Source organism: Brachycentrus maculatus, unplaced genomic scaffold, assembly GCF_059751285.1.
Source record: "Brachycentrus maculatus isolate JH-2025_06_01 unplaced genomic scaffold, ASM5975128v1 h1tg000527l, whole genome shotgun sequence".
NCBI classification, from domain to species: Eukaryota; Metazoa; Arthropoda; class Insecta; order Trichoptera; family Brachycentridae; genus Brachycentrus; species Brachycentrus maculatus.
In genome coordinates this window covers 969,984-1,098,638 of record NW_028281273.1, presented here as the reverse complement: position 1 = coordinate 1,098,638, position 128,655 = coordinate 969,984, and the positions used below count along the sequence as shown (strand labels likewise).

The window sequence follows — 128,655 nt, the reverse complement described above, 5'->3', positions numbered from 1 at the left end:
ACTAAACACAACTGTGATATCAACCCCATTATGTATAATGAAGAAACTATCTCAAGCACAACACATATGTTTAATAATTGTTCAATATGCATACAGATGTGTGTTTAATAAATAGTTCAAGTAGGTACTCATAAAGATTTGAGTACTTGTTCTTAAGTACATATTGTAAAGAATGCTTGCAATAAACACAGCTTTGATAGCAACCCTATTATGTATAATGAAGCAACTACATCGAACACGTCACATACGTTCAATTGCATACAGATGTGTGTTTGGTGCATAATTCGAGTACTCATAAAGATTTAAGTACCGGGCGTATTATTTCAATTACAAGTTCCGTTAGTCTTGGAAATATTTCAGTAACACCAGAAACTGAACGTTGCGCTTCTATAGATGAAATGTGATAACATTGATTAAACAATCAAACGCAATTCTAGTTCTTACCCGCCCAGATCCTGAGGCATTTGAGGCCTAAACTTAGCGCTGAATGCAAGCCTTGTATAAGAATCTTATAAAAACCCACTTTGTACAGTGTTGTAATCCCCAAATTATATACCGAAAACGTATTCACTTGTTACTAATACACGGAGCAAATAATCTTCTCTTTTGAGCGTCTTCTGCCGACAAGAAATAAAGCGTTGAATAATGGATTATTTATTCAATAATTTGATTCATAAGAATAAACAGAGAACCGATAACTCTACGCCTAAAGCATTATAAGCATAATAAATGGAGTAATTTTCATTCTTCTTCGTCATGAATCGTCTGTAAATGTGGCCTCCTATTACAGAACACATTGAGGTCTTCAAAATAAAACTATATAAATATTTTGATATTTTTTTTACATCTCCACATAGATGAAGAAGAATAAGGAAATCTGGGAATTTACGGGGCTTACGACCGACATAAGCTAGTTTAAGTTATCACTTTACACACGTGGTTTAACTAAACACTTTATACTCTTAAAAAAAATAAGTAACATTTAAGCAGAAACTCTTTTAAAAAAATAATTTAAAAAATTGTTATTAATTGGAGATAATCCAGATTTGTGAACAAGTATTTGAACACACTCAAAATGCTATAAATAAATTAACTGGTGAAATTATAAGCTAAAAGTAAAAATAAAAAGGGCTTTTTCTAGCGTTTCTCGAGTATATGTATGAACAAAATACAGGATTCGGACAGCACATACAAATGAAAGAGTTTCAGCTTAATACAAAGCTTCTCTGATCTCATCATTGATGTCTCAACAAACTTAATTGATTTCAAAACAGTTTGTGTCGAAATTAATATAATTAGATCAATATAATTAGAAGCTACAAGAATTTGAGTAATGTGATTGTCAATCATGGGTAGAATTAGTGAAACAGTCATTATACTCCATTGTTTACTTTATGTAATACCACTTTTTTATTATACAAAGTAAACAATGGATGATTAAGAGACTGTTATATTACCATACCACAAAGTTATCGATGCTTTTAAAATACAGAATTAGTGAATGTTACACGTGTATAAAGTGATTACTTAAACCAGCCTATGACGGTCGCAAGCCCCGTAAATGCCCAGACTACCATATTCTTCTTCATCTTCATGTTTGTTGAAATGTCAAAAAAGAATATAAAATATAACTCCTATAATTGGAGATAATACACTAAAAATATTTTATCTATATATAATATAATATATTCTTCAAATTTGAAACATATTGCTTGAATTGACTAGAATATTTCTAGAGACATCTATGGTGACATGAGAGAATCTTTTTATTGAGCAGAAACTATTTCATTTGTATAATTTATAAATAATCATAATTTTGGTTTTTCTAATTGGAGTTAATCCAAATAATCCAGACACACTAAAAATGTTGTATTCCCATGATTTATTATACCAGACACTAGATTATTTACCCTAAAGATGAGATGCCAAGTTTTTAGGTGTCTTAACTTGATATGTAACATCTATCGTTCCTCTTTATATAAAAGAAGATGGAAGTCTGATCATCCCATTTGGCAGGCTTAGGCGATCACTTTATACACTTCATTAAACATCCATTTCGCATTAATTTTTTAAACCTGTTCAATGTGCGATGATCTCATAACCTTCTGTCATTGCGGTACGAGTTTTGATACATATAATATAAATAATTATTAACAACATTTTTAAGTGTGTCCTTGCTCACAAATCTGTGTTTCTCCATTTAGGATTAGTTTCTTCTTCATGTGTATTGAGATGTCAAAATGTTAAAATAACTGTAAGTGGAGAAACATAGACCACAATGAATCTCACAAACGAATATGTAAAAAAATTCATGATAGTCTGAATATGTATTCATGACAAAATAAATTAAGCCTTTCCATCTACCAAAAGTAATATGAAATCGCTTCCAAATTACTAAAAACGATTATTAAATTAAAATTAAAACTTCACATCTTCTTCTTCATGGTGTAGGCCTTGTGGTCCGTTTTTAAGGGGGATTAGTCTTCTGCGATGTCATTTTCCAGCTGTCAATCCATCTCTTTTGTTTTCCTACCGGGAGTCTTCTACCTTGGGATTGACAATGCAGTGCAATGTAGCGGAGTCTGGATGATGCAATTCTCCTAACATGCGCATACTATTGTCTTCTCTTCCGCCTTATTCTTCACTGAGGGTTGTGACCTCTGTGGAAGCAATGACTCTTTTACAGTTATCCCTTGACTGCGATGTACGTAGCGCTCCAACCACCGAGGTGCCTGCTGCTGTCTTAACTTTATCGGTCCATCGTAGAAGGATCTTCCTCACCCGTTCTTCTCCTCCAGGCTTTTGATCACAATTAAGTTGTTCCAGGTTTTTCTTATTACAGTACAGATATTGGTCAGAGTCAAACCATCCAAGTGAGTCTATCTATCCATGGGGCTACTTAATATTTTGTTTTACAAAATAATTCAATAATTTTATAGATAGATTATCAAAGTGTCCGTTGCTAGGAGCCGTCCAGACGTAGGAGACGTCCCCTATATTATCCGTTGTTATAATGTGCCTTTGGACACCTAGAAATTGAATCACATCTCTGAATTGGTCCCTCGGGCATCCATAATGGCTACGGCCGATAAATTTTTAAATAAACTTAGGTTTGGTGCAAGATATGAGGTGAAATCAATGATAATGTTTAAGGTTCCTTCTTGGATATTTTCTGGTTCATGATTTAATCTTACAAATTTACTGTAATTACATCAGGTAACATTGAAATTGGTTCTGACCGTTACATTCTAAAACGTAAAACTGTAGGATTTAAGAAAGCTTTCATGAGTGAAGAGACCGGTTATTGGGGTATTTCGAGTATTACGGGGTATAAATGGTATAGTTTTTTAATACTTTTTGGTTTCATATACATGTATCATTTTATGAATATTTGTGTGTTTATGACATAAAGGCCTTCTCGCAATAATAGAATTTACTAAGTATCCGGCTGCACTGTGAGCTCGACATCATTTCACACCCGATTTTTTTTAGATGTACATTGGATTTTGTTTTGTTTTTTAGAGTAGATGTGTATATATTGAAAAAATATTTTCAATATTTTTTTGGCGCCTAACGTTTCAGTAACTCTTTTTTTTCAAAGCAAAATATATTTATTTCGAAGAAAAAAAATAATATTTTATACAGCTACGCTGTTTTGAGAAAAGAAAAAACAATAACGTCAAATGTTACCTGGGTTTAAAGAAAACTATATAGCGATTTTTCGTATGTTGGACCTTAATAAATTGTTTCCGGTAAATTTATGACGTGAACTATTCATTACTAATTAATCAAAATGAGGATGACATAGGAAATAGGACCTTGTAATGAGTTGAGAGGGGGTATAGGAGAAATAAAAGATCCGAGAAAGGGATGTGATAAAATGGACATTTAGGATTCCAAGTCTACAAAGTTATGTTATACAGATATTTATCAGTGATGGTGATTTTTCACGTTTTATCAAATGTACAAGATTTATTTCTTGTGATATATACATATTTCAGATCTTAGAATTGATCACTGCAACCTACGCAAATATTTCCATCAAATACCATAACTCAGAAGATTCCAAACCGTGGTCCGCGGGCCAACGTCGTCCCCCGAACACCACCAATTAGGCCTGTGGTATTGGGCCCTTATTCACTCTACCATAATTTATTTTATATCCTATTGTCTATGTTTTTACTGATAATAAATAAATAAGAATAGGAAACAGCTCCTACCCTTCAACATTCAACGTCCTAAGGACACAAGTCTAAAATTTGGACTTAGATGCACATACGGTGTTTGATAATGATACGGAATGCATCGAAACACGATTCACAATAGATGGTATGAATAATGATTAAAGAAAACACTTGTTTTTTACACTTGAGTTTTATTATAGACTACATGTTTCAGAAGTTAAACTTCCATCATTCAGGTCTGTATAATAATAGTTATTATACAGACCTGAATGATGGAAGTTTAACTTCTGAAACATGTAGTCTATAATAAAACTCAAGTGTAAAAAACAAGTGTTTTCTTTAATCATTGTAACATGTCTTACCACAAAGTTAATGCCGAAACAATAAAGAAAAGATCGTATGAAATAGTGAAAACCTAAATTTTACACAATTTTTTTTTATTAAATTATAAAATATACCACGTAGGTAAAACACGTATTTTTTAATGATTAATTAACGCGTGTTTACGGCGTGCACATATTTGAGCGTTACATAAACCTTATATTGCGGCGGTGTGCACATTTTTGTGTACCTATTAGGATGTTTTGTATATTTAACTCCATATACAAAGAAACACGTCATAAACGTTTAATTCTTCTTCTCATGTATGCATTGCTGTAGTGGGGATAGATAATAATAATAATAGTTCGGATAGTTTATATCGCGCCATTTTCATAAAATACTACTTAAAGATGTCACAATAATATAAAAATACCATTGATTCTTTTCTGTCATCATTCTTTTGATGCGATCTACATTTTTACATTTTACAAAATTTACATTTCTTTAAGAAACTTAGAGAATTGTAAATCACCGTAACCAATGTGTTAAGAAATAAAATAACGGAATACAACAGTCTCCTTACCATCCATTGTTAACTTTGTGTAATACCACTTTTTGAACACTTATTTGTGTTTAACGGTTTCGGAAAATCATTCCATCATCAGGTCATTTAAATTAAAATCAAATTATTTCAAAAAATTATTAAAACTAAAATGCAATTATTATGATTTGATATTTGTATAAAAATACTGACAAAGAATAAGTAAAAAAGGTTAATATCGTGACCATTAGTAGAGAAGTCAATGTCAAAGTTTACAGACTCCTGACACGAGTAAATTGATCAACTAATTGTAGTCAATAATTGTAGTCAATTAATCAAATATTATGTTATCTGACAAGTGTTTTATTAATATTATCTAAATACATATCTGATCGAATGAAAAGTTTCACACATTCGTTCACGCGTCGTGACTTTGAAAAATTAGGGCAATTTATTTCTTCAAGTATTTTGAATGATATAGTTGCTTACCCATTAGATATAGGAATAGTAATAACAAACCCACGCGCTACCGCCATACGTCTTAATAATACCCTCCCAAATACATATACTGCTACCAGAACTATTAAGTACCTCTCGTGATAGATGATTCAGGTATCAAATTTATGAGGATCAATGATTTTTTCAATCTCCCATAATATACATATAATTTTAAATAGAACTAGTTCAAATTCACGACAAAAAGAAGTTATAATTTATATTTGACTAATAAGAACTAAATAAATTATACACATGCAACAGAGGACTTCAATTAGATTACTTATAAATATTACAAATTAAAGAAAAAACTAATAATAATTTACAACTAATAAATACGCGAGTAAACGATGGATGATATTTTCAATCTCACATAATATGCATACTTTTTAAATAGAACTGGTCAAAATTCAAGCTAAAAAATAGTTATAATTTATATTTGACTATAACAATGAAATATATTTCACACATGCAACAGAGGATGTAAATTAGATTACATAGAAATATTAGAAATCAAAAAAGCAATTAATAATAATTTACAACTGATAAATACACAAGTAAACGATTTTTCTATTAAATCTGTTATTAAATTTGTTTCCAATCACTCAACATCCCTGATCCCTTTTGACTGTGACTGCTAATCAACACAAATAATAAAGCCACTTGAGATCTACCTAAGCTCTTTTGCCTGGAGGCCAAAATATTTTGAATGTTGTTAAGTAGATAGTGTTTTAGTATTAATCAGTCTTGAAAGAGAAGCGTTTGGTTTCGAAACCGGTAGACATTATAATTAAGTTAAAAACAATTTATAGTGATTTTAAAACAAAGTTATATTTTAATTACAAAAAATAGTGGTTTTGCGAGAAAACTAAAGCTGATATTTTTATATGACATCTCAACATAGATGAAGAAGAATATGGAAGTCTGGGTATTAACAGAGCTTACGACCATAGGTTGGTTTGAGTGATCACTTTACACACGTATAACATTCACCAATTCTACCCGTGATTAACAACCACACTACTCAAATTCTTGTTCGATATATATGATCCAATTTCGAAACAATGTTCTTGAATCACTTAGAATTCTACTAAAGACATATATTGATGACATGAAGAAGCGTTTTTATTGAGTAGAAACTCTTTCATTTGTATGTGAGGTCAGAATCCTGGATTATCACATAAATGAAAAATAATTGGAGATAATCCATATTTGTGAACAAGTATTTGGATACACTTAAAATGTTGCAAAAAGATGATTCAAGTAACAAATTTACTCAGATCAATGATTGTTTTCAATCTTTCATAAAATGCATAATTTTCATTTGGAACTAGTTTAAATTCTAGACACAATATAGCTGTTTTTACAACAAGCTTAGCAGAGAATTGAATATATAATTATAATTTACCTTTTTTCAATGTGCAGAGTAAATACGGGCTAAATTGTGCAAGTATTCACAATTACCATTTAATTTGACTTTAAAAAAAATACTATAAATAAATCTAAACTAACTAACTATATGACTCACTTCCCTGCAGAGGTAGGCAGAAAGAATAGAATGCCACATCAATCTGCCCATACAAATAAAAACTTTACGTCTTCCACATACATGCATCTTGTCATTAAAACCCGCCAATTATTCAGACTTCTGACCTGACCACTTTAGTATTTGAATTATTTGAAATACTTGGTCATTCCAAGTTTTCCTTGGTCTTCTTCTGTTTCTATTATTATTATTCACATGTTCAAACCATGATTTTCAATTTTTATTAAATTTATAATTTTACTTGTTATGTACTTTATTCATAATATTTTGTGGGTGTCACAAACCTGGGTTTTTTCACATATGAGTTATTTTTATTGACATCTCAACATTGACGACGAAGGATTTGTTTAGGAACAATATATGAGAGGTCGTAAGCCCTGTAAGTACCCAGACGTCCATATTCTTCTTCATCTGTTTTGAAATTATCAATACCATATACTGATATTGCATTATTGTGTCGGCATTCACTTTGTGGCAAACACTTTACTTTACTTTACTTTTGGATTTTTACTAGTTGAGTTATATATTTATTTTATTTTAACTACTATTTTTGGAAGCTACAAATGCATCCATCTAACTTACCCCCTCCTCACTTACAGTACAGATAATTATTTATTCTTTAGTTTATATTTAGACCTGAAGATGCAAGCATCTTTAGCTTTCGAAACTAGTCGTTAAAATAAAATAAATATAGCTAAATTGGCAAAAACAAGTGTTTTTTTCACAAGTTCATGCTGACATTACATTAATGCGTTTTATATAATTTTGCTACGTTAAAATTGGTCATTAAATGTGATTTAAAAATACGAGCATTGTAACGCTATTCGAGTTTCAGCATCCGCTTGGATCAACTTTCAAAATCAAGCTTTGGACTAGATTTTCAACTGTGGGGCTAACTTTTTGTTACATTTTGGTACAAGCATTTGACGGTCTACATTGAACCCAAAATAATTAAATAAATAAAAAAAGTCCCGTTTTTTGGTCCCCTTGTAAAATTTGGTCTATCAAGATAACTAACTCGTTTGCCAGATCAGTTACGATAAGAGGGTACGATAAAAACAAACTTAGAATTCTCCATTAAAATAAGTTTCTGTGTGTTTCTGACACACAAAAATTATCAAACATTTTGTAAAACACATACTGGTTAATTGGTAAGAGTATCTGTTAATAGCCAATTTTTGAGCATAGATATCACTTTGATTTTTTTTATATTAAAAAAACATGTTATCACATTTGCACAACATTTTCGTATTTGAGAAAAGTATATATGTTTAAGTTATCTTTGTAGTGAAGAAAGGCTGGTTTAAGTGATTCGGATCTCACACACAAATGAAAGAGTTTCTGCTTAATAAAATGCTTCTCTCATCTCACCATAGATGTCTCAAGTAAAATTCTAGTGAATTTAACCCCTATGTTTCGAATTTGAATAGTATATATAGAAGTTCCAAGAATTTGAGTAGTGTGGTTGTCAATCATGGGTAGAACTGCTGAATGTTACACGTGTGTTAAGTGATTACTTAAACCTGCATATGACGGTCGTACGCCCCGTAAATGCCCATAATTTCATATTCTTCTTCATCTTTATTGTGATGTCAAAAATAATGTAAAAAATAACTCCTAATTGGAGATAATCCAGATATGTAAACAAGTATTTGGACATACTCAAAATGTTGTTAATTAATTATCATTTCGGTATCATTAACTTCCTGACAGTACGGATCAAAAACCAGTTTGATAATGATAAAATCGTTTTTAATACAAACAAAAATCGAGATGTTTGTTAAAATTTATCTACACTTAGTAGTTAATTTCCGCATGTAATCGACCTACTGAACCTCTTAGCTTGTTGACTATAGAGTAAATAAAAATAGAGGCTTGATGGATCACGCCTGACTTCCGAATTGATCGTGTTATACTTGTGGGGTCAGCGGGAGTCATTTTTCTTCTGGTAGTGATCTTAATGCGCGCGGTAGTCATCTGAGGTCAAATGTCGACACGAATAACATCTCGCCGCAGGCACTGGCGGTGGTTGGTGTCGAGCAGCGTTTATTTTGTATCGACCATTCGACTAAATCGTGCTATAGTGCTCATAGGAATAATGGCAGAAGTCTGTGTAAGAAAAAAATATTTTAAAGTAATTAATTTAATTGTTTAAAAGGGTTTTAAGGAAAAGTATTTATATAAAAAGTATTTAATCCGCCTCCATAGTGTAATAGTCAGCACGCTCGGCTACGATTCTGGAGATCTCGGGTTCGATTTCTAGGTGGGGGGGGGTCAAATAAATTTACTCGATTTTTTCATCCTAATATTTATTCAATATTACCCTGATCTGGTACCCGAGGCGAAGGGCTGATCACCTTTCCTTCATGTGTTAACGATCAAGATAACACTGCGTTTATGTGATGCAGTCCCTATGCACTATTGGGGTGCGGATAAGGGTTCGAAGATTAATATGAAAGTGCAGCGATAATAAGAATAATAATTTAAATAATTTGTATTCAGCCATTTTCGTAAAATACTATTAAGGACGTTTAGAAAGACGCGGATAACAATATTTATAATAAGATAATGATGATAATGATGTACAAAAAATAAATATAATAAAACGTCGTCAATCGGTCTCGGGACGTCGAGTGGGCTGAGTCTGGAGCGGGGAAAAGATGAGCCGACAAATTGTAACGCCTTCCTCTCGATCCTCATGGGCTAGAGAATAGCCAAAAAGCCAGGACGCCTCCAGTGACGCCTCGCATAACTGATTTCAGTGCACCATTCATTCAATTTCTAGTATTTACTCTCCTTTCTATACCCTTATCAATATTTCTCTCACTAGAAAATATACTTCCCAAAATACGAAATCATCTACTTATTGTTGATACTACTGATCCATAATTTATTATTTCATGGTTTACCTACATACAAAAAAAACATTCTTCGTAGAAATAAGAAAGGGGTAAGATTTTTTTCTCCCTGTTTACTACTACTTAACATTAATTAAATAATATTAAAAATCCATAATTGAAACAGATTCAAAAGTCATTATGTAGAAGTTGTAGAAATGATGCTACGTGTAAGTTGCTAATACAACAAAAAACTACCCAGTAATATAACACTCTCTATATCATTCATCGTTTACTTTGTGTAATACCACTTTTATTACGAAGTGAACGATGAATGATGAGAAGAGTGTTATATTACCATACCACAACGTTAACAATGTTTTTAATATACAAAATATAAATAGTATTAAATTCTTAAACACATTAATAAACGAAATGTATCGGGTTTTTATATTAAAGTCCACCACGAAACTGGAAGTCTGCTATTCATGTAAAAGGGATATATTACCATCTATATTTGTTTACAAATAATAAGAAGAAAAAAAAACTTTTACATACAAAGATGTTAGGTACAGTCTGTTCACAATTATTTAACCTCTAGTTTTATTTTAATTATTTATTTGGCAGTATAAATAATAAAAAAATTAAAAAAATTATGGTAAAATAACTGTAAACATTTTTTAAAACTGTTTATTTGGCAGTATAAATAATTTTAAAAAATTAGAATATTTAGTTGTCTCCTGTGCTTTTGTCGAGTTTCGAGTATTAAGAGTATGAGCCTTCGAGATGTAAACGTTTTGAGATTTTGAACATAAAAATATTTTGTTTTGAATATTGAAAGCATTAACTTTGTGGATCATATTGATTTATTATTTTGAGAAATAAAAAGACTTTGTTTTTTGATCCACTCACATTTTTATTAACAACCAACTAGTTTCGGCAACAACCTGTTGCGCTCTTCAGGGTTTAATTTATGACTAAACATATATGTAAAAATCCCTTTTCTTCCCTTTTTTTATAGATGTTATGTCATAAATTAAACCCTGAATGCAACAGGTTGTTACCGAAACTAGTTGGTTGTTAATAAAAAAGTGAGTGGATCAAAAAGCAAAGTCTTATTATTTTTAAAAATAATATAAAAATATTTATTTTTATTTTTACTACATATAATACTTTTAGCACTCTAACTCTGCACCAGAGAGATAATATCTGTAATTATAACAAGATAAATCTCGGAAGTGTTGTACTTCTCGCATGATTATACAATGTTATTATTACGAGAGTTCAGGGGTCAGACTTTATTCAATTTCAACTGCAGCGTACAAAGGGAGGACGGTCCTTTTGCGGAAGTAGAAAATGGCATTGTTAGTTACTTCGTTTTGTTTGATGCTGCATATCCAGTTTTGTGGTTTAACTCGGGGTCATTTTGAAGGGGAAATGTAGCAAAACTCATTCACAATTTAACTTACGAGTATATAATAGAAATATACTTATTATCTCCTATTTAAGCTTAGAAGTTTTGTGTAATTTGCCTATACTTGCATATTTATAAAAATACTTTTTGCTGAAGAATCTGCATGTTCTGATTTGAATAAAAAAAACCTATCAAATTTCACGTATTTATCAACCTATTAACCTAATCTATTAACCTTAACGATTTGAAAATTTCAGCTTGAGTGTTATGTGTGATATTTTCAGTGAGAAAAACCATGTATATATTATTTTTTAATCTTTTATTGGTCAGGCATCAAAAAAGTTTGATTAACAAGAATTGTTTTTTATTTTAAAGTTTTACTTGGTAAATACCACTATTTCTTAAAATCTATTGTGACACTCGTTTCAATGCATTCCTCGTCATTTTCAAACACCATTTATTATTTGGAGTTTGAAGTAAAACTTTTATTAAAAATGGATAAATTTTACCACAAAGTGACTGCCGAATCATGGAATAAATTGATAAAGTTATTTGCCCTTGTAACAAACAAAGGGTCATAGAAGGGGCAAGAAATAAACTTATTCAAAAAAATTACTTACTCGTATTATCGATGGAAATTTAGCTAAGCCAAACAATACTGAGCTGCGTTTACATTGATTTTAAGTACAATTTAAACAAAGCGACTGCAATTAAAACGAATATTATTAATTACCATTTTTACAGTTCCTTAACCATATGGCACTGCAATATGCCTTTGCTGTTAATCTCAATTTTACAAAATCTATTCTTGCTTTTATTTATTTTTCCTTAGACAATAATATCATTTACACTGATAGCTTACTGGATAGGGGTAGGATATGAAAGTCCAAGATAACCTTAAACGTTTTTTATATACATTTCGTTACAATATATTTACGGTCTCTCTGAATACCAGTAATATCTGTTATGAGGGAATGCCTATTCTGTGGGGTATCCGCACCTAAGTGTTTTCGTGTAGAGATAACAGTTTGACAGCTTGTGGCAAAACCGTTAAAGATTACATGTATCTTCGAGATTTATCTAATATCCAATCAAAGAGGTGTCATGAGTCGAGTTGTAGTCCCGTGTTTGGTGTTGCGGTCCTCGAGTCAGAATTTCTATGTTGAACATTATTCTGTCGCAAAATGAAATATTTAGTCTGCGCCTTTAATAGTTTATTGCAAAATTTAATTTAAATATGCTAAAATTATTTTGCATATGAAAAAAAAGACAAATAAATGAATAATCTTTTTATTAACAAAAACATTATTTCTTGCTATTTACAATGACTTAAAATTAATAATTTCCTCTAAACATATAATTATATTTTGTTACATTTGTTATCGGTATTATAAAATATACATATAAAAATATGAACACTTAATTCACACAGGGTAATTAATTACTCCAGTTATTCTCAGTACCTAATAAATATGTCAATAATAATAACAACTAAACTGCTGCTTGAATAATTAATATTCTTTTTAAAAAAAATATGTATTGAATTCAAAACTATTTTGTGATATTGTTACCCTATACATTTTTTTTATTGATTTAATGAGAGGAAAGGTGGCTAGATATATTTACATATTTCAATATTAGTCGGTTAAAAATCAACAAATCAGTACAAAAAAGTGTGAATATGTCGATTTCATTAGCAGAATAATTTATCATAATCATCGTTTCTAAAATACACAGAACTTTCGTTACTTAAAAATCAGAATTTAAATGTGGCTTATTTAAAAAAAATTCGTATGAAATAAAATAAGAAGTGTCAATAACAGGGAGATGTCAACAATGGCCTATGTATTTTATACAATATGCAACGAAATGTATACATAATTTAACAAACATATTCATACATCAAAAAAATATTATGTACAATGCATTATTATTTAGAAATATACAGTAAATTCAATCACGTTATGTTCTTTGAACATTAATAAAAATACCTAAAAATTGTGGTAAATGACCGTTGATACAGTAACTAAACCAACGTCAAGAATTGGAATACGTTTCATGATTATAACTATGTAAATTGTAGTAACAATTTAATTTTTACTATGTATGAATATAAGGTCACTTCGCGCAAAATATTTACTATATTACTTTTAAAATCATTCATAACTTAATACTATAAAACAATATTACTGCAGTTTAAATTAAACGAAAAGTAGATTTTATATAATATGGTAGATTTATATATTAATTTTAAACCAAACACAGATTTTTTGAGTCTACTAAGTTACTGTGTGTCTACTAAGTCTACTAAAAATCTGTGTTTGATTTAAAATTAATACATAAATTTAAATGGAGTTCTACAAATTAAACGCCAAATCAATAAATAATATGGTAGATATGAAGGCAAGTCGCAAAATATTTTGAAAATGCATTAATTAAATACAACATTTTTTCATTTGTAAACGTGAGAGTTATTGGTAGTAAAATCCAACTCTTAAGTCAACTCCCATCCTATTTTTTCAGTCTGAATACGGTTAAGTTTTTGTTTTTCTTCTGAATATTACATTAAAATGTAGCTTAAGTTTCAGAGTTATATTAATTCAATTATACAGATATCTATCAATACTGTGTGAGAGATTTACAGTGACTGGATGAAATATTTTATTATAAGAACTTTATTATCATCATGGCAAGGATATTTTGCAATTTAAAATTATTGTGTAAGAAATCTGTTTATTAATTATGATTACGAAAATTATCAATGCCGTAAAAGTAAATTGTATTTGAAAATTTGTTTCTCCATAAACTATGTTGTATTCTAATTTTTTTTTAATTGTTGTCATATTTTTGAAAAATTTTGTGTGTCGGTCATATTTTAAATGCACAGTTTTCTCTAAAATACTGTCGGTTTTTTTCATAGTAAAAAATACATTCAAAAGAGCAACCAAATGCTTATATACATTGCTTCGTCTTAAATTGAGACAAATAAAATATGGATATTGATATTTCATCTGTACCATGTAATACAGAGTCTGATAAATAAATAAAAAAATCTGAAATAAATAATATCTAATTAAAAAGTAATTTAAATTAATTATATACAAAATAAATCTTTTATTAAAATACAAACATAGGTAGGTACTAATAGCACGTTCAAAAAAATTCAACGATTTTCATTGGTTTACCATTTTATTATTTTGTTTGTACAAACGTATATATTGAGCTTATTATTACTTATTATTTAATACTGTAAAATGTAAAACCAATAAATAGGCTATGGGTAATGTAAAAATATTGTTAAAACTATTGAACTTTATTGCACTTCCGGCCCTAGCTCTACACACGTGGATATGTACAAGAACACTTGAAAATAAAATTAAATAATTGAAAAACAACGATTATATTATTTAATTATTTCTGATAACCATCATAATTACATATATCTTGACTATAAGAATACTAATGTGAATAATATAATAGAATAATAATGTGTTATTTAAGTATAAATGTGTTACTTTCAGGCTAAAAATCATAATAATTCAAATGACAAAATTAACGAAAGTTGTATACTGATACTTTGCGGCACAATTTATAAACTTTTTAAAATAAATAAAACGCCAACTTTTTAACCATTTTTTTTATGTACACTGTTTGTATTTTATTTATTTAATAATGTTTAAAAATGCGTTTAATATGGTTGAAATTTGGTAAATCGTAAGATATCTTACTTGTAATAACAGAACTTTATTGAAGAGTGAATAAAATAGATAATGCGATCTACCAACGAAGCTTTTAAAGTATCACATGAAATAATAACAAAAAAATTAAAACGTAAAAAAAAATATTTCTTTATTATAATTATTTAAATCTTCTGGTAAACTTTCAATTTAAGATTTTTTGAATATAATAATTAAGCATATACATATTTACAATTTGTCATGGGTTTTCGATGTTACAAGTTTGCAAATATTTCCTTAGTTCAAAAAGTTATTAATCAAGTATATTAACTATAAGTTATATAACTATTACTAATATGTCATTTGAGCAAATTTTACATTAAAAATATTAATTAAAAACCAAATAATGTTTGCAACGACGACAAAATTTTACTCGGTAAATACAACTATTTCTTAAAATCTGTCGTGACGCGTCTTTCGATGCATTCTGTATTATTTGTGAATGTTGGAGAATTCATCAAAAAACGTGGTATCATAAATTTCAAAAAGCAGTAATTTTAATTAAGTGAATTTTAATTTAAAAATGGATATAAATATAACCACAAAGTGATGCCGAATCAATTAAAAACTATTTCAATCAATCGTTGTATAAACTATAAATCATCAAGCGCCGCTAATCTTCCACGAGGGGATATGATCGATATAACACTTCTCAATTCCCTTTCTTCTTCAGTTCTTGGATCATTCGTATATTCTGGCTCTTCTTTTCCTAGTTTCTCCTGCATTCTTTTCAAAGCAGAAACTCTTCTAAAACTGCCAAAGAACACGGAGTTAGTTTCAATACTTTCTCCTCCGGATTCACTCCTCGCGTCACCCAAAGATTCAAGATCATCCGTATCCGATACTATATCTTTCATATTTTCGTGTTTATCTCTGACTTGTAAAACGAATCTTCCCTTTTGTCTTGATTCGTTAGAATCAGAGCTCAAGTACCCCGAGTCTTCTGTTTTGTGATGTTTGATATGTTGATTTCTCTTTTGTCTGTTCCTCGTGGATCGTCTTAGTGGTCTTTTCATACTAAAATTATCCCTTTCTTTTGTTTGCTTAGAGCTTTTTCCAGGGCACTCGTCTCCTTCATCTATGGGCCTAAATGATCTCTGATACACTTCATCATACTTTGAATAGTTTTCATAGTTTGGATCTGGAGGTGAATATGCGGAATCTATAGGTCGATTGTAGTTGTAATCCATGCTTCTAAATGTTGTATAATTTCTGATCGTCTTGTTTGCTTTGGGTGAATTTATTTTGGGCGTGTAAAGACTATCTTCTGAATAGTTAATATTCCTTTGAGGAGGATCAGATCTGGTTATTCTAAAATTTAATGAAGATGTATTTGAATTGCTGGTATTAAAATTGTTATCTTGGTGAGCTTTATTTGGTAAATGTACTCGATACGTGTTTTGATTGTTCCAAATAATTTCTGGTCTCTTCCCGATAGCAGTTTTTGGAGGTAAAGCTGGCTTAGTTTCTTCTTTTCTCTCTAAGAATATTTCGCTTAAAGACCTGAAACTCGAACGTTTTGACCTTTCGGTATTAAAATTGTAATTCTCATAATTTGCTTCTGGATGCGCGTTAAGTTTGTTAGCATTTTGAGCATAATAGGCAGGTTTGAATGACATTTCGCGAGGTGGTGTATTATATCTTAAGTCTTGAAACCTTTCTGGATATTCTACATTGTTTGAAGTTTCTAGCCCAGTTAAGGATCTTGCTTTAAAACTTCCTGAAGATCTTAAGAAAAATTTGTCTACATTTCTTGTATTATCAGAAATATTTATATGTGAAATGTTAGTGAGATTCAATTTTCCTGGTTTTCTATCTAGTGTATCTGGATCAAAATTATCGTAATCTCGAACGAAGGCTCTTCTTTTAACTGGACTATCTACTTTAATAACTAACTGACCCGGTTTTGTTTCTGGTTCCACATATTTGATTTTCAAACTTTTGTTTGACGCGGACAAATCAGAATCACTCGCTGAAGACATCGTATTAACATAATCGTTGATATAAACTTCGCTAACTAAATTTGTTCTTTGTATAGCATAACTTTTGCAGGTAGGTTTAGTTTCATCTTCTAATATTCGTTTATTTAGTTTATCTAAAGCTTCGCTTGTAGCATCAAGACCTTGATAACTTCTCGAGAGCCGGGAATTCATTTCGTATATCTTCTTCATTGGTTCCAATTCTTCCATGGCGATGATGGATGATCTTCGTTTGTGAATACGATGTGTATCAGGTTTGATATCAACAAAGTCTAAATTTGAGAGAGAAGCGCGTCTTTTACCACCGCTCCTCTCTAGGCTATCCGCTTCAAATTTGGATTTTGATTTCAATCGATTATAAGCTGTCTTAATTTCTGCACTTTCCGGTAATTTTACATCGAGCTTGTTTGTTTCAACAAATTTGAAAGCTTCCGGCATAACGACTTTTGGAATAACGGGTACAACTAATTTTGGCAAGAATGGTGTCACAACTTCTGACACGGGTGACGCGATTCGTGGCAAAATTGGATCAACCCTTCGGAATTTTGACAGTTCATTAATAACAGCATTCATTTTTTGTTTCAACTCCGGTGGTATAAATCTTACAACCACATCTTCATCTTTTTTCTTAAGTTCTGTTGAGGTTCTATCCAGTGTTTCTTCATTTTTAGGTAAATTAGTATCTTCTATTGAAACAGAACTTAATCGTTTTGGAGGAGCAGGTGGTGGTGGCATTTTTTTCCTGGTTCTACTTAAATTCTTTTTCTGTGTTGAGCTGTTACTGCTGACACTTTTCTCTGAGTCAGATCTTCGATCCAGGGAATTGTTATTATCTTTTCTGTTAGATGGTTCAATGGATTTTGGTGTTCCTTTTATCTTCGAAACTGAAGAGTTTGTATGTTGGTATTCATCCTTTTCACAGGATTCAATGAGCGGAACATCATCCAACCATTTTTTTACAATGCTCTGTTTTGAATCACTGGATACACACGATTTGCAGAATTTCTTTTCTGAAAGGGTTTTGGGATACAATTTATTGTGTTTAGACGTCATGCAGCCAGGACACCCACTGCAGAAGTTACTTTTTCGTCTGCTGTTTTCTCTTTTCAAGCTTAAAGCTGTGTACTTGGACTTGAATAATTCTCCGGATAAGCTTGATTCGATCGAAGGACAGAAATGTTCTTCTTTTATAGTCGTCAATACTTGAACAAATCGTTTAGATCTCATTTTTTCTTTCGCGATTGTGATGACCTCTCTTATTTTTGTGAGGAATTCTATGGCAGCAGGAGGTGGAACCTGAAATTGAGATTTTACATTGTTATTTTTTTTTTTTTAAATTATAAAAATATAAAATTTCTTATTATTTCAAAAGAATTTTAATTTCCTCTGATAAATGCCGGATTTTGACCAACATACAGATTAATATCAAAAAAATTATCGATAAATCAACATAGATGGATAGAATAGTGAATGTGACATTACAATCACTTTTTTTTGTTAGTTGGGTTAGCATTTCCAATAAATTGGATGTGTGGTTGATTGTGGCGTCAAAGTATAGCTTAATCCAAATCGTAAGCTCAGACTTTCATCTTCTTCCATATGAAAAAGAAAGATAGATGTTTCATATCAAATATGTACATATCATCCGAAGTGAATAATTCAATGTCTGAATAAAAATGGGTTAATTAACCTAATTTATGATGAGGTGGCATTTCATTACCTACCTTCAACATCTGTGGCTCCAGAAAGGCAGGATTGAAGTACAGCTTCCTTCTGACGTTTCCTTGCGGGGGCAGGGGTGGAGTTCTCTCTACGACGGAGGGATCCGACTCATCAACTATGGCCACGTGCAGCTCTGGGCGTCTCTCGACCAACGACTGCTGGTGTAGCGCCGCGTAGGGCTGGCCGGGACAGGGCGGCAAGACGGCTATAGCGAGGCGATGCACGGTCACGTTTGTAGACTAAAATGAAACAACAAACAAAAATGTTAGTAATATTAGTATATAACCTGTCACCGAAATTTTTATGTCTATGTTTATGTTTCCATCATGACAATCCGCGGTCACACACATTTTTGATGACTTGGATGACAAATTAACGGAACATTGTTAGGTAGTTTTGATCCATCCAGCGTATAACCCGGATTTGGCACGCTCTGATTATTTGTTTTGGTCTCTGTAAAACTCTCTTGGTGGTAAAAAAAAATGCCGACTGAAGGGCCACTGAAAATCACTTGGTAAAGGTTTTCAACGAAAAACCACAGAAGTTCTACAGCGATGGAATTATGAAGCTTCCCGAAAAATGGCAAAAGGTCACAGATAATAATTGTCAATATATATTTGATTAAAATTGATTTTCTATGAAGAACTTTTTGTTAAAAAATGTACCGAAATACCGCAGCGACTTTTTATATGACCGGGCTGTTCAATTAATGCGTAGACTGTCATTATAAAACAAAATGTACTTTATTTAGAAGTAATATGTCTGGGTCCCCTTCAAAGTATTTACCTCCCCGATGCACACACATATCCCAATGGTGCTTCCACAGTCATCGAGTCAATCGAGGAGTGTTTGGCCAAAAACTCTGAATTCTACAAAATTGTAATTATTTAACATTAATATAATAAATGTCATATATTATATGTCTTCATAATTTACCTTAATATTGGAGCAATGCTCCTCTTCTTTGATATCGTTATCCCGACTTTTTCTCCCTTTGAGTGAGTCCGTCCTGGATGAAGATCGGGAAGAATAGGCTCTGGATATAGAGTCGTCTTTATCAGAATGCACGTCACATGAAGACCTTCTGGTGTCGTTTAGAAATGCATCTAATGAGAGAAGAGGGTTGGTTTTCATGTTCGACTGCAATGTAAAAAGAACGATTTTTTTTATTGATATCTCAACACAGATGAAGAATTTCAAATGATCTGAATATTTACAGGGTGTGCGATCTGTTATTGGGTTTTTATAATTAAAGTAAAAATAAACGATTCAATAAGTTTTGAAATAATACGATTTAAAAAATGTGTAAAAAAAATTGATGATTATTGACGTACTTTACTCGTGTACATTTAAAATGCCATTATTTTCATTTCATGTTTGTCATACCATAAATTTCAAATTTTGATAGTATTACGTTAATGAAATTCGACTGTTGTTTTATTATTTAAGTATATATTTTCTTATAAATAATTTCTTAGTACAGTGTGAATGATATAAAAATATATATTACCTATGAAAATAAAAGTACAATTAAATAAATATTTATACTACGTTGTGTTAACCCTAAGTATTTTTTTAAAATAATTCCATTCATTCGTTTTTTAAAAAAATGCTGCATAGGGCACAGCATCTCATTAAAGCAGTGTTATCTTGATCGATAATTACGCGAAAAAAGATTATCAGTCGAAATACGAAGAAAAGATTAACCAAAAAAATACTGTTGATTAGAATATTTGTAGTTTTCATAATACATTTAAAAATGTGGTCTTATACTAGTGTTCCATATTTATGAATAAATCATAAAAAAAACTAACCAACCATCACGCCGCTTCCCCGCAGGAGTATGCACAGAGAATAGAACGCCACAATACTCTGTCTTTGCAAACAATCTTCGCCTCTTCCGCGTTCATGCATCTCTTCATACATTCCCGCCGATTTTTCGACCCCTAACCCGACCGCTTTCAAATATTTGGCACACCTGATCGTATTTGACATACCTGGTCGTATCTTGAATAAATCATGCTACTACTACTACTACTACTACTACCATCACGCCGTTTTCCCGCAGGGGTAGGCAGAGAGGATGGAACGCCACACTTTTCTATCTTGACATACACTCCTCGCCTCCTTCACATCCATACATCTAGTCATACATGCCCTCCGATCACGCATACTTTTGACACCGCCAGATTTTGAATAAATCATCTTGTTCCATAAATGTAATACCAAATCAATAATTAATTTAAATATACAGTAAAACCCCCTATAACGTTCCTTCCTATAACGCAGTAAATATTTTAATGTTATAGGGGGGTTAACTGTACATATACTCGTATATGTTACTGGTGTGCATGATATATCTAGTTTTTTAAAGGATGATTTTCCCACATAAATTTCGTACATTAACACGAAGTTTAAATATTTTTTTACTGAAGATGCATTGCAATTATCTAGTTGATCAGTTAATTAATGTATTTTCGCACGTTACATTGTATATTAATAGTGAGTGGTGCTATCTCTTTACATCCTAATATGGTCGCTATTTCGCAAAGGAAATTCCTATTGTTTTTCAGTGATTACCATACGACCTTATTTACATCGTATAAAATACAAATTATTGTTTGTATTTATCATTCGCTCTGTGCATTGTGTGGAAAGATGCGTTGATTCCGATTATTTTTATTAAGCTATTTATGCGCAGTAATATATGCATCTAAGATAAATTAATATACTAATTTCTCATCAGTTTATGGTACCTAATTATTTAAAATTTCCTTTTAGAAGCAGGCACGATTCATTAAATTATATTTGAAAAAACTAACTGTCTAGTACGTTGCTTCTCCGCAGAAGTAGGCAGAGAGAACAGAACGCTTTACCAATCTGCCTTTGCACGCAATCTTATTCTTTTTATCTACTCTTACATACTTGCCGATTATTCCGACTTCTGACTTAACCACTTTCAAGTATTTGAAATACTTGATCATGCCAAGTTTTCCTTGGTCTTCCTCTGCTTTTATTATCAACCACATTCACTTCATGAATTTATTTTTCTATTCTTTCTTTTTTTTGTTGATAGAAATCAATAATTGATCCAGTAATTACTTTGTGGTAACTTCCAATAATTTTAAATTGAAATTTTTCTTGGTAAATACCACTTAATCTTAAAATATATTTTGACATATATTTCAATGTCCTCCTGCGAATACGGTATTTGATAGTGATTTAGTTAGATGGAGTCTAAACCTTGATGAACGTTGTTCGCCATGAACAATTTTCAATTTACGTATGTTGCTGTTACGTTCAACGGATGGCGCTGCCATTTTATAAAACATGATTTTACCTAAAAAAAAATAAAAACACGCAGGTGTTCAAATGCAACATTCTGTCAAAATTTGAAATCAACCAATGAATTTATTTAGGAGATTAAAGATTTTGAGCAAACGAACATTAGCGGTTTTATTTATCAATAGAAAATACATAAGACAATTATTTATGCCGTTTGATAGTTCAGGGTTGTGGTCGAAGGATTCGTGTCGGGTTGTGGTCCCGTGGTTAGTGTCGCGGACTCTTGAGTTTTTTGGTTCAAACCCACTTTCCCACAATGTGATACCTACTTCAAATGATCAACCGCTTAAGCTCACAGAAATGATATGAAATTGAAGTATGTATTTTTGGAAATAATAAAAACACAAATAATTATCTTTTATAAAAAAAAGGATTTTCAATATTACCATGTCTATGACAGGGTGATCGTCCATTTTCGATTCGATTCTTGGCATGAGTCGAAGCCTTTTGGCCCGCAGGTACATAAGCAGGGCCCCCGCGTATAAGAGAGTCGCCACCAGCGCGCAGAGTAGCAAGGGGGCCCCCATGCCGGGCCCACCGCCCCACGAGGCCTTCTCGGTGTCGGGCCCCACGCCCAGAGAGAAGAACACCTCCGTCATGTCTGAAATATCAATAAAATACATAAATACCTCAACACGTTCACTGCCTTCAATAAGTTTATGGAAAACTCAAGTGAGAACACATTACCGTAATCTGTAATTTGTAATTTTGTATGTGATGATAATAAATAAATAAATGAAATATATGTATCGCGAACAATCACGAGATGCTGACAAAATAGCAATGTTCTAAACGCTTAAAGGGTAACATGCGATCTGGATGATTCAGTATGCGCACGGCTGCGCGAGAAGCCGGTCGTGTTACTGTGCACTTTTTTTTTAAATATTGGAATTTTACTTTTTTTAAGAATATAAATTGAAAAAACATTCTTAGAATTTTTTTAACTAAATATCTTTCAATAACTCTTTTATTTTCAAAACTATATACATATTCATTTCTATTTTAAATTTACTTTTTTTTTAAGTATAAAAAATGACTAAAAATTTAAAATAATTAACTCCTTACCTTTCAAAAAGTTTTTTTCTTTTTCAAGATCCATAATTTGTTTTCGGGGAATTTTTTTTCCGGTACAAAATTGGTATTTTAAGCAAAAAATTCAATAACGTGTAATGTGTCTTGGGTTTAAAGAAAATTAAGTTGCGATTCATCATATATTGAGCCTTAAATTATATTTAAAATATGAAATTTATTTTTATTAGATACGATGTATTACTACACACTGTTCCCTTTGTGTAACATTCAAGCATAAATGTTTATACTAGCTTTGAGGCAAGCGAGTGTAATCACGATAAGCTAAGGTTGCACTCGCAAATTATACATTAATACGTGAACTTTTTAATTTTTTTAATTTTTTTACACACTGATATAAAACGTTGTGTTAAGACAGTAAAGGTATACTTCAATAACGCAAATATACTTTCAACCCATTTGACTCATTATTCCACACAAGGAAAATATTTCATAAAACATTATTTTTATTATATTATTAAACCATATTCGCTCCGTAGGTGGAGTATATGGAGTCCACAAACTGTCTCCAGGCTTTTCTGTCGGCTGCCAGCTCCCTTGCATACTCCCAAGTCAGATCCGCGTCCCAAAGTTCTGACGAGAACTGCCGACGAATTGTCAGCAGTGGTCGTCCTGGGCGGCGCGAACCTGATGCCTTGTAAAAGAGGCAAGCTTGATTAAGGCTCTCAGGGGGCATGCGGAGTACATGGCCAAGCCAACTGAATCGCCTTTTCTTGACGATAGTTGTGACCAAGATTTGCTGCGTCCTACGTCTTATCTCGTCAAACCACCGCACGCCTTAAATTCTCCGCAGACACCTATTATCAAAGCTTAGTACACGGCTGCTCTGGGCGCTTGTAAGGTGCCATGTCTCACAGCCGTGTAAGAGAACAGGAGCAATGCAGGCATTGTATAGGCGGCATTTGGTCTTCACCGTGTATAAATCCGATCTCCAGACTGCCTTCATACTGTGACAACATTTTGCTTTTATTAATAAGTATTACAAAAATATATTTCAAATAAGAAAAATCCTTACCGTTGGGAGTATCTGGTGCAGTCCCAGATACTCTGAAGGCTGCACAAGGCATCAATAACCGAGGGCCAACCCAGCAAGCCAACCTCACCAGCACTGCTCTGCCCGTCAAGCGCTCTCGACTAGGTTCACTACCACGCCACTAGAATCAGTATATTAATTTATTTTAAAATATATATTTCTTTAGGTAAGTGTTTACCACTTTTCATCAAAAATCTGTTGTGACAAGTGTTTCTATGCGTTCTGCATCATTATCAAACCCTACCAACAAGCCAACCTCTCCCAGCCAAGCGGTCTCTACTAGGTCCACTACCGCGCCACTAAAATTAATCCATTGAAATATTTTATATTGTATTTTTTTTTAAAGATTTTTACACTTTTTTTATTCCAATTTCAGTTGGTAAATGCTAAAAAATACAGAATTTACCGTCCTTCTTCACATACTGACTATCTAAAGCATCAAATAAGCAAACAAATCGAGTTTACATTTTATTACATACATTAATTGAATTGGCAATATTTTTTAGTAATATCTATCCATTTTTATTTCAATTTCACTTGGTTAATACCATTATTTTACAAAATGTATAGTAAAAGGTACGTGTTTCGATGCATTCCACGTCATTACTAAACGTGTGTGAAGCTAAATCTAAATTTTAGATGGTCCTTAGGACGTTGAGCTGTAAGATCTCTTTTTTTTTTAAATACGTAAGCATAATTTCAGATATTACCACAACTGACGTCCGACACAATTTATAAAAAAGTATTCATAATTCATAATATTTTTCCTATTTAGGGGTGTATTTTTACCATGAGAAAGGTTTTTCCCTCATCCCTGTAAAGACTGAACGGAACATCATTATCCGTAGCCTCCCTTAGGCTGCTCCATCCTTTCTTCGTTAGAAACTGAGCACTTGAAATTGCGCATACAGCATTCTCGATATCTGTAATAAGAACATAAATATGTTTAATTCATATTTGAAGCAATAACTTTGTGATTCTCCATTTTTTAACTAAAATGTAACTTTGTTTTAAAATCACTTTAAATATTTTATTATAACTTAATTAAAATGTCTACCGGTTTCAAAGAAAATCGGTTAGTTTCGAAACCGATAGACATTAAAATTAGGTTATAATTAAATATTAATAGTGATTTTAAAACAAAGTCATATTTGAATTACATAAATATTTCATTACATTTCGATACATTATTTGATATTTTAAATCGTATTTCCTAAATCATTTTACTTATATTATTATCCATAGAATTGACGCCATATATTGCACATTATTTGGTATTTTTGTTTGTTTCAATATCCTAATGCTATGATTTTACAATAAAATACCTGGTTGAATGAATAAACGTAATAAATCACAATTTTTTCAAAAGATTTTTGCATTAAAACTATTGTAACAAATTTTAACCAAAAAAAATAAATTGCACTTAACAAAAATAGGTATAAAACGATTCCGGAAATCGAGGCATAATTTTTGAAGTCGGCTTCCATCTTGCTTTGATTTTATTTCGCCGAACTTTCACAATTGCTACAAGAATTGCGGTACCGGCCAAAGATGTGTAATTAAATGTGTAATCAGTAATCCTGCTTGAATGAACGTGGTTTAAAATCATGCATCGACAGCCAGAATTGTTATCAAAATTGCGGGGTAAACTTTTGATGTTTTCAATTATGCAACAGTTTGAAAGCGTGCGGTTATTCAATCAGCAGCCTGAAATCTCTGCAAAAGATTAAAGATGCTCTTTTGTATTAAAGTACTAGAAACTCAGAAAGAAGTGGCAAATAATTATAAATGAGTGTTTTGACATTTTCTCCTTTGAGCATCAATTCAATCAATAAGATGACATTTTTCTAACGCTGGATTTTTTACTTTACGAATGATATATCAACATTATAGCTATTTCAAGTCGAATTCGAGCATCTATCGTTAACATAAAAATATATTTAAATTGAAATGTGACTTAAGGCTGTCTCATGTTAAAATATATTTGTGAACTGATTTGAATCTCACCTTTATTTAATTGGCGTAAGCTATATACATGCTTTACAGATTTCTTAACTGAAGGCGCCGCCATCAGCCATACTTCCAAATCTATCAAATAGCAATCCACAAACGAAATCCAATAACATTGCAAATACACATATTAAAAAATTGATGCAATTTAGATATTCACTAATGAAAGAATATTTAACGTTCCACAAGTGTTTAAAGACAAATGCCAGTTTATAAGCCTTGGAATGCTCAGATTTCCATCTTCTTCTATATAAAACGATAGATTTTTCATCTCAAGTTGAGACACCTTTTAAATTGCTTCTTTTATATGTTCCTTAAGTTTTGTATTGATATTTCTTGGTGGAACTGTACTTTATATCTTAAAATAACAACTATTTAGCTTTTTCTTTAGGAAAAAAAAATTACATGGGGAAAAAACTACATACGAGTAAGTATATGGTTGTTGTTTCGAAAAAAACTGTATCTTGCGACAGTAAATAAGTTTAAAAAATAATTATTTTGAACACAATTGTTTTAGAATCACCCATTTTCACACCCCATCCTGTACACAAATTGCCATAGATTCATTACTACCATGTTTTATTTTAATAGGATATTCTAAGGCAGGTCTCGAATTAATAATACCAAAAGTAGAAACACGTGCGCCTACCAAACCTATGGTATACATGTATATTGAAGATATCTCTTTTACATATCTAGCTCAAATCAATCAATATTTGAAATAATCATTCAATTACAATGTGGTACAGATGTAAAAAACTTTTACTGATGACTGGCGAATTCACGAATTCGTTAATTATCTTGTTTTCATTTACGAACTAATGAGTGAGAGAACTACTTGATTCTTTACATATGCCAACTTGACTGACCGATTTCGGTTTATGAATAATTTCGTCATTATTGATGGAATTATTTTTTTGACTTGTTTGTATTTGCGGATTTATTTGTATTAAAAATAATGTGTCATAACAGTTGCGAAATTTAATTCTTACCTCATAGTGAGGCATTATGAAATTATTTACAATATTTTGAGTGCCCAAATTTTTGTTCACATTTCTGGGGTTTGCATTTGCTCCATTGATTTTTCGTGAAGCTTTCTGCTTATAAAAACTAAACTTATAACCATTTCAAAATATATGAATTGTTTTCAAATCTTTCTTTACAAATTTGGGTTTCTTTCACTGAATCATGGTTTAACCGTCTTTGTAAAATAATTCGGAAAGAATTCACATTCCATAAATTTTCTGCTCAATATTTTTTTACTCGTTTCAACCATAGATGTCACTGACGAAGTAGCATACGGAAGACCTTTTTAATTGAAGCATAAATATAACTTCTTAAATTTGAGTGGAGTTGCTAATCGTGGGTAGAATAGTGAATATTACACATGTATAAAATGATCACTTAAACGAGTATATGATGGATCGCAAGCCTGTAAATACCAAGACTTCTATATTCTTCCTTATCCATGTTGAGATGCCAAAATATATTTTATTCATTATTTATTTGATCATGAAAAATTCAAGTACCAAACAAAACAATACACATTTATCAACGAATCACGTAAAAATCAAATCGTAAATCGTGAAACATTGTTCGTCAAACTTTAAAGTAAAGCTTGCTAACAGCCGCCCTTGATTTTAATAGCGTCGTTTCAGACGGCTCATAAAGAAATCACGATTCCTTCCAGGAAAATCACTTACCCAACCCTCCCAAACTGTTATTAACTCATATCTAGTAACTGGATCGAGTTTCACGAAATTATAAACAAATTTAAAAATGCATTCTAACTGCACCCAATATTTTGGACAACGGGCAATAAACAAGCATTACTGCAGTTTCCGCGTGCATCGTGATTTATTTTTAACGATGAAAACCAACACGTTTTATTAACAATAAGTACTGCTATCGTACGAGCGAACGTTTTAACGATTTTTATGTCTTTTGAATTGGGTGAAGATTGCTATTCGATTACAGACTGCAAAATATTAAAAAAGCCATTTATTTTATTTTTACATTCTCCCCCATTTTGTAATTTACAAAAACAAAGATATTTTTTAACGTCATACAGTACCTACTACGTTTTTACGATATGGTATAAAAAATTGAAAGTGAGACATCTTAAATTAAAGAAAAGAGAAATCTTAAAAGAAATACAGTAATACATGTAATGCATGAAACATATTCTGTTTATTCAATATTTTCACTGTCATTGATTGGTGCTTCAATTAGCATTATAGGTTTGTGATAAATAAAATATGAGATAAACCATATGTCCGTGATTCGACATTTTCGGGATAGCGAGAAAATATTGCATCTATTGTAGTTCCTGACTTTATTGTTGATTCATTGGATTTGTTAAAACACACTGATAAATATTACTTACACAACGCGTGGTACCTCGATGACATCAATGTTAAATTATCCTTGCAGTACTGGGTATGGACAAGAATTCATAATATCCTCTCAGAATTTTAGATTGAACTAAATACTGATTCATATTAATGAGTCTCAAAACTTAACCGTTTAAGAAAACGCACGTCAAATAACATATTTGTCAATAAATAATTTATTTAAATTTATTAATAGTTTATTAAATTACCTGCAAAATTGATCTCCTTTGAAGGGTGAATAATTTGTCCACTGAGGGGTAGAAAAACCATCGGGATCTTACTCGCTCCATCGCCACTTCCGAAATCAGCCACCGGACACTCTAAAATATAATTCAAAGATATGATATATTAAAAAAGGATTTGTTTTCAATTAATTGATGGCAAAAAAATCAAACGTAATGGAAAATCGTTGGGATATATAAAATGAATCAAACTCGTTATTTTGTAATTATTTTCCTTTAGATGCTACTTTGATATGATATCTCTTGATCCTTCGATATCCTAAAGGCCCAGCTCTCAAATTAAGGCAAACTTTCATGTTGAGTTTGTCGAAATATGTACGTGTGCAATAATAATGTAATTTAAAATATAAAAAGGAAACCATTTTAACCAGTTTAAGACCATTTTAGTTTAGAGATTATTAATGAAAAGACGATTAGTTTTGAGGACTACAGATGTTGTCATCAACAAGTGAAAGTTTAATTTTATGCATTTTAAAAATATATATATTTAAATGATCATATTATTAACAATGTCAATTCTAAATAAATAAATAATAATAATTATTATTTACGAAGTCATCACATTTTAATATATTCTCCTTAAGAATGCAACTATAATAATAATAAAACCCTTATCCGCACCCCAATGGTGCATAGGGCACTGCGTCATATAAACGCAGTGTTATCTTGATCGTTTACACATGAAGGAAAGGTGATCAGCCCTCCGCTTCTGGTACCAGTCCAGGGTAATATTAAATAAATATTACAGTAAAAAAATCACTTATATTTATTTTACCCCCCTTGGGAATTGAACCCGGAACCTCCAGAACGGTAGTGTAGCGTGCTGACCATTACACTACGGAGGCGGACAAAGAATGCAATTAGGGTGGTTAAAAGTTAAATAATAAACCAAGTTCTAAACACAACATACGAATGTAAAAAACTTATATTATATTTTCACGTATTTCACGTTGTACGCATGGAACATATATATTCTTTCGTTATCAGTTTAACACATCAATTTTAATCTAAACTGTTTCCTCAACATTCATATTACGTTACTTATATTACGTTCTTCATATTACGTTTCTAACTAGTACTTATTATACTTAGTCTGTTTCCTATCTTCCTTTTTTGTATATCACTTTTAATCATCTTTAAATTTTTTACGTATAAACCATTACTCTCTCTATCCCTCTTTTTACTTTAAATTACTTTTGATAGAAAATAAAGTATTTTCTGCAACATGTGCCATGCTAATAATATTTTAATAAAATCGCGAAAATAACCGTCACTTTCTTATAATCATAAAAACGTTATTCGGTCATTAGATACCATGAATATAATGAAAGTGCTCGACCGTAAAGATGATTACCATTCATTCATTATTTAATAATGCATTAAATTTGATTATTTTGAATAAAAATAACGTTTCTTTAACTACCGATTGAGTAGGTGTTTATTTCACGAAATATTCATTCATTCAAATATTATCTTATCGTATTATTTTTTAAGTGGTAATATGATTATATCGGATGTTCAGGGAAATCTCAATACCAAAACTAAATATTTACACACATTTTGCATAATGCCTTCTAATGCTACACCGTTAAAATTTTCTACCCACACATATAATTTTATATCATGTATTAATAACATAAATTAGTTTCAAACAAATTATGCCAATTATAAAATTTTGTTTGAAGTTTCGGAAAGTGAAATTTAATAAGACAATGTGCCAACCTTTTTAAAAATATTTTTCTACTTCTTCTTTAACCAAATTTTATTATAGCTCCATTTAAATTTTTGTGTTACTAGCATTTCTTTTAATCATTTTTTTTCTTGTACCCTGTCATGTATTTGATGAAATTTTTCAACGATTTCAGATAATTTATATTGTTATCGTTTTGATACATTTTTTTTGCTGCAACCAAAAGCAAAAAAATCTTATTTTTGATCGTTTTAAAATAAATGCCCATTTTTTTTAGATAAAATACATTACATTAAATACATTATTTTTAAAAAAGTATGCTCATACTTTAAGCCGAATAATTCAATTCAGAATCATGATTCTCACATAAAAGCAAACAACTCGTATAATATCACTTTTTTTTAAATTTATTAATGTGAAACCGACAAGTTTCGATAACCAAAGAAGTTTAAGAAACTAGTCGTTTTTACAATAATAAACTCAAAATGAGGTCTTAAATAAGTGTTTCAATTTTATATTAAAATCATTACATTATTATTCACTGTTAATGCCATAATATTAAATACAGGTATATAAGAATCATACTATGTTGTAAGGTAAAACGCTTTGAATTGGCTAGTATGTTAATTTTATTGGTAAATAGGGTTTTCATTTTAATGTTTTGTTTCAATTTAAAATAAAAAATTAACAATTAAATTTAAGTAATAGGTACTTTATTTTATAATTATTTGCGGAAGCATGTGCAAAATTATTGTAATTTTATTCACTAGGGAAGAAGTTGGAATCGTCCCAAATAGAATAGAAACCCGTAAAAACATTAACTACCTTTTATAATACAAATTTGCATTGTTGAAACGAGGTTTTTAAAACACTTTATTACTTTCTTGCTCTTCGTGCTGTCTTTAATACATTTTGCTACAACTTTTCCCATTGTACTTAATTTTAATTTATTTGTTAAGTAATAACAAAAGAATAACAGTTATTTGTCGCTTGATGTGGAATGCATTTTTAATTAATTGCGTCTGAGAACATCTTATATAAGTGACACACATATCACTCACTCCTTTCAAGAACGTCATAAATAAAAAAAACTTGATTTTTCAGGAGAACGTTTTTAAAGTTCAAAAATATAATACAATTTATTAAAAATAAACATCAAGCCACTTATTGAACTTTTTACTGTGCAATAGATCTTTTTAGGTTAGACCAGAAGGTTTTTTCTCCATTTGAAAAAAACTAGTTTATTTAAAAAATAATAATTAAACAATACTTTTCTTAAAAATGCAAAAACAACACTTTGTGCCCTATAGCGGGTAAATATTAAGTTAAAAATATGCCTCTTTTGCTGGGATAAAGTACATTTTCTAGGCATTCCGAAAACACGCAAAACTGAAAATTGACGATTTTTGATTTATGACGTTCTTGAAAGGAGTGAGCGACATATACAAAATTAAACTGATATTTTATTTTACTCCTACACAAAGATAAAAATTATTACTTTGATCAATACATCTAGGAGTTCCGAAAATAAAATTGTGTGGTTTGTATGAGTTAGTAAAGTATTAGTTAGATTTTTGTGTATGTGTGTCATTTATATAATTTGTCGTATATAAGATGATGTCTCCGTCGCAATTAATTATTTATACAAGCATTCACAACAAGCGACAAAATTATTTATTTATTTTATTTATTTGGGTTAATAAATAACTGTTCAATTCTATTGTTATAACTAAAGCAAGAAATGAGATGACCAAAAGTTATTATTGTTAAAATTCTAAAACAGTTAATGCCCTTTTTGTAAATGTTATGTTAAAAAAGATGAAAATAGAAATAATAATTTCTAAAAAAATCGTAAAAAGAACTCCACAGACAAGACACATAAGGTGGCTTGGTGGGTCTACGAATGTATAAATAAATGTTTTTATGCATGTATGTATATAAACAATCATTTGAACAAATATATGAAGACAAAATAAACCATATCGTGGGTATACTGACAAAAAACGTTAACTCGAAAATATACAATTTTGACTTAATGATGCAAATCATAATGTTTTCAGCGTTCAAAAAAAGTGGAAAAATTCACTTAACTGTTTGAAATGCCATATTTATGTGGTTTTAAAAGCAAATTCAAACTTTAAGTTTAATAGCGGATATTTTATTAAGGCTAAAAGCTTTAAATGACAGGGATCATTCAAATAGGGATTTTACAGTTAACGTTTTTTGATAGTTAACCTACGATATATAGTGTTATATTTCCATTCGCTGTTTGGCCCATACTGACGAGAAAAATACGAAGGATAGAACAGATAAGTATTTGATTCACTGACCTGTGACGTCGCCTACGCAGGTTGATTTGTCCTCCCGGAAGAGCGGTTGACGGGCTCCACAGCGGCAGGCGCACGGGGGTCCCGCGACTCCGGGAGGCCTATCGCTGAAGGCTGTGCCCCCGCTGGCTTCCCCGCAGCGCGTCACTCCGCAGTCGTCGCCCCCTGAAAGTAATAAATATAGTAATTTGATAAAAAATTTAAATACATTTTATTTTTCATATTATTTGCTGACATAGGCCAAAATCGGTGATAGTCCGATGGGACAATATCTGGTGAATTTGAAGGGTAAAAAAACTATTGTAAAAAATGTTTGGACAGTCGAAGACTCAACGAATAATTAGATAAATACATGTATATATTGTTAAAAAAGTGAGGTTACTGAAGAGATGAGTCGTGTTCGCTTAAAAGATAATAAAAAAGACAACCGTCTCTTCTTTCTAACAATATATTAATCAGTATACTTGCAATTAATCAAATAAAGCCTGAAATTGTTTAAAAATCAATCAATCAACCTGAACTTTCACTTACAATTATTTAGAAGGTTGAGTGACCCAGAAAAGTCACATAGGATATACAATTCGCAAAGTTTAGAAAAAGGGAGAAGGCGAAAGTTTTGCATCTCTTAAACGGGTTGGAGCTGTTAGCAAAAAATAGAATAAGCAGTGAACTTAACAATGAGTAATTTTAAGACAACTCGAAGTTCAAGCTTTTTTACCATCACAAATGTATGCATGCATAGTTTGTATATATATAATTGTCCGACTAAAAACTAAAGAGCAAAACGGCTTCTTCTTATTTTTCCTTCTTTTAGTTCCTTGGACCTGTCTGTTCCGTTATCCGTCTCTTGTGACGTTGGCTGCCAGCTATCACGCCAACCCTTTGGAGGTTCTTCAGATGGTCCTCTTCCGTCTAAGTTTTCTTGAAGAACAATTTGGGCCAGTCTATTTTCTTACACTCTATTCATATGGGCTTTCCAGAATCGTCCTCCCTGTCTTCCTCATCTGACTTTATTCTCTGTATTCATTTCCCGAATTTTGTGTTCTTTATTCAGTCTTTTATTGCGTTTTCGGTTTTGAGCCTGAATCTCCTCATTTCAAAAGTTTTTAGACCAGGTTTGGTTCTCGCAGTGTCTACTATGGTCTCTATCTTTCATACCATATTTCACTTTCATACATACCAGGACGCCAGTTTAGCTTTTGCTAAAAGGTTTTTTGTATAACTGCTTTCAGTGCATCATTTACTCTATTCCCAGAATTCACTCTCCTTTCCATAACACTACCAATCTTTTCATCCCTAGAAAACATAATTTCCAAATAAAAGAAATCATCTACCTGTTCCAAAATTTCCCCCTTTACTACTATTTTACATACAGATCTACATTCATTTCTTTAAAAAATCATGTCTTTGGATTTGTTAATATTCATCAGCAAATCACTTCTCTTGCACACATTTTACAGCTTTGATACCAGCTCCTACATATCTTCTTTACTATCGGCAAGAAGTAAAGCATCGTCAGCATACAATAGACAGCGGACAGTCAAATCGATTGTTTTAACATAATCGACCATTTATTTATATGAATTTCCTGGTGAATAAAGCAATCCACAGGTATGTGTATAATAGAACGTTAGGTTAGGAATCAACATCGCACGAGGCTAAATCCCTCTTAAAAACAGGCCGCAAGGCCTATACCAAGCAGAAGAAGAAGAAGAAGACGAAGGAGAAGAAGGAGATGAAAAATAAGAAAAAGTAGAAGAAGAAGAAGAATGATAGAATACAGACCAGTCACAAAGAACAAGTCTCCGCCATCCACCCGAGTGATGTTCTGCACGCTTTCAATGCTGTCAAGAGACGCTGGGGCGGCGGAGGCAGCCAGCAGGACCAGCGCCGAGACAGCCAATGAGAGCGCAGCAGCGCCGCTGCCCATCGCCGTCAGCCAATCATATCACACGGATTTCAGGGAACAATGACACCAGCGATGGCTCGATACAGGGACATTGGGCATCACAGTGCGATTCTGGAAATGAAAAATGACATTCAAAAGGGTTTTGTCGAATCGTAATAATGATTTACAATGCAAGGCATATTATGTACTTTCTTTTCTTTAGCTTTAGCAATTTATATAAACATTCTCCTTATTATTCACAGTTAACTTCGTGTTCATGTCGTGTCACATAAAAACTCTGCCTCGCGATAGCTATTAACTATATTATTTTTGACAAATCAATATTGATGAAGAAGAATATAGACGACTGGGCATTTACGGAGCTTACGACCGTCATGGACTGATTTAAGTGATCGCTTTACACACGAGTAACATTCACCAATTTTACCTACGATTAGAAACCACAAATTATTGGAACTTCTATGGTGATATGAAAGAAGATTTTAATTAGGCAAAAACCAGGTATACTAAATAAAAAAAATACAAACAAAAAATATGTAAAAAATAACTCCTAATTGGAGATCGTCCAGAATTGTGAACAAGTATTTGGACACACTCAAAATGTTGTAAATATAGACTATAGTTAAAGACCTGATGAGGGTTTGGTTATTCCGAATCCGAATGTCGAATCAGTTTTTCGCGAAGTGAACGATGAATGATAAGGAGCGTGTTATATTACTAAACCACAAAGTTAATAATGCTTTTAAAATATAAAATAAGTTATACATATAAACCTTCGCTTATATTATATTTTTTAATATGCCCACATTCTGATTTTTTAAAAAGATTTTTCATAATTTAAAAAAAGCGGTTAATATCACAAACACTTTACAATACTCTTTGCACATCGTACTGATATATCAGTAGAGCATTTTAACACAACCAATTCTCGTTCTCACCTTTCTTTAGTTTAAACTCTCACATCCACTCTCTTGTTACAATCTCATTACGCCATAACACTTCCTCATTTTGTGCATCAAGATCATGATGTGTCATAATTACAGACTCATAATCCCCCAAAATCCAAAATGCGGCAATTCAAATCATTAAAATGATTATGAGTATAATTTTACTGCGAGCGGATTAAACATTCGCAGTTCAGATAAATAACCACCTTATCCGTGTAATTTGGCGAAAGTCAATCATAAATCAGTAAATAATACACTCCTCTCGAGATAAATTGACTTGCAAACAATCCCGAGTTGAGATGTATCTCGAATTTAAAAAGGCGGGAGTAGCGAAATCTTCACACGTATCGCCGATTAAGGGTTAAATGGTACTAACTGCCGCAGCGCTCGGTTGGCGCTTAAGACAATCCGATTTAACCTTCATCTTGCCTCGTTACAAGCGCGAACGCCCATTTTTTTGTTCCGGCAAAAACTATTCACGATGTCTTCTTCGGCATCCGAAACGCACGATGATTCTGACGTTCGAGCCTGCAAAAAATGCACACATCAAGCTGACGTGGTATTATAAAGAGAATTATATTCTTTTTACCGTCGGACCCCTTTTCGGAGGCGGTGGTATTGAAATAATCATTTGTTTGGTTGTCCATAGGTCATAATGGACGGTGTGCGCGCACGTTCATGCGCAGTCTACGATTTTTCTCATATACATCACTGACAACCATATAAGTTATGATATCAGAAGTCAAAAGCCATTGATTGGGTTCTTAACCCGAATTTTCGGCAGAGGTTCCATTTTTTTTGGGTCGTGGTCGGAATGGATAAGTGTCATACTTTTAATGAGTTTCTGGTGCTTAATCTTACTGACCGTACGTGCAGCGAAATTTATAATATTGAGAAAGTTATTATTTTTTTGAATCGTGTTAATTTTTTTTAAACCAGATTTTAACCTCAATACAGGTAGGAGGTACCTTAGAGAGATTTAAGAAAAAGGATGCAATTAATAATTTATCTGTGGTTAGGCACCAGTGGCGGTACTTCCCTAGAAGCCCAAAAGCCCGGCTTGCCTAACAACTCCAAATAACAATTACTAAATCTAGACCAAATGATTAAAAATACATAATTAATGTTTTCACGTTTAACACTATGCATGCCATTATATGGTGATGGTACTTATTGGTTATGCTTAATATCTGAGGAAGATATTTTATTATAGTGAACATTTTCTTTATTTCAAGGTGATGGCTATACCTTACAAAAGTTACATGTTAACATATTTTTACAATGATTACAATACATTGTTTATATTTACAATACTTTCTGGGTGCTTACTATACTGGGAATGATATGGGTGAAGAAATTATAGGCACACCATGTATTCACGAATGTGAAAAAGAATGGGCTTGCCTTACTGGTAAACCCTAGGCACGCCACTGATAGGCACCTACTTAGCGTATCATGTGGATGGTGTTAAGATATATCCCAAAACTACTACTACTACTACTACTACCATCACGCCGTTTCCCCGCAGAGGTAGGCAGAGAGGATGGAACGCCACACTATTCTGTCCTAAAATACACTCCTCGCCTCCTTCACATCCATACATTTACTCATACATGCCCTCAGATTACGCAGACTTTTGACACCGCCAGATTTTAGGTTCTGATTGATCTGATCGTGCCAAGTCTTTTTCGGTCGTCCTCGTTCTGTTTTCCCTCTCACATTCGCCACATATATTTTCTTAGTCATTCTCTCGTTATCCATTCGCTCCACATGTCCATACTAACTCTTCTTAATATTTTCAATTATTCTTCGTTCATGAGACAATTAATATTTAAATTATTTTTTTCCTAGCACCTTCTGAGTATGAATTGTTATAATTATTATATATTTGTTCCGAAACAAAATACGAGAAAAAAGCAAGAGAGTGAGTTTTTACACACAATGTAAACTATATGAAATGTTAACAAAATTCAGAAAAAAAAATATATTGATGAAAATCAAAATTTCATATGATGCTTAAAACACTAAGTATGTGAGGAATCAAGGAAAATTCTACATTTGTATATTTTTAATTTAGTAAAAATAATATTTATTTAAATAGAACACAAGTTTTAAAAAAACTAATAGATCCTCATCGAAAAAGTAATACAAAATAAACATACATAGATTTTTTTCATAAAATTAATATGTAATTAATACCGTGAAACAGTGATTGACATATACCGATTTAAAAAAAATAACGTCTATGGGAGAATGGTATATCCCAGTCGAATGTTTAATACCACACTTGCTCATCGTATTATATGTATGTTAGAAACAGGATGTTTAAAAAAAGTCTGTACCGTGTGCAATATGCAATTCGCTTGAATGAAAAAAAAAATATTTATTATGCTTTCCAACATAATCTCCGAAAAATTGACCTTATAATTGTAAACAACATTTATTTAATTAAATTTGTAATCTTATTAACACATTGGCTGCCCCGGCAATTTTCCGAGTTCCGGTCTAAAAAGCCTTCTTTAAAAATATACTTTTACTTCTTGATTTTGAATATTTTTTTATAATTATATTTATTTGTTCTTTTATTGGCAAATTTTCTGTTCATATAAGCCATCATTGATTTTTGGTTCTCTTCTCAGAAGCCATCTATCCATATTAGCACTGATATGCAACGAATATTATCGTAGCTTCACGATTATATAGTAAGTAAACACGGTACGAGATAACTCAAAGTCGGCGTCCTAGCAAAGAACGCAATCTACGAGTTATCTCGTAGTTGGCAGTCAACGTGTTAACTTTCACCGTTCGTTTTTTAACTCATCCGTCCAGTGTTATCCTTACTTAGATCATCAAACAACGTAACGTGAGGTGAATAAGGTCTCCTTTTTATCAAATAATAATAAAAATACTGCAAAGTGGTGATTTATTATTCGATAAATATTAAACTTACAGTTATTGATTAACTGTGTGAAATTGCACACAACTTGTGAGATTAGCACACATTAATAATGTACAGAAACACTTCTTTGTCTTAACCTTTACTATCTCTTTCTTGTAATTAGACAACCTCTAGTATTTTAATTAGTAAATACCACTATTTCTTAAAATCTACTGTAGTATTCCTCTAATATAGTATACCTCTAGTATTCCTAACATACTCTAACGCTAACATCGATAAACATAGAATATACCATTGGTCGTTTCTGGCTGAAAGTTGACCATTGTATCAATAAATACGTTAAAATTGGTCGATTGCCATTTTATATACCGTAAGCATCATGTTCAATTTCTCAAGACAAAATTAAATTATTTACTAGTACAAGCTTGTGTGATATCCAGGACATTGAATAAATTATATCTTTAGGTCCATTAAAATTTATACAATTTAAACTGTAAATGTTCATTTGTTCAATATCTTAAATATCCTAAAATATTTTACCTATTGCATTCATGTTTCCATTACAACATTGCATTCAAATACGCGCGTATTTTATCCATCAAAATATCAATTAAAATTAAAATGCGTCTTTCCAGAAAAACACCTTTCTTTAACAGCAATAGCAGCGCTATTTGTTAAAAATAACAGCAAGACATGTTGATTTTTATTTTTTAATTAAATACTTGAATATACCGCTTTAATAAGTTTTATATACTTATATATTTATATACGAATAGTTTCGAAGATGTTTAATATACTGTTTAAAAATACGTCACCATTATTATCTTTGTTTCCTTTTACAATAAAATCTTGTTCCTTAACCCCCCCCTTCCCTTTATTTATTAACCTATATATAATAATAATGATAATAAAACCCTTATCCGCACCCCAATGGTGCATAGGGCACTGTGTCATATAAACGCAGTGTTATCTTGATCGTTTACACATGAAGAAAAGGTGATCAGCCCTCCGCTTCAAGTACCAGTCCAGGGTAATATTGAATAAATACTACAGCGAAAAAATCACTCATATTTATGCTTACCCCCCCTAGGAATCGAACCCGGGTCCTCCAGAACGGTAGCCGAGCGTGCTGACCTTTACACTACGGAGGCGGACTATATATATACCCATAAATATTTTTGTTCGTTAGTTTTAATTTTTACCAGAAGATGAAAACATCTGTAAGTTTTCAAAACTAGTCGTATATATAAATAAAACTCATTAAAGTGGTATATTCGAGTGTTTAATTTTTTTTTAATAATCAACATGTCATTCCACAAAGTTAATGCCGAATCAATAAATAATACCAAGACATGCATTATCAAAAATTGCTAAAGACAGATGGCGCCTTCTCGTGTTTCTTATATTTTTTATATTTTTTTTGCTTCACAAGCGATATGAAATTAAGCATATTAGAAATACGTGCTTTATATTTTCTTTATTTTTAATTTTACCAGACTGATCCACAGTATTGCATTCTCGGGTACAGCTAGAATATTTTATGAAATGTATATTATTTGTTTTCCAATGTGTGTTCTCCAATTAACACTGTTAATTTTATTTATTGTTTCGGCATTAACTTTGTGCTAAGACATGTTACAATGATTAAAGAAAACACTTCGTTTTTTACCACTTGTATAGTAACTATTATACAGACCTGAATGATGGAAGTTTAACTTCTGAAACATGTAGTCTATAATAAAACTCAAGTGTTAAAAAACGAAGTGTTTTCTTTAATCATTGTAACACTGTCAATATTTTTATTGAAAATGGAACTAACAACCGATAACAACCAAAAATGGAGAACGCTGATTTTATAGCTGAGTAGGATTATTGGTAAAAGCTGACGATGGTCACGATTGTGTGCTGATAAAGGTCTAGCACGTGAGGAAGGGTCAGAAAATATTATGATTGATAATGAAAAGACCTTTTCAGGTTCATTTCAAAGTAATCAATACTCGTGACGTCTTAGCGATTATTTTAATGTGAGCAGGTGCATTATACCTTATACAGATATTATATAATGTACATATATATATACACATATGATAAATGATAATAAGTATGCTTATGATAATTACGTACAACATTTCTGACTAAATTTAAAACAAGATTATTTCGTATTTACCGTATTAGTTTATGTATTAATTTTAAATCAAACACAGTTTTTTTGAGTCTACTAAGTTGTATTTTATTAACAAAAACACATAAAAAATTATTATATTGTGACAACTGTTTCGCCTTGTTAGGGCATTATCAAACGAATGTCAATGACATTCGTTTGATAATGCCCTAACAAGGCGAAACAGTTGTCACAATATAATAATTTTTTATGTGTTTTTGTTAATAAAATACAACTTAGTAAACTCAAAAAATCTGTGTTTGATTTAAAATTAATACATAAATTAAAATGGAGTTCTAAAAATTAAACGCCAAATCAATAAATACCGTATTAGTGTTAGTATTGCGAGACACTTGATCTAAACCTAAAATCTGGTGGTGTCAGAAGTGTAATCGGAGGGCATGTATGACTAGATGTATGGATGTGAAGGAAGCTAGGAGTGTATGTCAGGACAGAAGTGTGGCGTTCCATCCTCTCTGCCTACCCCTGTGGGGAAACGGCATGATGGTGGTAGTAGTAGTAGTAATGTTAGTGTTGCATATAATCTATTTCATATTTTGCATTATTCGCTAAAAAAATGGAAAACTACAAGTGATTGAAAAATCTTGTATTTGATTGTTTTAGTATTATTACAAATAGTTTAAAAAAAATTTTTTTGACCAAAAAAAAATTGAGTGGTACATAAAAAAACGATTTGACCAAGACAAATAATAAATAATTAAACAGATGCTTTGCCGCAGTTAACAAAAATTATTTTTCATTAATTGATTCGGCAGTCACTTTGTGGTAAAATCTATCCATTTTTTATTAATGTTTTTCTCAGTAAATACCACTTTATCTTAATATCTACTGTGACACGTGTTTCAATGCATTCCGTATCATTTTTTCACACGTTGTTTTATAATGGTGCGGAATCCATCGAAACACGTATCACAGTAGATTATAAGAAATAGTAGTATTAATAAAATCTAAGTAAAACATTAAAAAAAAAATATTTAAAAAACAATTTGAGAAATCGTGATGATCAATTCGTCGTGTGATTTATCAATATTTATGGAAACATTAACAATTTTGTCGATCGTGTGGTAGGCACTTTACAATAAACATATACCAATTACGTTTATACCAATCGGCGGGTATGTATGAGGAGATGCATGAACGTGGAAGAGGCGAAGAATGTTTGCAAGGACAGAGTGGTGTGGCGCTCTTTTCTCTCTGCCTACCCCTGCGGGGAAGCGGCGTGATGGTTAGTTACTTAATTAGTTTCGTTTATTTCTACCTCCTTATATGACGCTCAATAAAGAGATATCTTGTAATTCCTTTCCCAGACGTATTATTTTAACGATCAATTAAAAATCAATGATTTAAATTGCATAGTGCATTATACACGACAGTTTTTCTCACGTGTAAGTTATAATTAGACATATGTACACAGAAGGGCTTATCACGAAAATTAATTGTTTTTACCTAAGTTTTTTTTTATTATTATTTATTTATTATAGGACATTGGATACTCACCTTACGCATGAAATATAAATAATATAGGTTTCTCAACTTGAGATAGGACATGAAGTAGGATGGAGGTCTAAGCATCCTAGGGCCTTTGACCTGGCTTTAAATCTGAGTACAACTTTAAAAACAAATCATTTTAAAAATAAATTGAACATTAAACTATATCTGGAATCTATTTTTTTTTATTTGAAGCAATTACTTTGTGGTTTTCCATTTTACAATTAAAATATAAGTTTGTTTTATTATAAAAATATTTACCACTGTAAATATTTTTTAATAAAAATATATAAATATATTTAAAGTAATTTTAAAACAAAGTTTTATTTTGATTATAAAATTTAGAATCACTTACCTTCAGCAAAATTCTCTGTGAGTGGTTATTTACAAATATTTTTCGAAAAAAATGTGAAAATGACCCACCCAGAAGTAAATACTTTAAAATTAAAAAAAAAATATGTTTAAATAATATCGTATTGGCGAGTATAGCCTGGAAAATAAATCATTTTAAATGTAACAATAAAATAAAGAATGATTTCCCTGAAATAAAATTCAGTGAGTGGTTATACAGTAAAATTATAAACATTTCGTAAAAAAATAAAAACGACTAATTACAACGGCTGTCCAAACTTAAAACACAGTAAGGGACATTTTTAGTAGAAAAAAAAAACCTACTTCAAAAAAAAAATGTCCCTTACTGTGTTTTGAGTTTGGACAGCCGGCAAAGTGAATACTTTAAATATTAAAAATATTATAAATAACAACATTTTATTTATTTATAAATTTTTGGTTTTTGTCATATATTTCATAAGTCAGCTTTTAAATGGATTTTTTGTAAGTGGCAAAAATAACACATTTATATACCACCATTTACCCCAGGTTAAAATTCAGGTTTAGCAATCGTCTCCATATATGGCCGTTTCACGGTAGATTAGCATAATAATATTGGCAGAGATGCACGCGTGCGCATCAGTCATGACTAATAATCTTCCCAACAACCCTATCTTACGGTACTTCTTCTACAAACGTTTTGAGGATATAATTTATGGGAAATCTTCATCACTTCCCGCGTCACATTATAATAACCTATGAAAGATAATAATACCGTGATAAATATGTACCTACTTAATATGTTCTCAAGTGGGATTTCGACTACATTGGCGTAGGGAAGAATCTCCTACGACCGGATGAAGTGGCTTGTACCCTTGGACATTTTAAGATACTAAAACCGATTTACGTTGAGTCAGTAACTGATTAAAGCAGGGGTTCCTAATCTTTTTCAGCCCGTGGTGCACTTACAAGTTTAGTATTTTGTGATAGCGCCCTACTTAAGTAAGCTATTTGAAAAAGATAATGTGACTTTATATGTATTTACATATATTATAGTCGAAAGAAATAGGTACTTACCTACAATAATAGTAGTTGGGTAGGAAGATGCTAGTTCTCAAAAAAGTATTGCTTTATATTGATACCCGAGAAAAATTGTGGTTTCGGATATTGATAGAGGATCGACTCCCGGTGCCCCTCTTTACTTTCTACGGCGCACCAGGGCGCCGCGGCGCACACTTTGGAAACCCCTGAACTAAAGGATGCTAAATATATCCCTTAAGGACCGAAAAATTAATGTTTGGAAAAGGGAAAAGACCAAGGTAACAGATGTGACTAAAAACTGAGGGACAAAAGTGGAACTGGGCAGGTAATGTGGTACATATGTCTGAGGATAGATGGGCAAAGAAGGTGTTTGACTGGAGGCCTAGAATAAGACGCAGAAGCGTGGGTAGGGTTCAAACAAGATGATCCTATGGCATTAAGAAAGTGGCGGGCCTGAGAAGAGAATCGCGTCCAACAGTTGAAGGATGCAAATAAGGGTCTATGCTAAATAAAAAGCTTACTCAAATCAACAATGGATGTTGCCGAGAACTTACACATGAAAGAATGTACCAATTAATTGACATATCCAATTCCAAAATTTGGGTAGTGTGGTTATCAATCATGCGTAGAATAGTGAATGTTATAGTGTAAAAAGTGATCACTTCAAACAGCCTATGACAAGTCGTGAGCCCTATAAATACCCAGACTTCCATATTGCTCTTCATATAGATGATTCATCTTCAACTAATCGTTTAAATAAATACCACTTACTGGTAAAAAAAATAAGTGTTAAATTAAAACTAATTAAGTGGAATATAAAGTGGTTATTTTTTTTTAATAATCAAGTGGTCTCATTTACAAATTTATGTTTAATATTGGTTAAGATGTGCAATAGGTTTTTTTTATTATCAGCTTGAAACGAGTTCTCCGGTATTTTTTTATTCGTATTGAAAGCTCCGATCGCGCCATGTAAGGATTTTTCCAGAAGCTTTAAACCCTGACGAAATGAATTACCATCAATTGTCCTAAAATGAACTCTAATAATACAATATGTCCAACACGACTTGCTTGTAAATTGATATCTCCATGTTCTTTGACACACCAGGGCCGAATCCAAGTATAAATCTGAAACATTTTTTAAACCATCGAACTAAATAAATTTTTAGGTAGAAATTTTATTAATTGGTGAAAACAGGTACCTACTCATTATTTGTATAAATATTATAGAATATATCAAATCATACATAGTATATCTACATTAGATACGATGTAAAGGGTGTGTGATATGCGCAAATAATTTGCTACACTAATTGAATTTGTTCCTCTTTAAATCGAAGTAAATATAATCAATTTGAAGTTTTATTATCGTACCTTACGACAAAATGTTTTTCACAAAAAAAAATCTTAAGGTATGTATTATACAATATGTATCCTCTAGATACTAAAGTTTTTTATAACCTTTTCATAAACAAAATTTTTAAAAAAATATGGCGTTTCAATAATACATTTTAAGCTCTAAAAAATACTTATCTTTTTGCCTTTTATCTTAGTTCTAAGCTAATATTTTCCCCAAATATAAACTGTCGTAACATGTTTTCAAATACTCTTCATTGTTAGATAATTTACACTTTATTCAATCCTCTTTAAATAAACTCTTTTTTTTATCATTAGTATCTATCATAATAAGTGTTTAGTACAGTTATGATGGAGATTACGTTATTACGGAAAAGCTGTACAATTTTTGTTTTATTATATAAATTTGAATTGCACCAAAAAATATCGATGCAAAAAGTACCCATATACTTAACAAGTGTCTATTGAGCAAATTGAAAAAAGGATAATTATTGTTAAAACAATTGAAATTAATGTCGAATGATGAATAATTTTCATACTAAGTTGAATATATCAATTTATTTCTTTATTTTAAATTCTTTCGCATTTCACAATATATTATTATTACAAGTACAAAAAAATATATTAATACAAAAAAAGATGAGTATACCCACACACATTTGCCCATAAAGGCAAATTTGTGTGGGTTTATTCATTTATGGTTATAATAAAGGACACTGGCAAGAATACAATAGATATCAAAATAAAATAGATAAAAATAGTAAATAGTTAATGTATCATTTAACAATTTTGACTAGCTATACATACGTAATCAAATTATGTATGACAGTTCTTCTTGTGGAGACCTCTTCGATTTCAGTAGCCCATTATTCGACTGGAATAACTCATATTATTTTAATCTGCAAAACTTCACAAGTACGGCTCTGGCGACAGAAGCACAATGCGTCCATCAAACGCGCCGCAACAAGTTTGCATACGAGATTGCAATTTAAATTCACCTCCGGACACAAGATGCTGTGCACCTGCGTATTAAAATTAACCTTTGGACGGTGAGATATTTTCCCTGATTTTCTAAAACTCCTGCTTGTCACAGCGCCCACAAGATGAAGTCGTGACAATGAAATATGAAATTAGCTTCATCATTTGAAATGGCAGATTAAACCGAAGGTTGTTGTTCATTTATGTTGTGTATGCTTTGTCTACAATAACATATATTATACATAGCTGTACTTGGACATGCGGTGCTGTGGCTCAGCCTAGTTAAATGTCAAAGAAAGAAAAGATAGAGCACTAGTGGCTTATATGTTTAACTTCACATTGCTTGTGGGTATAGAATATTTTAGCAGCTGCCAATAACACGCTGTCTGCCATGATCAATGTTGAGTATTGCGTGTGTTGCTGTTATATTAAATATATGACGTTTTTCAAAAAACATGTTTTTACTAGTCACACATGACAAAACACGCGCATATTTAAATAAACGAATAAATATCGCAAGTAACATCGAACTTTTTTTTTTATTCTAAAAACATAAGCGACATCTATGATTGAATTGAATATCAATAAAACCTTCATTAAAAATAACATGTCCATAAGTAGGAAAAAAAAACGAATTTTTAAATATGGATTTGGTCATACTCATAATACTGAGAAAATATAAATTAAAAGGGAAAGCGTTTCCGAGGAAGTTATAATATTAAGGGGTTTTTTGCAAAGACAAAACTCATTCGCTGGCCAAACGCCGAAAAGGTAACACGTCTCTCCACGCCCGATTTTTTTGATGAATGTATTTTGGATATTTTTACTGTTTTTTAGAATAAATTTAGAACTCCTTACCTTTCAATAACTCTTTTCTTTTCAAAACCATATAATTATTTTGAAAAAAACTAGTTTTTTTTACACAAAAAGGCTGCAATTACCGTAGAACGGGGCTACTTGAACTTTGATGTATTACTTGAGCCCAGTACAAAAAAAATAGATCTGTATTTGGTCTACAATAATGAACGTAGCGTATGATTCATTGTTTCCCTGACAGGTGACACTTATTGTCACAATACGTTCATTATTGTATACCAAACAAAGATTTAATTTTTTTTGTACTAGGCTCAAGTAACACATCAAAGTTCAAGTAGCCCCGTTCTACGGTACCTAAAATGTTACCTGGGCTTAGAGAAAATTTAATGGCGACTTATCGAATATTGGGCCTATATTATAAATATATATTTCTACACTTTTACGTGCGTATAATTTGTATGCATGGATTCATTTTCTAAACATTTTCATGAAAGTCGTTTATGGCGTATTTTCTATTTTTCCTTTTCTGTATTCAGAACATCCAAGTATCCATTGTATAACTGGTTTTTGTTTTTTTATATTTCCATACATAAAGTAACTTCTTATGCACATACTCGTTTACTGTTTCTCACAACAGAGTGCATTATTTACGTCCGTTGGAACTTTTTATTGGTTTATTTGTCACATTTATCACTTTCTCTGAATTAATATACATTCTGTAATAATCTTTTTATATATTGATTTTCGCAATTGCAAGTGTATTTACAATTTATGGAAATTAAAACGGATATACTTTAGGTGCATACAGTCCCTTGCCATATTAACAGACGTGTTCAATAATTTATTCGAAAAATAGTTGTTTTATTTCATGAAAATGATGAGGATTTTTTTAAAATTATTAAATAATAATTGTAATAATAATTTTGGATGATTTATCTAGCGCCATTTTCGTAAAAAGCTACCTCAAGAGCGCTTTATATAAGCAGTTATACTATTTTTGTTTTTGTTTTTCATATCAAGTTATCATTAAGCTCCTAAAAATTATCATCTTTTCTATATTATTTGAATCATAAAACTGTATATATTATCAAATTGATATAATTGACCCTATATTATGTTGCTTTTGATGAGATCTTATTCATACTAATTTTACAACATTTTGAGTGTGTCCAAATACTTGTTCACAAATCTGAATTATGTCTTATTATAGGAGTTATTTTCCATATTATACATACTAATATACTAACACACTGATTTTAGTATGTGTTTTTCGTATTTACACACACACATGGATTTTTACGCATTTTTTTAACTGTAATTGCGCCGCCATTTTTGAGTATTATTTTATGTAATAATTCACATTACTAATGGTGGACAGCGTGCTTCTTGACACCTGTTAAAGTATTGTATACCTACAAGTATTGAGAAATTAATCATTAAAGATTTGTGTGATTTTTCTTTTCTATCTTTTTCATTTAACCAGGCTGACCACAACAACGCATGGCTGGGTACAGCCAGTTAAGTGGTTTTATTTGTAAGTCTGAAATATAGCAAGACACTGTACCTATGTTACTTTCCATAATCATATATACATATATGTTATTTAAAGTAATATTAAAAATTTAATCCTCATGGGAAAAAGGTGCGCAATTTAAAATATATTTTAACTGAAGATGGCTTTATTTACGACACTCTGTTTAAGGCCTTATTATTGGTCCAATATCTCGACTTGACGGACAGACGATAAGAATTATTGCATGCACATAAATTGCAATCAAACGACATTCTTCTTCAGTTAGAAAACTTTTCTCCACTCTTATGCCATATTAGTAATTCACTTTTACTAACTACATACATAGGTGCCATACAGGTTTGAAGTGCTTTATAGTCAATGAGAAACTACACGACATCGTTTTGAAGTTATAAAATAATTATTACATTTATCAAAGTTAATAATAATAAATAATAATAAAACCCTTATCCGCACCCCAATGGTGCATAGGGCACTGTGTTGTGTAAACGCAGTGTTATCTTGATCGTTTACACATGAAGGAAAGGTGATCAGCCCTCCGCTTCAGGTACCAGTCCATGGTAATATTGAATAAATATTATAGTGAAAAAATCACTTATATTTATTTTACCCCCCTTGGGAATCGAACCTGGGACCTCCAGAACGGTAGCCGAGCTTGCTGACCATTATACTACGGAGGCGGACATCGAAGTTAAGTGAAAAAAAAACATTTAATAAACGAATATAGCTTCAAGAACGGGAAAATCCCCATAACGATATGAATTCAAAATATCACTGAAAAAATAACTGTTTGTACAAGGATTCATTCGCATCCCTTGAAATTTATTCAAGTAGTTAAAATGTATGATTTTTTAAATTTAAACCTTGAAAATACCACTCTCTATTGGTAATGTATTAAATTGTATTGTATGTAAATTGTTTTAAAATGTTAACATTACTGTACTTTTGTTGTAATTCAGCATGTTAGTATTTTTCGGTATGTAACTATTTACGCTCGACACAGGCTATGCCTTAAGAGCTGAAATGTAGAAAAATTATATGTACATTTATTTTGAAGAAATAAAAAAATTAAACAATAATAATTTTTATAAAATATGGTGGTTATATCATCAAATAACACCCTCACCTCATCTGGTGACCTCGAATACCTCACATCAACAATAATCATTTTTATTCCAACTTGACTAAGCGTTGGGTGCAATACTTGGGTAGCCATATTTTAAAGACAACTATAAAGTTATTTTTTTCAAAAATGACACCAATTACAACAATAAAATATAACAAATTCTATGAACAAACATTCGTTCTTCAGTTTCTAGGGAATTCGCTCACTCCATTCAACAACGTCATATATCAAAAATATTAATTTTCAGTTGTGTGTATTTTTGGAATGCCCAGAAAATGTTTTATATCCTATGAAAAGCGGCATATTTTTAACTTAATATTTGCCCGCTACAAGGCAGAAAGTGTTGTTTTTGCGATTTGAAGAAAAGGTATTATTTAATTATATTTTTAAATATACTCTGTATTTTTCAAATGGAGAAGAAACATTCAGGTATTACCTAAAAAGATCTGTTGCACAGTAAAAAGTTCTTGATAAGTGGCTTGATATTTATTTTTAAAACATTTCATTTAATTTTTAAATTTTAAAAACGATGTCCTGAAAAATCATGTTTTTTGATATTTGACGTTGTTGAAAGAAGTGAGCGAATTGTAAGTATAAGTGCTTCTATATTTGGAGACTGTTCAGAAGGTTGTTGTAGGAATTCACATACGTACAAATAAAAAAGCCCTAGAGCCTCTACCATATATACATTCACTTGACACCTTCAATTATACATAATTGAATTTATATTTTAAATCATTGCATTGAAGTCATGAATTATAGTTGTAATAACGAAATAATCTATTTTAACCGGTAGCCATATTAATTAACTATCTAGTAATTCGGATATTAAGAAAAAAACTTAATAGCGATGTGTCTGACGTTTAGCTTATAATAATAGGGTAACAGTTTCAACTTCCGTCTATTGTATAAAGGTTTTATATTATAAAAGGTATGTGAAAGTTTTCTTCTGTACTACCACTGGCGCTTTATAAATTTAAAAAATCATGATTTTTTTCTGTATCACTTTCAAAATAGTACCACATGGGTTTTTTAGTGAAACTATATAACTAGTACTTAGTTACATTATTTTTTATGAGTATAATACATGGTGTCCATCCATATTCGAAGAAACTTCCTCAAAGTTTCTCCAACTATTTAAGGGTGAAAAATATTTAAATCTGAGGAAGTTCATTTTCCAGATACCAACATTACAAAATAAAACCGATTTTACAATACCAAATGCAATACTAAACAATTCCAACAGAACTCAAAATTTATATTATCCACTGACACTTCGTGATGGAATTGCATTTTTAATATGTTATTAGATTAAAACCAATATTTTTAGCTTTTCCACTTTATTTTTATTTGACCAGCGACCGGGTTTCGTCGTTACCGACATCATCATACTTTATATAAAATCGTGCTCTCAATACAAAAAAAAAACAAAATAAAAAACCTTTATAAAAATATTTTTAACATCATACAATACTTATTCACTTAAATTAAATTAATTTCGCAATAAAATTATATCAAATCATGATTATCAACTCCTGCCTTGTTTTATATATAACATAACAATTTGTATAGCCTCCCACCAGTCTGATGATGTCGCTAACGACGAAATCCGGTCGCTGGTCAAATAAAAATAAAGTGGAAAAGCTAAAAATATTGGTTTTAATCTAATAACATATTAGAACTCAAAATATTTAACTGATAATATTGAACTCAAAATATAGAACCAAGTACATCAATATAAAAAAATGAAGTTATTTTAAAAAAATGCTCAAAAATAAATTAAATTAGTTATTATTAAGTTAATCTAAGAAAGAAAAAAAACACACAAAAAATAATGTGAAGAAGGCAATTGAGATAGTATGGGAACATAGGACGTAGAGAACCTGAACATATTGTAAACCAGGCGACTGCTATGGATCCTCTACGAATGGCATCTACTGGAAGATCAAAACATACACGGATACTACAGAAAGATAACATGATTCAAAGGCATGGCCTAGGTGACGTTGTATATGATAGAAGGACCTATAACCTGAGGATGAGGAGAGCTGCACCCAATAGTCTACAAAGACGATAAGTTGAGATGGAGCCATGAAGATGAAGTATGTTGTATTGCATTTTATTTCAAATAAATTCATTCATAGGCATATAATTAAAACAATGTTATGACTTCATACGTTATGTAATACCTGTTCATAATTGCCGTTTCAAAATTATTAAATAACGCGGTAATCGGAGCAGAAAAATAATCTTATATCATTACTATTCCACATAATTCCTGATCTCCATCTGTTCACGTAATAGCGCCGAGACATTTGTTATGCAAATGTTCTCTTCCCCGGCCACAGTTAGAAGGAAATTACTGATTTCAACTTGACCACTAAATTACGAAAAACGGTAAAGTTAACACGGGTTATTATGAAAAACGGGCGAAGCGTAGACAATAATAATCGTACACCAACTCACTGGTACAATATGAATTCCGTTATTATATTAAAAATACACGAAAATTTAATATCTCATCTTAAGTCTTAGTTCTTCTAAAGAAGCTTACTGCATTTCTCATCAATTGTGTTCAATCGTAACATTTACCCTCAAACTGAGTGATATTAAAAAAATGTAGAATACTCTACTTATCATTCACCGTTCAACGATGAATGAAAAGAATAGTGTTTTACGAGTATTACAATAGCACAAAAAATTATATGATTTAAATTTTAACTGATGTTATGAAAGCTAATTGAATCAGTAAACTGAGGTTTAGTCGGGGATTTTACGAACTCTACATTCAAATAAATAAAAAAAACTTTACTAACAACAATTTTTAAAAAAAATTAAAAAAAAATTTTTTTAATGAAACACACACACACATGATACTTCTATGTGACCAATTATTTATCAACAATTTATTGTAGTATCAGAACCTTTAGGGGTCAATGCGGGTTAAAAAATGTGTGAATAACTCTGTGTGTTTAAATATGTGCATACAAAACATATATTAAAAAATATTATGATTAAAAAATTAATCAAAAGTAGCATCGAATAGTGTGTTTTATATCAAATTGATATTTTCACAGATTCATGATTTAATATTTAAAAAAAATTAATTACAAAAAACTCGCACGTGAAAGGAATCCAAGTCTATTGCATAGATAAAACTTTAAAAAATAGTGAATTATGGGTTTTCATAAATAGGCAGAATGGTGAACGTTACACAATACGTTACGTGTATAAAATAATCACTAAATCCAGCCAAATGCCAGGTCGTAAGCCCTGGGATGCTCAGAATTCTTCTTTCGTATAAATAAACGATAGCTGTTTCATCTTAAGTTAAGACATCTGTAATATTGATATGTCATCTGGAAGGTAAAAAATCCATTATCTGATAAATAAAAATAAAAACTAACTAACCATCACGCCGCTTCCCCGCAGGGGTAGGCAGAGAGAATAGAGCGCCACACCACTCTGTCCTTGCAAACATTCTTCGCCTCTTCCACGTTCATGCATCTCCTCATACATACCCGCCGATTGTTACGACTCCTAACCTGACCACTTTCAAGTATTTGGCATACCTGATCGTGCCATGTTTTTCTCGGTCTTCCTCTGCTTCTTTTCCCGCTAACATTCTCCTCATAAATTTGTTTTACCGTTCTTTCCTCACTCATTCGTTCCACATGTCCAAACCATCTCAACACACCTTTCTTAATTTTATCGATAATGCTTATCTCAGCATTGCATTCCTTCCTTATTTCACTATTCGCACATCTATCATACGTCGTTTTGTCGCACATTCTTCTGAGAGATCGCATTTCGACTGCATTCAGTCTGCTTTCATCCATACTTTTTCAGTGAAATTGTTCATAATATTATTACCTACTACAAATACGCTATTCGTTTAAGAAATATGGTGTGCATAAAAAATCTAATTATCTAAGAACATTCATTTGCACAGTATTTATTTTGAGATACTTAGGCATCTGTATTTGAATTCTATTATACGACTTGGATTCTATAACAACATCGCGGACAAGAATCATGTATCAAAAATTAAAACCTACCCTACTTTTCCAGCAAGTAAATCACTATGACTCTAAATTAACTTACAATAATTAAAGAAAACACTAAAAACACAATAATTAAGAAAACAATAATTAAATAATTAATAATTAATTGTTTTCTTAATTAACTAATTAAGAAAACACGAAAACACAATAAATAAAACTAAATTAACTTCATAGAAAACAAACATTGAATTCATTTAACCCGTAAATTTAATAATATCACATAACTTAAAATTAAGAGCATCAACCTTAAAAATCATATTACAATTAAGGACTCATGAATATCCATAAGGTACTGCCACATCCGATTGAGTTTTTTTAATTGCATAGTAATAAGTAATAATATATTTTTAAACCTATCTTCAAAACCATAAAATAATTAAAGTCTCTTGGATATTTATATTATACCGCCACATTCGATTGAGAATTTGTATTTTTTAATTGATGGTAAAATAATTAACAAAAAAATAGAGTGCGAAGGAATGCACCCTTATAAATTCCACTGAAAATATTTACATAAAACTCATGTTATTATTGTATTGGATAAATCATTCTTAATTATTTGTAACATTTTGGACGATTTAAATTTTTTTTTTTTTTTTTATAGATTACCAACAAGTATTATGCAAAATGTTTTTTTTTAATTTTTTTAATTTCTTTCGTTTTATTTACTCTTTTCTTTTTAATACCATATATTTCTTTAGAAGAATCATGCTTTTTTCATTACAAAAACGTTGTTTTAAGGAAAAAAAGAATTAGGTACGTCAAATGTTACCTGGGTTCAAAGAAAACTATGTTGCGGGCTATCGAATATCCATTCGTGGGGTGAAAAGTCAGTTTCTAATTATATATATATATATATATATATATATATATATATATATATATATATATATATATATATATATATTTAAATTGTACACGTGTCATATCGATTTGTTTTTCAAATGTGATTTTAAGTCATTTTTACTAATTCAACATCTGTGAAAAATTCGCAACTACATATAGACACGTCATCCAAAAAAATGTGCTCGATTTCACTTTATACGTGTAAACATTTTTACCATATGAAATTGAATTTCACTTGTATGAATGCACTTAGATCTTTATTAATTTAAGGTCACAATGAAATCGTAAATCTTAATGCGACGGTTATCTATGAAACTGATTAAACTAACGGCAAGCTATATTTTTTGCTATGAAGAGTAATCAAACATCAATGGTGTTGCCATTAGCGATGAGTCAAACAGGAATTCTGCTAACCGACCTTTTCTTCTCGGGTTTGCTAATGAATAGACAGGTACCTAATTAGAAATAAATAATTGTAAGAAGAAAAACAATAAATTTATTTATAGATTAGTCGTTTAATTTGTAGAACTCCATTTTAATTTATATATTCAATATCAAACACTGATTTATTGAGTATACTTAGTTGTATTTTTAAAATACATTTTGTGACAATTGTTTCGCCTAGTTATGGCATTTTCAAACGAATGTGACGATTACATGGACTGGTGGTCCTCCGTAGGACACTAAGAAAACAGAACTTTTATTCTGTATTAGAATCTCACGTAATAAAAATTAACGTTTCACAAACTGTAAAAAATATGTACTGGAAAAGTCACATATCACTCGATTTTTTTAAAGTAGGCTCACAATGAATTTTAAAAAATATATATGATGCTTCCTGTGTTGAATCGACTTTTTTAAATCGCAGACATTTTTTTTAAACATTACATCTGTTGTAACAAAATCCAGTAGAAAATCCAGTTAAAACGGTTAGAAAAAGTCTACTGTATATACTTTGAATATAAGTCAACTCATATCCTATGTAAACTCACAAGTCAATTCCACGTACTAAAGATCACATACGTAAGTAACTTCGTAGCCAACTTAGAGTCATTGAATTCTTTATAATCACGCCTTTTTTATTTTATTTTATTTATTTATTGGAAAACTAACAGAATATATACAAAAATAACATAATACAAATAATGAAATTTAAAAAATTAAATTCTATTTACAGGTTTTCATTTAAGTTATCTAAAAATAAAAATAAAATAAAATGTCAAATACATAAAAGTATAACTATACACTAAACTTACATTAAATGTTTTTTTTTATCAAATAATATATTTTTTTAATCAAATATTCAAATAGACATCAACAATATTACTCTTGAACGTATTAAAAGAAACATTATTGATGTCTATTTCATTAAGCATTACATTGAACATATCGCAGACTCGATTTCAAAATAAATTTTGGTAGGACTTTGTGTGCATTTGAGGGATTTTAAATAAAGTTTTGTTTATGGTCTTTTGTGAGATAGATATAGTTTTAGATAATGATTAAAGAAAACACTTCGTTTATTTATAGAACAATTTTATATTTTATATTTTAGTTCTTATACAGACCTGAATGATGGAAGTTTAACTTCTGAAACATGTAGTCTATAATAAAACTCAAGTGGTAATAAACGAAGTGTTTTCTTTAATCATTGTAACATGTCTTACCACAAAGTTAATGCCGAAACAATAAATAAAATAGTTTTAGATAAACTGATCTATTTACACATGAATTTCTTTTTACATAAATACATCAGTTTTATGCTGTGTTGTAGTTACTTTTTAAAACGATAGTTTTTTTAAATAATATGATTATATAGGTCCATGTATAGATAACATCACTCAAAACCGTTACACGTTAAAAAAATATGTATATTTTTAAACATATTTTTAAAATAATCTAGGTAAGCAATCAGAACAGTGAAGATTATAATCGAAGTATTCTTTTCAAAAATGTACAAGATAACTGTACTTTGGAATCATACATGAAATTCATATGTGAAGAAAACGTTTGATTTCTTTAATGTCACTTTAGTTTCAGTAGAATGTAACCGTTATTAAGAAATTCAAACACGCCACCTCACGTTTACACAACTGAACTTTAAGCATGCAACTCTACAAATAACTTTAATAATAATGGTCACAATAACTTCAGTAACTTAAGGAAGAGATTTCGGTTATATGCGAGTACATACAAGTTTTTTAACTCCTAACCTTTCAATAACTCTATTCTTTTTAAACCCATATATTTATTTCGAAGAAAAGCTAATTTTTCAATGCAAAAACAATGTTTTTAAAAAAATAATTAATTACTTGCTTCAAATGTTTCCTGGATAAAGAGAAAATTATGTTGCAACTTAACGAATGCTGGACCATTAGGCAGCGAGTAAAAAAAACGTGGGACATTAATATGTTAAGAATTAATAATAAAACAAAAACAAAATATTTACTCAATGAACCATTTACAATAAACGTAAAATACATTTTTTTATCGTTCAGTCAACATAAAGAAACTGATTTTTTGTGCAATCTTAATAACAAATACAATCATTCGTATAAATTACATCTTATTGGTAATTTGCATTCATTTTATTGTTTCCTATGGATAAAAAAAACATATTACTGAAATTTCTTTAACGATAAATTAGTTTTTAACCTCTTAAAAATGAGCAACGGTTTTATTGGATTGGTTTGTAGTTATATTTTTTTATTACCTTGATATCAATTATCTCGTATTTATAAAATAAACCTGTTATATTAAAAACAGAAAATAAACGTCTAATATTATGACCAAGTAACAATTATTCAATATAACATTTTCCCCTTTATGTAACTTATTTAAATCAAAGCTCTTTATCTCATTACCTATAATTATTTTTGATTTATCGTTGGAAAAGTTACGCATGTAATAATACATATATTGAAAACATTTGACTAAACACATAACTATTATTTATAAATAAGTCACAAATGGCTAGATTTGATTTCTCCATTTAATTTCATCTCAGAATTTAAACCAATATTGTTCAGTAGTACAGGGTGGCACAAAACCAATCACCCTATCGGTAGGCGTTATAATTTTTGCATATTGTACGTCAATTATATTTGAATTTTGTGAACTAGACAGCTGTAGTGTTTAAACAGATTAAAAGTGGGGCGAAATTGATCACCAAATTTTGCTTTTGAATAACGTTTTTACTAAATAAAAATATAAATTTTGAGTCATGGAAATCTTTATGTAGACGTAGACCTTAACATTTTTTTTGTGATGCGAAAAAGACGATATCCATCAAGTGACTTTTTTGTTTACAAACAACAAAAACAACTTTTCTACAGCTTTCTTGTTCACAAATGTCAAATATGATTGACGTACGACGCCATTTGCAAAAATTATAGCATCTTTTCATCGGGTGATTAATTTTATGCCACCCTATATTTACTCACTGTAAGGCTAGGCAATTCATGCTAATAATAAGACATAATCACTAATAATTGCACAGCAAGAACACTTGTTGGTAGAAGTTTTCCATACATACCACCAGTACAGTCGTGAGTAGTCGTGCCAAGATGAATGCTTCAAGTTATTGACATTTCACAAGTGCTTAATTACAATCTAACACTGTAGTTCAAATGCAAGTTCATTGGCAATGAATTGAATGCATAATGGCCTTCAACAAAAGCATTTTCCGTCTATTATTTTAAATAATAAAATTTGCGCCTTTTAAGCATTTTATTGCTTTTTATCTACAAATACAAGTACAATATATGTAGATAAAAAGGTGAACAAAAAATACACTCTCCTTGTCATCCATTGTTTACTTTGTGTAATACCACTTTTATAAAAGTGGTATTAAACAAATTAAACAATGGATGATTAAGAGAGTGTTTACACCATACCACAAAGTTATCAACTCTTTTAAATACAAAAAGTGTACTTTCGATTTAAATACATATGTATACCATATAAAATCAAAATTAATCAGACATTTTTTTTTAATGACGGTATTTTTCACCGCAATGGTAGTTGCATTTGTTGAACATAACAGCAAGACAGACAATACACTAAAATGGAGGACAGCTTTGACAGCTTTCATTCTGAGAGTAAAAGTAGTTTTTTTATTATTTATAAAGAAAACACTTGTTTAAGACCACTTTTTGAGTTAATTAATGTTATCACGTCTAGATTTGAGAACTACAGATGTTTCTGAAACTAGTCGTGTTTACATAAAAAAATTCAAATAGTGGTCTATATAAGTATTTTGTTTTTATATTCAAATAATTTTCATTCCACAAGGTTTAAATACAAAAAAAGTGTACTTTCGATTTAAATACATATGTATACTATATAAAATCAAAATTAATCAGACATTTTTTTTAATGACGGTATTTTTCACCGCAATGGTAGTTGCATTTGTTGAACATAACAGCAAGACAGACAATACACTAAAATGGAGGACAGCTTTGACAGCTTTCATTCTGAGAGTAAAAGTAGTTTTTTTATTATTTATAAAGAAAACACTTGTTTAAGACCACTTTTTAAGTTAATTAATGTTATCACGTCTAGATTTGAGAACTACAGATGTTTCTGAAACTAGTCGTGTTTACATAAAAAAATTCAAATAGTGGTCTTTATAAGTATTTTGTTTTTATATTCAAATAATTTTCATTCCACAAGGTTAATGTCAAATCATTACATATAAAAATTTATATTATTTAATAAAACACTTGTTTTTATACCACTTGAGTTTATTTATGACAAACTTATGAATAGCATCCATTTTCAGGTCTGAATGCTAACTAAATCATTTATCATTAAGACCTGTATTCATTAATAAACGTTGTAGAAACAAGTATTTTACTTAATAATTTTAACATGTCTTACCACAAAGTAAATGCCGAAACAATAAATTAAATTTATACTGTTGATCTTCTACCTTCCCTCTAATTTCTAACGGCTGTATAAGGTTTAAACTTTGATCAATTTCCTTAGTCCTTTTTTAAGTTGGTTGGAAGATTTTTCTTCTTAGCAATAAGTCCGCAAATTTACATATGTTTGTAAAAAGGTTTAGTAATTAAATAAATAAAAATACTTTAAAATGAGTTTTTGTACATTTACAACTTACAGGTTAATGCTTCTTATTAATTACGTTTGACACAGATTGAACCCGCGATCTTTCGATCTGAAATACTAAGCCGTAACTACTAACCCACATTTTAATAGTTATGTACTGTATGAAACAATTATGTATATAGGGATTTATAAATTTTCTCATGAAATAAAGCGTCCGATTATAAATCAATAGTCAATTAAAATGTAGAGCAATCTGTAATATAATTTAATGTATTTTATCAAACGCATCGACTTAGAAAACACCATTTATCTTAATTTATGTTCCCGTTTTCTATTCAATAAATATTGATAATAATATCTAAACGCATAGATGTAAATGTTAGTTTGTTCAAAATCTCAAATCTCTTAAAGTTATTAAAATTTTGTCACAACGTTGCAATCGAATAAGCATGTTTTCATTCACTTTTATTTAAAAATCTATATTTTGTCCGTCTCCGTAGTGTAATAGTCAGCACGCTCATCTACCGTTCTGGAGGTCCCAGGTTCAATTCTCAGGGGGGGGTCAAATAAATAAAAGTGATTTTTTCACTCTAATATTTATTCAATATTACCCTGGACTGGTACCTGAAGCGGAGGGTTGATCACATTTCCTTGATGTGTTAACGATCAAGATAACACTGGGTTTATATGATGCAGTGCCCTACGAACCATTGGGGTACGGATAAGGGTTTGAATAAAACAATGTATTTAAAAAAAGTTAATATTCATTTCTTTCTTTCTAATTAACTAGATTGAGCCACAGAAACACGTGGCCAAATAAAACTAGTTATTTAACGATTACTTTGAAAATTATGCATTACATTGCATTTAAATACACGACAATTTTTTGCATGCTAAATGCATTTAACGACACGTTTTTACATGGGACATGGGACATATAAAAACTATTTTTTTATTGCAATGGCAGTTCCATCAATTGAACGTTACAATAGTAAACACAAATATACATTCCTAAGCGTGTTTCATGAAAGCTGCCGTCACTTTTATAACATTCATTTTTTATTGTTTCATTGATTATAAATATTTCCAATGCTTCACAAGTGTTGTGAAATAACACCAATTAGAGAAGTGTGCTTTCAATTTTTTTTATTCATTTAACCAGACTGAGCCATAGAAACGTATAGCTAGTGTTCTAATAAATACTTTTTTAAGGCCTAATATACGATGAATCACAAATAAATTTTCTATAAACCCAGGTAAAATTTGACCTAATTTCAATTTTAAGTTTAAAATGTCGTTCAGGTTTTGAAATAATAAAATTTTCCTCAAAATAAATATAAATGATCTTGAAAAGAAGAGTTATTGAAATGTAAGGAAAGTTCAATTTATTATCTTTAAAAAAATAATTCCAATATATATTCAAAACAAAAAAAATTCATCGCCGAAAGGCATCTAGCCCCTACCGCGGCCAATTGCATTCTGATTTAAAAAGTTCGAGATTTCAGCCTTAAGCTTTGAATGTTTCTTACGAAAACGGATTGCGAGAAATATATTTTTATTTAATTATACTCATTCACTCATTACCAAACCGTTTAATTTGGCAAAATGTGGTAATGCATTACTGAATCAATTGCATCAAATCATTTCCCGAATACTCTAACAACAAATAAATTAATACCTTTCTATTTGCACGAGTAATAAATAATTTATTTATGTAAATTGACCGCAGTGTGCAGATGATGAAAGTCGGATGCATTAGATTGCAAAAAATATATACAAATGAAAAGTAAATTTTATACGTAATGATGCTATTATGAGTACAAAAAATGAGAGAATATTTCAAATTGAAATCGTGTGGTAAACACATTTTTCGATCTTTTTTTCTTCTTTAATTACGATTCTAATATAAAACTTATTTTTTTCTTATTTCTTTAACCCTTTTCCGCACCCAATGGGGCATAGGGCACTGCATCGTATCGATGATTGTTATCTTGATCAATTATTCCACGAAGGCAAGGTGATCAGTCCTGCGTTTTTTGTACCAGTTCAGTGTGATAATCAATAAATATGAGAGGGAAAATTTCTTATATTTATTTTGACCCTCTGGAAATTGAATACAGAACCTCCGACACAGTAGTCAAATACGCTTACCACTATACTACAAAGGCGGACAAAGGTGATTTATATGATATATTTACTTTTTTGCTGAATTAATTCGGCATTAATGGTAATATTTATCCATTTGTAATTTAAATTTTACTTGGTAAATACAACTTTTTCTTAAAATCTATTGTGACATGTGTTTCGATGCGTTCCACGTCATACGGTGATTGAAAATGATGCAGAATGCATCGAAACACGTATCACAATAGATTTTAAGAAATACTGGTGTTTACCATGTAAAGCTTAATAAAAATGCAATATTAACACATTTGTTGGCGGTGAAATTGGTTAGTAAAATTAAATATGGCGCGGGCATAAAATGCAATCGAAAGAATTATGACAGAAAAGAATCGATAGTATTTTTTACAGAATAAATTTTTTAAAATTTTTTACATAAAGAATTTCCTCAGATGACCATCAATGAAATTTTTCTATAATCATATACTGTACAACTCCATTTACTTCTCCATTTTCTTTTCCCTGTAAAGAAATAATATTCCTTACTCTGAGTTCCATTTATACTTAATAATAATAATATAACCCCTATCCGCATCCCAATGGTGCATAGGGCACTGTGTCATATTAACGCAGTGTTATCTTGATCGTTGTACACATGAAGGAAAGGTGATCAGCCCTCCACTTCAGGTACCAGTCCATGGTAATATTGAATAAATATTACAGTGAAAAAATCACTTATATTTATTTTACCCCCCTTGGGAATTGAACCTGGGACCTCCAGAACGGTAGCCGAGCGTGCTGACCATTACACTACGGAGGCGGACAAAATTTATACTTAGTGTAAAATATTAGGGAATGATGACCCAATCAGTTGACCATCGATTATATTGTTTTTTTTTCATCTGTTTTATTAATCTGTTAAATGGTTACGCTTCCCTGGTGTTTAATACTAGAGTACTTGGCAATGAAATGGAAAGTATCACCTTGGTATGATTTACAGTAGCCACCGTTCGAGTTTGCATTGAAATCCAGTTCTAGCACAATTAGCTCGCTTGACACTTTCTTGAGATAAGTCCATTACCGAGATGGAATGTCGGCAATTCCATTTGTTTGTATACTAGCTCCATATAATGAGGCGGTTTAGAAATTACATAAAAAATAAACAACAGCTCGCTGTGGTAATGTTAATCATAATAACGCAAGTCGATATCGCTTTCAAAGTTTGAAACTTTGTAGTGTTTTAAAGCAATCTTTGGTACGCTGGTGTTGAATGGTATAGGTACTATGATATGAGTGATTATTTACTATGTTCCACATTGATTTCGACAAATTGAATTCATAATTATTCTTCTAATTTCAAACCCCCATCCGCACATAATGGTGCATAGGGCACTGCATCATATCGACGCAGTGATCCCCCTTGGAATCGAACCCAGGTCCTTTAGCACGGTAGTCAAACGCACTTTATAAAAGTAAGATTAAAAAACAAATTTTTGATTTTTTTTGAAAAATCCAAGCATTTCAGGGCCTACGACCTGCCATTTGGCTGACTAAAGTGGTATTATTTTTTGACATCTTATCAAAGATGAAGAAGAATATGGAAGTCTGGGCATTTACGGGGCTGACGACCGTCATAGGCTGGTTTAAGTGATCACTTTACACACGTGTAATATTCACCAATTCTACCCATTATCGACAACCACACTATTCAAATTCACCTTATTACATCTCACCAATAGATGTCTCTAGTGAAGTTCTAGTGATTCAAGAACAAGGTGTCTAAATTGGTTCATATATATAGAACCTCCAAGAATTTGAATAGTGTGGTTGTCAATAATGGGTAGAATTGTTGAATGTTACACGTGTGTAAAGTGATCACTTAAACCAGCCTATGACGGTCGTCAGCCCCGTAAATGCCCAGACTTCCATATTCTTCTTCATCTTTGATGAGATGTCAAAAAATAACTAAACCGCAAGCTTTGTAAGAGACGAATTTAATTAAAATGATTCAACACACATTCTAAGTGTGATACTAACACCAAACAACAAATATAATTCGTTTTTATGACGTGCCATATAAAAAAAGAAATACAAAGTAATTGAGAAACAATAGTTTCTCATTAAAAAAACAAATACAAAACAATTTATCGTACCAAAAAAAAACATCTGTTTTTCTCGCTATTATTCAAATCCTTATACTGAGACGTATTATTGAATAATTGCATGATTGAGTTTTCCCGGCGAACATAAGTGCATTAGAGGTCACGGTACCCGTAGCCGCTTTCCAAAATGGCTGTCGTTGTAATAAATAATAGCAAAGCCTCCTGGGGTCACCACCTCATCACCATACCAATGGACAAACATTTGCAAGGTCTGAACCTAACCTAATCAAAATACGCATACTTCAATCTTGTATCAAATTACTATGTGCAATATTATGTGGACGTGCGGTTTAGAAGGAATTAGTTAGAAGATAAATAATTTGTTTCTGCGAGTAAGTAGACTTTTATCTTTTAATATTTTAAATAAAATTTCAATCAGCTTATACGTTCATAAAGAAAGTTTAAAGCTTGCATTAAGAAAACTTAAAAAAATAGTTCAAAAGTATTTTTTACAAGTTGTCTTGCTTAAACCAACTCTGAAGATACTTTTTGCTAGTTGAATCCATTTTAAGATAGTAAATTCATATGAAATAAAGTATTGGGGCCATTTAAACAAATTTGAAATTGGTGTAAAATCTGCGATATTCCCTACTTTAAAAAAAATATACCCGATTATAATCAAGGAGATAATACAAAATTGGTTTATAACCATATTAAACCACTTCCAATACGAAGAATATCGTGGATAGATGTCATGCATAGATGAGCAACTAGTATAAAGCATAAAAATCCTCTAGTACACAACTATGATACCCACTTCACCTACAACAAAGGGTTGATGATCCTTAGAGTGAGCAATAAATATGATAAATTTTGACTTTTTTGTTTTTTTATTAATTTTTATTAATGTTATAAAATAATAATAAAACATTCATTGAATACGCCATCTGTTGAACGTGACTCAGATGATACCACAGTAGACAGCGTGCGTTCTTACAGCTGCTACCACTTTCATGTTCATAACATTTTCAAAGTTTTTGATTGATAGATTCATAGATTTTTTTTATATTTTCATTATTTCAAAAGCATTGTGAAATCAAATCGTCAGGTTGTGGCCCCGTGGTTGATGTCGCAGTCTCTTAAGTCAGAGTTTCTCGGTTTGAACCTACTCTACCACAATTTGATACTTATTTCTAATAATGAGCCGCTTAGGCTCACAGAAAAAGTATGAAATTTAAATATTTGTGTAAATAATAGAAAAAAACATTATGTATGCTTCTTATTTTCTTTCCTTTCCATTTGACCAGATTGAGTCACAGCAACACGTAGCCGTATATAGCCAGTATGAAATAAAATATCCGTATCGCATCATATATGCACGTATCCCGTTTTTACTGAAACGATAAAAGTACTGACGCTTTTTTGTACCATAGAAGACTGTAAAATAGCAAAATAAATATCTTTGGAAAATGAGCTTCTTCGGACACTCATCAATCAAATAATTGCATGTTTTGTAAAACAAGAATGGTCGTTTGTCAATTTTGTCTACAAACTCGTTTAAGTCGAAGATGCAAGTAGGAATTCCATCCCGTTGCATCGGCATTGCACTTGCAGAAAGTTCCGCCTTGTGTGTTCACGTAATGATGAATGCTGATGACGCTGCCTCGACTTCAAAACACAACCAACTTCCCTGGCACATATTACGAGATGGAAACCGTTTCATAAATAACTATGGTAATGAAATTTCCTCGGTGCGTTTTCTAGCTAGTAAATCATCATCAATTTGTGCTAACTATTGTATGTACATACGTACAAAATATTTATTTATTTACCTTTATTCCAAACCTTGAAGTAATGTGTATAAGTCTCTAAGATGCATATAGCATGTTTGATCATTATATTTTAAAAAATCAATTAAAAAAAAACAGCAATATTAAATTGATCATGAATGATAGTTTTTTTTTACTTGCTGTATGTATGTAGATATATTGGTACATTGGAATTACCAAATGTCCAAGTGACTCTGAAATCTAACTGCGGCTTATACAACACCGCTTATCACGTTTCTACTTAGGCCTATTCCTAAATGTGAGTAAAATTTTTTCTCATATATTAAATTGCTGTAATTTCTGAGTAAAAAATCTAGACAAAAAGGCAAGACTTTGAACAGTTATACAATTCTAAGATAGCAATGATCATACTTAGATGCAAGTTTTACTTGTAACATTATTGTATTTTTAATTTAAGTAAAACTTAAATTAAAAATACAATAATGTTCCCTCATTGATTTTCACCATCCCGAGAGTACATTTATTAAATGCGTCTTTTTTTTCAAAATTTGTTTCTCTTATTTTCAACGTTAAAATTTATGTATCGAAGACTTAATATCTTTTAAGATAATGGATTCAACAAACATTTAAGGCGTTATTTCTGTTATCTAAATATATTTGTTAATTGAATCGTTTCTTCGGCATGAGATGTGGTTCTTATTTTTTAATATTCCCACGCTTTTTCAGAAGATACCGTTGCAAAATGGAGCAATTCTGGTTAATAGCAGGATTGAAGTGATTTCTTCCAGAATATATTTTTTTAAGATCAAACACGTCTTCGGCAAATTATAAAAGTGCGTCACTTATCCGTTATTTATGATTCTATGATACAAACGAAAATAAAAATAAATTATAAAAATAGGGGTTCGCACAATGTATTTTTTGGATGGTTTTAAAGGCTGCCTCTATACTTATTTGCTGGATAACCCAGATTCAATTCCCAGATAATCAAAATAAAAAGAAGTGTATTTACATATAATATTTATTAAAAATAAAAATGGTATTTTCTGGCGTTTCTCATGTGTGTGATTATAATCCAGGATTCAGATCTCACATACTAATATGAGAGTTTTTGCTTAGTAAAAAAGCTTCTTTACATCTCACCAATAGATGTCTCTAGTGAAGTTCTAGTGATTCAAGAACAAAGTTTCTAAATTGGTTCATATATATAGAACTTCCAAGAATTTGAGTAGTGTGGTTGTCAATAATGGGTAGAATTGGTGAATGTTACACGTGTGTAAAGTGATCACTTAAACCAGCCTATGACGGTCGTAAGCCCCGTAAATGCCCAGACTTCCATATTCTTCTTCATCTTTGATGAGATGTCAAAAAATAAATAATACCCTAGAATGAAACCTGAAGCGGAGGATTAATCACGCTGCCTTTACGTTATTTACGATCAACTTAGCATTGCATCAATTTGATACATTGCTCCATGCACCATTGGGTGCGGATAAAGATTAATAGTAGTTGTAGATTTAGCAGAATAGACGTCAAAAAATATGTTACTCAAGAAGAATACTTAAATTTTTATTAAAACTTAAAATACAAGTTGAATAAATATTACTCAAATTATTGGAAGTTCTATATATTTACATGAACCAATATTGAAACATTGTTCTTGAATCACTTGAACGTCACTAGGGACATCTCGCTCACTCCTTTCAAGAACGTCATAAATCGAAAATCGTAAATTTTCAGTTGTGCATGTTTTCGGAATGCCCAGAAAATGTACTAAATCCCAGCAAAAGAGGCATATTTTTTACTTAATATTTACCCGCTACAGGTCAGAGAGTGATGTTTTGCATTTTGAAGAAAATGTATTGTTTAAGTAATTTTTAAAAAATAATAAATGGAGAAAAAACAGTTAGGTTTTACCTAAAAAGATCTCTTGCACAGTAAAAAGTTCAATAAGTGGCTTGATATTTATTTTTAATATATTGTATTATATTTTTAAACTTTTAAAACGTTCTCCTGAAAAATCAAGTTTTTTTATTTATGACGTTCTTGAAAGGAGTGAGCGATCTATCTATTGGTGAGATGAAAAGAAGCTTTTTATTGAGCAGAAACTTTTTTATTAGTATGTGACGTCCATCTTTTTATAATGAATTGAAAAAATATAAGTTATTAAACTATTTCTTTAAATATGAATTCTTAGAAAAACATTTATAAAACAAATGAAATGAAAAACTAAGGTATTATATTTAGTTATAAATAATAACTTTGTTCCAAAGAAGATATAAAAATTAGTAGATTCATGTGTTTATTTTTTAATACATTTTTTGTATGATTTAGTCCAAAATTAACGAGTTCTGATCTTATTTGCATTGTATATAGTAATCACATACTTGTTTTCGGAATGCCGCTAAAGGGTTAAACATATTTAATTTTTTGTTCATATTTTTTTAAACTATCAATTTGAGCTGTCCAATCAATATCTGTATCCATGGTAACATATTTGAATTTAATCTGCATGTCGTAAATTACAATTTAATTGGACTGCTCCGACGCGACGGTCAGAGATTTGTCGCCATTTCTATGTAAATTATTTTTAAAAATGGACCCGCTGGAATATTAAATAATTTATGGTCTTCCGTGCTGCAAACTTTTAGCTTTTTTAACATATGATTCGTGTTATGTTCTTTTGATGGCTAGAACGATATCTAAACACATAAATTATGAAGGACTTTTTTGTTCTAAGTTATGAGATGAATATAACCTTACACGCTTCATTTTTTCATTTTTTTTACGTAGATAAAACCCTGACTACTTCTTCTAACCCTGACATAACAGGTGAAAACACGTTTATGCTTTAATATCTGAAATGGCAGCGCCATCTGTTGAGCATAGAAGAAACACACGCATTACTAAATATTGCTAATGGCACACTGTGTGTTTCTTTGAAAGATTTTTTATATTTTTAACGTCTTTTTTATTATTTTTATTTTATTTAAACTGAGTCACAGTAACTAAGAGTCTAAGGTGTATTCATAGTTTTGTAACATTATCGATCTTAAAAAAATCAAGACTATGATATTTCTATTTTTGCTTGCGTGCGTTTACATCTCAATAAACAAGAAGAAGAATATGAAAGTCTGGATATTTACAGGGATTACGACCTGTCATAAGCGGGTTAAAGTAATCACTTTATACACATGTTACTTTCTCCATACTACCCGCAATTGACAACCACACATTTAAAAAATTTTAAACTTGTATCTATATCCTATGATTGACACGTTATTTCATATGCAAGTTTCCGCAGCATCTATGATTGAGTTCAGTAAACTTTTTTTTGGCAGAGACCCTTACGAAATGTATGTAATATTCTTCCCAAATTATTTAACATACAAAGAAATACCTGAAAATATGATTTTTTATATTATTTATTGATTCGGCACTAACATGTGGAATGAATGCTGATTATTTAAAAAAAAACTCTTGTCAAACTCATATCATTTAATGAGTCTTATTTATAAATACGACTAGTTTCGAAGACTTGCGGATGTTTTCATCTTCTGGTACAAATTTAATTTTTTTTTTAAGTTTTAGTTGCTAGAAGATGTAAACATCTGCAAGTTGTCGAAACTAGTCGTATATTATTTTTTTGACATCTCATCAAAGATGAAGAAGAATGTAGAAGTCTGGGCATTTACGGGGCTGACGACCGTCATAGGCTGGTTTAAGTGATCACTTTACACACGTGTAACATTCACCAATTCTACCCATTATTGACAACCACACTACTCAAATTCTTGGAAGTTCTGTATATATGAACCAATTTAGAATCCTTGTTCTTGAATCACTAGAACTTCACTAAAGACATCTATTAGTGAGATGTAAAGAAACTTTTTATTAAGCAGAAACTCTTTTATTAGTATTTCTCTTATATAAGTAGTCGTATATATAAATAAATTATATTATGTGGTATATTCAAGTGTTTAATTAAAAAAAATATATTATTATTTTATCAAGCATATAATTAAATTTTGCTTGCTAGCGTTGTTTATAATCGTCTCACGTGCATTGGCGTTTATTTTATACCGATCTTAAGAGATGCATAAGTGAAGATTATGTGATAATACTGTCATCACGAGATTTAATATACAACAGTTACGAATTAGAATGTGCACGATGATTGCATTTTGAATGCAGTTAGTGTCGTCGCAGTGATGTCGAAGTTCACTTTGTTTGCACGCAAAGCCTAACTTAGCTTATTATATTTAAGTAGTGTACTGGCATTCCTTAGTGGAACTGCGTATTGTATAATGAAAAAACAGCCATGGAATTTTTTTTCCACTTTCATTAAAAAAAAATTAAACAAACAACAACAAACCCTTATCCGCACCCCAGTGGTGCAAAGGGCACTGCATCATATAAAAATAGTGTTATCATGATCGTTTGTTAACACATGAAGGAAAGGTGATCAGCCCTCCGATTCAGGTACCAGCCCAGGGTAATTAGAATAAATATTATGATGAAAAAATCTCCAATATTTATTTGATTTCCCCTGGGAATCGAACCGGGGACCTCCAAAACGGTGGCTGAGCGTGCTGAACATTACACTATGGAGGTGGACATTTTAATAAATGGGAGAGTAATATTCATTTAAACATGTTCGGAAATGGAAATTTGGCTTAAGAAGGATGAAAGTGGACTAAATGCAGTCGAAATGTACTCAAATAAAAATACTTTAGTTTTACAAACGAGGATACGTATTTATATTTATAAAGATTTTCGCCCAAAAAAATTAAATGCATGTGTGATTGAACATATTATGTTGGTACATGACTATGTTTAATTGCTTTGCGTATTAATTTTTACAATAAGTAGCACAAACTGACGTTCATCATTACCTACTTATATTTTTTATCTCATTCCGATTTGTTTATGCATGTTAGGTAGAAACACCGATACAAATGACTTTCTTGTTATAAAACTATTATCTTTAAGAAAGAAAATTCGCTCACTCCTTTCAAGAACGTCATAAATCGTCAATTTTCAGTTGTGCATATTTTCGGAATGCCCAGAAAATGTACTATATCCCAGCAAAAGAGGCATATTTGTAACTTAATATTTACCTGCTACAGGGCAGAAAGTGTTGTTTTTGAATTTTGAAGAAAGGGTATTGTTGAATTTTTTTTAAATATTTTAATTTTTTTTTCAAATGGAAAAAAAACCTTAAGGTTTACCTAAAAAGATCTGTTGCACAGTAAAAAGTTCAATAAGTGGCTTGATATTTATTTTTAATACATTGAATTATATTTTTAAACTTTAAAAACGTTCTCCTGAAAAATCAAGTTTTTTTAATTTATGACGTTCTTTAAAGGAGTGAGCGAATTGTGATTTTAGTGATAAATAAATCACAACACTTTGGGTGAGTCCAAATCCTTATTCATAAATCCGGGTTTATTTTTGTATTTTGATATAAAGTTAAAAATAAAAGAGTCCTGCTTTGATAAAAATCTCACTCAGATCAACAATAGATACTACCGCGAACTAACGCATACACAATAAAATAAAAATGATGAAAAAATAAATAAAAGAGTAACCGATAAATATGGAAGTATTGTAGAAGACTTCAATACACATTATTTTTTGACATGTCATCAAAGATGAAGAAGAATATGAAGAAGTCTGGGCATTTACGGGGCTGACGACCGTCATAGGCTGGTTTAAGTGATCACTTTACACACGTGTAACATTCACTAATTCTACCCATTATTGACAACCACACTACTCAAATTTTTAGAAGTTCTATATATATGAACCAATTTTGAAACATTATTCTTGAATCACTAGAACTTACTAGAATGAATTAATAGAAATGATAATCCAGATTTTGTGAACAAGTATTTGGACACACTCAAAATGTTGAACTTCAATACATAGTTCTGAGCATTTTTAATTTGTTTCCGGCGGAGGTAAACAAACAAAAATATGGACCAAAGCAAAATTAATGAATGGGTAAATGATCAAGAGTTAATATTTTAAAAACTGTGAAATCAGTTTTCTTTTCCTTTTCATAGGTATAATTTGTTAAAATAGATAATAATAAATTGTATATGAAAAAAAAAAAAATAATTACGTTGTAAAACGAACTCCACACACAAGACACATAAGGTGGCTTAACGGGTCTCCAAAAAAATATATATATATTTTTTAAATGTATTTATATATAAAATAAAATAAAAAAACTAACTAACTAATCATCACGTCGTTTCGCCGCAGGGGTAGACAGAGAAAATATAACGCTACACCACTGTCTTTTGCAAACATTCTTCACCTCTTTAACATTCATGCATCTCCTCATACGTACCCTCTGATTATTCAGAATAATCGGAGTATAATCTGACCTTAAATGATCAACGGTAAATGTTGTAAAAAAATTATAAAGTTTTATTTTTTCATTTTTCATTTTTTCTTTTGTTTTATATGTATATGCATATTATGCTCAAATAGGTTAAAATAATATAATTTATATTTGAAGCAATAACTTTGTGATCTTCCATTTTATAATTGAAATGTAACTTTGTTTTAAAATCACGATTTTAAAACATAGTTACATTATAATTATAAGGTCAAAATAACTTTAAAACAAAACGTATGTAAAAAGACTTCCATCGACAAGCTGGCTGAGTGGGTCTCTGTAAAAAATGTTCATTATGTTTATGAACTTAAAAATGAATGAATATATTGTATGTACATACATATTTAACAAATAAATGAAGAAAAAATAATTAAAAAACCGAAAATGCATTGTCATATCGTCGTCCGGCATGCAATACCGCGAATTCGACATTTTTTTTCAAAAGTAACTTTTTAATGCTATTCGATTCGTTATCCTTTTTTCCGTGGTTGTGTATACTCAGAATATCCGAATTTTGTATGAATCCTCATGTTTAAGGGCAAAATGTAGCACCGCGTATATTGTCTGTACTGCAACACCGCGAATATGTCAGTAACTTTTTTTGCTCTGCTGAATATTTTGTTTTTTGTCACATACGTGGTGTTGCATGCCGAACGACGATATGTAATCTTAAATGTAAAAGACTGCACCATAATTATGTAATAAGTTAAGGTGAGTAACTAAGTACTTGTGAGTTTATTAATTTTTTCTCGAGTTTTTAAATCCATCCTTTCATTTAGATATTTAGAAAGTAAGCTTTTAAATATTTTTTTCAAAACACTGACCAAGTGACTAACTATAAAAACAAAATTGATTTATTGATTGCATTAGTTACATATTAGTTTTAAATATAACACGTTTTATTTTATCCATACCTAACCGATGTAACTTTTAACTAAGTAATTTATAATTAATGGTTGGAGGACCTGTTATGTTGGTGAAAGCAGTTTGTGAATTAAAAAACAAAGAGAGCGATCCATTTTTCAATCCTTAAGTTGCCAGAAGGAATATTGTACAAAAAATGTTATTAATGCTTCGTAATGTTCGCAAATATTCAATTAATTATATCTAGATTTATAGAGTCAAATAAATTAGGCTTGTTATAACAAACCGAACTGTCCGTATAATAAATAATAATCGAAGCTAAGTTTTTCATTTGTAGCAGACACATAGCTTTAAAACAAAAATGTAAGAATAAAATACAATTTGCCCATGAATATTTGATTTATAATTCAGCATATATGGAGAAGTGTATTAAAATAAGAATTTGTGAGTGTGTGCATTTACAGGGCTTACGATTAGTCATTTCAGGTGTAAGTGATCACTTGATACACTATGTTACATTTAGCAGTAGGTATACCTATGGGCTTGCCTTCTCATTGACTACCATTTAACCCAAATTTTAAAAGTTGTAAATATACTTAACTAGTATAGAAACTTATATAGTAAATTTATAGGCAAAACCACGTCTTTGCAATAGTCTTCCCCTTTTCCACATTCATGCATCTCCTCATACATACCGGCCGATTATATTGACTCTTAACGAATCTACTTTCAAGTAACAGTTGTTCATGCCAAGTTTTCCTCGGTCTTCCTTCGTTCCTATTTCCACCTACATTCGACCCATAAATTTGTTTAAATTATCCCATAGTCTTCAACTCATTCGATTTACATGCCAAAACCATCTCAAGACACCTTTTCTAATTAGTTATGTAAACATACATACAAAATTATTATTGTTTTTACAAGGCTTTCAAAACATGCATTATATTTGACTTCTCCGCTAAGCTAAGGTTAGAAATAAACTATGAATCACTTCCCATAAGTTTTGAATAAGTAATAATAAAATGTTTTGTGTCATTAATTCTTGTGACAAAAAAATAACTTGTTTTTTTTTTTATAACATATTGTATGTGTTAATGAAAGTTGAAGAAGCGAAAGGTGTCAACGTCTTTTCATTGGGTACTTAATAATTAAAATACCTAATGAACAATTTTACGTTTTTTTAAAGAGTCCCCATAAGACTGATATTATAATCAAACGGATGAAAGCGAAATAACTATTTGGTATATTACAATACCGAAATAAATAAAAACTCTTATTTCCATTTCATTTCATAATATTGAATAAAGTCATGAAAAATGTACCAGGTTGCATATTTAATTATGATGAGAAAGATTGAAGAAAAAATGTTTCTTTCACTGATATCTCTATACAGATTTTCGTAAATAGAGTAGTTTAGTTATTGTAAAGTGTATTTGATTACGTATTTTTGTCGATTGTTGAGCGGTATGATCGATAATCCTGAAATTATCCGGAACATTGGTCTGTTTGTTCCCGACAGTTACCTAAGACAGCGTCGGCATAGATTGTTTCACATCCCTATATACAGAACCAACCTGCCGATGGTTATGCCTGTAGGAAGAGCTTCCGCTTTACTGAACAATATCACGCTGGATATTGATCTGTTCCGTGTGTATGAAGGAGTACTTTGAAGCGGGATTCTTCTACATCTTTAACAAGAGTGTTCTTGATTACTTTCGAAATTTTTGTTCATGTATGCGCTTTGAATTTTAGTTTGTAATTGTTTATGTTAATTAAAAATGAATAAATTAGAATTGAAATTAAAAGTTAAATCGTATCACATTTAGAATAATAAGGATGGGTAAGCACTAGCAATTTATATTATTAGACACTAAGACGGGTCAATAAAGCGCCTGTAATATCGGGGTGCCTCGAGAAAAAATGTAGAAGAATGAACACATGAAAATTTAAAGCAAAGTAAAAATATATAACACGTTTGTAAGACCGATTGCCATAAATGTGATAGAGATCAATAATACAACGAGAACCAAACCTCTTCTAAGAACTTAAAAAATGAGAACATTGAAGTGCATAACCGGAAACACGTTAAGAGACCGAATAAGGAACACGGAAATTCGGAAAAAATCAAATAAAGTCAGATGGAGAAGATAGCAAATACGATTCTGGAATGCCCATGTCAATAGAATGTAAGAAAATAGACTGGGCTAAATTGTTTTTCAAGATAACCAAGACGGAAGAAGACCACCTTCTTCTTCTTCTTCTTTTTAATGGCTTTTCACCCATCTTGGGTGTTATAGCCAGTGTCGAGTTGAAGAAGACTATCTGAAAGACCTCCAAAGCGATGACGTGATAGCTGGCAGTCAACGTCACAAGAGACGGATAACGGAACAGACAGATCCGAGGATCTATAAGAAGGAAGAAGAAGAACCATGGGAATTTTAAAATGTAAGGACTCTAACGATTTATTATTGGTTGGTTTAAATATTCGCTTAAACTTAAACGCTTAAACTTCAATATTCCCATCTCATAGAATATAAAATGCGTTCTCATATAGACTGCATAATGCAGAATGCTTTACACAAATTATGCACCCATTCTAAAAAACATCCGTTGCTAAAAATGTTTAGGGTTAATGACCGCAATAACTTAATAATTCTGTTTTGATAATAAACGCACATTTGAAGTACATATTTCCGAGCCAGTGCTTCAAATGAATATCAGCGCTTACAAAACGGAAGAGTTACTAGAGGCCCAGGGTTCGATTCTCACGTGGGCCTAAAAAAAATGATATTTTGCACAAATATTTATTTCATATTACCCTGCACTGGTATTTGAAGCGAAAAATTAATCACCTTGCCATCTCGTAAAAAACGATAAAAAAACATACTGCATCAATACGATGCAGTGCCCTATGCACCATTGGATGCAGATAACGGTTTAAAGGTGTAAGAAAACATATTTTCTCAAAAATGTTTTTTTGATTATAAATATGTATTTAGCCATTTTAATCCACAGAGAATCTATTTTCATCTACATGAACAAAAAACGTGAAATTAAGTTCTTGCTTTCTTCGCTAAACGAATTCCGGATGGATACTTAACGAATTTAGTTGACGATATATATTTCTCATGTTCTATAGTAAAAAAAAATATTATAGAATTGTGAGTAATATTTAATATCGCATGTGGCATTAAATTTTATATGTGGCACATATAAAAGTATTCAATTCAAACCCTTATCCTAACCCTAATGGTGCTTAGGGCACTGCATTATATAAACAAAGTGTTATCTTGATCGTTAACACACGAAGGAAAGGTGATCAGCCCTCCACTCCAGGTACCAGTCCATGGTAATATTGAATAAATATTAGAGTGAAAAAATCGCTAAGATTTATTCAACCCCCCTGGGAATCGAACCCGAGACCTCCATAATGGTGGCCGAGCGTGCTGACCATTACACTACGGAGGCAGACTGATGAAAGTATACAGAAAATTAAAATAAATCAATCAAAAAGTATATCTGCGCGATATTTCGTCCATATTCAAGCACTGGATATACTGTACATTATACATAAAGTTACCATATCTTGTTTTGAGTTAAAATTTAAAATGGTACTTTATCTAACTAAATCATAACGATGACCGAGTTCAATGACATCCTACTCTTCCTAGCACCGCGAAGTTACGTGCTATGGGGAGTGGTCGTAACGCAGAACGACCTAATGATATGTTAACGCTGGCAAAATTTGTTTCCCATTATAATTCCTACGGGAGTTTTGGACCGTCAATTTGGACATCATGTATATTTCAATCGTAGATATGTCTAGAACGAGTTGCCGGACCAAGGATATTCTATAGAATGTATGTAGTGTGACCTGTGTACCTGTATTTCAATTTCGATTTCAATAAAAAATTATACATTAAAAAAATAATACATACATAACAAACAATATTCAAGGCGTATATATTAAAAGTAAGCAAGAAGACTTAAAGGTGTAGAAGAATCCCACTTCGGAAAACTCCTTCGGACACATGGAATGTATGTAGTGTGGCGCAAAATTAATCACCCTATGGGAAGATGTTATTATTTTTGCAAATGGCATCTCAACGTCAATCATATTTTACGTTTGTGAACTAGACAACTGCAATATATAAAAAAAAAAAAAAAATATGTGTGATAAATTGATAAAAATTGTTTTTTTTATTATTAAAATTGATAAAACACTGATGGCAGCCACATGATGGATAACATCTTTTCCACTTAACAGGGTAAATTAAATAATAAAGTCCAAATAAAGATACTTCGTGATGGAACTGCATTTTTAATTTATTATTAGATTAAAACCAATATTTTTAGCTTTTCCACTTTTTTATTTGACCAGCGACCGGGTTTCGTCGTTACCGACATCATCAGACTGATGATGTCGGTAACGACGAAACCCGGTCGCTGGTCAAATAAAAAAGTAGAAAAGGTTAAAATATTGGTTTTAATCTAATAATAAAAGATTTCCATCAATTAAAACTATTTTTATATAATTTAGTAACAAGCTATTCAAAACCAAAATTAAATGATTCATTTTGCACCATTACTTCAACTATCTAGTCTTCAAATATCAAATATGATTGACGTGCGACGCCATTTGCAAAAATTATAACATCTTAACATAGAATGATCAGTTTCGCGCCATCCTGTATATTGCACAAGTAACAGTATTTTATGAAAACAGTTTATGAAAGTTTTTTTTTTTAAATAATAAAATATTTGAAGCATGTAAAGTTTTCATAATTTAAGTACTTACTTTGTATTTTGATCATTAGTCCTGAAGAAAGATTTGAAATGTTCTCAATCTTTAATCCGTTATCTGAAAAGAAAAAATAATTAATTATTAATATCTATGATATATTTAAACAATATTTAATTTGAAATTGGTATCCAGGTAGGCAGTTTCCATTATAATAGTCTCCTTATCATTCATCATTCTCACTTTGTGTAATACCACTTTAAACAAAGTGAACGATGAATGATAAGGAGAGTGTTATATTACCATACCACATAGTTAACATTGCTTTTAATGTACAAAATAAAGTCGTGTTAATATTAATCAATTTAAAAGTAGTCTTGTCAAAGATTTTTCTTAAATTAATTATTGATCTGTTAGTGTTTGTTTAATATACGTTATAAGGTAAGATATCATAAATATATAATAAAGATAAATTACATTTACATTTAAAGTAACACTTTTTCTACCACAAATTGATTTTACTTTAATGATGTACCTAAATCATTGTAGATTTAAAAAAAAACTATTAGAAAATATTGTTTGAGAGTGAATTACTCGTACGTTCGATCAAACCAGTTTCACGTTTACCGTTTCCATCCGATTTTTCAAAGAAAAATATAAAAGTGAAAACCACGGTGCAAATAATTCCATTTACGTGATGATAATAATCGCTACTCATTGAAGGCTTTCTCCCAACTCACGTCACTGTCGGGTATACCTACTCTAGTCTAGCTGTATTGATGCTGTAAACGAATATTATTAGTTGTTAACTTATTTGTTCATATAATTTTTTGACATCTCAAAAAAGATGAAGAAGAATATGGAATTATAGGATCACGATCGTCATAGGTTGATTTAAGTGATCACTTTACACACGTGTAACATTCACTAATTCTACCCATGATTGACCACCGCACTGCTTAAATTCATGGAGCTTCATAGTTTCTCGGTTCGAACCCACTCTACCATAATTTGATACCTATTTCTAATAATGAGCCGCTTAGGTTTACAGAGATAGTATGAAATTGAAGTATTTTTGTAAAATAATAAAAAGAAAAATATTTTTCTTTTAAAAAAAATATGGATTTTAACATCAGTCAAAAAATACGGTAAACGTAATAAACAAAGTTTATAGTGTTGGAGGTGTAGCTTTTGCGTCTAACAGATGGCGCTGCCATGTTTTTACCTGTTGTAGGTATTTGAAAACACGCATATGTGTGAATGCAATGTTGCGTAAACATTTAAAAGCATTTCAGATAACTTTGAATAAATTAAGTATATCTATTTTTTTTATTTTTAAAGATAGATCAAAACATGCGCCTATTTTAATACAGAATTGTTTAAAAAAATTCAATCAATCGATGATCAACTCAAGAATATTTGAAATATTGAACAAAGTGCATTTACATTTTTATTTGTGTACGTATATAGAAAACATATTGAAAAATTATGTGGCCATTTTAAGATTGTGTATTTAATGAGAAATAAATTAAATGTGGTCTAGAACTATTAATGAAAGTGGTTAATAAAGAGCGATAAATACTCATAAGCGGTTCAAAAATTACTGTCGTCGGTCAGTATTATAGATCATAATTTTTTCCATTCATTAATTCGGCGGTCGTTAGGCGGTAATATCAAACCTTATTTTAATATATGTTTTACTTGGTAAATACCACTATTTCTTCAAACTTATTGTAACACATGTTTCGATGCATCCCGTGTCATTTTCAAACACCGTATGGCGTTCAAACGATGTTTGTAAACTATGCGGAATGCATCGAAACACGTGTCACAATAGATTTGAAGAAATAATGATATTTTTCAAGTAAAATTTAAATTTAAAAACGCATAAATGTTTTGTATGACTTTATTTAAGATTAGTTTTTAAATGTGAATTCCTACTATGACTATTATGTTTACACAACAAACTGTATATTTTTGTTACAAATACATTTATGCAGACCACTTATAATACGTTCTGATATTTATAATGTTTGACTTGATTAAAAAAAACTAAACTAAAAAACTAACCAGCACGCCACATCCCCGCAGGAGTAAGGCAGAGAGAATAGAACGCCACACCACTCTACCTTTGCAAACAATCTTCGCCCCTTCATATTTACATATCCACCGATTATTCCGACATGACCTGACCACTTTCAAGTTTTTTTTTTAAATTCTCGATCATGTTTAGCTTTACTTTATCTTCCTATGCTCTTATTTCCGAGTACTTTTGATATATAAATTTGTTTTATTGTCTTGTCCTCACTCATTCGTTCCACATGCCCAAATAATCTCAACAAACCTTTCCTAATTTTATCGAAAATGCTGTTCTTGCCTTGCATTATCTCCTTATTTCACCATTCGAACATCTGCCATTATTCGTAGTGTTGCAAATTCGTCTTAAGAGATGGCATTTCGGCTGCTTTTAGTCTGCTGTTATCGTTACTTTACCAACTCCATACTTCACTTCCATACATAAGGGTTACTCCGTTGTGTACTACCAGTTTACCTTTTGGTGATAGGCTTGTATTTGTTCTAATTTATTTCAATGCATCATTCACTCTTCTTCCGGCATTCATTTTTGTCTGTATCTTTATCAATCATTCCACCTCTATAAATAATACTTCATACTACATACTAATATTATAAGGGGGAGCAATTGAAGACAATAACGCAAATAGTCTCATTTATGCAAATTTAAAAAGCGATTAGATGTGCATCGCAACTCTATATTGATATTCCGATTGCTCAATATTACCCTCCGAAAGTATAAATTACTACAAACTATTGGCTACACACTGCTACTTACCAGGTGGACAAAAGTAGGTTAAAAGATTTACCAAAAAATATTCATTAAATTCGTTATAGAATTTTTTTTTAAATATTTTTTACTATACACAGTACGATTTGTCTTTTTATTCCTCGTTGTATAAAGACACCTGCAAAAAAATAGTTCATATTTTATTATAAATGTTGCGATATTTATTGCATACTATTAGTTCACGCCAAATGTAATAAATCCCTTTACGTTTTATTTTATTAATTTAGCCATAAATTTTATTTGCACATTGAATTTCCAATTTGTCTTTGTTATTGTGAATTAAGTTTTTATTGAAATAATTGATTACTGTGTTAAGAATGCTTCGTTTATTCTCGATAAAATACAGTAATTCATTTTGATTTTTTTCGTATTCAATAATGTATTAGTATCGTCCTTTTTTTCTAAATATTTTTCATCTTTCAAGTTCTTGGATGTATTTTATGATAACTCACTGCTTGCATGTCTCTTGAAAGTAAAATAGTTTTGTCAAGCAAATTGCTAAATTATCTTTCCTTTTATCGAAACATGATTAAAATTAATCGATTCATCTTTCTCACATGTCATTATACGTCTTCTCTACTGAAACAATTTATCAAACATGTTACTCATTAACGTTTTTTTTATTATTTGTATTCGTTCGCTATAAAAAATAGGTACCTAGTTTTTAATAAAAATTGCTTTCATATCTTTTCTTACTCACCATAAAACATGTTTATTTGAAAAAAAAACCTAGTTTCGTCCTAAACATTTCTTAATAAAAATTATTGTTCATCGTAATTTTTCCTAGTAATATTATCCATTTCATACTGATGTATGACAGTGAAGTATGGAGTTTGCAAAAAAAATATGAAAATAGATTGAATGCAGTCGAAATGCGATCACTCATATGAATGTGCGGCAAAACGATTTTGATAGATGTTCGAAAAGAAAAAAAAGGAAATAATGCAAGTTTGAGATAAACACTATCGATAAAATCTAAAAAGGCGTATTGAAATGGTTTGGACGTGTGGAACGAATGAGTGAGAAAAGAACGTTAAAACAAATTTATGAGCACTCGATGACAGCACCTTAATTTACATATAAGTATGTGAAAAAGTGAAATGATCCTATCGAATATATTTACAGAAATCATTACAACTCTCATATTTTTAGTAATATTGTTTTCAATCGTGGGTAAAATGGTGCATGTTATAAATTGTTCGAGTATACTTAAGAAATGTGGGTATGTTTTTCAATTTCAATTTATTCAAAAAAAAATATATATATACATAACAAACAATATTCAAGGTGTATATATTAAAAGTAAGCAAGAAGACTTAAAGGTGTAGAACAATCCCGCTTCGGAAAACTCCTTCGGACACATGGAACAGATCAATATCCAATGTGATATTGTTCAACATAGCGGTAGCTCTTCCTACAGGCATAACCATCGGCAGGTTGGTCCTGTGTATAGAAATGTGAAACAATCTTTGTCGACGCTGTCTTAGGTAACTATCGGGAACATACAGACCAATGCTCCGGATAATTTCAGGATTATCGATCATACCGCGCAACAATCGATAACAATGCGTAATCAAATACACATTCCTTCTAGTCTTTAAACTATTGTAGCCAAGCATACCCTGGAGAAACTGGGTCGGGTAGAGCCAAGGATAATAGCCGTACTCTCTCATGTAGAAATACCTCAAAAACTTCTTTTGGACTTTCTCTACCATAAGGGAGTACTTAAGCTCGTGTGGCCCCCAAATCATCGAGCCACTCTCGAGTCTACTTCGCACCAAGGAGTGATAAAGAGTTCTCAGTTCTTATGTTGAGGACATAGTGGTTAAAACATCATCCCGCAAGCGTGTGAACACCCGCGTGGTCTGGCAAGGGTCATTCTAGAATAGTCTCTGATTACAAGCGGTCACTTACTTAGAGCTCCTAGTTATTTAAATACATATAATATAAAATTAATGTTAAAGATCTAGCAATCTTTTACTATTCATCTTCTACCACCTGAACCCATAATATACATATTCCTCAATTTAATCAGCCATCCACAGGTTGTAAGACCTGGCTTTTATACTCCTATCAACATCAACAGGTCGTAAGACCCTGGCATTAATATTCCATTCAACATTCATAAGTAGAAATACCCTAGCTCTTCTATTCCTATCACTATTATTCTGTCGTCCCTATCAATATATCAATAAATAATATTTCTTGATATCTCAACATAGATGAAGAAAAATATGGAAGTCTGGGCATTTACGGGGCTTATGACCGTCATAGGCTCACTTCACACCGTCATAGGATCACTTTACATACGTATTACATTCACCGATTCTACCCATGATTGACAACCACACTACTCAAATTCTTGAAAGTTCTATATATTTATAAATATGATTCAATTTCGAAACATTGTGTTTGAATCATTAGAATTTTCACTTGAGACATCTATTAGTGAGATGTAGAAGCTTTTTAATTGAGCATTTTTTTATTTATTATTTGTTTGTGAGGTCCAAATCATGGACTTAAATCACATACATAAGAAACGACAGAAAATATCCATTTCATTTTATTATATTAGCTTATAATTTGACCAGATAGTTTATTTACAACATATTGAATGTGTCCAAATACTTGTGCACAAATCTGGATTATCTCCACTTAAAGGAGCTTTTTTTTCATTTTATGTTTTGACATCTTAACATAGATGAAGAACAACTCCTATAATTGGAGATAATCCAGATTTTAAAGTATTTGGACACACTCAAAAGGTTGAATATTTCTTATTCATTCTACACCGAAATTAAAACGCTTGTCTAACTTGATTCCACGGGTAAACTACTCGGTACCCTCCGGTTATTAATATCTCTTAATTTTACATGGTATAACATCTCTAAAAAATATGTTTTGAAAATAATAATGGGATTTTGCGCAGTCATGATAAACTTTCAAGTAAAAAAATGCTTGGTAATCGTAACCAAAACGCATACAATAATTATTTTATGAAATTTCAAATCGTTGCTTTCTTAACAACATCTGTCCTACAACAGACAAAAAAAAAGTGTTAAGTAATTGAGCTAAATTAATTAACGAGCATCATTAACAAGTACTATACTTTTAACGCTAATTAGCGGATGGGTTCTGCTTAAATGGATCAGTGGTTCATCGAACATATTCGTAAACTAGAGAAAGTTATCGATTTCGTCAGTGAAAAGATGTTTGAATATTCTGATATGGAAATATGATATACGGATATACTAAGGCATTTGCTGCGCGTGAAGACTTTAAACAGACGTAATCTGGTTCTTTCTGACCTACGCGTAGGTCAGAAAGAACGAGTAGAACGTAGCTACGTCTAGTCAGGTGTCAGATTATATTAAATTGTTGGCCGAAATACGAATGCCAGAGAATCGTTTACTCTTTGATAAAGAAATCGGTGTAGGTACGTACATTATGGATTCACTTCATTTTGTTTATTTATTCATTTTAAATCATATTACAAACATATCGCTCACTCCTTTCAAAAACGTCATAAATAAAAAACATGATTTTTCAGGAGAACGTTTTTCATGTTTAAAAATATAATACAATGTATTAAAAATAAATATAAGGCCACTTACTGAACTTTTTACTATGCAACAGATCTTTTCAGGTAAAACCTGAAGGTTTTTTCTCCATTTGAAAAATATTTAGGGTTTTTAAAAAAGTAATTAAACAATACCTTTTCTTCAAAATGTAAAAACAACACTTTCTGCCCTGTAGCGGGTAAATATTAAGTTAAAAATATGCCTTTTTTCTGGGATATAGTACATTTTCTGGGCATTCCGAAAATATGCACAACTTAAAAATAACGATATTTGATTTATGACGTTCTTGAAAGGAGTGAGCGCTATGTCAAATTTTAAATATTCCCGATAAGGTATTTCCATTACTCGTTATAAGATATGAGAAAAAGGTTAACAAGACTGGAACACAAATAAGAATGTAAAAAAAATATAAAAAAATAAATTACACTTACACAGGACAAAATGTATTTTTTTAGAAGAGAAATATTTGTGTTTTTATGATTTACAAAAATACTTCAATTTGATACTGTTTCTGTGAGCCTAAGCGAATCATTATTATAAATAGATATCGAATTGCGGTAGAGTGGGTTCGAACCGAGAAACTCTGACTCAAGAGTCCTCGACACTAATCACGGGACCACAACCCGACATAATACAAAACAATAAACGGGTGTAGTAAATAGTCATATAAAAATGTAAGGTAAGAAGCATGTTTAAAGGAAACAAATGAGAAAAAGTGACTAATCACTCACATAAATATCTTTCGATTAAGTATTTTTTATTATTTTTTGACATCTCATCAAAGATGAAGAAGAATATGGAAGTCTGGGCATTTACGGGGCTTACGACCGTCATAGGCTGGTTTAAGTGATCACTTTACACACGTGTAAGATTCACCAATTCTACCCATTATTGACAACCACACTACTCAAATTCTTGGAAGTTCTATATATATATATATACCAATTTAGAAACCTTGTTCATGAATCACTAGAACTTAACTAGAGACATCTATTGGTGAGATGTAAAGAAGCTTTTTATTAAGCAGAAACTCTTATATTATTAAGTATTCAGTATTTCTTAGTATTAACTCATTTTGGATCCCTGACCGGGTTTTGAGCATTAGCGTTCTGGAATAAGATGTTTTTAATATAAATATAATACAAATAAAACACCTTTGTAAGACCACTTAGGAGTTAACTTCTGTCTTTAGATTCGATGATTTAAAGTTTAATACGTCAACCAGTGTAAAAGTTTAGTTGCATATTGGATATTTGACCATTTGACATCGATAATTTAAGCTGGAAAAAAACGCAAATGAAAAAATGTAACGATTACAATTCTAATTGAATAGTCAAAAAACGGGTTATATTTCTAGTACAGCGGAAGTATAAATATTTTTTAATCCAGTTTTTTATTTACAAAATGTGCACAAAGAGCGTGATCAATACTGTAAAAAAGATCTATGAAAGAAACTTTTATTATAAATATATAAATAAAATAATTGTAAAGCCCACATTTGAATTTATCAATGTAAATACGACTAGTTTCGAGAACTACAGATCTTTTTTATCAACAGGTGAAAATAAATACTATTTGTATTCTGACCTGTTGTTAAAAACACATTTAATTATCGAGAATAGTCGTGTTTGCAATAATAAACTTAAAATTTGTATTTTGCAAGTGTTTTATTTTTAAACTTTTAAAAATTTATCTTCATTACTACATTTTTTAAAACAAGTAGTAGTTTAATTGTCAATTAGCAATGTATTGATTATATTTGGAAGTAAACGTTTTAACTACGTAGTGTGAATAATTTTTACTTTACATGTATCGGATTTTTAGCCATCTTACGATTTTTTTATTCAGAGGTATTTAACTGTGGTTACAGATTTGACGCAGCTTTAGAGATCCTATTAATAAAATAAAAGAAATAAAAAAATTAAGAGTAACACACCTCGTTCATATGGGTGGCTGTAGCTGTCAGAATGTCAAGTTCTATATATCTATATTAATTCTGATAATATTACAGTTGATGTACCACACAAAAGTGACTTTAGAAAATAAAACGAAGATCGAATGTCAAAATAAAGATTGATCAAAATACAATTCATAAATGAAAATTTATTTGTAAAAAAATTACAGAGATAAATACACAAGCTTTTATTATAAGCTTGTACCACATCTTCCGAAATTTTGAAAGAACGCCTATTTGATTGAAAGTATGTTTAAATCGCAACAATTAAATCAATCAGCGTCCTTTTTAATGGGAAATTTTGGTCTCCAAGTTATTAAATAACATCAACATCTTTGAAATCCTTTATTATTACCGTATGGACTGATCATTAAAATTGGTCTCTTTTATGTACACTGTGTCCTTTAGTGTATTTATATTATTTAATAACATCATTAAAATAAGTATAAGTTGAAAATTGATTCGGTAATTTTTTTATTGTCATTCATTTAATTGTTTCAATGTATTTAATTATAAAATCGGGTAATAAATTACAAGTAAGAGACGTGTTTTTGTAAATATCAGATCAAGTCAACAAAAGTAGGTCAAAATTACATACATATCTTATGTTTAAATAAAATATAAATATGAATATTATAAATAAATAAATAAATGAAATTGAAACATCTTTGTGTATAATAAGAATACTTTTCATACTAATATAAAAATACTGAAAATAAGTTAATGTTTCTCGGTTTCGATGAAAATCGATAAATCCGTTAGCCTTTGTATGAAATAAATTATAATTTACATAACGACATGTATATATATTTTTTTACTGAAATTGGTATTCATTGTTTTAAGTAATTATTTTTTATTAATATTTGAAGCTGGTACATCAAACTTAGAATGAAAAATAAATCAACTTTCAAACCAGTGTTGAAAAAGAAAATCTATATAATATCTATATGACGACCATTTAGTTTGTTACGTCATAATTCTGTCATCCCTAAACGAACAATAATGATATTTTTTTATTTCACTTTCACTAATCTCTGTTTGATACCGGTTTGAAAAAGAAATTATATTTCAAAAAACGGTGCTTGATTGATCACGACACTGGTTAATGTTGGATTGACATATTATAATAAAAGAACTGGTAAAACTGTCATTCATCTCACGTGAATACCGAAACAATCGTTTATTTGTAACACTCTTTTTGTATGTAAATGGAAACAGGTTAATTTAATCTACAATAAAGCAGACCAATTAAGAAAAAAAGTGCATCTAAGATGTAGTTAAGAAAGTGTAAAATATGTCGAACTACATTAGGAACATTTGTTTACTATGCATGTAAAGACAAAATTAATATGAGTGTGTCGAAAAACAACTTTGTTGAATTCATAATTTTACTTTTAAAACCTACTTATGTGAAAAAAATTTAAAGCCAGCTTATTCAACTTGACATTATGTCTCAGCATACTTGTTGTTTCTATAATCGTAATAGAATATAGTTTCCTTCGTAATATCTGAACGTCGCCGTTTCAAGTAAAAACACATAATATTCACAACATTTTAAATATGTCCAAATACTTTTTCACAAATCTAGATTTTCTCCACTAAGGAGTTATTTTTACATTTTAAAATTTTTTATAGGACTTACCCGCAAAGCTTCTATTTTAGAAGCTTGTTTGCAGGTAGGATAGTAAAGATAGGGAAGGTAGATGTGAAAAAAATACATCACAAACTCCCAGGCCAATTAAAAATAAGTATTAATTGAATTCATTTTACAACTGGCGGGACTCGAACCCGCGATGCCAGTTTCGTAGTTGAGCGTCAACCCAACTATGCCAAAGCGCCAGTCTCATATACTCGCATATCTCAATATACATAGATGAAGAAGAATAAGGAAGTCTGGGTATTTACAGGGGTTATGACCAAAGTGTCAGCACAAAATAATACGTGCAGCACAAAAGCTTTTCTTAATTTAACATGGCTGTTGTGAACTCATATGCAGAGACGTGCATGTCATATGGGCAGAAAAGAAGTGCCAATCTTAATTTACCCACGTGACATAAAAACGCAACCAAACCTACCCTACCTTACTTACTAGTACCTAGCTTACCTTACTACATTTCTCTACTGTCTACCCTAATTAATTATCTGTGCACGACACTGCTCATATGTACCGTATCATGAGATTGATCAATATATCTAGGAGTTCCGAAAATTTGAGTAGTGTGGTTGTCAATCATGGGGAGAATGGTAAATATTGCAAGTGTTTAAAGTGATTACTTAAGTAGCCTGTGACAGGTTGTAAGCCCTGAAAATACTTAGTCTTTCATATTCATCTTCATCTTTATTAAGATATCAACAACAAATATCTTTTCGTTAATATTTTACTTATTTTAATATATTTTTTTTCATGGATTCGTTTAATTTTTATGTATGAATATATAAAAATAACGCTACGATTCTTTTTTGTAATACTTATATAGAGAACTCTACTAACTTACAACATTGTTTTTTTTTTAACTCGTGAGGTAGGTATTCAATTTACCCTATCCAAGATTAAATCAAAAATTTTAAATATCACCGTACTATGAGTACAATAGTTCTGATACAATTGTTTTAAAATTTTTGTGGCTCTTTGTAAGGCACCAAAATCTGATCTTTAGTCTGATTAATAAAATTAAGTGATGTGAGTAATTCAATGAAAGTTCCATTATAACTTTAAATAAAAGATTACATCTATGTGTTTGATTTAGAACAGCGATTCAAGGTTCATGTTGATAATCACACTGGTGAATAAGTTTTGAAAGTTTTATTGTATGCTTACTAATTAGATGACGTCTCTTTTATCCTAAAATTTTCGTTCGCCTTGGATTTTTCACAAATTACTTTTTATAGTTTTTTCAAAAATTTTATGGTATAAATGTAGAGAAACAGGACAAGATTTTATTTGCAATCAGATATACTTCTTTAGTTCCTTTTAAAACTTTCGTGATCCTATAAATAAATGAAAATAAATTGGTGATCATGTCCACTTGGATCAATGGACCAGTAGATAAGTTCCCTTTACATTATCTGTATTGTTTCACTACAGTAGTACCCCGGTTAACGCCACCCCTTTTTGCGCTGTTTCACTATAATGCTATTTTAATAGAACGGTTCAGTGATTCACCGAGGAACGAAAAATGCAATCGATTGCTAGGGGATATCATAATATTTATTCGGTCGCGTGAACGGTGTGTCAACGCCCAATTAGTTTATATCGGGGTAGATCGTGTGTGCATTTCCAATAAATTTATACCATATATGTACTACAATACTATTTTGAAACACATTACGTTTTGTATTTAAAATCGCGATAATTGAACACTGCGTACTAAAATCGCTATAATTGGAGGAAGCGTGTAAAAGTCCAAGGAAATGTGTACTTCTTGTTTTATTTTACCATTATCATTTATATATTAGAAAAATAAACCCCGCTTAGCGCTGATATGTTTAGCGCGCTATATAGCTGGCAAGGATTACCCGCGCTAAGCGGGTATTACTGTATCTAAAGGCAAGCTCCAAATTGCATTTTTTTACGGAAAATCTTCCTATATAATTTGTATTTAGTAAAAAATATTAAAAAACCTACTGTTATTTCTTTTAATCATTTATGACATGTTCAACATATTTTTTACTGTATTTTGTTTGAACCATATGAACCAAATAAGCTTGCACAGTTCACCTCAAGGTTAGAAATAAAGAAAAATTTATACGTATCATACACAAAAATGTTTGTGGAAAAAATTCACTTTGTTTTGCAAACAGTATTGTTCGCATAATATTGTTTCATTTAATACTTTTGTATACCGGTTAATATTTGTATGATTTTTTTTCAATCATGGTTCTCTTAAGCTGTTTATAGCATAATAAAGAAAGTTGCATGATCTTAAATCTGTAAGTATCAAATTATTGCATACTTTCATCTTGTCAGTTACGAAATGTCGTCATAGTTAATTTAAATATATTTTAAATAATATTTAACAATAACACTCTCTTTCATCTCGTTTGATTGTTTTTTTGTGATAAATTTCTCTCATAACACAATGCGTGTTATAACGAAAGTAATAAGATAGATAAGTAGATGAAATAAATTGTCTAGGTCAAGGGTGGCCAACCCGCGGCCCGCGGAGTAAATTTTTATTTTTTATTTATTTACGGTTCACGAACAATGAAAAACATATTACAATAAACGAAATACAGTGCGATACAAATAGTTTTGATGTTTTTCATCAATTAGATGGGAACACAACAAGCTTACAGAAACAATAAAGGTGCAGGTTAAACACATATATAAAGAATAGTAATTTAAATAGTAGTTGTAAAAAAAGGGTAGTAACAATTAAAAGTAATGAAGTAAGAACAAATCACATATTTGTTTCTTTTAGTGTACACTAAACCTCCAACCAACATTCCATCGTGCGTAGTTCGTATAATATCCATTTTTTTTGAGTTTTTCTTTTATACGTAGTTTCGTTATTTAATGACTTTGTGGATAATGGTAACAAGTTGTACAACTTTATTTTTGTACACACAAATCAAAGTCCTTTTGACCAAAACAGGTGGGGTTTTGTTTGATGTGTTCCTGTGTTTTGGATCCTGTGATTCTATAAAAGTTTCCATAAAAGACCGATGCTCTCTTGTAACACGTGTTTTAATTATTTATTTATATTTTGTAAATGAATTTTTAATATAGTAAAACCCTTATCCGCACCCCAATGGTGCATAGGGCACTACTTAATACAAACGCAGTGTTATCTTGATCGTTTACACATGAAGGAAAGGTAATCAGCCCTTTGCTTCAGGCACCAGTCCAGGGTAATATTGAATAAATAGTTCAGTGAAAAAATCCCTTATATTTATTTTAACCCCCCTGGGAATCGAACCCGGTACCTTCAGAACTGTAGCCGAGCGTGCTTAGTTAGCATTATACTACGGAGATGGATAAACATAAAATAAATGTATTTTTAGTATAATTTATTATTTGAATAAAACATGCTAAGGTTCCAGAAATCCAGTCTATATTTATTGTTTAAATTATTCGCTGATGATGTTCAATCATCTCTGCTCTGTTTGATTTTCAGTTCAACAGAACTATCTAGTTCGACGTGAGCACTGTCATTATTGAGTGTGGATACCCGATTATCCCGTCCACGTCGATCTCTGATTATTCCATATATATTATACAGGGATAAATTACCCTCCGTAACAGTATGAAGATTGGCATCAATAATAATACGATATTCCGACTTGCAGATGCAACGTCTATGGTACTTGTAAAATTATTGTTTTCAAATTGTAATTGGGTGTAATTTACAATAGAATTTACTAGGTCAAAGTTGTATTAATTTCGCCGAAGTAAGGATCTTAATAAAGAAGTACTGTAATAGAAGATCAATCTGGATCACTGCACCGTAATAATTTATGGAAAATGTCACATTATAATTTAAAATAACTGGCGAGGCAGTATTATTTTGCATTTATCAAAACTTGATGAAATAAATTAACTGTCATTAAAAAAATATGAACCCTATAAGAAAAATAAATTAATTAATTAATTAAAAATAAAAAGACAATATTTATATATAAATTAAAATTGCATATTTTTAATGTAGCTTAAAGTATATAGTTAATTTACAAGTAGGTACATTTTTACAAGTTTTAAAATTTAATGCAATATGGATGTAAAATAATTGGTAGAATAGTAAACGTTACACAAGTGTATAAAATGCCAGGTTTTAAGCCCTGAGATGCTAAAACTTCCATCGTTTTTTGTATAAATTTGCTTATGCTTCATTTCAATTGAGACACCTTTTATATGACATAAGATGAAGTTAAATACTGTACTTTTTAACAAATCTTAAGTATTAGAGTCATAACTCCCTGTAATGTCATTAGTGAGATTATATTTTCCTCAGTTGTTTTGACATGTTCATAATATTTCAATATACTCAATCTCATTCTTTTTAGTCTATTCTGTCTCCTAGCCATAGACATCCCTCAAAATAAAATTAAATAATGTTTTATTTTCCTTATATAAGATCAAAAGATCCTTTTTTTTAAAAAGTGATTCCCACTGTGATTTGACGCCAAGCTATCCTTCCATCTCTTTGATGGTCTTCCAGAAAAGTGGTGACACGGTGGTATCTCGTAACCCGCATTGTATGGGATCCTTAATTCATCCATCCTGTTGACTTGATCTCTCCAAAATCTTCTTCTGACTCTACTCTATCGTATGGCATCTCCGGTCTTACAGGGTCGCCTATTTTCGTTACGAATTATGTCTCTAAGGGTCTTCCCTGTGATAGCCTTTAAGGCTTTTAATTCCGATACTCCCAGTAGGTTTTTAGTCTTAATTGTGTCGGCTTTTGTGTCACCGTGTCTTGTATATTCTGTCTTGACTTCCTGTTCTTATATGCCTGTTAGTCCAGATTGATTCGTTTGCACGATTGCCAATCGGGTTGATTTCTTTAATCTAAAATGATAAATGTACCATCTCAAGTTAAGTCATCTCGATTTTAATTTTAATATTAATTTAATCACAGAATTTGTTTCGGAGACAGCATATTAATAATCTCCTTTTTTACATTTCCAAACGACTACAAGATTAACTTATTAACAAGCGCATACAGGTTTCCGCTAATTTCCGCTCTTCAAAGTGATGTACTAAATAAATTTTAAGAATGTCATTTGGTAACAAAATCTCTGTGTTATCAGTGCTAATTAAAATGGACTAATATGTATGGCAAATAAGATAAACTTCTAACGATAAATTAACGATGGATATCCGGTTATCGAATTTCAAATATGTGCTACAGAGCGGGGACCAGGTATTGGATGTTCAGAAATATTTTTTCATTTAAAATTCAAGACGAATATCACGTGTTTTTATGTGAGTTTTGTTTTGTTAACAATTTTTGGCAATACGCGCAATACTGAATATTTCTAATGGCAGACGGTTTGCTGCTTGAAAACTGCTGTAAGTTATAATTTTCAATGTTTTCGGTTCCATTGTTGTTTCATAAATTTTTAACATTTTCATTGCTTCACAAGCATTGTCAAATTAAACATGTAAGAAATATGTTTTATTTTTGACCAGACTGAGCCAGAGAAACAAATGACCGAGTATAGCTAGTACTACAATACAATAATTATTGGATAAAAATTCAAAGAGATAAGAATTAAATAAAAATAGACTGTTATTTAAAATTATTTATTGTCACTGCAGATAGTTGGTAGAATTCCATATTGAATTGTTGGGTAATATATCCAAAATAAAACAAAGTTTTTTTGGATTGAATTCTACATTTATTTATGGATATCTTAATACGTGACGCGTTTCGTCTTCTTAGGACATTACAAAACACTGTGTTTAATAATGTCCTAAGAAGACGAAACGCGTCACGTATTAAGATATACATAAATAAATGTAGAATTCAATCCAACAAAACCTTGTTTTATTTTGGATATATTACCCAACAATGTTATTTTAAACACTTCATTGCTCCAATATATGTGTTATATATTCGTATATGCCTTTTTCCATCTGTGTAATGTAGTGATTAGCGCATTTGATTATCGTACCGGAGGTCCCGGTTTGATTCCCAGAGGAGTAAAAAATTTTATTAATTGTTACCGTATTGTGGATTTAATATCATCCTGGACTAGTTTTTTGAACCAGAAACGCAAGTCTGACCACTTTGATTTCGTTTAATTAAGATCAAAATATCACCGCCTTGATATTGTGCGGCGCTCTTATTTACTTGTCAAAATATTATCTAACAAATTCGTCAACAAAATAAGTTTTTTTTAATGCACCAGGGGTCGAGGTCTTGTTATATGCATACATTTTACGCGTTATTAATATTTTTTAATTATTGCCTACTTATCTTTGATTTCTTGTTATTGCTTTTAAGTGAATAATTTTTTTTAAGTACATTGGGATTAACTTAGGGCAAATCATGACCGAATGACACGATCTATTTCGTTTCTCCTTGCATGTTTTTTTTACTGAATATATACATCTCCAAAAAGAGACTAAGTTCTTGTACTTGGAGAGGGACTTACACACATTTTTTATTGTTTATAATTATGAATGATGTCATAGTTTTTTTATTATTTGTCTTATTTATTTTGTGTTTTTTTTATTTACATGTATAAAAGGTATTTACGTTTTTCTTTAGAATAATTTTAAAATCTTATATTTTTTATGTTTAGAAAGGTTATTGAAATTTCAAAGTTCTGAAAGTTCTGTTGGATATATACATATATGTATGTGTGTGTGTGTGTGTGTGTGTGTGTGTGTGTGTGTGTGTGTGTGTGTGTGTGTGTGTGTGTGTGTGTGTTAGTGTGTGAGTGTGTGAGTTTAAATATAAATGGGTATACTAAAATATTAATTAGTAGTATGTACAAGCCGTAAAACGCGTGTACCAGATGTAAAGCGCAAACAAAAAATGTTTTATCACATTTTGTGTATTTTAAATTCACAAGCGAAAGCATTTCCATAAATATTTTACATTTATAAGTGTATTATCGAACTACATACGTATATATGTTTGTAAATGGGAGATATAATATATTACTTCGGGCGTTTATCTACATAAAAACAAAGAAAATGTATAGAGATTAGAAAACATTATTAATATGTCTGATACTTTTAACATATGCTTAATTTACCATAACCAATTATAAAATTATGACCGGATTTATTTCTTAATCGTTTTCATTTCTATTCTTTACACGAGTCTCTCGGTATGATTGTAATATGTTCATTTTTTTACTTATGACTTTAAGCATGATTTTTTTTCTTTTAATCTTAAAAGTACTTAGTATCCACTTCGAATCCCAAGTTAATCATTAAAACAAAAACAATCGTACCATCAGACGAGTAGTCACTTACATCAGCCTATTACTGGTCGTAAGCTATGTAAATATAGACTTCCACAATCTTCTTCGGAAATTATTTTTTTATTCATACATAAGTCACACATCGCTCACTCCTTTCAACAACGTCATATTTAAAAAAAAACTTGATTTTTCAGGAGATCGTTTTCAAAGATTAAAAATATAATAAAATGTATTGAAAATAAATATCAAGCCACTCATCGAACTTTTTACTATGCATCACATCTTTTCAGGTAAAACCTGAATGTTTTTTCTCCATTTGAAAAATATTTAGTGTATTTAAAAAAAACAATACATTTTCTTCAAAATGAAAAAAACAACACTTTCTACCCTGTAGCGGGTAAATATTAAGTTTAAAATATGCCACTTTTGCTGGGGTATAGTATATTTTCTGGGCATTCCGAAAACATGCACAACTGAAAATTGACGATTTTTTATATATGACGTTGTTGATAGGAGTGAGCGATATATAATATTCCCGATGAGTACTCCATTTCCATTACTCATTCATATGTTGAGTGTCAAAATAAATAACTCCTAAGTGGACAAACATTTGTGAACATAGATTAGGACACATTCGAAATATTGTAAATAAAATGAATGGTCAAATTAAAAATATAATACATTTTTAAAATAAGTTTTTCAGGTGACTCCTAGTATGTTAAATATTTCTGGAAGAATCTACCAAACACCTCATAAAAGTCTCGACTAAATAAAAAAAAACTTTCAACTCAACTTTAGATTGCGCTAAATAAATAAAACTTAATCATGAGAAATATGGTTCTCAATTATGGGCAGATTTTTGAATATTACACGTGTATCAAGTAATCACTTAAACCAGCCTATGAAAGGAAGTAAGCCATGAAAACATCCAGACTTTCATATTATTCTTCATATATTTTGAGATATCGATGTAAATAACTTCTGTAGTTCTCGAAACTAGTCGTGTTTACATAAACAAATTCAAAAGTGGTATTACAAAAGTACCTACTTTTGTTAAAGAATTATTGATCTGTTACAGTATTTGATTTTATAATTTTATCGTTCAAAGCATTTTAAAAACAAGATTAACAGTTTAAAATTTGTGGTTGTGCTTCGATTGCTCAATAAATATTGAGTGTTTCCGTTTGTTGCATTACAACCATTATCATGATGTAAACATGATTTTTCCTCAAGACTTCTACTTTTCTCTGCTTGCTTCTAAAATGCATCGTTGGTTCGATAAATGTATATTTTTTGTACGTCAAATCAGATAATATGATAAAAGAAAGACCACATAATAAAAATGCTTTTTTGTACGTCAAATCAGATAATATGATAAAAGAAAGACCAAATAATAAAAATACTTTTTGTACGTCAAATCAGATAATATGATAAAAGAAAGACCAGATAATAAAAATACTTTTTTGTACGTCAAATCAGATAATATGATAAAAGAAAGACCAGATAATAAAAAACTTGCCTTACTTGATATGAATAATAAAGGCGTTTTTAGGAGAATACCGTGCAATGTATTACAAATTGTTCGACGTTTCGATAACTATCCCATAGAATCCATGGCATAGATAATCCTCAGGGTGTTTTTTTTCACCCTAAAAATGACCCCTACAATGGCTCACTACTCACATGTGAAAGGAATCTAAGACCATTACATATATACCCATTTCAAAAATTAATGCAATATTAATTATTTATTTTTTTAAATATATTACATGCATAAGAGTGACATACATAATATTCCCGAGGAATAATTTCCATTGCTCATTTGAGAATTAAGGTTTACAAGGTACGTACAAAAATTACAACATTTAAAAACAAAGTTAATACGAAACGTTAAAAAAAAACAAAGGCAAAGAGTGGAATATTATAAAAAAAGTAATAAAAATTGTTTAAAAAAACAAGGTCAGAACATTAGTAAAAAATAAACAAGACTGAAACATAAATAAGAAAGTAAAAAATATAAAAAATAAAGACGTTACGTTACACAAATGTGTAAAGTGCTAACTCATAAGCCAGATAAATGCCAAGCTAAGCCTTGGAGTACTCAGACTTCCATCTTTTTTCATATAAAAAATAAAATAGATATTTCATCGCAAGTTGAGGTACCCATAATGTTAAATCATTGCATTGATTTTTTTAATTTGTTAAAAAATGGTTTAAGATTTATATCGTACAAAAGGTACAGTCTACATAAATATAACTCTAAAAGGATTCTACCAATGGGCGATCTCCACACATGAATCTGAGTGAATTCCACGTGTAATGGCGTTATTTCAATGGGCACGTATACGGCTAATGATCCTGAGTACAGTTTCTGCTCCGTTCTACTATTCTCTAAACATTACCGCCCATTTACGTTGCATACACATCCATTTCTGTCCAGTTAAACCATTTATCTCATACTACTTGTAATGAAAATGCATATCCCGCGATAACGACGCACCAAGGGATTTACAGGTGTGCTCATAATACATCTCTAGGATTAGACTTAAAGTCAAAATTAGTTGATAATCTTAATACGCAAATCAAATAAATAAATCCAGCTACCTACCATTTTAATAAATATAACTAGATGTACGCGTTGATGTGGATCAATTTGTTTGAAAAGTAAAAAAAGATATTACCTGTATTCATAATACCGTATGCAAAATGCGATTTTAATTTTTTTTTTCGTTCGGCATTCTTTGCTTTCTTTTTGCCCATTACGCGAGCTTTTTTTTTAATAAAAAAGCTTTCTGTTCGTACAACAACTCAAACTGTACTCATGTCGATATCTGATCAAGATATGATAAACTGATTGATCTATAAGATTGATCCAACTACTCACGCATGCACGATCGCGAAAACTTCAAGCTTCGTCCAGAAAACTTCGAGTACTTAGCGAACGCCAAAATGTATTTTTATCAAAAAATTGTTTTGTATTGGGTTCTGACGACTGAGTGCGAACTTGAATACTATTTATTTATTATTTTATTTATTTATATAAACATATATATATATATATATATATATATATATATATATATATATATATATATATATATATATATATATATATATATATATATATATATATATATATATATATATATATATATATATATATATATATATATATATATATATATATATATATATATATATATATATATATATATATATATATATATATATATATATATATATATATATATATATATATATATATATATATATATATATATATATATATATATATATATATATATATATATATATATATATATATATATATATATATATATATATATATATATATATATATATATATATATATTTTATTAAATATATATATATATATTTAATAGTAATAAACTATTTACAATTATTATTATTTATTTTTTTTTATTGTTTTTTTTTTATATACAATTTTTTACATATTATAAATATTTTAAGTAATTAGTCTTTATGAAATATTTGAATAAAAACATATTGGGTTTATTTTTAAACGATTAAATAAAACATACACGATCAAAATAATTTACATTAATAGTTTAATGCCTGAACATACCGTTATTGCCTTCAAATACTCCACTCTTAAGCTTCCGAAACTAGTCGTTACAATATAATACCCAAATGGTATAAGACAAGTGTTTTATTTATATTTTAATAACGTCTCACCATAAAATGAATCCCGAAACAAAACATTGCATAATTCACTTTTAATATAAATGTTTTAATACATTTTATATATTTATCATACATTGAATGACCTTCGTGTGCTCTTTTCATAATTTTGAAGTATTTTGTTATTTATTTTGTTTAAAAATCACAACTAAATAATTTATTACTTTTTGCACTTAAAGTTGTTCTCAAAATTGATACAATTTGTGAAATTAATAACAGTAAATTACTTATTACAAACCAATCGTAAGTAGTATTGATACGATACTGAGCTGCTACACTTGACCATGCGAGTATTTATTTGGCTATCTCAACATACGAGATAACTTTTTAAAACTTTTTTTCTGCTTACACATTACATTAAGTCTAACCAGTTTCCTGTAAGGCTTTCATATGAAAATTGTATTAAACGTATCACAGTTAACAGATTGACGTGAACCTTCGTATAACCCATTTAGTCCTCTGATAAAGTTTATTTTAACTTACTAATTAGTACAAATTTCAACTCTTATCCTTAATAAGGTAATTTGCTGAAAGCATTTACAGAAATTAGAACAAAAATAAAGGCTTTTTTCTCAGATTCCAATTTCTTCGAATATTCTATTTTATAAATTGATAAATTATAATATAACCAGTTATCTTTTATGTAGCTATGCGAGTGGGAGGGCTACCTCACGATGCTAGAATCGTATGAAATTGAAATGAAATTTTATGTCTTATTTTATTTAACATATTTTTTTGTATAATAATTCAAAAAAGTACGCACAAATTCCAATTAAGTGATGCAGTTATTAAAAAAATATATATGATCACTTAAATTATTAAGGAATTCAAAGCTGAATAACGGATACTGATTAATTGATTTTTTTAAACTACGGTTTTTTGTGCCGATTTTTTATTGACGTCTGTTCATGTCTCCAAAAGAATTTTCCACGAGTAAAATTAACTAGATACACATTTAAAAAAATTTTTTTGTTGAATTACTTGAGAAGATTAAAGATTTTGAACGCTCTGATATATAAATATATATAGGTATATTATATATATATATATATATATATATATATATATATATATATATATATATATATATATATATATATATATATATATATATATATATATATATATATATATATATATATATATATATATATATATATATATAATATATATATATATAATATATATATATATATATATATATATATATATATATATATATATATATATATATATATATATATATATATATATATATATATATATATATATATATATATATATATATATATATATATATATATATATATATATATATATATATATATATATATATATATATATATATATATATATATATATATATATATATTATATATATATATATATATATATATATATATATATATATATATATATATATATATATATATATATATATATATATATATATATATATATATATATATATATATATATATATATATATATATATATATATATATATTATAATATATATATATATATATATATATATATATATATATATATATATATATATATATATATATATATATATATATATATATATATATATATATATATATATATATATAATATATATATATATATATATATATATATAATATATATATATATATATATATATATATATATATATATATATATATATATATATATATATATATATATATATATATATATATATATATATATATATATATATATATATATATATATATATATATAAATATATATATATATATATATATATATATATATATATATATATATATATATATATATATATATATATATATATGTGTATAAATATATATATATATATATATATATATAAAATATATATATATATATATATATATATATATATATATATATATATATATATATATATATATATATATATATATATATATATTTATACATATATATATATTTATATATATATATATATATATATATATATATATATATATATATATATATATATATATATATATATATATATATATATATAAATATATATATTATGAACGACATATTCGATTTCCTAATGGGTATCTAGAGTCATTAGTTTTATCCGATTATAATCGGTCATCGCTTGAACAATGAAAGCGGATACAGCCCTAGTTAGCTGAGCCACTCTGGTTCCACGTCTGACGACCTAAGGAGAGTAAAAACTTTACAGTGAAAAAAAAACAAATCTACATGGAAAAACAAACGCTAAGATGCACTACCCTGTCGGGCAGCGAAGATGATTCTTCTCGTGATGATCTAGAGACTGACAATATGTCAGGGCCAGCTTGCAGAATCCCAGGGCAAGAAAAGTGAAGCAGAGTAAACAAGCCCGTCCAAGGTCCTACAACTTGAGGACAAGGAGGGCTGAACCCAACAGGCTACAAATACGATAAGTTGGGATGGAGCCAGGAAGAATAAGATGAACGAACCTATGTGTGTACGCAGAGGAGTGCATTCTCTATAGGCAGAAAAACAGTGCCTATCCTGGATTACGGGCGTTCCATTTAGAAACACGAATTATTTTTTGACATCTCATCAAAGATGAAGAAGAATATGGAAGTCTGAGCATTTACGGGGCTTACGACCGTCATAGGCTGGTTTTAAGTGATCACTTTACACACGTGTAACATTAACCAATTCTATCCATTATTGACAACCACACTACACAAATTATTGGAAGTTCTATATATATGAACTAATTTTGAAACATTGTTCTTGAATCACTAGAACTTCACTAGAGACATCTATTGGTGAGATGAAAAGAAGCTTTTTATTGGGCAGAAACTCTTTTATTAGTATTGCGAACATTGCCTACTATACCTTATCCTTACTGCCTACCCTGGTTAAAAACTCTGTGGACCCCACTGAATGTACGTATGTTCATTATGAAGTTTTAAATTCACTACTTAATATTTTAACGCGTAGCCATATGTGAAACCTGAATTGAATATGCTCGTGGCAAGTTAACATATATGAATGTATAGAGAAATTAATAAATATTTTTTATTGGAGATTTCTTTTTTTCATCATACAATGTACAAAACGTACAAAACAATGTTCAAAACCGGTAAGAGTGGTTTAAATTTAATCTTCATAATAAAACAATATAAATAAATAAAATACCCGGTAAAGTGTTTTGTTCTATCAATTAGCTTCCGTTCTTGATTAATAAGCACCTAAATATCTCTTTGCTATGGTCGTGATCATTTTAATAAATCGTGCAGTTACTTCGTTTTTTATTCATTGTTGAAAATATTAATTAGAATAATTTATTGGTGATCGACGTATATCATTAAGCCGGTATATGATGAATGACATCCGTGAGTGGATACGAAAACTTCAAAAGCTCTGCATAGACCCACATTTTTTATTTCAATTATTTTTTATTAAAAGTATGAGAAATCGTGTCTTCTTCTAACCCCTATCCGAAAATAATATTAAGAAAGTTGTTCTGAGATGATTTGGGCTTGTGAATCGAATGAGTGAAGAAAGAATAATAAAACAATTTTAGGAGGGGAATTTGGTTGGTAATGGAAGCAGAGGAAAATCGAGGGAAACTTAGCATGATCAAGTATCTCAAATGCTTGAAAGTGATCAAGTCATGAGTCAAAATAATCGTTGGGTATGTATGAGGAGATGCATGATTGTGGAAGAGGCGATCTCTCAGACGAATGTGCTGTAAAACGATGTTTAATAGATTTTCAAATGGAGAAATATAGAAGGAATGTAATGCTGAGATAAGCATTATCGATAAAATTAAGAAAGGTGTGTTGAGATGCTTTGGACACGTAGAACGAATGAGTGAGGAAAGAACGGGAAAAAAATATGAGGTGAATGTAGTGAAAAAGGACCAGAAGAATACAAATACTTGAAAAAGATAAGGTCAGGAGTCGAAATAATCGGGGGGTATGTATGTATGAGGAGATTTATGAATGTTGAAAAGGTGAAGATTGCTTGGAAAAAATATTTAAAAATAAGTATCAAGTCATATTAAATATTAAAATAATATATAAAGCTCCTTTGAGATAATTTGTCTCGAAAATGGCACTGAACGAATTGCCCAATAATGATTCGCTCACCTAAAAAATTATTGCTGTAATTAAAATAATAATTATTTTTGTCCTTTTTCTTGTTGAAATTAGACTGAAAAAATCATATTTGATAGTTTGGTTAAGAAAAATGCTTAATCTAATTCTTATAAAAACCCAATACTAAGTAATATTCAATCTGCGATCCATCGAGTACTTCTGCCTTTATCTGCGCTAAATAAATACAGTTTTTATTTTTAATGTTTTATCAAAATGTTTTCTACGTACCATACCTTCCTGCAGTTACACATAAGTGTTCACATCAGAAATGAAAGACCCGATACCGCCTAATTGTGGGAACGGTCCGATACAAAATATGGAAGTTATTCTTACCGCGTGTCGTATCGCTTACCTACCGTATACTTGTGAGTGGTATATTTTGTTCTGTAGTACAAGGTGATCACGAAGAACGAACTACTTTTGAAAAAAATAACTCCGTTAATGTTGAAGTGAAAAATTAATATGTATAGGTATATAAAAAGAATTTATTAACATAAATTGTATACATTTATTTAAATCACAATTTTAAACATATTTTTTTAAAAAATTGCAAAGACAACCAAGCCACCTTGTGTGTCTTGTCAGTGGAGTTCTTTTTTTAATACGTTTTTACTGTTTTTAGCCATTTTACCTAATTTACACACAAAAAAGGGAGACAAAATAAGAATATTAACATTTTATACTTTTCATAAAATCAACTCTAAAATTAACCCATTCCTTTAGTTTACCTTTGTTCTGTATTTTATTTTGACCTCTAACATCCGTTGGCAACAAATTGAAAATGTTCGGTACGATATATTGCAGTATTCGACTCCCACATTTATTGTTAATTCTTGGGACTATCAAACCTTCGTTGATTGTAAAAAAAAATTATATTTTGATGGAAATAAATATTTTTCACTTTTACACTGACTTAGCACTATTATTTGTGGTCATCTTGTATAAATTCATGTTAAAATAAGTGGATATATGAAGCGCCTTGGGGAAAATGGAGCTGTGCTATTTCAAACATCAAGTGACACGAAGTCTGTTTAACACCTCTTCTCGTGTTTTTTCCTGGAGGCTTTTTAATAACTTTACTTAAATAAATTATAGCAAAATAAATAATGGGTGCCATAGCATAAATATCCATATAAATAAAAAAATTATGATAAGTTATTTCTTCAAAAGTCATTTTCATGAATTGCCAATGAATCCCCAACATGCACTTGTAGCGCCACATCTCAAATGCCCTAACCGCCTCTGAAAGAAGGAAGCCTGCCCGATAAATTAGCTACAACTTTGTTGAATGACTTGATTTAAATTAAATAAAACACTTGTATAAGACAACTATTGAGTTTATTAAGGTAAACACAACTAGTTTCGAGAACTACTTCTGTCATCTTCTTCTTCTTCTTTACGAGCCCTCTGTCCTCCACTGCTGGATATAGGCCTCTTCCCCTTCTTTCCATTTTCTCCGGTTATTTGCGGCTTGCAGCCAGTTTTTACCCCCTACAGTGACAATATCGTCAGACCATCTCTTTTGGGGTCTTCCAACACCTCTTTTGCTCTCCCAAAATCATCATGGATCACGTGACAAAACTCAAATGGCAGTGGGCAGGACATATAGCAAGACAGAACCCCCCAAGAATTCTACGATGGAGACTGCTTCTGTAGTTCACAAATCTCGGTTTTACTGATATCTTAACATAGATGGAAAAGAATACGGAAAGAAATCCGAAATCTTAGTAATGTGATTGTCAATCGTGTACCATCCATTGAATGGGGGTGATGTGGGTGGAAAGAAGAAGAAGAAATGTTTAAAGCATAAATCGGTAAAAATTAAGAATGTTAACAGTAAAATGTATGCATTACTTAAAAACTTGGCACGATCAAGTATGCCGAAAACTTGAAAGTGGTCAGGTTAGGAGTCGAAACAATCGGCGGGTATGTATGAGGAGATGCATGAACGTGGAAGAGGCGAAGAATGTTTGCAAGGACAGAGTGGTGTGGCGTTCTATTCTCTCTGCCTACCCCTGTGGTGCAGCGGCATGATGGTTAGTTAGTTTTTTATGCATTACTTAGTGCTATGTAATAGTGTTTTATTCGTGCTTTTAAATATTTCAAATAACAGATTCATATTTTCAAAAAAAAATCTTCTTGGAATACTCTCAGGCATGGCGAAATCAATTTTATTAAGTATTACGTTATGTTTGCAAAGGTTTTTTCAATATATCGAAAAACGCACACAAAATTCATTAAGTGTGTCGAATATTTTTTTTAATGCTGATACTCCGAAAAAACGTTCACAATCTGCCAGTATAAATGGTTTATGTCAATATACGTAAAATTAATGTCTTGATCGTGTAGTTTTGTTGGCTTGGCTCCATTTTGGTTGGAACTGTAGAACGAAAAAAAAATTCATATCGGTTTTCCATTTTTTGCTTATTCATGATTATATTGAAAATCCAGATTCCTTATTCATGATTATATTGAAATATATCCATGTGTGTATTTTTCGTTTATACCTCAAATCAATCATCAACAAATAAGCCAAGTAAAATATTGTGAATAAATAACTGTTCAAAGTATATATTTATTAAAAATTGAAGATCATATCAAGCGTCTCCTAGTATATAAAATAATCTTACATATGTGTCGCCTACTTTTAAAATCCGCCAGATCCAATTTCATAAGATTTTAAAATAAATACTCTATCGGAACGCCACTTGTGGGTTTTATTGTTTAAAATATTTATATACTTAAAAACCCTGCTAAAATACATAAAAACAGCGTTGTATTTCAAATTCCGCTATATTCATGGAACTTTTCTTCCGACCAATATCGGCCAATCAGAGAGCGGGGATAGGTCAAAATTAAGATGACGTAATTTTTTTATATATTGATGTGTATCGTGTTTTTTTGAAGTACTAAAAAAAATAAGAAAAAAATAAAAACGGAATAATCCTATATTTTACAATCTTTTATGTAATGATAGACACATCTTTGAAACATAAATGTCACCCGGAGAAATTTGCATTTTTTATAAAATCGACTTACATGGGTCTGGCGGATTTTGAAAGTAGGCGACACATATGTATATTTTATAAAGGAGTCTAATTACAAAATAAAATAAAACTTAACAAACTCAACCAACGATGGTGCCAGGTAGAAGCATATGAAAGAAAGTGTCAATCGAAACATAAATGGTAAAATGGTGAATATTTCCCGTGATAACTTAAATAAGCCTTCGATAGTTTGTAAGCCACCCAAACATTCATATTCTTATTTTTTCGTGTTGAGATAGTGAAAATATGTATTTAGTAATACAAATAGTATTTCTATGATACAGTCCTCTGATAAAGAGTTTAAAGAAATATGCGAGTGTATCTAGAGGTCTTTAATTATATTATTTATTGAATAGGCATTAACTTTGTGGAATGAAATGTTGATTATTTTTTCAAAAATAAAACACTTGAATATACCACTTAATGAGTTTTATTTATATATACGACTAGTTTTGAAAACTTCATATTCTGGTAAAATTTAAAACTAATTTTAATTTAAAATTATAATACATACATAAAACTAATTTAGTGGTTTATTCAAGTGTTTAAATTTAAAAAAATACTCTTTAATTATATATATTTTTTAAATTATTTCACTTGGTTAGTACCATGATCTCTTAAAATCTATTGTGACACGTGTTTCGATACATTTTGTATCATTTTCAAACACCTTATGATCCTTTAACAATGATTAAATAGAATTTTATCCCGTGGAATAAAAACTGAAAAAATGGAAGTAAAAATACTGAAACAATTTGTGTAAAATAAACTGGTGAAATAAATTAATCTGATTTTTTATCGACCTTTATAACATATAATAACATATTAATGATTAAAGTAAAATGTTTAAAAATGCTGTTTTCCATGGATAGTTTGATATTTAAAAAAAACACGTTTTCGATGACGTTGTGAAATCTTTTTTAAAATGTCATGATATTTATATAATGCTTGAACTGCATCTCAATTTGATATTAATATATTCTTTTAAGTTTATTCATTAACCTTTGAAAAGAAGATAACATTTAATAAAACTAGGTAAGTAATAGTTTTCCCCTCGCATTAACATATTTACGTAATTATTGTGTAAATATACCAATTTTAAAGTATTAATCTTTTAATTTGTGAATATTTAACGACTATAAATAACGTGTGATTTTAAAAAAGTATATGGGATTCGTGTGTAATAAAATAAAATTCATTTATTCATACTATGGAAATGTTTTTTTTAGTAATGAAAAAAAATATTTAATTAATTTTAAGCAGTACCATATTCATTATTGAGTGCGTAGTAAGTAGTAGTCAACGGCCATATGTATGAGTGGGTTCAATAATGAATCAGCTATTTAGTTTGTAACGACAGGTGACATCGATCTACCGTGTCGTCATAGTCAATCATCGTGTCGACGAATTATTTTGATCAGATTATTGTCGGTACAGGTTAGATACATCGTTTGGAATCCAGGTGATAACCGGTTTGTTTTAATTGAAGCAACTGCTCAAATTCCGTTCTACCTGTGATAAAGGATTACACGCGCCAGGACCTGGATCATAAGGACTTAAAGCTTTAAGCTGGTGAAATGAAGTGAGTCATGAAGCTTACGATCATTTAAGCAGCTAAAATCTTCAAAACGGAAAGAGCTTTTGTAATGAGTTGGGTGAATCCATTCCTATAGGATCCATTTATTAATCAAAATTATTTAATTGGATTTTCAATTTTTTTCACAATATAACGTACTATAAAAAAGGGTGGCTCAAAAATAACCACCCTAACGGAAGAATTTATAATTTTTGCAAATGGCAATCATATTTGACATTTGTGAACTAGACAGCTGTAGTATACAAACATATTGATAAAACGGGCACAAACGCGTATCAACACTGGCGGCAGCCACTTGAAGGATGGCATATTTTTTACTTACCAAAAAAATAATTTCGAAGATCCAAATAAAAATTTCCATCACTCAATTTTTTAATATTTTTTTTATTTACAAACAAAATTGGGCTTTAAGCCACCTTTAATTTGTTTGTATACTATATAAGCTGTCTAGTTCACAAACGTTAATAATCATTCAAGTACGACGCATTTGCAAAAATTATAACATATTCTGCAAGTAATTAATTTTGTGCCACCATTTATATTAACTTAGACATTTGTAGGTACATTTATTCAAATCTTAGTCAATCATCATTTTAGAAGAAGTATGAATGACAAGCGTCATGATAACCCAGAAAAAACTCTCAGTACTTTTCACCATGACTAAAAAACCATCATGGAACTTCATCAATCCTTTACATGAGTTACGTTTCTACATTATAATTTGTTCAAATGTTAATCATTCTAAATGTCCGTCATCTAACGCGTCTCTATCTCATACATGTGTTGTTTTTAGTCCGATTCCTTAGAAGCGGTAACAACATATCTATATCAGCAATAAATAAGATATTTAGTTACAATGATTTATCTTTTTTGACATCTCACCAAAGTGAAGAAAAAATATAGAAGTATGGGCATTTACAGGGCTTACGACCGCCATATAAGTGATTTCTTATAGTGTAGACTGACCGGAGCCATTTCGTCGTAATGTAACACGTTACGATGCGAGCATTCGTATAGTCAGTACAGCGAGCCGAGCGCTCCATCCATAGTTTCGGATGCTCTCTGATGCTCGCCGCGAGCGATGTTACGACGTTACGTTACGACGAAATGCTCCGGTCTCCAACTTACACACGTGTAAAATTTTCTATTATCTTGCAAAAACCATATAAAAATCATGCTATTGTCAAGAATTTCAAATACGCGAAAATGGTAAGATCAGAAGTCTGAATAATCGGCGTGTATGTATATTTCCTCATAACGTGAAAGAGACTAAGATTGTCTGCAAAGACAGATTGGTGTGGCGTTCTATTCTCTCTGTCTACCCCTGTAGCGAAGCGGCGTGACGCTTTGTTACTTAATTGGTTTATTACATACGTTCAGACCTCGCTTTGCGTCGTTACTGAATTAAGGCTCTTTTTTTAAAATTATTATCAGATAATCATTTTAAAATTTTCTTAAAGGTAAATTCCCGTTTTGTACATTTAAATTTTGTTAAGATTTCAGGAAATCTTTTGAAACGTATCTACGACGCAAAGCGAGGTCTTAGTGTACATATATATATAAATACAATTTGTTTATGCATGGGTGCGTGCGCCGCCTTTATAAGCCGCTTCTATAGTATTAAACCTTTAGGTAGCCTGCATTACAGAATATTTCTTTATCGTTTCGTCTTCACCTACAACTGCCTGACATATGATTATCCTATTATACCATCGTATCGTTCATACCTTACGCACTCCCGAAATACATCGTATAAATAAATTATTACCGTTACAATAGACTTCAATAGTCTATGATGTGCTATTACTTACTATGCATTTATTTTTGTGTTTTTTCTTTTATTATGTTTTAGATTCGATCAATCAAAACTAACCACGACAATCAGATTCACAAAATTCCTTAGTCTGGTATATTAGACAATTTGACTTTAAAACTTAAGCTATTTAGAAAGAAATATGAAATGAGATAAAGTATGAAATACCAATATATTAATAAATCAGAATATTTTGAGTGTGTCCAGATACACAAATCTCGTTTTTTCCACTTAAGAGTTATTTGTTCACACTCAAAATAAAATTCAAATAACTGATAAAATTGTAAGTTGCATAAAAAAATTAAGTCATTAAATGAAAGGGTTTCCCCTGGAAATAATCCGAGGTTAAGATATTTCATATATCTAAATTAAAGGATCTCTGCTAAATAAAAGCTTTCTAAATCCAACGAAGATTGCTCTGTGAACTCATATGTACATTGTCATGAGATTAATGATATATGAAGGAGTTCCAAAAAAGTGAGTAGTGTTGTTGTCAATCATTGGTAGAATGGTGAATGTTGAACGTGTATAAAGCGATAACTTAACAAACAAGTCATAAGTCCTGTAAATACCTAAACTTCCATATTCTTCTTCAACAACAGTAACAGTTTCTTATTAGTCATATCTCTTACTTATACACTTCATTCATGTACATACCTCCTGCAGAGCCTGCCTAGAAAGATAAGACACGTATTTGTAATTTGCTAAAAGTGAACGTAAAAAAATCACTGACCCAAAGTTTGGGAAAATCTTTTGCATACAGCGCACTCTATTAGAAGCCATTATTATTTCTTTTTTCTGATCCGAATGAGATTCCATCAACCTGTTATCGGCAGTTCGAATAATTTATACCATCGCAAAAATGTTGTACGAAGTCGCTATCCAATTAATCTGCGCCTTATTATCGGCAGCAAATCTTTGTGTGTACGCGACTTGAAAATTGTAATTTTTTTATTTCTTTAGTTAGCTTATATTACAATTAATACAAACTTTTATTTACACTTAATTTACATCATATAATTATTAACATCTTAATACAGTAAACATTACATTTATTTTCAGACTCTTTTCATTCTTCATACATTCAGGCATCTCATCATACATTTTCAAACACTTATACAGAAAACAATTTTGCGACTCGTTTTTTTTCAACAATGGCATCCATACTTCACTTCCATACATTAGGGTTGGAACCGGAACTTCATTGTGTACTGCCAGTTTAGCTTTTACTGATGATACAAAAATGCAAAATAACTTGACATACCTTTCCTAGTTTTATCGATAGTGCTTATAGCAGCATTGAGCTTCCTAGCAATTTTTTTCATATTTCATCATTCGAAAATCCATGAAACAATGTTTTACCGCATCTGAGAGATCGCATTTCGATTGCATTCATTCTACTTTTATCCTTTTTTTGCTAACTTCATACTTCACTTCTATTGAGGCCAAGCTTTCGTCGCATCTTAATTTTCTCTAAATCTCGGTGACATTTTACGTAATTGAAAATTTTACGATTTTGATAATGAGCAATTGAAAAAAATATACAAAAATATTTTTTTCTATATGCACTCTAAAAACTAAAAAAAAATCAATTTACATGTTTTTTTATTGAGCGCAGCTGAACGTATTCTGATTCAAACGCTTGAGACAAGCTTGAGATCTTGTCCTTAATATTAATTACCTGCAAATACCCAATAACACAAATCAACAACCCCAACATTTTCCATTTATTAAATTTATTTGAGCTTTTTTACATTGTCGAGAATAACAGTTTAAAGTAAGTTCATTTTCGTTACACAATAATAATAATTCTCTACCGACAGGTGAATCCCGAATAAAGTTCATCAAAGCCGTTAAAAAATACATACTCGTGTACCTATGTTTATTTAAATTAATACGTACGGAAAAAACTGGTATTTTTGCTTGAGGCAAGTGCGTAGAACGAACTGTTACAGTTTATCTTGTTTACTGACTTTAAAAAAACAATCATTTGTATGGGCTATATTTTTTTTGACATGAATGAAGATCTGGGTGTAAAATTGTAGTAATTGGGGAATTTTTGGATTCAAAATTATGTTTTCTAGGGATATAAAGATCAGTAGCGTGCACAAAGAATTAATTGGCAGGCAGTAGAGGTAGGTAGTAAGGTAAGCTAGGTACTACTAACTAGGATAGGCAGTAGAGGTAATATTATAAAATATTGATAGAGTATTGATAAAATTATGAAAAGCGTGATGAGATAGTTTGGGCATGTGGAACGAATGAGTGAAGAAAGACCAGTAAAATAAATTTAAGGGACGAATGTAGTATGAAAGAAAGAAGCAGAAAAAGACCGAAGAAAATTTGCCATGATCATGTATTTCAAAAACATGAAAGTGATCAGGTCAAGAGTTGGAATATTGCATTTATGGAATGTTACAAGTAAGTAGAAATGTCTAGTTCAGGCATGGGGAACCTGTGGCCTTAAGGCCGCATGCGGCCTTTTGGCTATTCTAGTGCGGTCTTTTGACTGATGCCAATTTTTGTAAATATGCATTTATTCTATATTTTTTTTATTTAATTTTTAACAATTTATATTGTGAAATAATCAAATTATTTAGTTTATAGGGGGGGGTATCAAAGTTTTCTTTACTGCAGCCTCATGTTGAATCGAATAAGTGAATGTGGCCTTTTGAAATAGAAAGGCTCTCCATGCCTGGTCTAGTTGATAAATTTTAGTTTTACGATATTTGGAACAGAATGATGAGAATACGAAAATATGACCACATGTGTGCTGACGATAGAGGTCTAACCAAGGGCGTGAATTCCGTACAAGCAGAAATTCTATGCCCATCCTAACATACTCGCGTGACATATAAAAACGCAACCAGTACCTACCCTACCTTACAAAGTATAACTAGCTTACCTTACTACCTACCTCTACTGCCTACCTAGTAAGTAGTACCAGCTTAACTTACTGCCTACCTCTACTACCTACCCTAATTTATTCCTTATATTGAGGATTTTGTCCGCCTCCGTAGTGTAATGGTCAGCAAGCTCGGCTACCGTTCCGGAGGTCCCGGGTTCGATTCTTAGGGGGGGTCAAATAAATATAAGAGATTTTTTCACTGTAATATTTATTCCATATTACCCTGGACTAGTACCTGAAGCGGAGGGCTGATCACCTTTCCTTCGTGTGTTAACGATCAAGATAACACTGCTTTTATATGGCGCAGTACCCTATGCACCATTGTGGTGCGGATAAGGGTTTGAATGAATGAATCACGTGGTTTCTTCCCAGGAACGAGCAAATGCTGAGAAGTTCCTGATTAGCCCACTCTAGATTATCCCTCCTGTTTCCAACACAGATTTACATAAAAAAATATTTATTTCCACTTAAAACCACTTAATGATCGAAAAACATTTACTTAATAAGAAAGGTAAAAAATAAATGAAATTCCCATCTTTAAAAAAAACTAAATAAATCATTGAAGACCAATAATTTACATACCGAAAGAGCAAGTCAATTAGTCTTCGAAACAATAAATTTAAATAAAATCATATTTATTTAGTTAGAAGAAACAAAAATCCACTTAATGTCTACAAATATTGTACATAATAACCAAGGTAAATAATAAACGCAATTCCCAACTAAAAAACTGTAAATAAATCATTGAAGAAGAATTATTTACATACGGGAAGTGCAAGTCAATTAGTCTACGAAATAATAGATGTATCGATATATGTTGATGCATCTCTGGTATGCAGAATATCATTCAAGTTGTCAGTACAGAAATGATTACCGCATGTAACGTGTTAATCTCGTAATGGCTTTCCTGCAACTTGCGTTATTCCATACACGCGGACCTCGAACCGTTAAATTTATAATCTAGTGTTTTGACCGCAGATGGTAACAGTTTTATTTAGGAGATAATATTGTGAAGACGTTTATCTTAGACACACTCCTGAAAAAAGGCGTGATACAATCTTGAAACGTCTGAAACAGGTAATAAAACAGGATATATTACTTCATCCGTTAAATTCGTTTAAAAAAATAATCAATTGATTATAAAAAGCAGTATTTTACAGAGATTGTTGCAAGATACAATATTTTGCAGTTTAAGAGGAGAGTATTTTGTACATAAAATAAATTTGAAGATTTTGCCGTTATATATTAAACGTTAAAATCAAACACTGATTTTTAGAGTCTGTTAAAATATATTTTACTCTAATTTTTATTTTCATTTCATAATTAAAATGCAACTTTGTTTTAAAATCGCTATAAATATTTTATTTTAACTTCATTATAATGTCTACCGGTTTCGAAGCTAACCGCTTCTTTATCAATACTGATGAAACCGAGTGATTTTAAAACAAAATTACATTTTAATTGTATATTTTACTATTAAAATAACATAAAAATAAAATTTGTGACAATTGTTTCGCCTTGTTATGGCATTTTTAAACTAATGTGAAGATTAAATGGACTGAGAGTCCTTATAAAGCTATACAATTCTAGGTATTGTAGGAATAGTTGAGATGATCTTTAGAAAAAAAATTAAAAACACATTTGTTAGCTTAATCATTTCCACCATGTTTTTTTCCCCAATTAATTCACAGCGAGGCACCCTTGAGGTAGTATTTTACGAAAATGGCGCTTTACAAATGATCTAAATTTATTATTATTGTAATTGATATATGTGCAGTAATATTTTGATTTTAATATTTAATATATAAATTAAAATGGAGTTCTACAAATTAAACGCCAAATCTTTAAATATGTAATGCTTTTAATAAATTTGACAGCCTATTTGATGTAATTATAGTCAATACCACTATTTATTAAAACCTATTGACACGTGTTTCGATACATTCCACATACGGGATTTGAAAATTATGCGGAATGCATCGAAACGCGTGTTCCAAAAGACTTAAAGAAGTAGTGGTATTTACCAAGCGAAATATTCACCAGAGGTGGAGATTGTACACAAATATTTTTCTCCTTAAAAACGCACTTAAGTTTTGCGATATTTCGACTCTCCTCTTAACTTTATTCCAAAAAAACCTTTATTGATTGAAAAAGAGTAGTGTCTAGCAAAGATTTTGCCGCTAGATATACCCGCCCATCCACTATCTCCAAGTTTTGAATTTCATTTTGCACTTAATAACATATAATTATAAATTTGAGCACTAGTTTGACAGACATCGAACTCGGGCGTCTGATTCTCCAAAACCACAAACTGTATTACGACTTTCTTTTAACAGAAAATATTTTTTTAACTTATCGGTAAGAAAGTAGCCAGACCATATTTTTCCAATAACACGTAGATTAATTATAAAAATAAATGAAAATCGTTTGTTTAATATCTTAAATCTCCTAAAGTTATTAATAACACCGATTGCTTTGAAACTTAGACACAACGAATTCGTTTTTATACCTATTTTTACATAAAATACACTGTTTTTAACCGCAATCGCAACTATCAATTTATAAAACAAGCAATGGGAAAAATATTTTAAATTGAATCCGAAGTACGCATGTGCGTTTGAATATATTTTTTTACTAACAAAAATTCTTTTAAATAAAAATCATAGCCAACTCCATCGTTACCATATCTGAATTTATGCACATGTCTTATTCTCTGAATATGTATGGTTTTGAATACGTCCGAATATTTGATATTGAGATGTTTTAATTGAAGTATTATGTTTTATGTATTTGCAAAATTTGAGTGCGTTCATACATTTCTATAAAAATACTTGATTTTACTCCACAGAGGATTGTTCATAAGTTTTTTATTGATTTCACGATAGAGGAATAAGTTGTTTTGTTGAGATGAAAATATGGCAAAATTGTCATTCATAGGGCCTAGGACCTGTCACTGGTAAGTTTAAGCGATTCCTTCATTATCTGTGTACCGTTTACTATTATTCTACCGATGATTGAACAACTATCATTGGGAAACAATGACAATAAATTTAAGTATCTCAGAAATTTTACAATTTGTTATGTTGGAATCATATGAGTTATTTTTATATTATTTTTTGACATCTTATCTACATGAGTTTCTGCTCAATATAAAGTTTCTTTTCATCTCACCAATAGATGTCTCTAGTGAAGTTCTAGTAATTCAAGGACAATGTTTCGAAATTGGTTCATTTGCATATATAGAACCAGCCTATGCTGGTCGTTAGCCTCGTAAATGCCCAGACTTCCATATTCTTGTTCATCTTCAAAGTTTTCTTGTCAAAAAATAATATAAATATTTCACTCAAGAAAAATATAGAAAATTTAAAAAAATAATAGAAAAGAATAAAAGAATATGCGAGGATTTGAAATTATTAATTGGAATTAACTTTTTAAAATTTAATTTTGTTGTACAACAAGTTCCCAACACTGTTGAACGGGTTAAAATTGTCACTCGGTGTCAGTAGTAGTACCAGGAAATCAGAAAACAAAAGAGATTCAATTTGACAAACTTCTGACTTTTGACCCCAAATGTTTCACACGGTTGTAAATAGAACCAAGAGATCTGTTCACGAAATCCAATTGAAAAGATCGCGTTACCTGCATGATATTTTTATTTTCTTCTTGCAGGTTCAACTTAATTTATACTTGATTTTAATATTATAATTAAATAAGGTTTTTTATCATCATCCGTCAATATACCAAGGATGAAATAATAAAAATAAAAACAGGTATAAAATCATGGGTTTGGTGCGATATCAGCATTGATTTTTTGTAATTAAATCATAAATTAAAATACCGTAAATAAATAGCAAAATCTTAATTAATTTTTTTATCCGCATTAAGAGATTATGCTTTTATTTTATACAATAAGTTTACTTTTTTTAATGAGAAATAAAAGAACGAAATATGTTTCTTTATAAAAATTATAAACATTTAAGCACACTTTTTTACCATACATTGTAAATCATTTTTCGAAAACTATAAATACTGTGCTTTACATTGTAAGCATGTTTGTATAGCTTGTTTATATTTTGAGTGTAAGATAAGCTCTAGTATCATTTATTGCATTTGAAATAAAATATTATTAATAATTAAATAACTAAGATATTTAATAAAGCTATATTTATTTTTTGGATGATATACTAACTATGTAAAATCACATTTAATTATATGTAGAAATACAAAGACTAAGTCGATGTTTGATCAACCTACTATTTTAAATATTTTCTAATGTACGAATTTACTTAAAAGAGTTTTTTTTAATTAATTAATTTAAAAAAAAAATAAAAGTCATTTTTTAAACGAGGATAGTGGCCTTATTTTTGTAATGATTTTATATTAATATTCTCTTTATTAAGTTAAGCCAAAAAATTATCATACACTACAGCAAAATATCGATCAGTAAAAAATACTTCCAGTAAGAAACATTGTTTTAGTTTTATTGCAAAATGCTGTATTAATTAATTGATACATGTTGGTCTATAATTATCAATTTATCTCGATAAAACTTTGATAATAATAACAGGAGAATATCGATCCAGTGCTTACAATACCAATATGATCCAAAACAATTGAATATCAGGCACGAATATAATTCTTAAGTAAAAAACACGTGAAGAACATATAAGAAACTGAATAAAAGAACACTGAACTGATTGTTGTATTATTTGTACTTGACACTTGATAGTAGAGTAATAATACTAATCCTGTATAGAATAAAGGTAGGATATGTACAATATATACTCGTACATATGGATTTTATAATTTCTTTATTTTTTTAAGAAAAGAGAAATATGTGTGTTTTTATTATTTACATATAAATATTAAACATCAATTTTAATTTAAATAAAACATAAAATTGAAAACACCCTAAATCATTTAAATAACCACACTAGCCAGTTATAATTTTAAGCGTTTGTTGGAGCATTGTACCCTAAAAAAATGGATTTAAAATAAAAAGATAAATATTTGTCTTTTTATTTTTTACACAAATATTTCAATTTCATACTATTTATGTGAGCGTAAGCGGCTCATTATTAGAAATAGGTATCAAATTGTGGAAGAGTGGGTTCGAACCGAGAAACTCTGACTCAAGAGTCCGCGACCCTAACCACGGGACGACAACCCGACACAATTTATTACATTCATAATTTATAATACTGAGTATATAATGTGTTTACTACAAAGTTTAAATTGTTATTTACAGTAGAATTTATTTTATTTGAAATAATATATTATTTGTTGATATAGCATTTATTTTGCGGAATAACACGGTGATTTAATTAAAATTAAAATAATCACTTGTGTAAGAGTACTTTGGAGTTTATTAATGTAAACACCGCTAGTTTTGAGAACTACAGATGTTCTCATGCACGGGTGATGAGAACATCTGTAAATCTTGACACTAGTGTTTATATCAATCAACTCAAAAGTATGAGATACCATGTTTGGATGAAAAAAATTTGTTTACAGATTTCTGTGTTAGTTATACTAATTAGAGCTTAATGTTTGAATAAAAACATATAAACAAATGGCAGGCATATGTGCTCATCTCGCTTATCCACAATACCTTTTTTTCGTAAAATTATTTATTACAATATAATAACATGTTGTCAAATATTGACTTTAGATGTTATGATTAGTCAGACAATTAAACGAATATTAATATAGAGATGCATGACTCGTGATATTACACTAATTTATTGCCATGTGTTAGTTGATTTAACCCATTTAAATTATAAAATTTTGAATCCGGTAGCATTAATTATGCTTGTATTGTAACTAATTTAAATTATGACTTCACGAAACGAGAACGATTGGTTGTCTTCCCTTACAAGATTTTAGTATAGGGAGGTTTTAAAATCGAGTAATCAAATGTCGGTGGTGGTATATTAATAAAGCAAAGTAGATTAAACGTATTAATGCTTGTATTTATTTTTATAAATATGTCTAAATTGTTGAAGACTTTCTTACAAAAATGGTTAATTTTTTATTTAGTGCGATAACAAGTTTTCCCTAAAAATAGTTTTCACTGAAAATAAGTTAAATTTGCTTATTTCTGAATATTTTTTACGAATTGGAACTTAACGCGCACGCTGCGATACAACCTGCCAGCTCGACTGCCAAAATACGCTACTGTCCGTTCATGTTTATTTTACCTATGATTTATTTATATTCATTTTTATTTTATTTGTAGCTTCATCGTCGGTTTATCGACCTCTGCGCCTTTGGCAAAGTATACCAGTATACCAGAGTCGATATATAGATTTTCAGCAGTCTAACGGTTAAAGTATGAACCCGTCATTATTTTCTTTAGTTTTTCATAAATTCCATGTATTGGAATTGTATTGAAACTGTAGACTGCCTAACATCTTAATTCGAAGTAGTTAACCCTGACAATTTTAAGATGGTTTTTACACTTAGTATCATGTTGAACAAACATGTCGGTTTTATAGAAATGTCAAATTCGAGCTTATCAAATAGAAATGCTATCTATATGCCAAGGCCAAAATTCGTTCAAAATAACGAAATGCCATTTAATCTGGAAAATTTCTAAATAATTGTAATAGATGGGTGTTTTGTATGCATTGGCCAAATTTTTTTAGCATTCTTGTTTGAATAATTCAGAATGCAAAATTTGACATTTTGTTCTACGCGATTAAAAACAAGGTAACATATTAAATACATGCGAATATATGAAAGATTTATTGCAAAATTAGATTTTTTTTTTAAATAAATGAAAAAAATTCAAATAAACGTAATAGCCAAAATTAGATACATTGTCTCTTTTTAAATTTTATTATTTTTTTAAATACTCTATTTAGTTACTTCTATAAATTAAAAAAATAAGTTTTGAATTTTAAAATTATTTCAGAAATATCTCAAATAAATAAAATATTCAAAATTAGGTCAATCGTCTTTTTTAAATTTATTTGGTCACCAAATGTTCTATTTAATAAGCTCTATTTATTAAATATAATCTTTTGTATATACTGACAGCATTTTTAAAAAAATGTGTTTTGAAATTGAAATTGTTCAATTAATTTTTCTATATCTCAAGTAAATGAAATAATCGAAAGAACGACAGTTGTTTCCTACCATCACAGAGTTCGTTTAAATGTTGAATGTGACTATAAAAACTATTAAGTGCAATAAAACAACGCTGAGAACTGTGTTACTTGATACCCCCTCACGGCTTGTGTTAACATGCAATAATGTACCACATACTGAGTAACTTGAATTATTTCATAGGTGAATAAAACTTTTTTAATCTTACGCAGTAAATCATGGGAAAAATACTATAGTTTATTTAAAAGCTTAAAAAATATAACACATCATTTTATTCATTCAGTCGTTTCCTCGCCTGTCAACGATACGTGTGAACTGATACGTTTATTTCATATTTGATATTATAATACATCATATCCACTTAATAACGAAACTATATACATATGTATTAATTTTTAAATCAATCACAGATTTTTGAGCCTACTGAGTTGTATTTTATTGTTAAAAAAACACATAAAACTTAATATTGTGACAATTGTTTCGCCTAATTATGGCATATTCAAAGATATTCGTTTGAAAATGCCATAAATAGGCGAAACAATTGTTACAATATTAATTTTAATGTGTTTTTTAACAATAAAATACAATTAAGTAGACTCAAATAAACTGTGTTTGATTTAAAAATCAATACATAAATTAAAATTTAGTTCTTCAAATTAAACGCCAAATCAATAAATAAAATAATGACAACGCCAAATCGATAAAACAATAATTGCTCTCGCCAATCACACATGTATCTTCTACAAACCCTTATCCACATCCCAATGGTGCATAGGGCACTGCATCATATAAACGCAGTGTTATCTTGATCGTTAACACATGAAGGAAAGGTGATAAGTCATTCGCTTCAGGTACCAGTTTAGTGTAATATAAAATAAATATTAGAGTGAAAAAAAAACATCATACTACCTACCTACCTACCTGGGAATCGAACCCAGGAGCTCTGGTGACCATAACACTATGGGGGCGGATACACGAATAGATGCCGAAATTAGTAAAATATTTTTTTAAAGAATCTTTTGTATAAATAAAAATATGTAATATAATAACAACTGAAAAATCCGACAGATGTTTTATAATGTAAATAGTATAAAAGTTTTTTACAATTAAATTTTATATCATATTCATCCATGTAGAAAAAGATAATACCTTATAATGATCGCATAGTCGATAACCAAAGTCATAAAAGTATGAGTTTATCGATATTTCTTTCTTCCAGCTCTTCAATAACAATGGAGTCATACTATGTATCGCTTAGAAAATATGTAAATTCATACATTATTATGTACCGTTCACACTTCCATACATAAGCATGTATATTTGTGTATGTACATATATACATGTGTGTTTATGAAAATGCACATTTGGTAAAATATAAAACTTACATATGAACACAAAAAAACTTTTTCAAATTATACACTTGGTACAAAATAAACTTGTGTTAAAGATCTCATAGGAGTTATTATCAATTTTCGTAAATCAATATTCTCGTCATCAAATATTTTTTAATTAAACAGCCTTGAATTATCCGCACCTAATGATGCATGGTTCGCCTCCGTAGTGTAATGGTCAGCACGCTGGGCTACCATACTAAAGGTCTCGGGTCGATTCCCAGGAGGGATCAAATAAATAAATGTGATTTTTTCACTCTAATATTTATTTAATATTACCCTGGACTGGTACCTGAAGCGGAGGGATGATCTCCTTTCCTTCTTGTGTTAACGATCAAGGTAACACTGCTTTTATAAAATGCAGTGCCCTATGTACCATAGGGTGTGGATAATGGTTTAAATAAAATAAAATGATGCATCGGGCACTTCATCGTATTGATCTAGTATCGTCTTGATCGTTAATAACATGATATGGTGATCAGTCTTCCATTTCAGGTAACTGTCCAGGGTTGAATAAATATTACAGTGAAAAATCACTTATATTTATTTCAACCATCCCGGGAAATGAACCCGGAACCTCTATCACGTTAAACAAAAACATTTACTACTACACTGTAAAGTGTAAAGAATTAAGAAATACTGCTATGGTAACATTTTACAATACTAGCTATCAACAATTGCAATAATGATTGTATAATATGTTAAATTTAGCTATATACGTATTTAAAGAGTAACAATATACGCCTAAAGCATAAAAAATATGGATACAGTGAAAAAAGGGAATTTTTATGAAACAAAAACAATTCTTAAAAATAGGCAGTTTTCGTATTATTGGATTGATTTATTCTCAACGGTTAAACCCGTTTCTACCGTATAATAATTTTGCAGAGTTCATTTTTTGCATGCATTTTAAAAATACAACAACGAAAAATACTTTATAAAAAAATGATACCCATAAAAAGCAATAACTGTTCATTCATTTGAGACGTTTAAAATGTTTTTTTTTTTCATTTAAACTTGTTTGAATTATATTAACCCATGGTCGAGCTATAAAATTAAATGCATCGGAACTTTTTCAAATTAATGTCAATAATAATAAGAATATTTTTTTAAAATACCAGAATACAGTAAGACAAGGTAGGAGTTATTCAAGAAGCTTTTTCATGTCAAACTCTTAGATCTTATTAAGCACAAATCGTTCACTCCTTTCAACAAACGTTGTAAATCAAAAATCGTCAATTTTCAGTTGTGCATGTTTTCGGGATTCCCAGAAAATGTACTATATCCCAGCAAAAGTGGCATATTTCTAACTTAATATTTACCCGCTACAGGGCAGAAATTGTTGTTTTTGCATTTTGAAGAAAAGGAATTTTTTTTTTTTTTAATATACGAAATATTTTTCAAACGGAGAAAAAACTGATATGAAAAAAAAAATCTGTTGCATGGTTAACAGTTCAATAAGTGGCTTTATATTTTTTAAATACGTTTTATCATTTTTATTTTTAAACTTTTAATTAAACGTTAGTTGTAATTTTTATCGATATAGATTTTTAAAAATTTAAGCTTACGGTGCTATCCTCAATCGGGACACCAATTATATGTTTATATCATATATGTGTGTGTGTGTGTGTGTGTGTGTGTGTATGCGTGTTTGTGTATATATATATATATATATATATATATATATATATATATATATATATATATATATATATATATATATATATATATATATATATATATATATATATATATATATATATATATATATATATATATATATATATATATATATATATATATATATATATATATATATATATATATATATATATATATATATATATATATATATATATATATATATATATATATATGTATATATATATATATGTGTATATAAATATATATATATTACTAAATTATCACTGAAACTATTCTTTAATTTTCTGTCACTACACTGCAATGTAGATGAAATACAGAATTTAATTTAATTCAACACCATTTATGTTGTACGTATGTATTTACCTATCATTGAGTATCCAATATTGGTGCCGATGAAATGAGAAATCAGGAAGCAAAAAATTGTTTCATCAAAAATTTCAAAATCTCGGTCGCTTGTTTAATTTGGCTTATAATAAGTATAATTAAAATAATTTGATTTATAAGTTAAGTAATATTTCATTATTAATGATCGGGCTTTGTAAGTGCGCTATCCGCGACCAATTAAGATGTTATCTAAGATTATATTTAGACTTTAGACACAATTGTCTAAGTGACTGACTATGTTATGGTCCGTGAACATGACTGGAGATACAATTCATAACAAAGCACATTACTACACGCTATACCAAAATCACCATCACGCTATGTACCTTTACAAAAATAAAGAAAAATCTGATTCATAAATTTCTTTTCTAAAGTGACTTTGGTTTAAAAAAAATACATTTCAGAACCCGGCTTTTTTTGGATGAGAGTTGCATTTATAATTTACCTTGCTTATTTTGTACAAGGTTTATTTATTAGATACAACATTTTGAGTGTGTCCAAATACTTGTTCACAAAATCTGGATTATCTCCAATTACAGGAGTTATATTCACATAATTTTTTGACATCTCATCAAAGATGAACAAAAATATATAAGCATGGGCATTTACGAGGCATCTCACCAATAGATGTCTCTAGTGAAGTTCTAGTGATTCAAGAACAATGTTTAAAAATTGGTTCATATATATAGAACTTCCAAGAAGTTGAGTAGTGTGGTTGTCAATAATGGGTAGAATTGGTGAATGTTACACTAACAAAGTGATCACTTAAACCAGCCTATGACGGTCGTCAGCCCCTTAAATGCCCAGACTGCCATCATCATCTTCTTCTTTGATGAGATGTCAATAACTAAAGTTTATGGATCATTAAGTGGATTTTTGTTTCTTGTAGCATAAATATTTTTTTATTTTAATCTGTGTTGGGAACAGGGGGGATCTAGTGTGGGCCTATCACGAATTTCTGAGCCTATCACGAATTGCTCATTGCTGGGAGGAAATCACGTAAATCTCATCAGGAGAAGCCGTACAGTTGACTGTCGTCATTAAATCAGAACCCGACTGTTTTTACAGTCATATGTATATAAATCATATATGACTGTAAAAACAACATATACACATATATTTTACTCTCTCATTAACCCTTACTCAAACCCAATGGTGCATAGCGCACAGAATTGTTTATAATAACAGTTTTATCTTGATCTTTGAAAATCTGATGGAAAAATTATGAACCTCGCGCTTCAGGTACCTGTTCAGTGTAAAATCAAATATATATCAGAGTAAAAATCACTTACATTAATTTTGTACCTGGAACTAAACACAATCGAATTTTCTATGCATTCTTGACTGGAAAATCCTGTGTCGTAGAAAATGTTCAAAGATTAGTTTTTGACAAACGTTGTCTATTAATATCCAGAGAAAAATAGGTAACTTTTTTTTCTGTAAATTTCCAACTCTTGAATTTGATGATGATAAATAAAAACATGCATACGAAATAATAAATGTTTATTTACGACAGATTTTATGTCAATGTAATACTTCAAATATATTCAAAATTAAATTTGATTAAAACTTTAATTATTTTCTTTGTCGTGTAATTGATTAATTTTGAATTTTAAACGTAAAACTTTCAATATGCAGTTTTACAAAATAAACACAATAAGTAAAATCATTAATGCATAAAATACATTTCCGTAATTTATTACAATTTAACAACATTAATAAGTTTGAAATAAGGTTGATTATGGTAATATAAAATAGTTTCCGGTAGAAATGCTGTCTTCAAAATGATATAACCGATAATTACCTCGAATTTTTCCATTAAAACTTGTATACAAGTATTGGTTCCACGGTATTCAAATCGAGCTAAATTCTAATTAAAAACTGAAATTATAACATGTTTCATGTGCACAAACAACAAAGCTGCAGATGTGATCAGAGTAGCTGTAAATTTTTATTACAACTGGTCCGATGAATCACCATTTTGATTGGATTCCTTCCACACGTAGAAAGCCTATTTTAAAAGCTTAATATTTGCTTGTAAATAACAGTATATTTGTTATGACAATATAAGCCTAGCCGCAACGTCAGATTTACGAAATCGAAATTCCGAATGCACGAAATCAATACAAACATTTTCCCCGGACACGTGCGTTTTTTCGAACAGAAAATATATTAAAAAATAATTTTAAAAAAAAGTTTTTAAAAAATATTAGAAATTCTAAAACGTTAAATTTATTCAGGTATTACAAGATCCCAATATTATTATTTTTTACACATACAAAGAGGCCTTTAAAAATTGTATGTTGAATATAATTTTCCTTCCTGATTAAAAAAAATCTAATTCAAAAATAAAAATCCAAAAATGATGCGTGAGGTAGGCATAACTGTAAACAAAATCAAATTAGAGTTTGGAAAAAAATTGCAAATGTTATATTGCATATAACTGTTTGAAATTTAAAAAAATGCAAATAAGTGTCCACTTAATACAAAAACACCAAAATACTTTATTTTGTGTCATATTTATGTTTTTTTGTTTTGGTTTTTGTTAATGGTAATTTTATTATATTCCAGTGACATCTATTTTGCCTTGTTAGATGTAAATATGATGGGCTTACATAAATAATAATACGGTAATTATAGTCACAGGTATATTAATCACAAATATGTACTAGGTAAGTAGGTACTTACCGATAAAAATAATTGTTTCTCTGCGATGACTGCCAGGAATAAAGATACAAAATCACAATAAAAACATGTTGAAACTATCAATCAAACACTAATTTCTGTCAATCGCGAGCATGAGAAAATGTTTGTAAAAGTTTACACAGAAACACACTTTTACTCCCGCGCAAATGCTAGCTGTCAAATCGAACGCGCTCGAAACAGTTGACAGGCGGCGTTGATAATTTTCCCGCCAGTGAGCGCACGTCTCTTTACGGCGACTTACAACTTTGGAATAAAATAATGCGCGTCAAGTGTAGATCCGGCGCCTACTGACAATGCCCGAGTCATAGCTCTTTCCCATTTCCCGCGGATAGCCAATAACCCCCATTCGCGTGCCAATGAAAGTTGTTCATGAAATTATCGAAGGCGATTGATTTATTGTGTGTCTATCGGCCATTAAAATTAATTTACCACACATTAAATTGCTGGTTGATAAGAATTAACACGTTGGTGTTGTTTGATAATTGTTATTAAACCGATCTCTAAATATAGCAGAATATTTTTAAAAACCGTTTAGCAAAAGTTTCCCAATGCCTTCTAGATTATATCGCAACGCCACGATATAAATTCAATCAGGAAATATCGTGTTCATTTTGCACATAATAAAAAGAAATTGTACACCTTTATACAAAAAGTTGTATGACATTGCGTTTAATTTTTTATATCTCAACATAGATAAAGAAGAATATGAAAATTGGGTTTTTACGATGCTTACGACTTATCTTAGGCTGGTTTAAGTGATCACTTCAATCACGTATAAAATTCATCATTCTACCCACGTCGCCAAACCACACCACTCAAATTTTAGAAGTTGTATACATCATTTAACTGACACCATTGTCACATGCTAGTTCTCGGCAACATCTATAGTTGAGCTTCGTGTTTTTTTATTTAAAATTTATGAAAGACCTTTGTGAAATATATGTAAAATTCTTCCCGAATTATTTAACATCCTACGACACGCTTTTAAAAGTGATTTTTATTTTTTATTTCTTAAATTTTGAGCAGTTATTTTACTAACAATTTTTTTACTGTGTCAAATATTTGTTCACAAATCTAGGTTTTATACACTAAGAGTTATTAATATTGGTATCTCGACAAATATGAAGAAAATATGGATGTCTGGGTATTTACAAGACTTACGATTTTTCATAGGCTGGTTTAAGTGATCATTTTAAAAACGTGTAACATTCACCATTCTACCTGTGACTGACAACCCTTTTTTCAAAAAGGTTGCTCAATTTATTTATTATCATGTTTATTGTAGCTTTTTCTTCCAGCTCTCATTGTCCATAATGGTGCATTTGGCACTGAATTAGTTTTGTTTATGCTAAATAATACAAAACAGTTACAAGAAAATCAAAACAATCGAACTATTGACGTTTGAAAAATTTTAATGAATATCATTTCTAAAGCAACCCTGGGAAAGTTACGATTTGTCCAAGGAAATCAGGAGATAAGGAACACCACTGTTTCCGTATTTGCTAATTTTTCTCAAATAACATGGAGAAGATGGGGAAGAGATAAAACTTTTTTAGTCCAAAAACCTACCATCTGTAATAATACCTTAGTGTTTTTTTCATTAACATCGAAACGTGAAGTAACAAACTAATTAGTGCTACATGTCCAATAAATAGTATTTACTAACCCCACTTCTTACACAGCTTATGAAGAGATTAACGAAATTACGCCATTCCCAGCAGATTTATTTAACATGTTTATGGAGCTCCGTATTATTTATTCCTTAAGTCATTTAAAAGCATAAACTTTAACTTTTTTCATAAGAAATCTAGGTGGATTTGAAGTATTTATCAAACTATTCTCAATTTCCAGCCTTCCCCTAAAATAAGAGAAAAAAATTAGCACAAACTTCCACACATATGTCTAAAACATATTATCAGGCAAATATAGGATATCATTTTAGGGGACAGGCATAATGAGAGTACTCTCTGACATAATATTTTCAGTAACTTTGTTTTGCTTGTAACCTTGTTTTGATGTCTTTTTTGAACATGAGTGCTGCTTCCAACCATAAAATTCTGCTGAAATGCTTGCGGAAAATTTGCAGAATTTATGATTTATTTAAAATTGTTATTACTACTATGAATTCACATGCATTATTTTATTTGTTTAACATAAAATAACTCTGAAGAAAAAACAAACATACATGAAAAATCGTAATTTTTTTTTTTCAATATTCATTTTCGGTCATACATTTTCATAAAAGACTCTTTATCGGGTTTCGTAAATTTAGTCCAATTGCGCGTAGAGAAAAAATAAACAAACAGTATTAACTGGCTTGGATTTTTGTGATCTAAAGATACGAAAATGTTCATCTAAGGGCATGCTTACATTTTTATTTATTTTTAAGAAAGATCGAAGAAAATTTTTTTAATTTAAGAATTCACTGAAGTACATAATTTACATAATTTACATAAGTACATAATACTTACATAATTTTAAATTTGGAAATGCAAACTCTTGAATTAAAGCTGTTACCATTATAAACTAAATTATAAAATATGTAATAATATGTAATAAAATACCCTACCATAATATAATAATAGAGTACAGTATAATACCCTGCACTTTCATTTTTGAATATCAAAGACATTTTTGTAATATTTGTGTTAAACAGAATACGGTTAAAAATACGTTTATACCAAAATAATAAAAATAATATGCAGAAAAAAACGGATTATCCAATAACACCAATATTTCTTAATATTTGCGCCACTTATTTTTAATACAGAAGGCACTTGTTTACAGGGTTAAATTAGATAACACCAAAACGTGCGTTTTCACTTATAATAACAATATCTTACCATTCAAAATCTATATTTTAACTGTCAAAATGTAATCAAATTTAGATGCATTATACTCCAGTAAAACAAATTAAACATTGGAATGTTTAAATTTTACTACGGAGAAAATAACATGTAAGTATTATTACTAACTACATATGAAATAATTTTGTTATTCATTAATAATTATTGCGTTAGGTACGTCTGCAGATATCGTAATAGCGAGTTATATAAATAAAGTACGTCTAAATAAATATTTCATAAAATGTCTGCATATTTTAGTGAAAATATGCAGACTTTTTTAAAATCATTATTCATTTTTTTAAATATTGTACAAGCGTCTTCTCTGTTCGAATCCCTCGCAGAGTCTTTGAGCTTTTTCCATATGATTTTATTAATTTCTACTGTTTTTTATTCAGAAGTATTGTGAACGTCAGTCATTACTAAGAATATCGATGCATATTTCCAATTTAGAATAAAGTAAACACCCCTTTAACGTTGAGAAAGGTACTGCGTTATCAATGGGAACGTTGTAGGGGGTTAATGTTTTT

General features: G+C 30.2%; 1 protein-coding gene across 1 annotated transcript; it reads right to left on the bottom strand.

Moving 5' to 3' along the window:
• Nucleotides 1-14,739: 14,739 nt before the first annotated feature.
• LOC148301729 (uncharacterized) lies at nucleotides 14,740-125,571 on the bottom strand. The gene is made up of 11 exons (XM_088272812.1): nucleotides 125,265-125,571; nucleotides 77,570-77,632; nucleotides 34,691-34,925; nucleotides 32,909-33,070; nucleotides 28,856-28,966; nucleotides 25,033-25,166; nucleotides 24,226-24,364; nucleotides 22,508-22,722; nucleotides 19,713-19,916; nucleotides 18,779-19,015; nucleotides 14,740-18,350 (listed from the first exon to the last, which is right to left on the bottom strand). The coding sequence occupies exons 3-11, from the start codon at nucleotides 34,833-34,835 to the stop codon at nucleotides 15,669-15,671; spliced, it is 4,029 nt and encodes a 1,342-aa protein (XP_088128938.1). The 5' UTR covers nucleotides 34,836-34,925; nucleotides 77,570-77,632; nucleotides 125,265-125,571; the 3' UTR covers nucleotides 14,740-15,668.
• Between the last annotated feature and the right edge of the window lie 3,084 nt (nucleotides 125,572-128,655).

Coding starts and splice junctions, on each gene's coding strand:
- LOC148301729 (XM_088272812.1), bottom strand. CDS start 34,835: ATGGGCAGCGGCGCTGCTGCGCTCTCATTGGCTGTCTCGGCGCTGGTC. Junction 33,071..34,690: donor AGACTTGTTCTTTGTGACTG/GTCTGTATTCTA, acceptor TATTACTTTCAG/GGGGCGACGACTGCGGAGTG. Junction 28,967..32,908: donor CTGCGTAGGCGACGTCACAG/GTCAGTGAATCA, acceptor ATTATATTTTAG/AGTGTCCGGTGGCTGATTTC.